This window comes from Rousettus aegyptiacus, unplaced genomic scaffold (genome assembly GCF_014176215.1).
Source record: "Rousettus aegyptiacus isolate mRouAeg1 unplaced genomic scaffold, mRouAeg1.p scaffold_m13_p_12, whole genome shotgun sequence".
NCBI classification, from domain to species: domain Eukaryota; kingdom Metazoa; phylum Chordata; class Mammalia; order Chiroptera; family Pteropodidae; genus Rousettus; species Rousettus aegyptiacus.
The window spans coordinates 6,479,315-6,623,493 of NW_023416287.1; the positions used below are offsets into that span (position 1 = coordinate 6,479,315).

Below are 144,179 nucleotides of genomic sequence, written 5' to 3' on the forward strand. Positions count from 1 at the left end.
AATGTTGCATGCAGACTTGCTATCAATAAAACAGACTATGCTTAGAATACATTGCCCCAAATAATAATATTCTTTGTTAAAGCCATTGCATTTTTTTGACGTTTCTTCTTCCCAACTACTGAATAGCATGCAATTGCTTAGTCCTTAAAATACCTTTTTCTCCTCAAATCGAGGCTTGAATTCACAACCATTTTTTCCTCTTAAAATTCCCTCCTTTGTTTAGAAAACTTCGAACGCAAACATGACTCCAAGTGAATATAAGATGGGGACACAGTCATCCCTCTTAAAAGTTTCTCTGCTTTTGAGGTCAGTGCAAATCTCCTGATGCCGTCTCGTGGCCAGATACAGTGATCATGACCAAAATTGAAATTCCTCTTTAGGCGGAATTGAGAGGGGCTGGGGAAGCCTGCCACGGTGTATTCCAGAAAATTCCCTCGGATGGGCGATCTTTGTACAACCGTTAACCATAGTCTGCCCCTGTTTCGTACACCAAATGGCACGCCACACAAGTGAAGGGGAAAAGATTTTAAAACTCTAGCACGTGAGAAGGTTTAACATATGATCAAAAACGTCAACCATAGGAGTTTCACCGAAACAGCAAGATTCTCGAAGAAGCGCAGAAACAATGAACTTCTGAAGCAGGGGGGCCTGTGGAGTTTGTTTTACACAAAATCTCATCTTCACAGTTTTAACCATATTACAATTCCATCTGCACCGTTATTTACGTAGTGTTTGTCTTTAATTAGCCTGACTTTTGGTTTAGTAAAGGAAGACAAAGAGTGCACACCGTTACTAGAAACTAACCATAAAAATTAATTTTATTCATTTTATTATATGTTATTTTCTTATTTTATTATTACATATTAATATCATTATTACATATTATTATTACATATTATTATTATTACATAGTATTACATTCTAGAAACTGCGGTTTGCCTTGAGTCCAAGGCCTGCTCCCTCTTGTTAAAAAGGGGACATTGCAGGAGGAGAGAGGTGTGCAGGAGAAAGGAGCGCCCAGTGGGGACGGGCACACCCCGTTTCTGGAAGAACAAGGATCAGGCGTCGCTTCTTCGCTGTGATTCAGTGTTATCTGAACCCAGTGTCCATGTAACACCGAAATCCTCCCACATTTTGCCAGGGGTCCACGTCCACGGTTTAGGAAACCCAGCTTCCCAGTGACTGGAGAAAATAACACTCAGGAAGGGAAATGCCTTGCCCGAGGCGAGGTAGTGGAGCTGGCAGCGGAGCTGGTGGCAGACCAGGTGGCGGACCGGGCGGGGCGACCGCAGCCCCTCAGGCGTTTCCATCGTACTGCCCTCTTGAGCATCCTGTCCCTTTGCCTGGGGCTCTCTCTAGTGGAGGAAACTGACTCTGCTCCTGCACTCAGGACAGGCCACGAGTCCGGGAGAAGTACCATCCCCAGGACCAGTTCTCAACCAACGACTAAGGGCATCAGCGTATGAGTACCCCGGCTTCCTCTCCCTCCCACGGGTCTACACTGGCCCTCGGAAGTCCCACACGGGATGAGGCTCCCGTGGTGACTCGCTTAATAATGCATCTTTCGGAGTCTGTTCTCAATCCCAGTGTCGCTGCGTCCCTCCTTGATGGGTGTTTCATGGGGTCTCCTCCCCAATAATCTACTCGCATTTGGATCTGCGTCTCGGGGTCTGCTCCTGAGGAAGACCAACATAAGACAAGTAGCAAATGAGCAGGAGAGTCAGTGCTTAGATTCCGTTTTCCTACCCCACACCTAGGATGGTTTTTATTTGTCCCTTTTTTGCCACGGCTGCCTTACACCAAGATCTGCGAACTAGCTGAGCCATCTCTGAAAAGAAGAGATGGTGGCTGTAAGCTACAAGTGTCCCCGCTCCAGGGTGACCAATCACCCTGGTTTGCCCGGGACTAAGGGGTTCCCCAGGAGGTGGAACCTGCAGCGATAAGTCCTAGGCCAACCAGGACCCACTGGTCACCCTAGCTATCTAGGCCCGTTCTCTGTGGAGGGGGCCACACAGTTCAAATGTAGAGACCCCCAACCTCCCACTGTGCTTAACAAATAAGCACAATCCATAAAACATCCCTTCAATAGTGAGGCATCTGGGTTCCCCAAACTGTGGTGTGTACTCATGTGGCATAAAGGTAATTCTACACTCTACTAGTTACACATTTATTTTACTGTGTACTGGGGAAATTTTAGCACCGCAAATCTATGATATTATAGACGTTCACGTCCAAAAAATGCAAAAAAAAAATAGACATTTAGACTTATTCTCTTAACCAAGTTTGTTTAATAATAAATAAATAATAGTACACACTTTACATATCCAGGGCAGAAAGTCTTAAAGAAGTTTGGGAAAACCCATCTATACTGATAGAAGTCATATGTTTACAACTTCTTAAGTAAATTAAATTTAATCTGTTAAGTAAATTTCTAATGATTGTCCTTAAGTAACTATTTCTCTTAACCTGTTAAAGTTAAGGATGCCTCTTTCTCAAGATCACACACAATCTCTATGAATGCAGCAAGCTCTTCCGGGGGGCGTGTTACAGAAAGCATGTTTCCACTACCTTACTACGTGAGAGCAGAGAGGTTAGGCTGCTAAGCGACAGTCAGATGCCAGTCACTGGACAATCCCCTGGTTCATTCAGGAAATGTATGTGGAGAGCACACGCTTGTGCCCTGCCTGGCCCTCCGTCCATAGTGAGTAGAGCAAACACAACCCTGCCCTGGGGGAGTTTGTAGTCGAGAAGGCAAGTCAGACATGAATTGAATAATTAACACAAATAAATATGCAGTTATTGCCACTGAGGTTAAAAGAATGTTTAGCACCCTGTGTTTGGATGTGTGGGGGCGGGGAAATGTCTCCTCATTCTCTGTTACTGATCTTAGCCTGTTCTTGGTCCCCGGGGTCAGTGGGGTGGGCAGATGAGGTGGATGTGCAGAGAGAAGCGTTAACCTCATCAATTAAGGTGTCTCCGACACTTCCGGTTTACATACAGCCTCTTCCGGGGATTAAAATAGTATCTTTCAAGTAACCTGTTCTCTCTTTTGGATAAATGTTGTGTTTCCATGGGCCTTCTCCCCAATATTCTTGCTAAAATCAGCTTTCCTCTCTGTTAAGAAGTTTGGTTCTTAAAAAAATTAATAACTCAGGAAGGGACCCTAACTTAAGTCGGTTCGGCTGCTGTAACAAAATACGATAGCCTGGGTGGATTGAGCCAAACATTAATTTCCCACAGGTCTGGAGGCTGAGAAGTTCAAGATCACTGTCGGATCCAGCGCCTGGCGAAGACGTGCATCCTAGCTTGCTAGGACACATCTTCACAATGTGTCCTCACAAGCCATGAGAACATGTCTCCTCTTTTAAGGGCACTGATCCATCACGAGTTCTCCACCCTCATGACCTAAGTATCTCCCAAAGGCATCACCTCCAAATACCACTGCTTTGGAGATTAGGGTTTCAAAATATGAATTTGCGGGGGGCACAAATATTCAGTCCGTAGTCGACCCTGAGGATCATTTTCTGTGGCCCGTCTTTTCTTACTGCTAGAGCTGCTCTCCATCCTTCTCTGCTCACCATTTCTGTCTCAGCCTGACGGTCCATGATCTGAATATATGCACCTCCCCAGGAATCTCAGAAATAGAGGCCACACCCACATGTCCCTGGTCCACTAGTTTAAAACCCACCGCTCATTTTAAAGAGAGTTTCTTTGTTTTCTACGACTGGCCTATTTTTCCTCTAGACCTTAGCTTTCCTTATAGTAGCTACAAACCACGTGTAAGTATTTCCATTTAAATTATAATTAATTAAAATCAAATAAAATTAGAAATTCAGCTTCTTAGTCACACTAAGTCAACAGCCCATGTAGTTAGTGGCTACCATACTGGACAGTGCAGATATGGACCACGATTATCATCACACAAAGTTCTGTTGGACAGCCAAAGTCAGGAGCCCACAGTGAGGAAAAGCAAAATAAACTTTTTCAGTAAAAAGTGGGGTCAGGATTCAAACTCTGAGACCTCAGCTCTGTTCACCCCATTCCATTGTTTTTATATTCTTTACAGCACAATAAATCTCCCCGCTTACAGGCATGACCCAACAACAGCTTAGTTGACCACTGCAAAAATCTTTGTGGGGCAATGTCTGTGCCAACTTGTCCTTGACCTTCAGAATAAGAGCGAGCAGATGTGAACAGCCGGTGGCCTCTGAAAGGTCAGGGGGAGCAGACAGCTGGAGTAGGACTGGCCCAGCAACCTGACTACACCTCCTGGTTAAATCCAGCAAGAGCTGCTGTCCTGAAGGCTCTAGTCTGTCTCACCAACCTTCCTACTGCTAAGGCATGATAATTGACTTGCTCACACAAAATCCACAGATCCAGAATTTTATGCTATAAGTCCACATTCCAGGATTACATGTATTGAGCTCATATTGCATGAGCAGCACTGGGCTGAGTGCTTACGGCATCATTATCTCACAACGGTCCTTTAGAGGAGACATTATCATCCTCATTCATAAACGAGAGAATAAAGCTGAGAGTTTCAGCCATTGGCCGAGATGCAAACACAAGGCTGTGTGGTATTTAAGCCACACTCTGCTGCCACTAAAGGAAATCAAAATAAGCTTCGAAGACATACTTCTGAAGGAGAGGCCAAAACTGTGGGAACAAATCATGGCTCTGTCACTGACACGTTGTGAGATTTGGGGCACGTCATTTAACCTCTCTGAACCCACCGTTCCCCATCTATAAAATGGGGATAGTGATACCTGCTCACCATTCCAGTATGGTGAATAAGGAACATATGTTCTTTCAGAGTTCTTTGATGGCGAGCAACAGAATCTGGCATTCGCCAGCAAAAGCAAAAGAGGAATTCACTAGAAGGATATTTGGGAGCCTCCAGGGTTTATGGGAAGCCTGCAAAATCAGGCAGGAACAAGGGACAGGAACAAGGCGAGACCTCAGGTAGATCATCCGTCACTGCCCCTGGATCACCCTTCTGCCTAGGAGTGGCTTCACTCACAGTTTAAAGTCCCGGGCTAGGACAGTCTGATTCGCTGACCTCGGGTCACTTCCCCAACCTTGGCTGCAATGGAGTAAGAAGTCATTTCTGGAAGGAACCTCTTTGACCTCTTTACTGGGAAGTCAGAACATTACGATTGACCGTGCTCATGGCGGGCAGGGAGGGGGGAGATATAATTTCTGAAACAGAAATCGAGCTAATGTTAGAAGAGAGGGGTGAAGGGCTGCAGGGAGCGGGGGGAGGTGTAGATAAAGGGTCCCACAAATGGAAAGTAGTTGTAACGTCACCATTTTCCTTATCCTTAGAAGGATATCCTTATCCTCAGCCGGAAGCCCTGCTGTACCCATTGCAAGTGAGAGAGGAGGCAAGGTGTCAGGAGCAGCATTCACTTTCTTAAAGGGCATTTTTACTCTCTCAGTTTCCAGCATTACAGCAAAATACACACACGCACACACACCCCCCACACACACACACATGCGCGCGCACACGCGCGCGCACACACACACACACACATACACACACTTAATTGCAAACCTAGGGTTTAAATTTCAATTTATACTAAATCCTAAGTCTTCTCCCCAAAGTATCAATCACGAATCGTGAAAATATAAATAAATAAGTGTGCGTCGAGCGCTTAGGAAATCCATGGGCTTCGTGAATCATGTATAAAATCACCGATAACAAAAACAGTCAGATGATCGTGCCTTTTTAAGGCAAAAACAGTAGATCATGTGGCTAGGAGAGATGGGAGGCATGGCCATTCCGTTAGGAAAGAATGTTCTTGTTTACATTGAGAATAAAATAAATCACAGCCTGAAGGGCCAAGAACATAAATTTTACCATCATCATTTACAAACTGTTGCTGTTGAAACCTAGGCCATTATGCAGAAAACACAGTAGTTCCTCAAGAGGAAATACTTCAGACCTTCATGTAAATAATAATGCGTTAAAGTTTTAAAAATGTAACTAAGAATGTAAGAATTATATCTATAATATTTGACTTTCTTTTAAGAATTCCATTCCAGGAAAAAATGTCTTCTCTTGGGCACAAATACAAAGATTAAGAAATATTAGCAGATTATTTGTTTATGCGGTTTAGTTTTTCTACTGTAAAACAAGTAAAAAAGTGTAGGCCTAACAAATTATGTTTTTATGCTTCATTTGAATTATCTGTGAAAATATACCCCAAAGAGGAGGAGGAAGAAGGAAGAAGAAAAAAATGAAAAAGAAAAAAAGAACCCAAAATTACTTTTACAACTCAAATTTTCATATTTGATTATGTTGTATTTAAATATTAGAACCAAAATGTAGTGAGTCACCTCTGAGAACTTTTTTTAATGTCTCATCAACAATATTTAAATAATTCATTTAAATTGAATTTCCAAATGGTTCAGCATTGCATAAGGCAAGCCTGTAAGACGGACTTACCATTTTAAATTATATGGTATGTTACAGTCAACGTAAGTATATCTAACATGTCTCTAATTTTCGCCTACACAGCTAGAAAATAATAGGTAACAAAAGCTTTTAAGAAACACACATTTGTATAAAAGTTCCATTTTCTTTTCTCATTATCTGTATCTCATGGTCCGATACAGTGGTTGTTTTGATGACACAAATTACACAGAAACTCCCTATTTTCCCCTAACCTTACCCATCATTCAAATTCCAAAGAGAAACGACCTCTAAATGAAGTTTAGAAACTCATTCCCCTTCTGCTAATTTAAAAGAAGCATTAGGCACCTAACAAGAGAAAAATATATTCCAGCCATCCCACAGTTATTTGCAAATATTCTTCTCATGGAAAAAGCTGCAGTCGGTCATCCCGTTTTTAAGTCTAGATCAATAAACATCACCCAGTGTAAAAACCGGTGTTTTATCTATAATGCTGACACTTGAGGAGCCAGCGTAAGATTTGTAGAGTCAAATCTCCACAAAGACTATTACTCTGGGTAGGATTTGGTGTGTATGAGTTAATAAATTTGGGTCAGGCTGGCCCTTAGGATTACTCTTCTGTCTGAATTTTGGTTTTGTTTTCTCTCAGTCCCTCGCTCGTGGAGCTGAACCTAGAAATAGCACCACTCTTGAGCTCGTTAGTTTGATAAACTGGCCTAAGTGTGCAGTGGCAGGGGGTAGCTCCAGCACAGAAGCATTTATGGGTCTCCTGGAAATTCTGAAAAACACCAGGAAGTGTTTAGGTACTGAATCACAGCCAAGTATTCTGAATCTTTAATTTTTTTTTTTTTTTTCCCCCTACGAGGATGTCAGCATTGAAATATAAAACATGCCTTTCCCGCTTGGTTTCTATCACTTGTAAAGCCTTCAAGAGCTTCTTTCTAGGCTGGAATTTAACTCTCTTCCCAGGCAGGAGAACAGGAGAAAATTCCAACGCCCATTAGCAGCACGGTCGCTGTTCTTCCTTAATGTTTTTGACCCAACAATATAATAAAAATGACTAAATACGAAACCTGAGCACCGTGCTTCTAAATCCATCTTATTTTTATCTTGTTTATCCATGCAGTGTTCTCATCTTGGGTGGTTTAGATAATGCATGTTGAAATAAATTTCGAAAGATAACTAGTTTGTTTTCAGATACGACACATCCATCATCCAAATAACCAGGCAATTATGACACAGCAAACCTTTGGAATAAATGATTTGTTTTAAAGGTGGTTTAGGCTACAGTGAAAAATTAAAGTTCACAGCAAAAGCAGGAAAAACAGGATGCGACGAATGTTTTTAAATAAGAATTTAAAACTGAAATTTAAGCTGGAGTTTTTTTTTTTTTTAATTTGGTTAGTTTTTATTTCTAATTAAGCTCATGTGTTATTTATTCCGAGATACCTCAGACAATCGATGAGGGGGTAGGGGGGAGATTACAATTGTATTGTCTCAAATCTTAACTTTATCTTTATTTTGTTAATAGTATTTTTAAACGAATTACCCCAACAATCGAACTTCGAGATATTTATCCACATACAAATAAGCAAAAATAGAGACACAAAGATGTTGAATGCACCAAATGATAATGTTAACAAACTGGACACAATCGTCTATCAATACGGAATGGCTGCTGAATTTTGATTCAAATCATATAATCGGCATGTAGAGTGCTTTGCAGCCATTTTGAAAAATTGAGCAGATCTGCGTACACCAGTGTGAACAGCTATGCACGGCACAGTGTGGAATGCAAAGAAGCATCCCGCATCCAGTAAGAATAATTTATAAACGAATAAGTATTCATAGATATGTTTGAACATTGTTTGCATTTTGATCTCTCACCGTATTATTTTCAAACGATTATTCGAAGGGCCCAGAAGGATAGCACCCAGCCCGTTAACGGCCACCCTGGGGAGCAGGATGTAAGCAAAAGCACCCTCTCTCTTCATCTGTGTCTCTGTCTCTCTTTTTGAACAAAAGACCCCATCTTACTCTAAACAATGCTTACTTTGTGTATACACTTGTTCAGCTAGGAATGAAAAACTGTCATTTACATGTTACATGTCATTACAGGATAGGAGGATAATATTAAAAGAAGTGTGACTATCGGGGGATTAGGGGAAAAAAAAGACAAACATCTAGTGAAAGAAATGTAAACTGATAATGACAGTCATGATGACGAAGATGGTGTTATCTAACTTGGCAAAACGGATACTGAAAATATTCTGGCCGGTGGTGGAAACGGAAATTGGCTCAGTCTTTCTAGTGAGCACATCTGCATTACATTTCATGAGCTTTACAAACATTTGTGTTCTCGAATCCAAATTTTCCGCTTCCAAGAGTCCGGCCTAAGAAAAGGGTGATGCTCCCACCACCCCCTTAAGCAGAGTAGGAAATGTCCTAAATATCTAGTCAGAGAGGATTAGATGATGATGATGATGATGATGATGACGACGATGACGACGACAACCTTTATTGATTACTTATGATACGCGAGGCATTGTTCCAAGGGCTTAACAAACATCAGCTGGTGTCCTCTTTGCAACAACTTATGTGATACGTTCATTACTTTCTATCTTTATAGGTAACAAAACGAGACGTGCATAGTTCCAATAACTTCCCACGACCCACGGTTAGTCAGGAGAAGAGCAGAGATCTGACCAGCAGTCAAGATGTCAAAGTCTGCATTCTCGACCAGCTCGCTCGTCTATAGTCACTTGATGGGTTACAAGGCAACCATTAAAGATCATGGAATATTACTGACGTGGGGAAATGTTCATGATTTCTTGTCACATAAAAATGGTATGTATAGTATGCTGGTACTTTGCTTGTGCACATTCACACACAAATGCAATTTTCTAAAACTAACATATATCCCTTTCATAATCAGAATTAGACACAAAAGAAGTTATTTTTAATCATGTTATGAATGTTTAATGACATAGTATAGTATGTACAGTAAGCAAAAAGTGGAAGGTGTCAACTGCTTATCCTATAAAATATGATCTCGAATTTCGAGGTCTCAAATCCTGTACCAATGGCCTTTCCAATTGATGTCCTCATCTGCCTCTTGTTAATGGTGTCTGTCTCTCTCTGTCTCTGTCTTGTCTCTGTCTCTCTCTCTCTCTCTCTCTCACACACACACACACACACACATACACACACACACTCTCAGGCAAAAGATGGAACAGAAATACATAAAAATATCAGTGATTCTCTGAAAAATGAGATTTAAGAGTAACTCTAATCTTTTCTACAGTGCTTGGAAAAATATTTTCCAAATAGTTGCAATATAAACATAGACTTTTAACATAAGAAAAATTTTATTATTGACACTTATGGTTATATATAATATACAAAGCAATACCACAAAGCTTTCTTTATTACATATATATGTGTTTGGATTATATTTGTAAATATTTTTCATTGGAGAAAATTCAAACACACAATTTGACACAGACAGTATGACGCCCCATATACTCATTACACAGATTCAATAATTATCAAGGTTTATCAAGACTGAGCCTCATTAATTTCAATTTATCAGGAAAGAATTTGGAAACAGGGCCAGGGTTAGGGAGAGCCAAGTGAAGCACTCACCTCAAGTGAAAAATTTAAGGTGGCACCAAAACGCTCAGTAATCAAAATGAATACTATTTCGGCGCAATATTTTTAAAAATCAAAATTAATGCCAAAAAAAACAAAAAACAAAAACAACCTATGATGAGCAAATGTCAAAAATTTAAATAAGGACAAGATCCACCCCTTTACTTGCATGACTCCCTAATCCTAATCCCAACTCTGCCTTCTAGAAAGGGAAAGTGTGGGAGGAGGAGGAGGAAGGAAAGAGAGAAAAAGGGAAAGAAAGACAGCTCAGCACTCAGTGGCAAGTCCTAGCCTGGCAGAGAGGAGTGGTTTGCCCAAAGCACTCCCAGGAGATTGGTGGCGATCCAAGGATCCGTGAAGGCCTCGAGAACAGACGGCGGGCTCTGGGCTCTGCCAACAGCCACACTGAACAGCTCTGATCGTCCTGCATTCCCCAGGCCTTTGGGAGAATCGTGCAGAACTTTGCTCCCTGTAATGCGTACTAAGAAACGTTGCGATGCTACCATATTACAGCAGAAAGGAGCTGGGCAATAAACCTCTTCTACCTGGCAGAGCCTGCATTTCTACCCGCACACCCTTTAAGTATCTGCAATGCTTTTCGCCAAATTCATTTCCAATTAAGGAGTACCGTGAAAAAACACATATGAAAAATTATTTTTGTAAAAGGTATAAGCGAAGTGTAATTACAAAAGAGAGAGACATTCAGTTCACCTCTTTCTACCCTCTGAGATGATGGCAGAGAACACTTCCCAAAACGTGAAGCTTAAACCGAGGACTGTCTGAGGATATGCACTTAAGGTAATATTTAAAGAATGAAAAGAAGCGCATGTGCTTCCCAGTTTTAGCTGCGTAGATAACATGGGAAACAAAATTAGAAGGTGGTACGATCTTTCGCACGACCTAAAACAAAGTAACCCCCCACCGCGAAAAGAAACCCACACAGTTTTCATGAACATAAAGTTCCGTTGCCGTTGACACCTGACAGCCGCTGTTTTGAAATCTAAGACATAGTCTGGAATTTCCCAAAAACTTGTTGAGTACCCAGTAACAGACCCTGACAAAAAGGAAACTCCCAAATAACACATTTCAGAAGAAAATGTAAACATCACTTCAGAGGTCAAACCTCAGCTCTGACAATATACTTAATAATTTTTGTACACTTCCCAAAATTTAATAATTATACGTATTAAAAAGGAAGCAGACAAATTACTATTTTAACGATTAATTCAATATTTATTCATTGTCATAAAATTATTATTGTCACATAGTCATACTTTAACGTGCACATGTCAACAAGGCAGGCCAACGATGGGGATTTTAAATAGTTTCACAAAGGAAGACAATTAATTTTTATGATTGTTGCATAAACATTGCATTAAGTATCAAAGTAACATGTCGGAAAAATTCAAATGGCTTCATAAAATCAAAGAGAAGAAAAGTCTTAATTACACATATCAGAGAATGATTGACTATCCTTTTAACAGAATTCCTTCGCTGAGAATTAGCAAACAGTGGTTTCTGCCAGCACGTTCCAAAATAGGTACCACTGATGGAATAAGAGATAAATATGATGCTATTTTAACAGGTTTGTGTTTGTCTTCAGGTATTGTAGAAACAAATATCACGAGCGCACCAAGCCTGAGAGGCCACGATATCATTGCTCGTGATGACATTTTGTTTCAGAAGAAGTTCATATAAATGAAAACCTAACCAAGTCATAGGACAAGCATTGGACAGATCATAGCAGATGATGTGAGTATACCACCATAGCCCTGTGAACCCCTTCCCATTTTCCTGCACAAAGACCCCCCCCCCCCACTATGCTCCTGCTCCAGATAGACAAGCACTTGGGCTGTTTTTCCACTTCAGGCTTCTGAAGTTGCACCTGGGGTCAGGGAAAGCCAATGACCGATGATGGGTGCGAGGCTATAAACCAGCTCTGTCCAGTAAAAGTATAATTCCATCTGCCCCATCATTTTAATTTTTCTAGTAGCTACACTTCTACAAAAGCAAAAATGACCAGGTGAAATAATTTTGCCAATACATTTTATTCAACCCATTATAGTCAAATATATCATTTCAACATCTAATCAATTAATGAGATCTTTCATACTGGGTATTTTCTTTTTTCTTTCTTTTTTTTTTTTTTTTTGATACTGAATCTTCACATTCTGGTGTGTATTTCACACTTAGAGCAGATTTCACCACAATTTGGATGAGCCACATTTTAAGGGCTCAGTGGCCACACGCGGTTCTATCGTAAATAGAGCACCTCACGATGCACAGAACGGCCCCCGCAGCAAAGAATGAGCCAGCCGCAAGTGCCAACGTGGTGATGACTGGCAAACTGTATTAGTCTCCAAGGGCTGCTGTAACTAAGTACCACGAACTTAGTGACTTAAAACAGCAGCATGTATCCTCTCATAGTTCTGGAGGCCGCAAGTCCAAGATCGAGGTGCCAGCAGGCCCTGTGCTCTCTGACGGCTGTAGGGGAGAATCCGTCTTGTGCCTTCGGCTTAGCTGCTGGTGTTGCTGGCAATCCTTGGTGTTCCTTGGCTTATAGTTACATCACTCCAATCTCTGCCTGTCTTCATACGGCATTCTCCTTATGTGTCTGTCTGTCTGTCTGTCTGTCTGTTTGCATCTCTTCTCTTCTGAGAAGGACACCAGGCATGTTGGATTAAGGGCCAACCCTACTCCAGCATAATCTTATCGTCACTTAGCTCTCTGTGAAAGACCCTACTGACAAATACAGTCACCGTCACAAGGGTCAGGGGTCAGGATTTCAGCATATCTTTCTGGGCGTTCACAATATTCAACCCGCAGCAGAGGCCAGGCCCTAAAGTAGATTACTCATGTGTCTCTTTAGCCATTTCCCAAGTAGGAGGCCTCCGAGAAAAGTAAATAAATAAATATGTGGGACTTAGGCCAGAAATGAGCCATTCTGAGACCTTGCCGAAATCTTCTAGGCCGATTCTGTTCACTTCTCTTTTTCCTTTTCACTCTGGACCTTGTCGGCCCAGTGGCGACTCCAAAGCCACCCCCGCCTCACCCCCCCCCCACCCCATCACTTTTTAAAACTTGAGCCAAATATGCTAGGACACGGGACTGAGGAGTAATGGCACCAAATAAGGTGCTGAATAAGGTGGGTTTTTTTTGGGGGGGGGTAGGAATATGTCGCATATCCGCCAACAAAAATATAAATAAATAAACGAAGTGAATGGTGAAATGGCGAAGTCCGGTGGAAATCAAAAAAGATGCGAGTCGTGCGCGTTCAGCCGCGAAGTCGTCTTTGCAACGTGGGAAAAGAGGTGGCAGCCGGTGACGTTGCCGCCTAACTCTACCCGCCCCCATCTCTGTCACCTCCTGGCCGTGGTCTCGTTGACACTGACTCTGCTCCCCGCGGCTCTGGGAGGCGACAGAACCTCTTCTGTTCTGTAATCAGACGCCGACGCTGACCCGACAGGGCCTGTGCTGCTCACGCTCGTCGCTAAATTTCCGTTACGTTCGCAGGGGTTTGGGGACTTGAACACATTTCCAAAGCCACATAAGCGACCCCGAAACTAGGAAAGCTTGCTTCTAGTCCGGGCTTCCTGTCGTCATTTAGTAGGGGAGTGAGCGAGTCACGCCCTTCTCCACACCAGCCTGCTCGTCTTGGGCGCGGGCCCTAAAATTCTCTTTGCATCCCCAAACAGAAGCTTCTTCTTGCGGCTTGTCCTGAATGACCCCACACTTAGTGGCTTGAAACAATGCAGATGTATTGCCTTACTTCCCTGGAGGTCGGAAGTTCACACTTAGCCTCACCGGGCTAACCTCAAGGCGTCCGATTGTTTGTGGAGATGTTAGAACTAGTTCGAAGGAGAATTCAGAGAACAGACATGTTCACAGGCCGGGAACCTTGGAACGACGTGCACATAGAAGTGTATCAGTTTACCACTGCTGCTATAATAAAGCGCCATAAACTTAGTGGCTTCTTATCTTCTAATTCTTGAGGTCGGAAGTCCTAGGGCCAAGCTGTCTGGCAGGGCTGTGGTCCTTCGCCAGGCTCTCCGGGCCTCCTCCAGCCCCTAGCGGCCGCCTGTGCTCCTTGACTCGGCCCCTTCCTCCATCTTCACAGGCAGCAGCATCTTCAAATCTCTCTCTCCCTTCTCCTGCCCCTGCGTCTTCTCTTACTCTGACCCTCCTGCCTTCCTTCTACGAAGACCCTTGTGATCACATCGGACCCAGCCAGACAATCCCGGAAACCGGCCCCACCCCACCCCCATCGTTTCAAGATCCTTCATTTAATCATATCTGTAAAGTCCCTTTGGCCATGTAAGGTGACAGGTTTATAGTTCCCAGGAATCGGGACATGGCGTTGGTCTAAGTCACCTCTTAGGAGGTGGGGGGGTGGGGCATTGCTCCGACTATCACAGGACCAGAAATGGGAAACAGGAGACCAGCTTGGCTCCAGAAAGAAACGGCCCTGCTGCCACCCTGATTTTAGAACTTCAGACCTCCAGAACTGTTAAGATAATAAGCCACTTAATGTGTTAATAAATTAGTTAAAGAAGCAGTAGGAAACTAATACACCTCTATTTGCATATTCATTTCAATATTTCTAGTCTGTAAATATCTCTTTTCTTTGGACACTCCTTTTAACTGCATCTAACAACAGCTCACGGGTTCCTTGTTAAGAAGTTGAATAAAATCTTTAAAGTATGTTCATGTTTCTGTTCGTATGAGAGTCGGGATCTTACCTTTTTTGAAAATTACCTTCTAACGCCGCAAAGCAGGTGAACAAACAGTAACCGAATGAGCAGACTAGGCAAGCCAGCAGTGAGAAAGGCCAAAAAGAAGCCAGCGTGCCCTGCAGAGCCCTGGGGATGCTCAGGAATTAGTGGCACCAGATACTTCTGCAAGATAGAGGTGAGAGTGTGGCAGAAAACAGAGAGAGTGTCTGAAAATCTAAGGAAGAGTTAGATTCCCAGACTCCCTCTCCCATGCCTCATTGGGCATTCGACTCTCTCCGAACCTGTTCAAAGGACCAAAATTTATGCTTTTGAGAGGATGAGAGAGAGGGTCCCCAGACCGGGAGCTTCAGGCATGGGACTCACCTGAAAACCAAGGGGACAGGGGAAGGGTTCCAACCTCCCTCTTCTACCTCCTTCCAAGACCACACAGGCAAGAAGGCTGACATCCTCCAGGCGGGCACGTGGGCAAGTACTCTCTGGAAAATGTGCCTGGTGTAGAAAGGATTAGGGAGTTGGGGGCTGGGCAATGACAACGCCCAGCCAGGTCACCTACACTGATGCTCAGGTTTGGCCGGCCACCACCCCCACCCCCACGCTCTCAGCCGGCCAGTCAGCTCTTTAGTGCCTCTTTCTAGAACGAGCGTGGACGCCAAGGAGCGCAAGGCCTTCGAGGAAGCCTGAATGACAGAGGCCAAAACAGCCAACCAGAGAAGAGGCAGGGCACACAGAGAAAACCAGAACTGTAGGGACAAAGGAAATCCTTCCCCCCCCCCCCACCCGTAGCATTAATGCGATCAGATCAAAGAAAATGCTGCCCTCACGAGAAAAGAATCAGACGCCATTTTTAAAAATTCAGATAACGAGGAAAAGTCCTGAGAAATTCAAAATGAGTACTGAATTTCAAAAACTAATTAGAATGCTTGAAAGATACCATTGAGGAAATCTCCCAGAAAGGAGATCAAAAGACCAAGACATAGAATTTGGAGAGAAACGATAAATAAGAAAACGTGCAGGAGTATCGACTCCGGATATCGGGAGCTCTAGACAGAGAACAGAGAAAGCAGAAGGGAAGAAAAAAATTCAGTGAAATTTCCCAAGACTCAGGTCAGAGGACATGAGTGTTAAATGGCGGGAATGATATGAGTACCCCATGCAATGAGTGGAGTTAGACCCAATCAATAAATGTCACCATTACATTTAAGTTACTAAGGGACAAGGAAAGGTAGCTAAAAGCTGGTGGGGAAAAAAACAAAGTTTTCATCTAAAAGTACGACAATGAAAATGGCATCAGGCATATCATCAGAAACACGGGAAACTCACGGACGATAAAATAACGCCGTCAAATGTCTGAGAACAATTACGGCTGATCCTTGTTATTCACAGATGCGGTATTTGGAATTTACCTGCTCACTAACATTCGTTCTTCATGTGGAAATGAATACTCAAGATGTTTTCCTGTTCGTTCAGGGACACGTGCAGAGTGCCGAAAAATGTGAGCCACGCACACGTGGCTGTGGTCAACCAAGGCGACACTCTGCCTTCCCGTTTCAGCTCTCATACTCCAAGCAAGCATCCCCTTCACAGTCTATCTAGTGATACATTTTTTGCATTTTTTTGTATTTTTTGTTAGTGATTTCAAACTGCTTACAATGGCCCCCGAACACAGAGTTGGGGGGCTGTCTAGTGCTTCCAGGGGCAGGAAGCCTGGATATGCTAATGGAGAACATGGCGTGGAAGACGAGCTTCGTTCAGACATAAGTAACAGTCCTGTTGCCAGAGAGTTCAATGCTAATCAATAGGCAATATATATTAAATAAGGTGTCTTTAAACAGAAACACACATAAGATACGGTAATAGACTGATGGATTGATAAAAATGTCACCACCAGAGGTTGGAAGAAACCCAACCCTGCATTTCACCTAGGAGCCAGGGTTCAGTATCCCCTAATTTGATAGTCATGGCGACTATAGAACACAATTCTGAATAACGAGAATTAACTATAATTTTAACTTAGAGTGGTTTTTTTTATTTTATTATACAGTGAGATTTCTTTCCTTTCAGTGTACAATTTTACGAATTTTAACACACGTATAGATTGGGGTGACCACCACCAGAGTTAAGATACAGACAGAACATTTCCTCACCCCAAAATAATCCCTCATGTCACCGCTTTGTAGTCAAACCCTCCCCTCCTCCTAAACCCCTGGCAAGCACTGATCTGTTCTCTGTCACTATCATTTTGTCTTTGAAAGAATGTCACATAAATGGATTCATACATATGTAACCTTTGGAGACAGGCTTCTCTCGAGAGAATGCCTTAAAAACCCACTGAAATTTTTACAGGTATCAGTAATTTGTTCCTTTCCACTGCTCAGCGTAATATTCTACCCAGCCTTGACTTTTAAGCCCAGATTATCAATAAAGGATGAAGACATACATGTTAAATTTTTAAATATACCCCCCTTATACTTTGTTAGAGGAATCCAGTACACCAAAAACAAACAAACAAACAAAACAAAAAAACAAACAAACAAAAAAATAAGCAGTTGCAGACAAAAGATCTATAGAACCAGAGAATCTGCCCTGAGGAAGAAACATGAGAAATTCTCAGGATGATGGTGAAGACAACATCCCAAAACAATGGCTGTTCCGCTGCCTCAGTCCACAACGAAGAACTCGCCTCACAAGTTGAAACAGTTAGAAATCACCAGGTGTTCAAATACATCGAGAAGAGATTCACACAACCGGCAGCGACTCTCAGATGAATTAGTACACAGAACAGGAAATTTTTGAACTCTAACGAAAACAAAAAGTTGCGCACAACAGGAAGAGTAATCAGAATTTACTGTGGATCGGCTGCAACTAGTATTTTACACAATGTAAACACTGAATATTTATCTAAACATAATTCCTCCGGGGCCTGGGAAATAGGGTCTGGAGATCACTCTTGTTCCTGGAATTTTTTAACCCTCTCAGCTATGTGCCTTTATAACACAGATACAAGTTAAAACTAAATTTAAAAAGTCAATGTGAGGAAATACGTTTTTTTTCTAAATCAGAGCTGAAAGAGAGAGGAAGCCATTCCTGATAATGCCATCCTTAAAGTTAGACTCAGAAAGGCCTTTCTTTGCTTAAAGCCAGTAAAAATTCGGATTGCTCTCATCAGGAAGAACAGCCGCAAAACAAACCAACCAAACGAAAACAAAACGCCTTGACAAATACCAAAGCTGTGGACCCTCAACACCGGAAAGCACCATCAGGCTTCCTTTGGGTCCTCCACGAGCAGCACCGATGATGCATGATGTGCCTCACGTGACCAGGAAGGCGTGCCACCAGACGAACGTCGATTTCAGGAGTCAGCGGCAGCATCCCCGGCTGCCACACGCCCTGGAGCTGCTTGTGGGAGTTTGTGCTCCAGATAGATGCCCAAGGAGCATGGCGCCCAAGCCCACCAACGTGGGGGTCTTTGGGGGATTTGGCTGGGACTCCAGCTGGTCCTCTCACAGGTAGCGTGGTGCTGATCTCTGTCTTTAGGTAACTTGATTGCTTCTCCACCTTCTCGGCCATACCGTTTTAGCGGACTCGGGCCACCAGCACGGGATTGCTAGAACCACGACCCTGAGAGACGCAAGTGAGAGTTGCAAGTGAGAGTTTCGTCATTCCTGCGAAACGCACGCTATGTCATCTATGAGTCAGATTGGACTTGAATGTCATTTGTAGCACCATAAAGGAATTCCGAGATTTACTGATTTCAGGAAAGGAAATGCTTGCTATTTAAATTAAATGTTGGTGCTGGAAATTTCTGAGAGGTGGTTTTAAAGGCTAGTTTTATATTTTTATTTGGCCACTTTGTGCTAACAAAGGTTTTCACTGATTGTATCTACCAAGTACGTGACAAGATCATCATTAAAAAGCCCTGAACAGAAATTGCATGTGGCCGCTTTAAGTTTAAAACCTGACACATGAAAGTTGCCTGTGAAAGCAAACGCGAGTTTCTTACGCAAAAATCTGATCTTTGTAACAAGAAGTTTTGTAAAATCGTGACATTTACTTTCTGAAACTTTCTATTTATTTATTTTTTTTACAGTTTAAAGAAATGAAGAAATATGATTAATTTCTTTCACCAGCCTCTAAATCAATGTCTCAAACTTTCTGTGATTTTACCCAATGTGCTGAACAATTATTATAATTTTAATCATGCATCCTGATGTGGATAAGTTGGAGATAATGGGCTTAAATCATAAGGACATTTATTTTTATATTTAATAAGAAGTCGAAAGGTGGGCAGGCCCAGAACAATTTTCACAGCTCTGTAATATCAGCAAGAACACAGGTTCTTTTTGTTTCGGCTGTCCTCCGACCTCAGCATCCTGGCTCCCTCCCCGCAGCTTGCCACCTTCTGTCTACGAGGTGGCTGCTGCCGCCCCAGAAACCAGGTCCACTCCTGGCAGCACCCCGAGCAAGGAAGATGAAAACGGCCGTGAGGGTAGGAAAGGACTTTCTTTTCACATGCCTCTTTCTTTTCTGGGTGGAAAGCCTTTCTCTGAAGGCTCCGGTCGATTTCCTCCACGTCTTACAGAATCGACCCTGGTCACGTGTTCCGATGCGTGTGTGTTTTTTCCAACACCAAGCCATTCTCCGACACCAGCTAGGTGTCCTACTACTCTGCTCAATTCCGACGGTGTCTACCTGGAAACAGGTAGGGCTCCATCCTACAAGACTACCCTCCCCCACAACTTCGGAAGCCAGCAGCACATCCCGGTTGTCACCTGTGTTTCTGAAAATGTCTACAGATCACAGGTCCCAGGATCCCCTCTTGGGTTCAGTTAATTTGCTGGAGCAGCTCACGGGGTTCAGAGGAACATCAACCGGGAAGCTCCCTGAAACCTGTCGTCCTTCTTGTTTTTTGTGGAGACTTCATCACATGAGCTTGGTTCATTAAATCATTGGCCATTATTGATTAAACTCAATTTCCAGCCCACTCCATCGAAGAGGGGAAGGAAACGGGAGGGAAGGGTGACATCTAAAGTTCCAACTTGGTCCGCCCAGGGTTCGGTTCCCCTGGAAACCAGCCGCTCCTTTGGTTGCCTAGGTCTTTCCAAAAGTCACTTCATTAACAGAACAAAAGATATCTTTATCACTCTGGACACTTAGAAAATTTTTATGGGTTTTAGAAGCTAAGACTGCTGAGAATGAGAAATAAGTTTCTAGGATTTTGAAGCTTTGTATTTTGGGGAATGTTGATTTCGGTGCCAAGTATGGCCACAATTACTTTCAGGGACATTTTAATGAGAATCTGGATTATCATCAGTACAATCATGATATGGACTACCTTCTGAATGGTCTATGAACTTGGATGGGTAAAGAGTGTTTAAGTTTTGGCAATTCAAAAAGAATATGACTTTATCGCTGGAAGGAGAATGCTCCGTAGTATTTTTGCAACTTTTTTGTGAGTCTTAAACTCTCAGAATAAAAGAATATAAAAAGGTGTTCAAAAAAAGTTTAAATTTTTTTTTTCAAATTTCCACCAAAAGCTTCGGATTCCCACAAGGGACGGGCCTCAGTTTCTCCTTCTGTAAAATGAGGAAGGACTAGGTCAGGGGTTTTCAAACCACAGTGTCACCAGGGGAGTTAACAGCCCAGCCAGTATCTGCTTTCATTTTCGTCTTTGGCATGTTATCAACACCATTTAAAAACACAGAGGCGAAAGCATTACATGCTAACTTTTCACATGCAGGGGGTCCCAGCAAGCTCACTCGTACCTCCAGAGTCACCCTCCGACATTGTAATAAAGTGTCGTCTTTGTCATCTACGCGTTAAACTTGAACCTCTTCCATCAGAGTCAATAATTACACAGACCGCAACTGCACTGTTCTACCTCATTAGAGGTGGGTGCTAAGAATTCGCGTTTGTTTGCTTAAATTCAGACCTGTATCATAATCAGAGAAATGCAAATTAAATTTACCACAGAGCATTTTTAACCCATCAAATTGACAAAGATCAGAAACCTGATAACACTGCCTGAGTAAGAAGGTAGAAAACAAGTATTCTTTTTTTTTTTTTCTTGGTTTGAGGACGCAACTTTTATTTTTTAATTTTTTTAATTAAAAATTATTGAGGTGATATCGATTAATGAAATCAAATAAGTTTCAAGTGTACGATTCAACAGTATGTCGAATATATATTGCACTGTGTGTTCACCAACCAAAGTTAAATTTCCTTCTGTCACCAAATATTTGACCCCTTTCGCCTCTACCTACCTCGTCCCTCCCCTCTGGTAACCACTAATCCATAGTTTGTGTCCATGATCCTCTGTTTGTTCGTTATGTTTGTTGCTTTCAGTTTTATACCCCACATATGAGTGAAATCACATGATTTTCAACTTTTTCTGTCTTATTTCGTTCGGCATGATTATCTTAATATACATCCCTGTGGTCACAAATGGCAGCATTTCATCTCTTATGGCTGAGTAATATGCCATTGTATATATGTACCACAGCTTCTTTATCCAATCATCTATGTAGGTAGGACACTTCGGTTGCTTCCATGTCCTGGCCACTGTGAATAATGTTGCCATGAACATCAGAGTGCATATATCTTTGTGGATAAATGTTTTTAGGTTTTTGGAGGTTAATAGCCAGAGAGGAATTGCTGGATCATATGGTAATTCAATTTTTAGTTTTATAAAGACCCTCCATACTGTTTTGCATAATGGTTGTACCAAATTGCAGTCCCATCGGCAGAGTATGAGGGCTCTTTCTCTCTCCCCGTGACCTCTCCAACACTTGTCCTATTGATGACCATTCTAACAGGTATAAGATGGTATCTCATTGTGGTTTTGATTTGCATTTTCCTAATAGTGAAGTTGAGCATCTTTTCATGTGTCTCTTGGTCATTTGTATATCTTCTTGGGACAAGTGTCTGTTCAGGTCCCCTGCCCATTTTTTAATTGGATTGTTTTTGGTTGAGTTGTATGAGTTCTTTATATGTTTTGGATATTAGGTCCTTATCGGAGGCGTCGTTTGCAAATATATTCTATTTGGGTGGTTCCCTCTTTGCCTTGTTGATGGTTTCTTTTGCTGTCCAGAAGCTTTTTAGTTTGACATAGTCCCATCCATTTATTTTTACTTTTACTTCCCTTGCCTTTGAAATCCTCTCTAAGTCCAAGGTCTGTGAGCTCAATATCTCTGTTTCCTTATGTGATTTCTTGTTGCAACAAGTGTTCTTACAAGTTATTGACAGGAGTTCTAAGTGGTACAACCCCTTGGAGTACGTCAAGGTTTTAAATGCACATACTCTTTGACCTAGTAATTCTATTTTAGGAAACTATTCTACAGATATATTCTCTCATGTGCAGCTATAGATACAGATGTAGACATAGATATTTGTTGTGGCATTGTAATAACAAAAAAAATGAAAACAAATTAAATGTCCATTAATAGGGATTATTTAAGTAAATTTTAGCAGATACAGTGGAAAACTGAACTCTTCCAAAAGCAATAAGGCAAATCTAGATGCACTTATAAGCAATATTTTCCAAGATTGTTATGCGCGCGCGCGCGCACACACACACACACACACACACACACACACACACACATGAAAGCAGAATATAGAATGTTGTTTGCATTATAATATAATTTGGGGGGGAAATGGACAAGAACACGGTCATGATCGTTGCTTCCTGGGAAGGAAACTGGGGGCGATAGGGGAGGTTAAGTGCCACCCACTTTTCACTACACACCCTTTTTTTAATACTGTTTTCATGTTCACGCACTAACTACATAAGAGGGTGAAAAAAAAAAACAGGGCGTGTGTATGCCTGCCCATATGAATCTGTCTGGGTGAATGTACTATTAAAATACAGGTGTGCCACCTGCAGTGAGATGCCAGGCTCGACTCGAAGCCAACTCTCATCAAGTAATTGGTTGTGTAATCACCGGTTAATGCCCCACAGGCTGAGTCTTGATCAGCGCCGATTACAGAAGGTTTTAGCACTTACTTTGACTTTTAAGTGTTTCTTCTTTGACATCTATGTTTATGTAAGGATCGCAGGCGGTTGTTAAATATTGTTAGTAAATCAATTTTGGAATAAATTTCCCCCTGGTTCCTTTCTAAGGTTTTGGAATAGGTTTCGACGATGATGTCAGGCGGGTTCGCTAGGATCACCCAGGGCGTGTCTGCACGCTGCGTGCCCGGACCACACGCCCTGCCGAGATCCTGTTTCTGTGTGGCTGGGTGGTGCCTGAGCATGGGTGTCCTCAGCAGGTTCCCTGGGAGACTCTAAGGCACCTTCCAGTTAAGAATCACCTGCAGTATCCAGAAAAGCAGGAATAAAATGATGAGCCGCATAAACCTTAATCCCAGCTATGTCGGTCAGGGCCCAACCAGAAGAGGAGAAACGACACTAAGGATTTGAGTCAATTCAATGCAGAGGATTGGTGTGCAGGTGATGAGAGCGCTGAGAAGCCAAATGGGAATGGTTAGGCTACCCAGAGATCAACAACAGCTGGAAGCCTCTGGCCCCCTTCTCCCCAGGGAGGAAGCTGGGAACAAAGGAAGTAGATGACGTTTTCAGAGACAAGGAACCAGAGCCATATGGCAGAAGCTGAGGCCACAGTGCACCCAACTGGGATGTGGAGCCATAAAAGAGAGGCCACCAATATAGGGAGGGAGGGGAAGAAATCATCTGGCTTCTGTTTCCACCCATTAGCCAAACCCGACCGGAAGCCAGAAGCCCCCAGAAGGCTGAAAACAGAGGGGCGACAGGGGCAGCTACCCTGACGTGCAGGGCTGAGCAGGGGAGGCAAGGAGCAGATCAGACAGCAACAGACGAAGGGCCTTTCCACCAGCTGCAGTTACCTTTATAGTTGAAACCCCGGGCCACAATTTTCTGTAGTACTTTTGAGAACTTTGAGTGGAGCGGCTGCTGACACAAGTGCTTTTGAGATTGCAAAACCCCCAGTTAGCCACCCTCGTAAGCCTTGGTCCAGAAAAATAAGGAAGGCTTAAAAATATTTGCCTATGGCCATGCCACTCTGAATGTGCCCGATCTCGTCTGATCTTGGAAGCTAAGCAGGGTTGAGCCTGGTTAGTGCTTGGATGGGAGACCACCTAGGAAGACCAGGTGCTGTAGTTGTTAAAAAACATGTATTTATTTGCATACAAGTTATCACACAATTTAAATGGAATCCATAAGTTTTTCTGGGTTGTCACCATATCATACTTTCACCTGTATGTTTACTAAAAAGGGGAAGATGCTTTTCTTTGACGGTCAAAGTTTGCTTTAACAGTTATCTTCCAAAGGAAACTTGATACTACTATCCATCCACCCATCCATTCATCACTTTTTATATACCAGATGCTGTTATAGATGCCAGTGTATAACAAGGGAGAAAATAAGCAAAAGTACCTGCCCTGAGAATTACACTTTGGTGCACTTTGCATGATTGCTCTAGGAAACTACATTTGTTAGAATGTTTACTGTAGAACAAACTTTGGTCACTTGAAATTATGAGCTATTTTGTTAAGAGAAGGATATCGTTGCTCACAAAACTTACGACAATCCAGTGACTATGACCTTGTTATTCTTATGATTAATATTACAAGAACAAAAACATGTGTATTCTCTTAATCATTTCAGGAAGAGTCTAGAAGTCTCCTTTCAGAAATTACTTAAGGAAGGAAATAATTCTAATAGATTGATTTCGAAACGCTGTGCAAATCTCTGTTTTTCTACAGTTTCTGTTACTTGCCCTCAAAGATTCTGAGATCATCCTCGATGGGCCTTTTGATTGAAGGAAATTTATTTAACCTTTGCGAGACTCAGTTTCTATACCTACAAAATAGCGATAATAGTGCCCACCTTTCTGGTGCTCAGAGGGTTAAATGACATAGTCCAGGTGAAGTGGGTGATCCCTTGCTAGAGATAAATCCCTTTTTCTAGCGGGAACATATTGGAAATTTTGGATAAATTCAAATACATGCAGCACAAGGAAACCAATGCTCAGAAGTGACAGGGAGGAGTGGGCTTCGGGGTACGCTGCCGAGGCCTTCACACAAAGAGGCAGCTTTTCTGACCTGGCCAAGGGCTACCACAGGAATCCAAGCCCAGATTAACCAGATTTTTCATTTTTTTTAAAAAAACTATAAATCCAAATTTTTATGAGACATCTATCATCTTTTAAGCATTGGCAACAGATTCCAACTTATTTTAGTTTCTAGATCCGAACATGAAATAGGATTGACAATAATAGGTCTATACCCCATAGGAAGTTTGCCATTTCTAAATTATATTTTATCTTTTAAATGAGAAGTGGTCAAAAATGTAAGAACAGAAGAAACCATAGGCATTCTAGTCAAACAAAGGCTGTTAACTTTTTGAGAAATGTAATTTTTACTGAGAAATTCATCTGGAAGGAAGCCATATTGAGAAAATGATCTGAAAAGGGAAAAAGAAAAAGCCCTTCCAAATAGTTTTGAAACAAGTTATTTTGGCCGTTCTGTTCAGGATGGCTGGCGTGGAGACAATGTGTTCACGCCGGCCAATTAAAAAGCTACTGCAATATATTGCTTATAGCTAAAAAAAAAAAAAAAAAAAAATTAGTAAAAACATTCAGTAGCATATCCAGTTATGATGCAAACCTATAATGAAATATTATGCTATTATGCAACCATTAAAACTAAGAGTGGGGAGCAGGGGTTTGCAAACACCAAGTGCATCAGAAACACCCAGAGAGCTTGTCAAATGTACAAAAGCCCAGGCTTCACACCCATCTCTCTGCGGCAGTCTCTACAAATGAGGCTGGGGCGTCTGCACACTTCCCAGGTGATTCTAATGCACCAGCCCGACTGTGAAAACTTCAAAATCAAAGCCAGTTATGAAACAGTATGTATAGTATTGCATTTAATTAGGATTTGATTCAGCCGCATGTGAAGCAAACACCTTCCCACACACATCTTTATACACATGCACAAGTAGAAGTAGTTGAAACAACCTAAAAGTGCATTTCTTGTGTCGATGAAGCTCAGAAGTAGGCAGTCCAGTTGACATCTCCATAAAGAAGTTAGTGACCTGGGCTACGTCCAACTCACCACCCCAACGTAGCTAGAGTATAGCCTCGTTCTCACGGTCCAAAATAGCAGCTAGAGGTCCAGCCATCACATCCTTATTCCAGGCAAGGATGGCAGGGAGTGAAAAAACAAAGGGCAAATGGCATATGTCGATTGTAATTTTCAGATTTCCCAGAAGTTACATCACGACATTACATTTACACTGACAGACTTTAGCCATAGAGCCATGTCTACCTGTAAAGGAAGTCAGGAAAAATCTTTTTCCAGGGAGCCATGGGCTCAGCTGCAAACCAGAAATTCTAACTAAGGAAATCTGAGACAGCCATGTTAGGTACACAAACACCAATCTCTACCAGAAGTGTAATATTATATGGTGACTGTGCATTGATTTGAACCATGTGAAATTAACACTTATAAGTGAAAAAAATAGACAAATATCAGCAGTTCATATGGTTCATCCTATTGTATTTCTATGCAGAAAAAAAACCCTAGAAAGACATACAGTATGTAAAGATGTAAATACTGATTACCTCTGGGTGGTCACCTCTCAGGGAGCCATGTATTATTTGTGTAATTTTAAAAAATAATGATCGTAACATGTACCAAAAACGACTTCAAGCACCATGCAGGTTATAATCACATCCTTATGAACTATATGAATACAACATACACACTCACACATGCACACATAGTTCGGGTAACTGGAGTGGCATTGACAGGGAAGAGACACGAGGCTGGAGATGTTCTGAGTCTTGATCAGGTAGAGATTACCTAGGGATGTGCACATGTAAACATGTATAAACATTAAAAAACAAATATTGCCCTAAGCTGCAGTGCCGTCCTGGATCAGGTTAGCTAGGGAGAGGTATAATGAAAGTGAGGTAGTAGAGAGGACCAGGAGGGGTAAGTGCTTTAAATAAGAGACAGAAAAAGGCTCCCCGGATGACAGAAAGAAGCCAGGGGAAGGCAACCTGGCAGAGGGAAGAGCAGATGCAGAGCCCCAGGGGCCGGGAGAGCTGGGCACCTCTGAGCAGCAGCAAGGCGGCAGGTGCAGCTGGCCCGAGCAAAGCAGGAGGGGCCGGGGCACCACACGAGGGGGGCCGGCGGGCGATAGCCACGTCTGGTCTCGCTCGTTCCTGCCTCTGGGTTCTTGCTCCTGCCAGTCCCTCAGACCAGAGATGCCCCCCGCCCATTCGAACATTACCGCTCAGAGAGGCCTTCCTTGACCGTGCCTGCGGCCACTATCACGTCCTGTTTTACGTCTTCTGAGACCCTACCACCCTCAGGAAGTGACACCGCTGGCTTGATTAGTGCTCACTGCATCACTGGCCTCTGGCGAAGCTCTCTCATCCTTCGGCTCACCCTTGTACCTCCAGGGTCTAGCACGGTGCCTGGCACATCGCAAATGCTTAGAAACAAATAGTCGCTGGAGAAATGAGCACACCCTTAAAGGAAGCGACAGGGATAGTTACTTCGTTATACAAGCCACATCTATGCAGAGCCGGCTATGTGCCAGGCACGAGGCTAGGTTACTGGGAGAGATATATCAGTGAGGCAAAGAGATTTTTTTTTTTTAAAATCCCACTTGCCCGAGGACTTATCGAATGTAAGGGGAAGGGGAAACAAGTAACACACAAGTAAATTATTATTCCTCTGCATGAATAGATAATGTTGGATGTAATAAGTTCTAAGAAGGAAAATAAAGCAGACAGGAGGGAGACAAGGCGCGGCTGGGCGTGGGAGGAGACGACAATATTGCAATGGGCAAGCTAAGAATGTGAATTGGAATCACCTGGGAAGGCGTTAGGGAGGTTGGCAGGTGGATACGGAAGGGACAGTTAAGTGCAAAGGCCTTGAGGATGGAGAGACCTTGGGGCTCATGAGATGAGATCCGGGGTAGGGGGCAGTGGGGACACATCAGGGAGGGCAGGGTCGACCAATATCTGGGACTTCACCTGGGAACTTAGAAATGCTGGTTCTCGGGCCTCGCCCCAGATCCGCTGAATCAAAAAGAAACTCTAGGGGGGCGATAGGGGAGGTGGCAGCATTCTGGGCTCTAACGATCCAGGTGACTCCGTGCGCAGTTAAGTTGGGAGACCCCTGGAGCCGGGCCCCTCAGCGTTCAGCTCCAGTTGTCACTCTTATTATCCACGTGATCACGGTCCTCTTTATTGCACTAGGTAGGCGGGGAGATCCGCCCAGCGTTCTGGCTGATTTGCCGGGCGCTGACGCTCAGCGGGGGTTTCTCCCAAGCCCACCGCACCCCGAGTGACCACCCCGCCCCCACCCACCAACTGCGGCGCGGCGCGGTCCTCTCTGCGAAATCCACCCGCGACCATCAGGTTGCCTGGCCGCCTTCGGGACCACCCAGACGTCCAGGGTGGCAGGTGCAAAGGAACCAGAGGCGGGGAGGCCGCACGCGTCGGCCAAGAACTTAGGGGCGCGGGCGGGGCGGGGGGCGCATCGCTCGCCGCGCGCGGCCGCCCTGCCCTCCGGGACGCGTGTGCGCCTCCCAGGTCCCCGGGGACTGCGCGCGGCCCGGGCCGCGCGGCCCGGGCATCGGGATTGGCCCGCAGCGTCCCCCGGGAGCCGCTGATGCAAAGCGAGGCTGTGCGGCCGGGCCGGCCAGCGCCCTCTAGGCAGCGGAAGTGGAGCTTGCTTTACATCCGTCCTCCCTGCGAGCAGAGTTGGGAGAAGGAAGGCTGGGGGGGTGTGGAAAAATAAAGGGAAAAGTCCTTGCACCATGTAGACCAGCACCCCCCGCAGCCTGGCACTCCGGCCGGCCGGGGGACCCCCAGCCTGCGGCCATGAACGCGAGCAGCGAGGGCGAGACCTTCCCGGGCTCGGTGCAAAGTAAGTGCTTTTCCGGGCGCAGTGCGCGCTCCGGGGCCCGGGCCCAAGCACGTCTGCGACGCAGTGAGCAGGCCCGGGGCCCCGAAATCGGGGTGACGGCTGGGAGCCGCTGTCTCGGGGACCGCGGCGGGCGTGCCGTGCAGTCGGCACCGGAGTGGGCTTGGGGTGGGGGCGCCCAACTCGGCGCAAGGCGCGAGGGGCGCTCTCCAGCTTCGCAAGACCCCTGGGCAGGGAACGGTGGGGGAGGGCATGCCGTTCGGACAATCGCCACCCCCTCGGGACATTGCCCGCCTCCTCTCCGGCGGAGTTTGGGAGGGATTCGGGGTAACCGTGGCAACGCTGGTGGGAAAACTTATACCTCGGTGGCCCCAAACCCTTGAAGTCCGGGGATCGGAGGGTCCCACGAGGTCTGCCCGGCCGGGCTTACTACCTCATTGCAAAGCCTTTTCTACATTAAAGGTGGAGATTTGAATAGGGAACGGAGCCGTGATCGTTGTCTTTGAGTTTTGGGATTCATTTATATTTTCCTGATGAGCACAGCAGTCCCTGGTTTCGGCTGGTGCATTGTTTCCCAAAGTGGCCAGGGACTGAGCGCAAACCAACCTCCCCGGAGCGCGAGCGCTTATTTTAAAAAATAAATAAATGACGCTCTCCCGGCCCCACCCATCGGGTCTGAGCACAGGGTGCAGATGGGCGGGAGAGGGATCTGCCGGCCTTCCTGGGCTACTCGGACGCACAGAAAGTTTGAGAACCCCTGACGCAGGGTTTGCAGTCTTACCTGGCACATAGTAAGCGCTTACCCTGTTGGCTGTTACTGTTAACAGTGTTGGAGACATTGACTCCAAAACTTGGCTGGGTTTTCCTTGCATCATGTATGAAAAGCACAGATTTCCCCCCAAACCCCAGCATCCCTTCCTTCCACCTCCTTTATGCCTCAGCTCTCAAGTGGGACTCTGATGTGTCCACGTTTAATCCCCCCCCACACACACACACACACACTCCTAGGTTTTTCTGATGCTGACACAGGTTTGGAGAATTCTTTTTGTTGGTGGTGAGCACGAACCGTGCCCAGAGTTTTTTATCTGGTCTCAGTTTAATTCTTACTCCAACCTCAAGAGGTAGGTGTATTAATTTAGTCATTCCGAATTTTCCGAGGGGGATACTTTCAAGTTCAAAGAGGGCACCTCCCCAGGAACCCCACCAGGAGACATGCAGGGGGTGGGGACCCCCGTGCTGCTGGTGCTTGTGAAAGCACCGTCTAGTTTGCTCCTCCTAAGCGTGCTGAGAAGCAGAAACCGCCCCCCATCTCATCCTGGGTTTCAGTCCTGCTCGGTCATTGAGAAGTCGTCCCCGATGCAAGTCACTGCACCCCTAGGTTCCTTGTTTTCCTCTTAGTCCCATGAGCAACCCAGCAGCTACAGGGAGGTGATGTTCCAGGGGAGAAAGGTCTGTTCCTTCCATGCACAGATTTCAAAGGACTTACGTGCACAGGGTGCTGAAGAGAGACTGGAGAAGGGCTGGTGACAGGTTACCATGCTCAGCCCCGAGCGGCTCTCGATGAGGCAACCAAATTGTATTCCCACACGGAGATTTCTCATCTTAGTTAGACTTGGGGAAAATTGAACGTGAGGTGAATATTGTATAAATGTTCAGAAAATTCGGATACGTGGATGCCAACCATATAGTTCTCGGCTTATTTAGACTTGAGGAAAGTTGGAAATGATAGAAAGTACCTGTGGTAACCAAAGATTACGAAGCATGGACAACATGAAATAATGTGTTATATCATTCAGTGATCATATTTATAAATATATTTTAGAGATGTAGCGCAATGCTTATGGGGAAAAGATTAATTTTACAATACATTGTCATCTTAAACAGTTTTTATAAAAGACAATTTTTAATTGCAAACGAGTGGAAGAAAATATTTGATAACGTTCATGGTACATATGTATTAAAGATTGTGAGCGATTTCCTCCTGCTTTTTCCAAATTTTCTGTTATAAACATGAGTTTCCTTATAAGGCAAAGAAAGTTTTAAAAAGAAAAATTAAGGTTGTCATATTAGATATTTATTAATGAGTGGTATTGCTTTATTTAATAAACATTTATATAGCACTTTATTATATAGTGCCAGGTACTGTGGTGGGTGCTTTGTAAATATTAACACAATATTAACTCTTGATATCATTATTATGGAGAAATAATGTTCCTAAATATTAACACAGTATTTATTCTTGGTGGTGTTACTATCGAGAAATAATTTTTCTGCCAGTTAGGAATGGATTTCGGCTACAAGTAACAAAAGTGAACTACATCAGCCTAATCAGAAGTCTGGAAGTGGTTATTGCAGGGGATCATTGGAGTAGAGACCAGCACCGATAGGGATCTTAGCATTTTCCTCATAGTTACAACATAGCTGCGGAAGCCCCTGCCATCGCGTCAGCATTCAAGGCGAATGTCTCTTCCCTTTTCATCATGAAAGCCGAACTTTCTCTAGAAGTTCCTTTAGCCTTGTGCTGGGGGAGGGTGGTCCCCAAGAATGTAGGAGACCAAGATTGTTCAGACTACTCGTTCTTACAGCGGTGGGGTGGGTGGGGTTTGGAAATGGAAAGGGGTTGGTTTTCATAATGACTGGAAAGTATAGCAACTTTTTAGTTGGGATAAGAGACAGACGGCAGCTGGTCCTTAGAAGTGCAGGGCAGCCCTGCACATCAAAGAATCTTCTTGCATAAAGTGCTCCTGGCGTCCCCTATGGACAAAGGTGCATCGAGAGCTGACACTCGGATCTGGCTGTGTTACTGCTGGGAGAGAAATGGGATTCTGTTTGCAAAGAAGAGGGGAGTGGAGTGGACCGTGGGCCACGTCTGCCTTCGGGCCCTTTTTCCTTACCGTGGATCTGGTTCGTATTGTCATGTCGAGCTGTTTGGAATTAATCTGCGACTCTCCCTTGGTCCCGTGGAGTTCCAGGTGGCACGACGGTGCTGGTCGAGCTGACTCCCGACATCCACATCTGCGGCATCTGCAAGCAGCAGTTCAACAACCTGGACGCCTTCGTAGCTCACAAGCAGAGCGGCTGCCATCTGACCGGCGCGTCTGGGGCGGCCCCCGGCACCGTCCAGTTTGTGTCGGAGGAAACAGTGCCCGCCGCCCAGACTCAGACCACCACCAGAACCATCACCTCGGAGACGCAGACGATCACAGGTATGACGGGGGGAGGGGGCGCCGGCTGACGTTGGCTGTGTCCCAGACACCTCCGCACATACAGCTCGCGAAAAATATAGATTCCCAGGGCCTACCCGCTAGGGTTGCTGATTCATTATTTTTAACAAGCTCCACTGGGAAACCAGCTTCCTGGCCAGGTTTGGGAACCGCTGGGTTAAAACGTTAAGTGTTAGCAGTTATAAATGTTGTCACATGTTAAACAAAACAGACAGGCAAAAAAAAAAAAAAAAAAAAAAAAACAGGTTTCTAAAACAAAAACCTATATGATACACTAAGAAAAAAATACTCGCGGGAAATATATTGCAATTTTTTTAAAGGATGATTATTCGGGGTGATGGAAGTATGTGTAGGATCTCTGAATTCGCATTATTTGTGTAAAGGTACAAAAAAAAATAAGAGTTTTGTTTCGTTTCTGTTTTTAAATCTACACACAGGCATTTGATGCCTTGCCTCCTCTGCGCCATCAGCTAGGGAAACAAAAAGTTCACCCCGGTTCTGCGTTGGGTCCACTTACTCCACCAACAAATAAATTGCCTTTTTTAATAAAAATTAATTAAAGTTTAAAAATTAAAGAAAAAAATTACAAATGGATCTTGCATTTAAATGTGCACAATGAAATCATTAGAGTCCTAGAGTAAATAATATACACATGCACACACGGGCACGTAAACACAAATACATTCACCTTTACTTATACCTACATAATCTGTTTTAAGGGACCGAACAGACAGCTTTAAAAATTATGAAGTAACCCATTTATAAGACAGTACAATATAGACACTGTCAGATCCTGTGGAGAACCGGAGAATATATCCTTAGCTAAAGACATTCATATTTTTAGATTAAAATAATATATATTTATGAATACTGTGCCTACCAAAGAATGCAAGTTGTAGACACACATGCACACACCCCCTAAAAAAAAAGAAACACATACGTGGTTGCAAATAAAGTTGCAATTCTTCCAAAGTAAAAACAATGTATTAAAAAATCTAAAGACACCTGGGAAAAAAGTCGCAAGATATAAGCCTAAGGCCTAATGCCCCTCATATGTAAAGAACTAAATTCAAGAAAAGTAGAAAAAAAGAAGGAAGTGGAAAAGTCAGCAAAGGGCAACAGATGTTAGATAAGAGGCCATAAAACAATGCCTCAGTAATTAAAGACATGCGCATCAAAGAGGGCTTAGGGCAAGGATACCGCTTTCCTTTTCTGGGGATATAAATTCATGTAAGATGGGAGATAGAGTGATTGCTTTCAAATTTAAATATTATATTTGAAATCTTTCACATTTACAAGTGTACGTAAACACATTTATCCAATAAGTCCACTTCCGGGTATTCTATAAAACTCGATAAACAAATGTATAAGGGTCCTCCTTTCCGGTATATACTGTTTTTTAAAAAAAAAAAAAAAAAAATGTGGAACATTTGTATGCATATGTCAAGGGGAAATTAAGTAAATGTCAGGATTCAGACAGTGGATTATGGCTTAGCTCTGAAAAGGGAAGCTAGACCTCTGTTGCGTACATAGAAAAATTCTCAAGGGAAGTGTGAAAAACATACGTATGCGTAACGTACAGTTTTATATTCAAGGAAAGCGTCTAGAACAGGAATGAGGCAGGTTGCTTTAAGGAAAGAAGGGTCACGCTGTGACAGGTATTAGGGAGCCGTGCGGGCTGGGACCAAGAGAAAGCTGCTCTCTGGATCCATCGCTTAGGTATGTGGAGTTGTCAGAGAAGCTGAAAACTAAAATTTTCCAAATTTGAAAACTTTTTTGGCCCAACAAAACACATCCGTGAGCCTGATTGAGCCCAGAAGCTTTTTCTAGGTTATTCTCGGACAGCGTTTGCCAAAGAGTTGGTCTGGAGCTGGGGAGTGGAGGACATCACCAGCCCTGTCCTCATCAGTCATGCATGGTGTGACGTGTGGCTTTTTCGGCAGCATGCAAAGTTCCATGTGGTTGTGTTCCTGATGTGTCTGAAATGATGTTTCCGCTGAGTTTTTCAAACATTGAACTATAACTAACTGGTCACCTCACAAACCCGAATGAAAGTACCCTGACATCTCCCCACTTTCTCCTGAGTTTATCTTAATCGTCATCTTACAGGAAGTCACCAAAAAAATGTTAAAACTAAAAAACACCTTAGAGATAGGCCTGGTTTAACCTTTCTGACAAAGTGGAGCTGCACATGGGCAGGCACAGGACATGGCCAAGGTCCCCACTCAGGTTCGGGACAGTCCTGGGACTTAAATATGTTGGCCCTTATCCCGGTCGTCTTCTCTGTGAAGACATAGTGTCCTGTGACCTCGAAAACGGCCGGATGCCCAGTAACCCCACAGCCCGAGTGTGCCTCTAACACAGTGCCCCAGAGTGAGATGCCTTCATGGCTCGCGCTTGGGAAGCCGTTCCGTCTTTCTAGATTCCGAGCCTTCACTTCCGCTGGTCCCTCCACTGAAATACCTTTCCTGCCTTTGCCTGGCTGAGGCCAGCTCAACCTCAGGGCTTGAAGGTTCACGACAATCTACACCCAGGATCTGGCTTGCGCTGGGGACGCTCCCCTCCCTTCTCAGTTGGTCTCAGTTGGGTGATAAACCGCTTTCTGTTTCCCAACCGAGTGTATTTCCTTGTAGCCTCAGGGCCTTTGCACACATTGTTCCTTCTGCCTGGAACTGACCGTGCTTATGCATACACAGAGCTGAGCTGAAAGGCTTTTCCTCAAAGCCCCTTCTGTGACCCCCCCACACACACACACACGCACACACTCCTACTCAGACTATGTCGAGTCCCCGTAATGAGTAATGAAATGATTCTTCGCAGGACAAACCGAAGGTCTGTCCCATCACTGAGGTCAGGGGCTGCACCCTCATGTTCACCCCTGGGTCCCCCGGGACCTGGAAGGCACTGGGCACAAAGACGCTCGTTCTTGCTTGACCGGATGGACAGCTGCCCAAATCTGACATCCACCCGCGGAGCTGACTCCGCACCACGTAACTGCACCCTTAGTCCCCCTGGTTCTTTGCTCAGCCTTCGCCCTGCATGCCCACTGCCCTGCGGTCACTCAGTTTTGCTGACCGCCCGGTATGCTCAGGCCAGGCCTGGCGTCCTCTCTGTGCCCAGCCCATAGTGGCAGCCACTGCATCATATCTCGAAGGACGCTGTGAGCTCCCGAGACAGACGACCAGACGTGCATCCCAGCCCTAGACTGGGCAAGTCACGTACTCTCTCGTTGATAGTCCTTACCGGTAAAAAGGAGTTTTAATAGTACCTAATGCTACTAGGTAATGAGATGGGGTGCCTAATCCCTACTATCAGTGGGTTATTGTGAGGACTCTTCAGTAATCCGTGTAAAAGGCTTGGGGGGGTGGGTAGTTATCAGGCTCAATAAACGTCCACTTTTATGAAAGTTGAGGTTAATGAACGAGATGAACGATTGGCGGGGTTTACAGGTTTGCTGCTCCGCCTGATTGTTCCTGCTTTGATGCCACAAAGCGAGCAGAACCTTGCTCCCCCCTCCCCCTTCTACACTAGTTTGCTTTTCTGGGCCCACCTCCTCCCGCGCCTGGGCTCCACTGGCAGCAGCTCCCAGGTGCGCCCATGCCCGGGATCCCCGGGGAGCTTGTTAGGGATGTGGGTGTCTGGGCTGCGGCTCTTGAATCTGGATCTCGGGGGCTGAGGCTCCTGCATGTGGTTTTTTTTAACAAGCCCCCAGGAGATTCCAGCTCTCCGCGGGGTTGGAGAGTCACTCACTGCCCAAGGCCACAGTCCGACTCCTGACCCCGGCAGGTGTCTCCAGATCCCCTCACCCAGACGTTGCCCAGACTTATCTGTCATTCTTTGTTCCTCGATTAAGCCAAACCCTCCCTCCCTCGGGTCATCTGTGTCTCCTCTCTGTCTAGTCATAGTTAGATGTAAAGTAACAGTTATTGTCTGCCCGGCAGCTTTGAAAGTGGCCTGACATCTCACATTTGATTTAAAAACTTTCCCGAAGAAGCAGTAAAATTAGATATTGATGCTGATGGGAAAAGTATGGCATCTCAGTTCCATTTTCTGAGTTCCTGGCTTAAAATCATGGGGCTTCGGAGTCGTGGCCGCGAGTCGGCGTCTGGGCTGCACGGGGCCTGACGAGCCAGCCGTGAGGCCACGAGACGTTCCACGAACTGTTGGTGTCTCGTTGATAAAGTGGGGAAAGGAATCATTCTGCGCTGTTAACCATGTGCCCACCAGGCAGCCTCGGAGAGGTAGCTGAGAGCCACATGGTCTCCATTCCCCCACCTGGAAAATGGGGGTCGTGGTGAGACCGGTCACCCCGGAGGGCTCCCACCAGGCTTCGGAGGCTCCTGCGTGGAGGGCGCTCAGAGCCGCCGGTGTTCACTCTCGTTCGCCGGGCCAGGGATGTGAAAAGCACGCGACACGGCACACGGGAGATGTGGTCACGGGGCGTGGCTCGCGGCGAGCCCCCGGCCAACATGGGCTGAAAGGATCCCTTGACCTAGAATGATCTTTCCTGCCGCTTCTGGGACGCTTCCGGTCCCAGGTTAAAAGTCACCTCCACCTAGAAGCTAGCCGTGATTCCTTCCCTCCACCCCCCACCAACGTCAAGCTTAGGTTTCTCACTGCTTCCCCACCTAGCACGTACCACAGTGCTCATTAATCAAGTTCTGGTGACGAGCGATGTTTAGTTGGCCAGAGAAGTGAATTCGGATGCGTTTGGGGCCAGGCAGTGACAAATGCACCAGTAGCTATGCTGTGTATGTGTGTGGGGGGGGGGGGGGTGCGGGCCACCTGCTAAGAAAGGAAAGCAGCCCCCACAGCGGGAACCGTCGTCATCAGCTGCGTCCCGCAGTTGTCGGGAGGTGGGCTGGTTCTCACAGGCGGGCCACGCTGTCCTCCTGCTGAAGATAAACAGTTTCACAGAGCATCAGCGTCAGGCAGGGCCACTCTGTGACCACGTGGGAAACAGAAGAAAAACAAGACACCTCCGTCATCATGTCTGAGCCACACGATAGCAGACGCCCCCTCCCCCGCTGGCCTGAGCGCCGGCTGCTCCTCGACCTGTTGCCGTTTTAGCCCCCTCCGCCCCTCCGCGATGTTTATTAAGCTATCAAATCATGGGCTCCTCCCCGCTTCCTGATAGCTTCCAATGCAGGCTTTCCTGGACTCTCCCAGAAAATACTTAATGTGAGCCCGAAACCTATAATAAGTCCTATCTAGCACCCTATTACTGAGACACTCTGCGGTTCCCACACTGTGAGGGCTCCCCCAGTGCGATGAATAGTAAACATGTCCAACTACAGACGTGTCCCTGGTGGTCTGTGGCCGGAGGACATTGACACAGGGAAGACCCGGCCCACCTAATTGATTTTAAGAGCCTTCGGAAAAGGAATCTGAAGACCGCGTTTGGCCTGTGGGCCATACTTGGTTTAATGTCTGGTTTACTAGACTGAGTCTCCCCGCAAGCAGGGACCTAATTAGGCTCGTTCTCTGGCCGCCGGCACCAGGCCCTCCATAAAACAGTCCCCAAATGCATACGGGAAGGGGCAGCGGCAAGGACAAAGTCCGCTAATGTGCGTGAGGCCTGTGGCACGGCGTCTGCCCCATCCCGAGGGCCCGGCGAGGGCCGCGTGGAGGCCGCTGCGTGCCGGACGCTGGAGCCAAGACCACGGAGACGCTCGCCCTCGGAGAATTCCCAGCCCGTGGGCAGGGCAGGAAGACATACAAGCCCAGCCACCTGTGAGGAGCACAGGGTGGCGCGAGGAGTTAAAGGCGTCGATTGGTCCCCAGGGGCAAGCCAGAGGGAGAAATCGTGAGTGAGGTCAAACATGCAAGTCCTTTGGGAGGAAGAATGTGAAAAGGGGGCACTTCCTGGCGGTCTGGGGGTGGCACGGCTCGAGGCAAGGTCCCATCCCCAGGGCCGGGCTGACGCAGGACGCGTGCGGTGGGCGCTGTGCTTCATCTCTGGCCTTTCTTCCTGAAGGACCCGGGGAGCCACCGAAGGTGGTTGAGCACGTGAGTGATTTTAGGAAGACAAGCTGTCAACGATTTGCCAGAAGCACCTGGCAGCAGCAACAACGGCAAAAATAGCTGATTCTCATGGCACGCGCGTAGGTGCCACTTTTCTAAGCGCTCCGTGCGAAGCGCTGGTTACGCCCGCCGATGAAACACTGAGGATCGTTATCCGCACTTCGCCAGCAACAAACCAAGGCACAGAGGGGTGAAATAACTCGTTCAAGATGGCAGCCAGCGAGTGGCAGACCTGGGTCCCGAGCCCAGGCTCCCCGGCTACAGGCTCTGTGCCCCCGAGCCCTCCACACGGTCCCTCCGCGAACTCCTCATCGCAGTGTTTTCCTTTGGTGAAAAGTGCAGTCGCCCAGACCCCTCCCCTGGGGAGAGGGGCGTCTGAGCAGGCTCCTGGGAATCCGAACCGGCCTCCGAGGGCTGGGGTCAGTTCAGATGCTCCTCATTGCTCCTGACACACACCCACAGTGGGCTGGACGGTAAGACACTGATCATGGCTCAGCACAGGAGCGGACAGCACAGACCTCCAGGGTGGGTTCCACGGCTCAGAGCTGGCGAGTTCCCTGCACCTTCTCGCTGTCCTTGGCCGTGGGCTTTGTCCTTTAGCCTTGTCCTTCATGCCCCTCACGGCCACAAGATGCTGCCGCTGCTTTATGCTTCAGGTGTTCACTTGACCATGTCCACAAATGGGAAAGAGACAGCTTCTCTTTATCAGGGAGGAAGTGCTTTCTCCAAAACTCCAGATCCCATGGGCCAGGATGGGACGCCATTGTGGGGCAGCTGGGCCAGCAAGGTCCAAGGAGGAGGGCTTAGCAGAGGAATCCAGCCCCTAGGGCCCCTCCACAGAGCCACACCGCTGCCACTACCATGTTCGACCGGACGAGAACGGGGTTCTCAAAGTTAGTGTGCAAGAGAATCACCTAGAAAGCTTGTTAGAAATGCAGCTATAAAGATATGCAGACTTGATCCCCATCTCTGCTTCACAGTCTCCGGTCTGTGATCAAGTTTGAGAACCACTGGCCTGGCAGAGGAGAAAGGAAGGAATCCATTGGCTCTCAGTGTGTGGCACATAGTAGGTGCTCAGCAAATCTGAATGAGTAAGTGAGCTGAGCCCTGGGAGTGGGGAGGAAGGTGGGGAGGAGCATGGAAAGGAAACTCCATTCCATTTGTGGTTTTAGGGGGTTTTTTTTGGGGGGGGGGGTTCCTGCTTGGTTAATTCCCAGCATAGTGCAGGTTAATTTCCTTTTACTGGGCACCGTACTGTCGTTTGCCTCTGACAGACCCCAACTTTGGCTATAGTTTAAGCCAAAGGGGAGATTTTTATTTAGAAGGATGTTGGCAGTAACAGAGAACCGAGGGCAGGGATGGAGCGGGATCTCTCAGAGATCGGCACCAGAAACTAGAAATACCGTAGGGCTCTGTGGATGCTCACAGGGCGGTCCGAGGCCCACAAGGCCCACGACGCGGCCCGGCAGCTTGTTAGGAATCCAGTCTCGGCCCCACCAGAGCTCCTGAATCGGAACCTGCATTTGAAAGAGATTCTGAGATTCTATGTGCAGTTACAGTTGGAGAAGCATTCTGTCCCCGTGACAGCTCCAAGTTTTCTGCTTTCTTATTTTTCTTTTTTCCTTCTTTTTTCAGAAGAAAAGTCCATACCAAAAATGCAATATCTTAGCCCCAAGTCCTCATTCCTATCAGATGTCTGCTGGAACAGGCTCCAGCAAGACTGGGTGCCTGGCCACCCCAGCACCCCTTTGTTGGCTGTTCGATTGCAGACACCTGCAGCCAAACGCTGTTGATAATTATGTGCTTCCGTGTTCTGTGTTGAAATGTCCGCTTCTCATTGAGACCTTCCTGGAGCACCTCACTTGAAATTGCATGATCCCCAGCACACCCCGTACCCTGTCCCTGCTTTATTTTTCCCCATTTCATGGAGCTGTACGTTTGTATTTGCCGTATAGTATATATTTAAATTATTTCTTTCCTGCACACTCCCAACCAGCGCGTCAGCTCCGTGAGGGCAAGGGTTTCGCCTCTTTGTCTCACAGCTATGTGACTAGTGCCCAGGACAGTGCCCGGTACACACTTAGGTGCTGCATAAATAATTGCTAAATAAGCCAGTGAGTGATGCCAGCAGTAATGACAGTGTTACGTGCTCAGTCGCTAATCCTCACACCAGCTCTGGGAGGTCATGGCCCCCATTCTCCGGGCAAGGAAGCTGAGGCTCAAGGAGATAAGACTTAAGAGCCCAACCTCTCGAGCAAACTCCTTTCCCAGTCTACGATGCATGTACTTTGGGGCTCTTCGCATTTTGTGTATGATTAGCCCATCTCCAGAATGATCCCCGAAGTTGGGGGCCCGATCCCCTTCGCTTCCTGCTGCCTCCCCAAGACACCAAAAGCACAGGCAACAAAGGCAAAAACGGACAAATGAAAATGTGGAAATTCTGCACATCAACGGAGAGACTCAACAGGATGCCAAGCAGCCCGCGGAGTGGGAGAAGGCGTTTGCAGCCACAGAGCCGGGAACAGGTGAACATCCGCCGTTCTCCTGCGTCCCCTCTGCTGTGGCTTGCCACGAAAGGGAGGCCGAGGCTCGTGGCGGAAGGGCAGGTAGGCAGTTAGGAGACGAAACCCACCCAGCCTCCAAGGAGGGCGGGAAGTCTCAGGCTCAGGAGGATGCTGGGCCCAGCATTTACCTCCCTGGAGGGCTGTGGGGACTCCAGGAGCTCTGCTGTGGGAAGGAAGGTCCTGACCATGCCCACAGACCCGCCCCCACCCCATCCCTGGCAGCCTTCTCTTGGTTCAAAAAGTTGTAGAGCAGAAAGCTTTTTAACTTCAAAGTCATGGAAGCATGACTAGCCATCCCAGTTTTGCCCTAACAGGCCTATGTCCTGGGTAAACCTCTGTCCCAGGCAAACAGGGACGATCGGTCACTCTGGGTCTTGAGCACTCTTGTTTGGTGGCAGTGCCCAGTTCAGTTCAATGGTCGTGGCTCAAGTTTATTAAGACTCAAGCATGGCCACGTCCCGCGCTTCTGATTCTCTCATTAAACTTTGCGGCAGCCTTATGAAGTGGGCACAGTGGTCATCTCTACTTACGGGCAAGGAGACTGAGGCCCGAAGAAGCTACACAGCTGGCCTGAGGTCTCTGTGATGACCTCGGCTTCACATCAGTCCAGAGGTCCGTGTTAAGATATCTGGAATGGGGATCAACCTTAGACTCGATGAGATTGCTGTCAACCAACCGGCAGTCACACACACACACACAAAAAAAAAATTGTCTCTGTGTGCCTGTGAGCAAACCGGGTCGTCGTCGATCACGTTTTGGTCACTTGGGCAGAGTCGTGTGCAGTTTTTGGAACTACGTGTATTGATATTCATCACTGTTTAGAACGTCTTCCAGGATGTCGCATGGTGATGCAGGCTAAGGATGAAAAGTAGCCGGGTACCCAGAAGTACCTGGGAACGGGCAGGGGTCAACCTGATAGTGATGAACACATGTTGGTTGTGGGAGGAAGAACTGCCGTTTATGCAAAGCAGCGATGAGAAGAAAGATGATTCCTTCCGTCGGGCAAAGCCGGGTTCGGTCTTACCGCCGAGATGCATGGAGGAGGATCGGCTACGCCAGTGGACTCAGCATCACCTGTTGGAACACAGACTGCTAAGTCCACCGCAGAGTTTCTGAGTCAGGAGGCCAGGGGGTGGGGCAAGGATGTGCCTCCGTAGCGAGTGCTTAGGTAGGTCCAAGGGTGCTGGCTGGGGCCCGTGCTTTGCGTACCAGCCAGAGCAGTAGAACAGGAGCGGTCGCCGAATCCCTCAGAGTGGATGAAAACATGTCAGGAAGAGGCAGGTGTGGTCCATTCACACGTCAGAGAGACTTGGCATGAAGGCAAAACATCAGCTGGTAAGAATATTTCAGCCACTTTAAACAAAAGCCGCTAGTATCCCTGGGCATGCTTCCCTGGAGAACGCCGGAAACCATGAGTTTACTCAAATACCAAATGCTGATAGAGCCATAATGGTCTTTGACACGTGTCGGAATGGCGCTGGCATTCAATGCCAAAGGTGCCCCAGAGGCGGAGGTCCGACTGTGCAAAGAAGTCTAAAAGAACTCATTCAGTAAATATAAAATTTCTAAGGAATATCAATATACGGAATATCTAAGAAATATGAAAACATTGCATCATGACGTGTTTAATGGGCAGCTTTTTTTTTTAAATCTGTCAGACATAAAATAACGGTTCATCTTACAACCCATAACATCTTAGATTCAAAGGAAGACGTTTGTTTTAGGAGAAATGTAACACCTCAAACCTGTGACGTGAATGTTATTACTCTAGGCGTGGCCATAATAGGTAGTGACGTGAGGTCTGTATTGATTTAAATAAGTACGTTCTGTAATACGCGCTGGCAAACATGGCAAAGGTGGTGGTATAGTGACAAATTCGGGAAACAGAATATGGCTTTCAAAGTCACCGTGAGGGCCTCTCGGCCTGACAATTTCACCCAATGAACAGGCCTCTGTTAGTCAATTTACTTTTCATTAGAAGCCAAATCTCCATGTGACAAACTACATGTAATTAAGGAAGAAAACATTTCCAAACCCCAAACCATAAACTTAGTTAACGAAGTAGTCACGAAACTTTTTATAAGCAAAAAGAAGGAAATTTGAGACTACCTATTTTACCTATTATAAAGATAAAAATGTTGGGTCTCTTTTGTCTTCTTTTTTCCTCAGACCTTCAGTGAGAGTACAAGGATACTTGTTTTTAGGAGAACTTTGTTTTAAAGAGTACTTGTGCTTTTAAAGAGTACTGGTAGGTTTGCCCAGAATTCCTTCGATCAGTGGCTTTCCAGTTGTTTGTTAGGATTTCGTGGTTAAGCACATAAAAGTATCAATGCATTTGGCTGATATAAATAATCGGGAGACTTCCTGTTTATTTAGTAAGTCCAGATTCGGATGGTTTCAGAGTTCTGGTTCAACATCTGATTTTCTCTCCCCTTATAGTTACAGAATGGCCGCCATGGATCCAGGCATCACATCCTCACTCCAAAGACAGGAAGTGGGGCACCCGGGACAGCAAACATGAGCTTTCCTCGACTGCCTCTTTTTCTTCCTACGCTTTTTTTTTTCCTTGAATCCAGGAGAAAGTCTTCTACAGAAGCCCTTGGTCGGTGTTCTGCAGTGGCTCACCGGCTAGAACAGGGTCACGCAATCATGGCTAAGCAGCTGGGGAGACTGGGAAAGCAGTCTTAGGCGTTCGTACCCTGTAAAAGAAGGCAGGCCAAAGGAATAGCTGTTGGGTCTTCCTATCGTGAAAATGAATAATCATCGTTATCTTTCAGTTTCAGCTCCAGAATTCGTTTTTGAACATGGCTATCAAACTTATCTGCCCACGGAAAGCAACGAAAACCAGACAGCCACGGTCATCTCTCTCCCTGCCAAGTCACGTGCCAAAAAGCCCACGGTCCCACCTGCTCAGAAGAGGCTTAACTGTTGCTATCCAGGTAAAGGCAGCATCGTGTCCTACTTGTGTAATGGAGGTGACATTTAACAGGCTTGTGAATCCTTGGCGGCTAGACACAGGTGTGCCCCCAAACTGCCTGGCTTAGAAGGCAGACTCCCTCAGTACTTGTTATCACATACGACCCGTCTCGCTGCCCCTGGCCACCACGCACAGTTTCTAAGACTTTCAGAGCTATGACTTTGAAATGGGACTCGTGAGAATTTCAGATTACTCTTGAGTTTTTGTATTTCTGTGCTGGAGCTTAGGAAGACATCCAGAAAGATTTTTCTTTCTTTACTTAAAGAAATAATAATAAATTTTATTTAGAAGTAATTTCATAATTATAGGAAAGTTGCAAAAATAGTACAAAAAATTTCTGTATACCCTTCATCTAGATCTCTCAAATGTTAACATATTACATTTGTTTTGTCATTCTTTCTCTATGTACATTTATTTTCCCCAAAACCATTTTAGAGTAAGTTGCAGACATGACGTCCCTTTATCCCTAAATACCACAATATGCAGTTCCGAGAAACAAGGAAATTCTTTTATATAGCCACAGTCTAATCATCGAAATCAAGACATCGACATTTATGCACACTATTACCAGATGACTGGTCTTATTAAGATATTTTACCAGTTAGCTCACTAACATCCTCTATCTCAAAAGAAAAGCATTTTCCCCCTGGTCCAGGTTTTAATGCATGATCACACTTTGCATTTAATTTTCACGTGTCTTTTAGTTTCCTTTAACTTTTGTCTTTCATGACGTCCACGTTTTTGCAGAGTGCAGGCCAGTAACTGTAAACCGGTCTGATGTCTCCTCGCGGTTAGATTTGGGTCACGTGGTTCGGGCGGGAGGCACAGAAGCAGGCTTATGACCTTGGTGCATTGTATTGGGGACACGTCACGTCTGTTTGTCCTCTTACTGTGGGGTTGACCTTCCTTACTTAGTTAAAGACGTTTCTGCCGGGTTTCTCCTTTGTAATAAATCTTTCCTGGCCTTTTTCAGGTTGCCAATTCAAGACTGCCTATGGCATGAAGGACATGGAGCGTCATTTAAAAATTCACACAGGTAAATAGCATTTCTTTGGCACACGTACCCTGAACACGTGCAGCTCTAGGGGGTCCAGGCAAGTCAGACACATGGTATGACATAGACATAGAACCTCACTGGACTAGAGATACAAATTAAACAAAAATAAGATCCCGTTTCTACACGCGATTTTGGCAGAAAGTGTTTAAAGCAATAAAATTCAGTGGTAGAGCAGATACAATTGCTCAGCTAGTGGAAACGTGAATTGCTACAGCCACTGTGAAAATGAATCTGCCAGAATTAATTACAATTTAAATATGTCCGTTCTTGATCCCGTGTGTGTGTGTGTGTGTGTGTGTGTGTGTGTGTGTGTTAGAGAGAGAGAAGGAGATGATTGGTAAAGACAAGCATAAAGGGGTACAGTAGTAACTTTTCTTTTACTTATTTTTACATTGTATCATTGGATACAGTGAGTGTATGTTATTTTTGCAATTTGAAGGGAGAATTTAATAAATAAATACTTTAAAAAGAAGAGGAAAAGATTGATGCATGAAAAAAAGTGATTATTTCTAGTGATCTTGATTTTCTTTAATATATTTTTGTATGTCGCTCAGATATTCTACATGGAGGAGGAGGAATTACTTTTAGACTATTTTTAACAAAGTATTAGATGCCCATATTTCAATGACCCAGACACGTATAAATTTAGAGAGCATACATGTGTATACACAGTAGGAACACACCGAAATTTGATATGTGTGTCACTCGTTGCCCAAACTCTACATTTAGCCTCAGCCTTTGGAAAGCGAAATAAATATCCAGGAATATTCTGATATTCCTCAGCCAAGGCCACTGATCACACTTGTATCACCATCCTATCTAATCAAGCCTCATAGTGTCATGTCACTGGGATATATTCTGACTGTCAGAATGTTGTCATTGTGTTTCGAATATTGGTAAGCATTCTCGGTGTAACACACCACGTATCTCCCTGTGTGAGTTTCGTAAGTCGAGATTCCAGCACAGGAATTTCATCATCGCAGGAGTCAAGTGCTGCAATTATTAGTGAGGAGTAGAGAAGCATTATAAACTATAAGTGAAGGCAGTGACCTATTTCTGCAGAGAATGAGAGATTATTGTTCCTGGATTTTAAAACTTGACTGCTAACATGTTTGAATAATAAAATTATAATATTTAATACATTTTTAGATGTATTCTTAAATGCCAGATGTTTATTCTATGATGATAGTGATCAGCTTCGGCTGACGACAGAACACTTCACTAGAATTTGGCCAAAATACATATATAGTAAAAGGTGAAAATTCTGACTCACATCCTACCTCCTTCTTAGTTCATGCCCGAAAGTAGCCCGTCTTAAGAACCTAGTGTGACGCGTTCTTAGATTTTAGCATGTTTCTACGGAGCCCCAAAACACACACGTTTGACTTTTTTCCACCTCTTACTAAGTTAATATTATATACATTCTCATGGCAACGTGCTAGTTTTCATTTACTATTAGACACATTTCCACATCAGGAAGTTCACATCTACCGCATTTTGATGGGCAAGGAGGAAATCAGTGCAATAATTTAGGGTACATTTATACAGTGACATGCTTTAGCCTTAGAAATCATATCATGGGTGCTAATGATGTGAGAAGATGACCAAAATTATTTTAAGCGCAAAAGCATCATCAGCGGGGAAGGCAATGTTGCGTTTGGCTAAGAAAGCAACAGTCCTCGGTTCTAATCACAGTCGTCGAGGGAATCAAGTAAAATCATTCAAGGGCACAGTGCCTTTCAGAAAGGAAGTGTTTGAATTGACTTCTGCCAAGAGGTTTTTTTTTTTTTTTTTTTTGTATCAAAAAAGTACATGTACATGCTGGTACAAAAACGATCGGAAAAACGTACATTAAAAAATGAGTAGTTATTCATGGATGGCAAGTGGATATGTGCATGATGAGTACGGATTAAGCTGCTATAGCAGAAAAACCCAGACGCCAGCTCAGGCAAGGCAGGGCTTTTTGTCCCTCGCATAACTGACCAGAGGTAAGCAGGTGATCCAGGGCAGGGAGGTGGCTCTGTCCTACGAGATCATGCAGGGATTCGAGTTCCTTCTGTGCCATTAGAATGGATCACGTTGCATTATCCACCAGCTGCAGGTGGGCTCCCCTCGCCTGCCCACACCTGCCAGTTTACTCCCATGTCTCGGTTACCACTGGCAACAAGGAGAGGAAAGAGAAAAAGTTATAAAGCAGGCCATTCCTTTTACAAAAGGGCCTCGTTTACCTTCTCTGCTGTTTCACTGACGGCGACTTCGTCACAGAATCACACCTTGCTGCAAGCGAGACTGAGAAATGTCATCTTCAGCTGGTCAGCCATTAGTTCCTGAAACTTTGGGGTTCGGGAGTTTGGGGTATGTTTGTTATGAAAAGGAAAAAAGAGAAAAAATAGATACGAGAGACAATGAACAGTTTCTTATTTTGCTTAGTTGTACGTTAAAAATTTATTTCAGTTGCCTTTTATTTTTAATTAATAAGGAATTCATATTCGGTGTAGGAAAAATTAGAAAACACCAACAATAGCGTGATAATAAAGAAAACAGAAGAAACCCTCCACCCCACGATGTTAGCTCTTGGCCTATCATCCATCCAGTTTTGGGGGGGGGGGGGTTTCCAAACACTCTTTGGTGACTGTGTATTACCCTTTCCGTAAGGCAGTGGGAAGTAAGCCGTTTTCTTTTTGCCTGTCGTTTCCTGATGCCATCTGTGTGTGTGCGTGTGTTTGAAGGAGACAAACCCCACAAGTGCGAAGTCTGTGGCAAGTGCTTCAGCCGGAAGGACAAACTCAAGACCCACATGCGGTGCCACACCGGCGTGAAGCCGTACAAGTGTAAGACGTGTGACTACGCCGCAGCCGACAGCAGCAGCCTCAACAAGCACCTGCGGATACACTCCGACGAGCGGCCCTTTAAATGCCAGATCTGCCCCTACGCCAGCCGCAACTCCAGCCAGCTCACCGTCCACCTCCGGTCCCACACAGGTAAGTCCCTCGTGGTCTCGCTCTGTGCTCCTGACTTCCCATTGCTTCTGTCCTAAGCACCTTAAGGTACTCAGCCACAGCGGTAAGTGAGTGAATCGGGGTTGTTTGGCCGTCCCGTCGTAGGCAGCACCGTCGCCTGTCATCTGCCCAGAAGTGCCTTTCTCAGTCAAATAGGGGAAAATGTCAAGTTTATAACTACATGTGTATCTTTATGTAACTTTATAACTTCTTCATTAGTATTTAATTGAAGAGGTGGGCTAAATGAAATAGAACCATAAACAATGCATTTTTAATCAATTGCTGCATGATGATGGGTCAGGCATTTCACTCATTTTTAAGTATATTCTGATTAGTTCAGCGTAGGACGGCTTGCTGGGGAAACTCAGCAGAGTGGGTAACTTAACAAATTATGTGTGCTTTCTTTTTGGCAAGTGTATCAATTAGCTATTGATAAAACGATGCTGTGTAACAACCTCCACAAAACCTCAGTGGCATATTATGAGTATTTATTGCTCACATACTTCAGGTCAGCAGGGGGCTGTCTACACCAAGGGTCCCACACTGGTCCATGGCCTGTTAGGAACCAGGCCGCGCAGCAGGAGGTGAGCCGCAGGCAGGCGAATCTGTATTTGCAGCCGCTCCCCAGCGCCAGCATCACCGCCTCAGCTCCACCTCAGATCATCAGGCATTAGATTCTCATGGGGGCACCGGTCCCTGGTGCCAAAAAGGTTGGGGACCACTGGTCTAGACAACTCTGTTGATCTTGGCTGGGCTTAACCAGATGTGTGGTGAAGGCGGGGCGTCCGCTGACCTTGGCTAGGGGTCTGCTGGCTGTGGGCTACTTGGCTGTCCACTCGCCTTGGCTAGGGCAGTCTGGCTCTGACCCACACATCTCTCATTCTTCTTCTGGGACCAATGGCCACACCAGGCTTGTCCTCACGACAGTGGCAGAGGTACACACAAACACGCCTCAGTGATTAAGCCCATTTCAAGCCTCTGCTTGCATTCCGTTGGCTAAAGCAAGTTATAATTTGGGCCTGGTGTCAAGGGATAGGGCTGAAATCACCACAAGGGTACATGGCAAGGCCAGAGATAGGAGGAGGGGTAAAGAATCGGGGTCATTTTTGCAAACAAGAACAGTCCACCCTCCCATGATTCACGTCCGTCATGCAAGTGCATTCACGCTCTCCCAAGACCCCCACGAGTTGCATCCGATCATGGTCTCCGGCTTAAATTAAAGACCAGGATGTTGTGATTCGCATCAGGTCTAGATATGGCTTCCGTTGACCTAGGGACCTTTGAAGTGAAAAGACAAGTTGTCTGTCCCCACATTCCCAATGTACAGTGGTGAAACAGAGTCAGGATAATTACAATAATCCTGCTGTTCAAAAGGGGACGAGCAGAAGGTTACTTGGCAGTCACTAACCCACAAATTTCTGAAACCCCTCTGGACAGATGCTCCCAGGTCCTCCCATTCCTCCTCCCCTCGTGGACAGGGAATGGCTCTTGGATTAGGCCTTGGCTCCGCCTCTGGTTCTCGACTGTCCACTGGACCGTCCTTCCCTTCAGAAAAAGGAGTGGAAAAGGCACCTTTGGGCAGCTTTTAGCATGGCTTCCTGTCCGCCGAAACGTGGAGGTCTCTTTAGATTTCATTTTAGTCCAGGTTGGCGACGGCTTCGCTGGCGGAGCTACCTTAAAAACTGTGTTAGTTTCCTGTGTATCGATGTGGCAAAAGCTACATCTACAGTTCTTCTGGGGACTTGCCTTTCTTTTCAACTCCATTTTAAGCACTTTCGGCACGAAATCTTCTGTGGGTCGAATCCCTCGAGACTTTCAGGAAGTCCCTGTCCAGCGGAGAGAAGCGACTTGGCACCAGCTTCATTCTTCTGGAGATTGTAACGGAAGCCTCACACTCACACCCACCATTTGTCACTCGATCTTTCCCCTGTGATCACTTCCCCGGACGCGACCTTGGTTCCCAGACTTCTGTCTTACTTCGCAAACCTTCTGCTGGGTGGAGATGAGAAACTTTAACGCAGCACATCTTTCTTTGGTTTTCTGTATTCTCCCTGAATTCCAGTTAGGAAACAACAGCCAGTTCTTTTTTTTTTTTTTTTTTTTGAGTTTGTCTCTTTCTTGTGGTACCTCATCCTGTGCAGCTGGTTCAGACATTTTCACCGTTCTGTGTAGACTCAATCTCTTTGGTCAAGGCCCAAATCCAACAGGTGTATTTGCTACCTTCTGAGTTGCGTCGGGTGACAGTTTCACCAAACGTTTTCCGTCACGTAGTGCGGATTGCTGCTTTTCCAGCCCCTGCCTGCTGCCTGGTCCCAAAGCCAGGGCTGCGTGCTTCAGTTTTCCGTGATGGCAGTTCTCCACGTCTGTATCAGGGATCTATCGTCACAGTAATGCAGTGTAACAAACAAACGAACGAACCAAACCTCAGTGGATGCAGCAACATGCCTTTTCCGTTCACACGTTGGGGATTCTTAGCTGGGTGTCATCTGCGTTGGCCTTGACTGGGCTCAGGAGTCTGAGAATCTGCTGGCTGCGGGCCAGCTGTCCCCTGGCCTTGGCTGCAGTTCTTCAGCTCTGTTCCACATATCTGTCACCCTCCTCCCGGGACCAGCGGCCTAGGTCAGGCTTGACCTTCTCATGGATGGCAGAGGCGCAAGCGAGCAGACTCCGGTGTCAAGCTATTACCTGTGTCGAGTCCGCGTAATAACACCGTCGGCTACATCCAATGACGTGATCGAGCCTATTGTCTGAGGTCACGACGGGTCATCCTGCCCCAGTCAGGAGTGCATGATGACATAGAATGCAGAAGCCATGGCTCTAAGGAAGAATGGGAGGTGGGAGTTTGGGGACGTTTTTGTAATCTACTACAGCAAGTTAAGACCCTGACGTAACTGATGCCCAACTGATTTTCCTCAGGATTCTCCATAGCCTGTTAGAGGAGCTGAAGGATTCATTTATGAAAGTGGTTCAGAATCATTTTGACTTAAAAGGATAAACTTGCCATTTATAGTAGCATCTTTAACTGGTCTGGAAAAGGTGCATTTTCTAAAAATTTAAGTGAGTGCTATTTTTGCCATATCTCTGTGGACTGTCCATCTCCCTTTTTCAATCCGTAGCACTTAAAAAATGTTACAAATTGTAAAATTAGTAGGATTTTATTTTTGCCTTTTCTTCGCTTCGATCGACTGTGCTGTCAACCGTCTTAGTAGCAACCTAAACCTCAACCCAGAAAGATCTGTCCGCTTAAATATGTCAGTCTCTGACTCATTCAACCACATCCATCAAGTCACCCCTACATCTGGACCCTGGGGTGCACGTAGCGGTCAGGAACGAACGTGGTCATTAGCATTGGGGAGCTTTTGGGCCAGTGGGACTGGTACTGACCGGTATACTTCATTTAAGAAACAAGTCTATGGTTAAAGAGGAAAAAAGATGACAAAGGGATTTTAACCCCTTTACGTCCATGTCAATAGAGTTGTTTGTTCATCTCTGCAGCTCAGCCGTAAGGTCTGGTTATCTGCTTTTCCTAGGTTTCACCTCTGCTGGCTGCTTAAAAAAAAAAAGAAAAGCAAACGATTGTCACTAATTTGGGTGGGGAGGTAATGGGAAAGCCTAATAGAACGTTCTGGAGCTGAGAGCATCCTTGAGTAGAATTTAGGAGATGCGTGAACTTGGCTGGGAAAACACTTTACATCTTCATTTTCACTGACCTGTACTGAAATTTGATGTGTCTTTAATTAGGAAAATAGGCGACCAGTCCAATGACAGTGCATGCGAGCTTGTTTCCAGCAGAAATCACAGATCTTTTCCTAACAGATGCTGCACAGAGGTCAAAATATCTTTTACAGTCTTCGCTGTTTAGAAATGATTGTAGTTACGAGACCCGCCGCTAGATCTCACTATTTAATGTATTCATAAAGTACATACATTGCCTTATCACGAATTTTTTAAATTTTTTAATAACTTTCAGTTTAATTAGTTTCTTTTGTATTCCTATTGGTTTTTATTTTAGTTTACGTTACTTGGTGTATTTAAACATTATTCTGAGAAAGGGTCCATGGAGAAAAGGCGCCGTTTATATAAAAAAGGTTAAAAAGAACATTCTATGGCAGGAGTCAGCAAACTTTTTCTGTAAAGGGCCAGAGAGTAAATGTTGTAGGCTTCGTAGGCCATATAGTCTCTGTCCCAGTTGCTCACTCGGCCTTGACAGCAGACATAAACAACAAATAAATAAATGGGTGTGGCTGTAGTCCAATAAAACTTTATTTACAAAAACAAGCTGTGGGCAGGACTTATCCCATGGTCTCCAGCCTACCACTCCTTGCTCCAGAGTTCAGTGTGCATGATCTTGGTGGTATTTAGTCATACCGAACATCGTTTAGGTCTGGGCTCCTCAAGTCATCTCAAAGCTTGTTAAGTTTGCTCCCCATCATCATTAATGGCGCGTTATGAAGCAGCTCATGGTGCCGTGTTAGGCCTTAAACCAAAAAGCTGGAACACGATCCTGCTCTTTGGAGCTGATGGCCCAAGACAGAGAACATCGGTCAGGTGTACAGATAATCACCTAGCGTCTGAGAATACCAGCTTTGGAGTCAGCCTGGGTTGAAGTCCAAGCCACATGCTCCCAAGCCACCCATGCCCCTGGGTGGCATGGATGAGCCATGTGGTCTGTCTAGGCCTCAGTCTCCTCATTTGTACAGTAGTGTTAAGAATCACATTTGATAATAGTGCCTTCCTCATGGGGGTGTGGGCTGTTCTTGGGGCGTGCTTGGCAGAGGGCCTGCCATCCCAGAAGCGCCGAAGAATGCTAGCTCGTTATTGTGCTTACGGGGTCCCCAATCGGGCGGGGTCCCCAAGATGCTTGAATTCACAGTGCCTTAGATAATTTGGACTTGTCATGCGTTGATGAAATAAATTTGGATTATCGCATCCATTCAGATGTTTGCAATTTCAGTTTCCCTGCTCATCTTTCAGCGAATATGAATTTAAAAATTAAAAAAAAAAAAATCAAGCAGCTGGATTTTGTAACTTCACCAGTAAAGAACGCAGCTGGCAATGTGGGATAAAGTTTGCACAATAAACATGTCTTCATTAATAAAAATCTGCATAAAGTATAAACTGGGCATTTCAATCCTTGTAAAGAGGCTATTCTGATGAGTGAGCATGGAGCTGGCTGATTTGAAAATGTGTCCTTCAATCTGTTACAGCACGTAACTCAATCAAAATCAGTGGATTATGCAAAATCGTACAACCGCGAGCCATTACCTAGCAGAGTTGTCGCATTAGCTCTATGAACGATAGTGTAATTGTTTTTAAAGAGTATGCTAAGTATATTCACAAGTCTTATTTTATTTGGGACAATTAAAAAGCTGTTTTCAATCTCCGTTTTTCTTCTGGGTTTCGTAAAGGTGGTGGCGCACCAAGCATGCGGTGGTTGGTCGTTTAGGTTTGGGGAGACAAGAGAAGCCCCCCGACCCCGCCCGCCCCCCACCCCCCTTTTTTTTTTCCTCCCAGGGGCTGCTGGGAGCTGCAGGTAGAAGGTCTCCACCCGCCGCCTTGGTGTAAGCGATTTTCTGATGTGTGCTTCGGGGGGATCCGCTGTGGTTGTTGCCTGCCTGTTCTTATCGAAACTCACCTTGTGTTGACAGGGGACGCCCCCTTCCAGTGCTGGCTCTGTAGCGCCAAGTTCAAAATCAGCTCGGACTTGAAAAGGCACATGCGCGTGCACTCGGGGGAGAAGCCTTTCAAGTGCGAGTTCTGCAATGTCCGCTGCACCATGAAGGGCAACCTCAAGTCGCACATCCGCATCAAGCACAGCGGGAACAACTTCAAGTGTCCGCACTGCGACTTCCTGGGTGACAGCAAAGCCACCCTGCGCAAGCACAGCCGCGTGCACCAGTCGGAGCACCCGGAGAAGTGCTCCGAGTGCAGCTACTCCTGCTCGAGCAAGGCGGCGCTGCGCATCCACGAGCGCATCCACCGCACCGACCGCCCTTTCAAGTGCAGCTACTGCAGCTTCGACACCAAGCAGCCCAGCAACCTCAGCAAGCACGTGAAGAAGTTCCACGGGGACGTGGTCAAGACCGAGGCCTCGGAGAGGAAAGACGCGGGCCGCCAGAGCAGCCGGCAGGTGGCCAAGCTGGACGCCAAGAAGACTTTCCACTGTGACAGGTGCGACGCCTCGTTCATGCGGGAGGACTCGCTCCGCAGCCACAAGAGGCAGCACAGCGAGTATGGGGACAGTAAGAGCTCGGACGTGACCGTCCTGCAGTTTCAGATCGACCCCGGCAAGCCGCCGGCCGCGCCGCTCACGGTGGGGCACCTCCAGGTGCCGCTGCAGCCCAGCCAAGTGCCCCAGTTCAGCGAGGGGCGAGTCAAAATCATCGTGGGCCATCAGGGGCCCCCGGCGAACACTATCGTCCAGGCTGCGGCCGCCGCCATGAACATCGTGCCACCCGCCTTGGTGGCCCAGAACGCAGAGGAGCTCCCCGGGAACAGTCGGCTGCAGATCTTGCGCCAGGTCAATCTGATCGCCCCGCCTCAGTCCTCGGGGTGCCCCGGCGAGGCGGGCGCGATGGCCCAGCCGGCCGTGCTGCTGACCACGCAGGACCAGGCGGACGGGGCCACTCTGCACCAGGCTCTCATCCCCACTGCCCCCGGCGGCCCCCAGGAAGGTTCCGGAAGCCAGACTTTTATCACCAGCTCGGGCATCACTTGCACTGACTTTGAAGGCCTTAACGCCCTGATCCAGGAGGGGACAGCCGAAGTGACTGTGGTGAGCGACGGAGGCCAGAACATCGCTGTGGCCACCACGGCCACACCTATATTCTCTTCCTCTTCCCAGCAAGAATTGCCCAAGCAGGCGTACCCCATCATGCAAGGGGGGCCCCACCCAGCTCTGCTCTGTCCAGCAGATTCCATACCGGATTAGTGCTCAAAAAAACAAGAAGAGGGGGTGAGATGTGACAAAAAAAGAAGTCGGAAAAAGAATTCTGTAAGAGATTCGCCCCTGACGTTTTTAAGGATTGTCGTGAACACACACACCACCACCACCACCAACCCCCATAATAAATTGTAATTTTTTACTGCTTACTTTAATTTTTTAATGCTGTGATAACTCCGAGACCACCTCTGAATCAGCGGGCTGTACCTGTTGTAGAATCTTACATGTTACCAAGGTGATTCTGATCAAGGGTTGGAATTAAACACCTCAAGGAGTAAATACATTTGTTTGTTTCCAGCTTGATTTCCCAACTCTAATAAAGGTTTTTTTCCAGACTCGTTAAATTTGTGTAGTAGATGGTACTTTCCAGCCTCTCTTAGTCCCCATTCTGAAAGATCCCCAGAGTTGGGGGCGTGAGTGTTTTGGTACATGGATATGAATCTATTGGCATGAAGGGCCATTTTCTACATACTGTTACATGGGTATTTGACACTCTCCCCCCCCCCCGCAAAAAAAAAGTTTAATGCCAATGAGAAAGAAAGGAATGGTTTCTTAATAAATTGATACATGATTGAAATATACTGAATGTTAATGATTCTTTAGTATGATCTGGGGTTGAAAGGTGTATTATGTAATTAATTAAAGAGAACTTAAGGAAGCAAAGGTTTTTAGTCCACTTATAAATATTATACAAACGTCTTAGCTCCTTAACAGTCATATTAAATACATGTGGTGCTTAAAGTGACCTATCGTTTTCATTTTTGAAACTTCATACCGACAAACCAGACATCCCTGTTGAAATGCAAATATGATACAAGTTCCTACTAACCTTTGAGACGGAGTTTTCTAAGATGCCATTGTTTTAGATGTTAATATACGTGCAATCCCAGGGACCAGACGAGGGGGATGGGAAAAATACCTAGGTTTTTCTCAAAGCTTACTGACTGTACTGAGGAAGTGGGAAATTCAAGTTGTATTGTTTTGAACGGGAAGTGCTGTTTGATCAGCAGGTGGCACCAGAGAGCAAGCTAGGATCACGGGTGTTCATACCCAAAGACCAGAACCAGGGTCTTGGTATCTCTTTTCCAGCCTCTAGCATGATCTTCAACTCAGGGTGGGCTCTTTAAAAATATTGAATGAGTGAAACATGCTCTCACAGAGTGTCAGCAAAGATTGGTAAGAAGGGGAGGTTACTCTCGTGAGAGAAGGATATTTAAAATGTTATGAGATCACATAGATAACATTTTTACCAGCTTTCATGCACTTTTACTTACCTAACCCCTAAACTTACTAAAGTTCTCATGCAGCTCAGCTCACTCTTGCATAAAAGATATATAAGTAACTAAGAACATATTTATTCAACACGGTGATGCAGGAATCCTTGCTTGTTGGAAATGAAAAGTCAGCCGCCCTCGGGAAGTAGATACAGAGTGTGTGCTGGGTTGGTCTCCTTTCTTTATTTCGTCTTTGATATTTGAACACAATTCTGATAACTCGCCGTGTCCTTTGCCAGAATTTCGTATTTTCGTATCAGCAGTGGTAATTCTGATTTCGTTAACTTATGGTTTGGCAAGAAATCGAGAAAGCGCGCAGTGTCCTGTGTCAATGTTTTAATGTCATTGCTTTAGAATTATTGCTTGCAGCTCTTTGGGAAGCTATTCGGCTGTTTAATTTTCGCTGGAAAATGTCTTTTCTACTTTTTTCCCCAGAGTGTCCCTTTTTATCAACTTTTAAAAGATTTCTTTCCTGATGACAAATGTAATGTGTATTCAAGATAGAAAATATAGGAAACACATTGTATTTTTCAGGAAAAATTCAAGTCACTAATAATCATACTACCCAGATGTAAAAATCGTGACCATTTTAATGGACTTCTAATCTTTTGTTCTATGCTTATGATGTATGTATGTTTTTACTCTGGTTACAGAGTTGGGGTCGAATTGAACATACCGTTTCCTTTTTATATACTATATTTCTTTTTATGGTTTTATATCTCCACTTAGCTGTTGCCCTTCATAAATACATAGACATAGACAAACACATACTTGCATATACACACACAGACATGCACATTGGGATTCTTTAAAACTACAGTAAAACATGCTCCTTGCAGTTAACTACTACATACAGAATTATCCAAAAATCGAGCCCCCTGGTCTTTCTCACCCCACCCAAGGTAAGTAAAGTTTTCTTTGTATTCATACCAATACACAAAGGCTCAAAAGATAACTCACAAAAGGTTTTTTTCCTGTTTTTGTCGTAATCTTATCAGACTATGTACATTTTTCTGCAACTCGCTCTTATTTTCACTTATTCACATCACTGTGGGTTCGTACAGCCCTCCCTAATTTATTATTTTTTTTTTTAGCAGAAGGTAGAGATGACCGTACCATGCCTTATTCAACCGTCTCCCCACTCGTGGATTTCGGGGATTTTTTAGTTTCGTTTTTGTTTGCCGTTACGAACTGCCGCGGTAAACATCCTGTGCAATTCCTCACATTCGTTTATACTTTCGGGGCGGCGCTGCGTTTCCATAGCTTGCGTTTTTCACGAGCGTCGTCTGCCCAGGTACGGGCCCAACCGGCACCGACCCCAGGCGTTCTCGGTCTCATCAAGATGAGCGGAACGCGTTATCTGGTCTTCGGGCAAGTCCCCTGCCGGTGTTTCGTCCTGTGTGTCTTTGACGTCTCTGCGTAGACTTGTTGACCATTTCCATTTTTCTCTCCTATAAACTTTAAGCCTGTGCTCCCTCATTCTTCTCCTCGGGCTGTTGGGAACTGGGCCTGAGTTTTCTCCCCTCCTTGGTCTTTGGACTTTTCGTACAGTGTCGTTTCTGTCTAAAATTAACCGTCTTTCTATGCAGCTGGGTTCTTCTATTGCTTCATTTGTGGCTCCTGTATTTTCTTAAAAAGTCCTCCCTTCCCCTGAGCTTTTTTCTTTAATATTTTTATTGTTTGTTTGTTTTCAGTGAGCATCTTACTGTAGCCAGATGCATATGTATATTGCGTCCTATAGGAGTTTGGCTGCCCATATATAACCAAGACCATTTGTTAAACAAACTATTATTTTCCTTGGAACTGAAATCTTAATTTTGCCTTTAGATGATGTTCTCCAGTAGACTCGGATCTATTTCTGGGATCTGGTTTGTCTTTATATCTTCCTTGGTTTGTCAATATCACATATTTGATTATATTATTAAGATAAGCCTTAATAGCTTTTAGACTTACAAAGCTTCCCTCTAGCTATGCTTTTCCAAAATTTTCTTAGACAATCTGAGATATTCCAATTTCCAAATGAACTGTCATTTTGTCCAGTACCTCCCCTCACCCCAGGAAAGGAAAACATTTTGAGGATTTCAATTAGAATTGCATCAATGTGACTAATGAGCTCATGAAAAGAATGACATTTTTAAAACGTTGTCTTTCACCCAAAAGCTTTTATTCAAATGCTGTTGCAAACATTATTCAATGAATTGACATGGTTTTTTTACATACAGTCCAGTTTTATTATATAGGACAGTATTTTCTCATTAATCTGAATTTTATTATAATTGGAAATAGGATTTTCTCGTTTTGAAATAATTACTTGTTGCAAGCATGAAGGGTAACTATTTTTGATAAATGTCTATACTGAGCTACCTTAGCAAAACTGACAAGTAATTATTAAATTAATTGTTATTAATCTGCAGTTTTATTAGAAACTCTTGGCCCCTCAGTGCGATTTAGGACGGTTATAGTGCAGTCATCTCATTTCCAGGTTTTTCTCGGTCCTTTTCCTTACAATATTTATACTACTTACTTTGTTTTCTTGTCCTATCCCACTAACCAGAACCTCTAATGTCAATACAGTTGGTTTCCCTGTTGCATCTCTACTTTAAACCTGAATGGCTATAGAATTTCACAATTTACTGCGAAATATGTGGTTTCTTCGAGTGTCAGTTTTTATCGTACTTAGGTCATTTTCTTTTGCTCCGGCCTTCACTTAGAGTTTTTATCAGGGTGGGTTGCGTTGCGTACTATTATCAAATCTCTTTTCGATATACTTTGACATGAATATTTGGGTTCTGCATTGAAATGTGTTGATATAGTGAATTAGTGTAGGATGTGGCCCGGTTTTGAATCATCCGGCTTTTCTGTAATAAACCCTCTTGGTCGTGTGGATTCTTCATCTAATGCACGGCTGGATTTCTTTTAGTTATACTTTACTTGAAATTTTTACAACAATATGCATAAGTACAGTGGATCTCCAGTTTTCTTTTTTTGTGCTCTGATTTTTGTTTATTACTTTGTTTTTGGTTATGCTACTCTGAAAATAAATTGGGGCTCTTTCCTTCCTTTTCAGTAACTAGCAGCTGTTTGAGTACCTCAGGAATTATCTGTTTATTTATTATCTGAGCTGATGCCTTTTTTTCTATATGCATCTTTAACAAACTTTCTGATTTTTTCTTTAATTACTAGTCTATTCAGGTTTTATGTTTCATCTGGATCGATTTAGGTAATTTATATTTCGCAAAAGAAAAAAATCATTTACTTTGCTCTAAATGTTCAAATCTGTAGCCCTATAATTCCATTTAACATTCTTCTAAAATTATTTTAAAATCTTTGGCTTTTTTCTTCTTTTTTTTTTTCTGCTTTCAGCTTTCTTATTTCCATTGGTTTTGATTTATATTTTTAGTTTGCTCCTTAGTTTGCCAAGAGTTTATTTTGTCATTTGTGTTAAAGTAAAAGTAAAGCTTTTGCTTTTATTTCTTTTCTCTACGCCCCTCCATTTTATTCATTTCAGCTTTTATTTTTTTATCTTTATTCTTTCCCTTTGCTTTCCTTTCAGTTTATTTTGTTACACTAATTTCCCGTATTAGGTTCATTTATTTTCAGTCTTTAATAATGAAAGCCTTTAAAGCTATGTCTTTTCCATTTGATTTCACCTATGTTAAAAGATAATTTTTTAAAAACTTAAAATTATGACTGCCATACTGATATAAAATGAACATGTTAGAGATTTTATCTAATTCATTAATTAATTAAGGAATCAGTAAGATGGGACAACGGGGTCGAAGGAGAATGAATTCAACGAATGCATGCTTACATAGGCAATCAGGAAGGCTGAAATGAATTTACAAACAGATGCAAAACTGGTCAGCATCTCCAGGGAGATAGTCTGTTTGCATTCATGTAGATGAGTTGTTTACATTATTATATGTTTCTATAACAAAGTTGTAAAATACCTCAAAAACGGTGAAAGGCACTAACCCCTATAGAATTACACAACTCAGAGCTAAGAACTGACAAGCCACTCAGAAATCTTTATGCTTATTTCAGGATCTTTCAAAATTTTTTATGACATATATATCTCTGTAGGTCTTTACAGGAAGTGTCTTTCTTTCATGAATTTCTAGATACGTTGTTATTTCCTTTTTAGGGTTGGTTTGGTGAGTCAGGAGGATCAAATCTGAGGGTTACTAAAGGTATCTTTCTTATGTTTCAAGTAGTTTCAATTTGTGAGACTGTTATTTTGGTTTGGGGTTTCTAATATGAGTGGGGTTTGATCTAAGAGTGTGCCGTGTAAATTTACTTTTTGTAATTTATTAGTTTTCTTTATGGCCGTGTACATGACAAATTTTTGTAAAAGCTTGGTGGATATCTATGAATGAAGCATGTTGACTTTTCTATTCAGTTCTTCTAATCTTCACTTAGGTTTTTGTCTGTGTGATAAACTTAGACATCTTTTGAAACAGCTTTTCTTGTATTACCAGGGTGTTCTGCTTTGTTATATTTTGCTATATGTTGTTTGATACATATGAATTTGTGGCTATTACATGTTCTTTGCCAACTTTACCTTTTATCCTTTATTAAATACTTGTTCTTTTAATGTAATAGCTTTTGGCCTTCAATTATACTTTATCTCATAATAAGTCCTATTTTGTATTTTATCACATTTGCCTGGTATATCTTTGCTCATTCTGTTGTTTAATCTCTGTCTTAATCAGCTTATCTTTGTCTTCCGTAGGAGATTTCAAACCATTTGCATTTATCATAGTAACATATACTTAGTATTATTCACGTATTTAATATTTACTACTTATTAAACTTGGTGATTTTCTCCTTTTCCCTTTGTTACCTTTCTCTTTTCTTTTAAAAGTTTTTATATGTGTCTCCATTCTGCTAATAGTTTCTAAACTTTAACAGTTATTTTTAAATGAATTTCTCAAGTCTGTGGCCATGCCACCCTGAATGTGCCTGATCTTGTCTGATCGCAGAAGCTAAGCAGGATTGGGCCTGGTTAGTACTTGGATGGGAGACTACCTAGGAAGACCAGGTGCTGTAGGCATTTTAAAAAAAATTTAATTTCTCTATCGCTGTATCAAATATAAATGTTGACTGGGCCCCAACGTTCTATTAAGAAGGTTCTTCCCTCATGAGAAGCCTTTGGAACGCATCTCTTTCTGTGACCAAGCCTCCTTGAAATCCTCAGTTTTGCTGAGACAGCTTATGATTTTATATCCAGGCTTTTGTTAAGTTTTTCCCTACAGTGCGTCCCTTACCTTATAATTCCCAAATGACCATTAGGCACTTAGATTTAACCAATTACATCATTCTTTGTCATAGTTTCTGATACTCTTCATGCTTTACGTCTTTACTCTTTGTGCTGTTAAAGTACTTTCTTGAATAATGTCCTCAGAAAGGGCACACACGTCGTATTTCCTGTATTCTGGCAGATGAATGACACCTTGGACATAGGCTTCTTTTCTCTAAAGTAATCTTTAGATTTGTTCTAGCAGAGATGAAAAGTTTGATGCCGATGTGATCCAATTCTTGGATGCCTCAGACCAGCCAGGTTGAGAAAAAAATGTCAATGTTTCCAGGGAAAAATGTTGAGAGGTCTCTCACCTCAGCCAATTAGGTTGAGAGAGCCAGTCTCTGAAGCTTCCAGAATAGAGAGAGGGGCTAGAAAGGGGGAAACATTCTTAGTCTTGAAAATGTTCTGTTCATTTCATCCTACTTCTCAGCAACAAAATTATGGTTGTGTAAATTAAAATTTACATTTTTTTATTCCCCAAGGTTATAGGGCTCCAAGCTTTAAACATTTCTTTTAGATGAAATTATTAGAAGTAATCTTTTGTTGTAGTATAAACAACATAAATATGTTATACATTTTGATAAATAATTAGTAGATATAAGCAAAAATTTTCTGGTAATGCATAACTTAATGAGATAGAAAGGCCTAGATTTTAATCACCTTATATGTCCTTAATAAATATTACTTTCTTAAAATTTGGGTGTTTTTTTTTTATAAACTGCTAGAATGAGATACAGATCATAGTTATACTCCTAATTTTCATTTTTATTCGTGTAAACTCAGAAGTCTCACTTACATAAATAAGGCTATGGAAATTGGAATTGCATTATTGTGGCAATACTCAATTATTTTAATTCCTTCTGAGCGATATGCCAGAAAAATCACATAATAAATTGGGTCAGTTTTGCTAGAACTGCAAACCACCCGGCATAGTTCTTTCCCAGGCACGTGACATTTCATTTCTCCACATTGGTTCCATGGTTTGGTATTTTTTTTCTTTTCTGTGGCTAGAGATTTTACAACTTCCTACCTTGATTCATTATGGATTATTCAAGATGAGACACCTTTTGGGTGTGTTCCTGGATGATCCTAGGAGTACACGTAAACGTTGAAGATCTCAGCATTGTTCGCCTTAATCATGCCCATACGCCTCTTAAAAAACCTTTATTTATCCCCCCAAATACAAGAACCTCAATCAAAGACCCTTGGCCTAGAGCAGGGTTCAGCGAACTTTCTCTGTAATAGGCCAGATAGAAAATATTTTTAGCTCTGTGGGCCACCCGGTCTTTATGGCAACTGTTTAGTTCTGCCACTGTTGCATGAAAATAGCCCGAGACGGCTTTCAGTGGCCATGGCTTTGTAGGAGTTGGTGTTCCAATAAAACTTTATTTATGGGCATTGAGGTCTGAATTCCGAATAATGTTCATGTGTCCTAAATGTTTGTTTTTGTGTCTTTCAACAATTTTTAAAAAGTGGGAAAACAATTGTTAGCTCACGGACCATACAAAAACAGGTATTGGGCCATAGTTTGCCATCTCTCGAGCTAGTCCCTACGCATAGTAGGTACATAATACACATTTACTAATTAAATAACAATATTTACTAACTAAATAATAAATGGTTATGTCAACTATCATTAAAATTTTTTTAATTACTTTAAAAATAATAAATGGCTATTATGAGCTTCAGTGATGAAAGCTGTTATTGACTCACAGGGTGCCAACACAGCACTAAAATCCTTACATAATCCCACATAATCCTCCCAGCAGCCCCCGAGGGCAGCACTGTCCTCACCCATACTACACAGAGAAGGATGTTTCCCAGCTTGCCTCCTATAAGAGTCACCTGGAAATTTTGTCGAAAATGCCCGCAGCCAAAGTCTGGCTCTGGAAATTCCGGGCGGGGCCCGAGAATCTGTATTTTAAATCTAGCACTCCTGGAATTTTTTTTTTTTTTTGGTCCGGGTAATATGGGAAATACAAAGGTAAAGAACCAGAGGCTCAGAGAAGGCCAGAGACCTGCCCAAGGTCACACAGCTCTACTAGCCCAACCAGGTTTAAACCTGGAACCAATACCCAAATCACTTACCCTCTTTCTAACCAGAATGTTTTTGTTAACTTGCTAACTCAGGGCTTGTTTGCAGGAACTTGCTTCCCTTCTACTCCGACCCACCCATGGATCTCCATGGAAACGCAAGTAGGACAGGGCGGGCCTTCCTGCTGCACCTGCCTCCCCATCCTCACCCCCAGATGGGAAGGACAGGCCTATTTTGTTGCACTTTGATTTACAGCTGTAACAGAAAGGGGGTGGGAGGGATTCGAAGTTATCTTTGCAGTGAGCTTCTTTCTTATCCACACCAAAATCTTTCACTTTCGTGTTCCCCATTATTTGTGGTGCTTGATTTTAGGGACCTGGCGTAAGCCTGCTAGCCTCTCGTTTCACACGGCTTCTGCTGGACCCACGAATTCTCGGGATGTTAATTAAAAATAAATTTAAAAAAAAAGAGAGAGAGAGAATTCAAGGGTTGTGTTCCGGAATGCAGGCATTGTATAAATCTGCCTTTTTCTCCTCTTATCAATAAAAACCGAATGCTTTTAACTGAAATTTCTCATTGATCCATTAGCCAGAAGTGGGTCTCCCGAAAGATTTCAGTTGAGGATCTGGAGTCTAAAAACTCTAATAGCTTTTCTCTCCTACCACCCCAGTTCCTTGGCTGCCATGAGAGCCCATTTTTTAGGTCAGAGGTTATCTGAAGCTGTCTGAAGAACTGGATTCCACCCTGCAGGGCTTTCCGAATCTCAGGTGCGAACTTCAAGTTCAATGCAGGCAGCCTGGAGAGAGAGTGAACACTCGCTTAAACCCTTCACTCTTTAAAATACTTTCCTCGTGCTTACTTTGACAGCACGTATACGAAAATACTCTTTCCCCGACCTATTTCTGCACTTTAGTGAGATGGAAAAACAGAGGCAAGAGAGAGAAGTCACATGACTTTCCCAAGGTCACTCCGCTGCTCGTCACTGGCCTAATTGCACTTGAGCGCAGGTCCATACCTCCTGGCCTCCTTCACACCTCCTTCCCCACTGCTGAGTATCTGGCTGGTGGATAACCAGCAGAGGCCAGGGTACTTTTTCCATGCTTTTTTGGTTCTGTTTTCTAATTTCATTTGGTGCCTCCAACATCATTTGGTCTCAGGAGAACAAAAGAGGGCCTCTCACAGGTCCCCAAATCAGAAGACACAAGTTCCAAGAAAAGTTACAGTTTAACAGCAAATTATTGGGAGCTAGCAGGTACACAGCGCCCTGAGCCATGGGCATTTTTTTGCCAGCATAGGCCCCTTGACACGCATGCAAAATTATATATGCTTAAAATCGTTTTTTCAACTGTATGGAAATAAATATAATCCAGGGTGGTTATATTAATTTTTTTCCTGATTTTTACTTTTTATTTTTATTTTTATTTTTTTTTAGAGTCAAGAGGAAAGTTTATTAGAAAAGGGGTAATACTCCACAGTGTGGTATCCTCTCAGAGGCAGAGTGAAAGGGACAGAGTAAAGGCACTGAAAAGACCTTTTTTTCTGATTTTACAAGAAAGCCCTCGTCTACGGCCATGCCACCCCGAGCAAGCCCAATCTCATTTGATTTCAGAAGCTAAGCAGGGTCGGGCCTGGTTAGTACTCGGATGGGAGACCACCTAGGAAGACCAGGGGCTGTAGGCATCAAAAATTTAAAAAAGTAAATGAGGGATTGTGAGCTGACAAGGTCCTTGTGCAATCTGCGAGGTCAACCAAGGGTCCCCTCACCAAATGAATGAATGAATGAACGAACGAATGAATGAATGAAAGCCCTTTTAGTGGGCCTTAAGCATCATGCTCACTGTACCTAATAGAAGAGTCAGCCTTTGGGGGCTAGGAGGTTATAACCAAGGCATGAGGAATGTGAGAGAAGTTTTTATCTTTCAGCGAGAGGAAATAGGGTGGGCAGAAAGATAATTATTTATCTTTATTTTGCCTTACTTTTTTCTTTTACAACAGCTTTATTGAGACATGAATCATAGACTGTAAAATTCATCTTAAAATACATAATTCAATACTTTTTAGTCTATTCACAGAGTTACCAGCATATTCAATCATTACCAGCATCTAATTGCAGAATGTTTTTATCAACCCAAAAAGAAACCTTATACCCATTAGCAGTGACTCCGTATTCTCCCCTCTTTCCAACCCCTGGCAACCACTAATATACTTTCTGTCTCTGTGGATTTGCCTATTCTTAGCATCTCGTATAACTGGAATCATACGGTACGGGCTATTTTGTGTCTGACTACTTCCACTTAGCATAATGTTTTCAAGGTATAGCCATGCTTTGGCTTGTATCAGTACTGCATTCCTTTTAATGGCCAAATAATATTCCCTGGTACGGCTATACTGCGGTTTGTTTATCCATTTGTCCACTGATGGAAATTCGGGCTGTTCCCACTATTTTCCCTTGTCTTGAAGATATTAATAGATTTCCGTGTTTATGATTATCTGTGGATTTTTATTGTGATACCCACTACCTGTTGAGCAGTTGCCCTGTGCCAGTCTCATGAACTCACTGACCATCCTACCTAGGAGCCGTTATTACCATCACCGCTTCGGTGAGGCCGAGCCATAGGATTAGGTAAGCAGCTGGCCCTGAGTCACACAGCTGGTTTATTTGATTTGACATGAATCACATAGTGATTAAGGTTTTGTTCGGGAGCCAGAATCCCATGTCGGAAATCTAGTAAAAGAGAAGGGCATATTCCTCCGTCTTTGTGTGAACACAAAGACACAGCAGTCGATTCAAGTCCAGCGGCCAAAAAAGGAAAATAGTAGAGCATGGCAAGAAAATAACACACTTTTCACTCTGAGGAGTAGAAACAGTGGAGGCGCCTGGCCCCAGAGCTACTCTGCTCTCTTAGTAAGCTCTAGTCTACTCAGCACTTCCCATGGGCTGGGTCCTCACTGGGCACTTAACTGCTGCCTCCCACGCGAGCTCACAAAACCCAAGCATGGACCGGGGGAGTTCTCAGGAGTCTTGCACTGACATCTCTCAGTCTTCAGGAAGCGCATCTGTTTGTACCCGTGTCACATGGATCTTTGTTTTTAACACACAAAAATATATTTATGAGCATTTGTTTAATTAATTTAATTTTTATTATGGTGACATTGGTTATTGAAATCCAATAGTTTGAAGCATACAGTTCAACAGTAAGGCATATATATATTGCATTGTGTGTTCACCACCCATAGTTAGATTTCTTTCTGTCACCATATATTTGACCCTTTTTACTCCATCTACCACCCCCCAACCCCCCACCCTCTGGTAACCATTAGTCGATTGTCCATGTCCATGAGTCTCTGTCTGTTTGTCCTGTTTGTTTGTTGCTTTTAGGTTTATATCCTATATCTAAGTGATATCATGGGGTTTTCAGCGTTTCCTGTCTAGCTTATTTCGCTTAGCATGATTATCTCGAGGTCCATCCACGTTGTCGCAAATGGCAGTATTGCATCTCTTCTTATGGCTGAGTAATATTCCGTTGTATGTATGTTCCACAGCTTCTTTAGCCAGTCATCTATCGTAGGACACTTCAGTTGCTCACGTCCTGGCCACCATGAATAATGCTGCTGTGAACATCAGCGTGCATCTATCTTTTTGGATATATGTTTTCAAGTCTTTGGGGTAAATACCCGGTAGAGGGATTGCTGGATCATATGGCAGATCAATCTCAGTTTTTTGAGGAACCTCCATGCTCTTTTCCACAGTGGCTGTACCAATTTGCAGTCCCACCAGTGGTATATGAGGGTTCTTATTTCTCTGCATCCTCTCCAACACTTGTTATTACTTGTCCTGTTGAGAATAGCTCTTCTAACAGGTGTGAGAGAGTATCTCATTGTAGTTTTGATTTGCATTTCCCTAATAGCTAGCGATATTGAGCATCCTTTCATATGTTTGTTGGCCATTTGTATGTCTTCTTTGCCCATTTTTTAATGGGATTTTTTGGGTTTTTTTTGTCGTCATTATTGAGTTATATGAGTCCTTTGTATATTCTGGATATTAGGTCCTTATCAGAGGTGTTGCTTACAAATATATTTTTCTATTTGGATGGTTCTCTCTTTAATTTGTCGATGGTTTCTTTTGCTGAGCAGAAGCTTTTTAGTTTGATGTAGTCCCATTCATTTATTTTTACTTTTACTTCTCTTGCTTTTGAGGTCAAATTCATAAAATCCTCTTTAAGTCTAAGGTCCATGAGTTGAGTTCCTATTTCTTCTATGCACTTTATTGTTTCAGGTCTTATACTCAGGTCCTTAATCGATTTTGAGTTAATTTTGGTGTGTGGTGATAGTCAGTCTAGTTTAATTCTTTTGCAGGTGGCTCTCTAGTTTTCCCAGCACCATTTATTGAAGGGGCTTTCCTTTCTCCACTGTATGTTTTTAGCTCTTTTGCTGAAAATTATTTGCCCGTATAAACATGGATTTACTTTAGGACTCACGATTCTGTTCCACTGGTCCATGTGTCTGTTTTTCTGACAATACCACGTCATTTTGATTATTGTCGTTTTGTAGTATAATTTGAAGTCAGGCAGAGTGATGCCTCCAGCCTCGTTCTTTTTTCTCAGGATGGCTTTGGCGATTCGGAGCCTTTTGTGCTTCCTTACAAATCTGATGATTTTTTTGTTCTATTTCTTTTAAAAATGCCAATGGGATTTTGATGGGGATTGCATTAAATCTGTATAATGCTTTAGGTAATGAGGTCATTTTAACTATGTTGATTCTCCCAATCCAAGAACACGGATTATCTTTGTATCTTCTTCAATTTCTTGGAGTAGGATCTTATAGTTTCATTATATATTTATTTACATTTTTAAAACATGGTTTCGTAAGCTGGTCGAGACTTTTTACAAATTAAAAGTGAAATAGTACTTTTGAATATTGTTCCTTAAACCAACCTCTTAAATTTCTTCACAGTGTTAGCTATAAAATTGTTAAAGAATTGCTTTAGGAAGTAGATTAGTTTTCAACGTTGATTTTGTGGTTCTTGAGCAATGAGGGTAGGGATTTATCTTGGGCCATGTTTTTCCAGTGTTCTCTTTCCTTGAAAATTGTGTCACTGAATTTGGAAGAGAGAACTGCGTGATATTTAATTATTAGAAAATGTCAGACTTCTGGGCGGATGCTCTGTACCATCAGCTGTTACCATAGCATCAGTTCACAGGTGGATTCATTCCAGGTGGGTGAATAGAACTTACAACAGGGCCCAAGGAGCTAGAGCACACTGGATTGTATAGTCTGGCGTTAGAGCATCTTATTGTCGAGAGTGCCATCATTTCCCGCCTACGTGGATCTCGAGGGCTGAGCTTGAGTCTGACTGCTCTAACCCTTGAACAAAAATGCTCAGTACACATTCATTGAACTCATTCAGTCAGTCAGTCAGTCAATAAGTGTTTCTTGAGTACCTACTATATGCTTGGCGCGGTTCTGGAAAGGTAAGAGGTATCAGTGAGCAAACAGAGAGTGATTCTTGTTCTCGTGACGTCTACCTTCCAGAGTCGGGGAACAGAATGCATAATAAACAGAACACATAAGTACATTACCTAGTGTCTTAGAAGGTGCTAAGTGCTTGAGCAGGGAAAGTGGGGACATTTGGCATGGGGAGGGGAACGGCGGTTTTAAATAGGGTGGTCAGGGAAAGTGTCCCCAAGAAGTTAAGATCGGAACCCAGACCAGAATGAGTGTGGGAGGAGCTGTGTGGATGTCGAAGAGAGCTCCAGGCAGAGGGAGCAGCCAGTGCCAAACCCCTGAAACAGAAACACGCCCGGGCAGGCGTCCGAGGTTAGTGTGACCGGCAAAGAGTGAAGTGGAAAGTGGGTTGATGGCAGAATTCGTCCATACGTTTTTGGCAATGTCTTACACATTTTATAATAATTAAAACAATAATAACAATCGCATTCGCGCAGCAAATACTAATTGCCCAAGGGGCATGTGATGGTGGTGACATGGGCAGATAGGATCCTTGCTCTCTGTCTAGTAAGGCAGACAGGCAAATAAACGCTTGTCACAGCACACAGATGCTCTAATGGGTGACGTAGAAGCGCGACAGGGAAGCCCAGATACAGCAGGCTCAGGGACGGCTGCGCACAGGAAGTCAGCGTGAGAAGTACGAGCTACACAGCTGAACGTGAGGAACAGAGGAATGGGGGTGATCATGCTAAGGTGGACTGGAACGTACAAAGGGCTGGAGGAAGCAAGGCCATTTATAATTGGAGCATTTTTCTGGAAGGGAAAGGAAAATAATTTTAAAAGGTTGGTGCTCCTTGGGGAGTGTTAGCTCCTGAGAAGGTTATTTTTGGAGTAAAAAATACTACATTTATACCATATACAGAGGTAATCATAGTTCATCCAAACCGGGGCATCTTTGAGAGTGAAGTGGCACTATGGATAATTACCCTGGGAGAACAGGTGCGAATCAGCTTCCACCATGCCGTAATGATTGATAAAAGACCAACGATAAGTTTCTAATGCTTCATCCTAGTGGTACAAAGCAGCAACATAGCGCAACAAGGCAAAAATTAGATTATCACATCTCATGAGTCTGTTTTCCAGAAAAATAACAAGTCCCAAGCCACAGAGCTGATCAAAATGTGGGTTTTCCATCTAACACTTTGGACGAAAATTTATTATAACTATCAGTATATCTATCAGCCTTTATCGATCTGTTGATTCTTAGCCATGTGACCGTATTCCTGTTTTCAATGTTAGTAGATGTGGTAGATGAGATTATTTTTTTTCAGCTTAGCACTTCCTCCTTGGTACAGAATTATATGTGCCCACTGGCGTGGGTTTCGGGCCAAGCCATGTGATTTGCTTTGGCTAACGGGATACTAGTGGATCTGATGGGAAGAGGGGCTTTAAATGTGCCTGTACAGTGTGGCTCATCCTCTTGCTGTCATGTGACCTTTCACAAAAAGAACATGCCCTGTGTAGCTGTTGGCCCAACAAAAAATAACCAGACACTTGGATCTGACTTCAACCCAGCCTGCAGCCCACAGCCAAACCCAGCAGAGCCAGGATGAACTCACAGATCCATAAAACAGAAAACCAGTGTTTCTTGTGGAAAGCCACTGAGATTTTGAGGTTGTTACACAGCAAAAACTGACTATTACAGGAGACTATTAGTGAAATTCTCAACGTATGACTGCCTACTGAGTTGCCGTATTTATCATTCATTATTTGTTCGAATGAATGAAATGATGTCTCTCCTACAATTCTACTTTAAAATCACTCTCAATACAAGTATGATGAAAAGCATTTGTCCTTGTAAAATTTGGATGCAAGTATTGTAAGTCTCTTCTTCCTATCTTGTCTTGCCTCATTTTCCTTTCTTTTCCTTCCTTCTTTTTTGTTCCCCCTTAATTTCTGGCCACTTCCCTTTCATGGGGAAGAGGGAGAAGGAAAACCCACCCAATAGGACTCCCCATCCAATCTACCTAAGACCCATTAGTATTTATACGGGCATCTCTATGGACAAGGAGCATTTTCTCCATTGGCTCTGAGACTCAGCCCCTCCCAGGAAGAAGGACATGAAAAGAATAAAGTGCTGGAGATGCTTCAGCTTTTATGAGATTTTTTTACCTTCCTAGAGCAGATTTTGTTCATTTTGCGCTAACTCCAAGTCACCATGTGTCTTCAGAAAGATAAGCAGAGTAAAGATTAATTTGAAAGATTGGTATGTTGAAGGCTCGACAAGCTTTAGGTATCTTTCAGCCTAATCCAGTATAGACAGCAGAGTCACACCCCAGTGCCTTTGAGCAGATGAGTAACTACCGTCATTCAAAGATCCTCGAGGATCTGCTCTACCCCTACTTTCAGCCCATATGCTTCAAGTGGGGCTGACACATCCCCTATCCCATGGTTGGCCAATCACTGCACCCCATGACCTCGGTTAAAGTTATTAGTCTAAAGCAAGGGTCAGCAAATTTTCTTCTAAAGCGACAGAAATAGTGGCTGGTTTCAACAGATATCACTGAGAATAAATATTTCAGACTGGAGGATTATCTGGTCTTTGTTGCAGCTACTCAGCTCTGCAGTTTTAGCACAAAAGCAGCGGTGGACAATACACGTAAATGAATGATGCTGTGTTACTATAAAATCTTATTTGCAGAAACAGGCAGTGAGCCAGATGTGGCCATGGGCCGTAGTTTGCCAACTCCTGGGCTAAAGGATGGGATCTGACCCAAGACAAGCCCATCAGGCCTAACCGGGGCTTACTTCTAAGGTTGTTGTTTAAGCGATCAGGAAAAGGCCACTTTCTTTATCTTTTTCCTTGGAGCTGTGAGAATCTAAGTCTGACACGGCCCAATCTTCTGACTAGAGATGTATTGTTTACCTATTGTTATGTAACAAATGACCCCAAAGTTTGGTGGCTTAAAACAAAACATATGTCTTATTTCAGAGTTTCTGTGGGTCAGGAATTCAAGCATAGCTTAGCCGGGTCTTCTGTCTCAAGGTCTGTCACGAGGCTGTAATCATGTCATTGGCCCTGCTGGGGTCTCATCTGAAGGCTCAAGGGAGGACATTCCAAACTCCCTCATACGGTTCTGGGCCATTGCGATGATGGCCTCATTTTCTCACTGGCTGTTAGCCAGAGGCTGTCATCACTATCTTGCCATGGGCCTATCCACAGGACAGCTCGCAACATGGCAGCTGGCTTCCTTAAGAGTCAAGAAGCGAGAGAGGTCAAGACAGAGTGAGCAAAAAGGAAGCCAGAGTCTTTTTGTAATCTAATCTCAGAAGCGACTTCCATCACTTTTGCCAAATTCTGTTCATTAGAAGTGAGCCTCTGGGTCCAGCCCAGCCTCCAGGGGACAGAACTAGGCAAGAGCAAGAATGTGGGGAGGTGGGGCTATGTAGGAGCCACGTCAGAAGCTGCTTACCCCGTGAGGGAGCTGCCTGGGCGGGAACCAGCACCCAGCAGAGCTGTGCTGAGAGGGGCAGAGAAAAACCCAGCCAGCGCGACTCTGTGGAAGCCCCTGGATCAAGCCAGACTTGGAGTGAACATGTACTCCCACCATTCAGGCCTTTGGCACCAATTCTTTTCATTTTTTTCTTAAGGCAGTATTAGTCGGGTGTTTTCTTACTTCCAAGCATCCAATCCCAACTGAAAGATGCTCCATGACAGAAATTGAGTCAAAGGCAGCTTTGAATATCAATAGTAATTGATAGAAAAAAGTCAGTCATTGTTCACTGACTGCTCCTTCTGAGACAAGTAATGCCCTAAGCGTGTGACAACTTCCACCCTCATGGAAGTCCAAACAGTAGGTAATGCAATGAGAAAACCAAGGCCCAGAAATGTTAAACATTTGTTCCAAGCCATAGGGCTATGACTTGACTAGCTCCGTCTTCTGTCAGGGTTTATATATTTTTGAATATTCATTAGGCTACATTACTTTTTAATGAGTGTCACTTTGGTGAAAAGACCATGCATTTTACTTCTTTGTAGAACCTTTATCAGTCCAGCACCTCAAGTGAAATACATTCACCATATTGATTGGTTAATTGATTGGTTAATCGATCGTTCAGTTTAGCAACCCATAAGCTCCTCGGGCCTGCAAAATTATTGCAGGGGACTGTTCCTTACAACTTTGAGGGGAAAGCCCGGTGGGTGTTTATTACGCCCAGGTGATGGAATGAGGCCCAAAAGTCATGAATGCTCCATCAGTCCACATGGCCCACCGCCAGACGGGCAATGCCAAGAGTCACCATCACACTCAGCTCCTCGATTCTATTTGCAACCTCGGACTTGCGTCCCTAACAGAACAGAGAGAGGGGAGATGGGAGGACTCACACCTTTGCAACATGGCAAGCAAATTTGACATGAAGCAGAAATGAGCATAGCGGGAGCAGAGCGCCCTGGCAAAGACTGTTAACTGCACCCTGATGAGCAGGGTGGCCTCTTCCGTATGTTCCTAAAGTGCAAATAGCAAAACAATATAAGATGGTAAACACTGAGATGTCTCTTTCCCACCCTGTGTCCTCTCCCTGGTCCTTATGGGTAACTGTTTTCATTGATATCTTTTGGCTTTTTGGAGTGTCTCCAGTAGCAGGCACCGAGACATGGATTAGAGAGCAAGGAGATTATTTTGGAAGGTGATCCCATGCAACACCCATGGCATGGACGGGAAGTGAGGCAGAGGAGAGCGGGAACAGATACACAGTGCGGTCACAGCGCCGACGCCACTGTGGGCAGCTGGCACTTACTCCTGCTGGAAAGCCCTGGGAGACAGGAAGGAACTGGTGCCTCAGAGCTATCCACCCCCGAGGCAAGGGAGCAGAGGTGTTTATCCACCTATTCCAGCATTCCCTGATGGGGGCTCCTCCCCAGGTGGTGGGAGGAGATTAACAGCCCAGGTCATTCTGGCTGCTGCTGGCAACCAGAGAAAACCCTCAGGGAAAGAATTGCAGGTGCTGGCAGGTCAGTCCAGCATGCACCAAGGTGACAAGGACGGGGGGCTTCGATTGAAGCACCCACAACATTTGCTGTACTGTATAGCCTTCCAGTGTTTCTTTATGCAAATCCATAAGCAACTATGAATATACTCTTCCATTACCCCCTTCCCTTTTGCAAAAAAAAAAAAAAAAAAAAAAAAAAGCAAACTATATACAGTTATATCCCTCCCTTTTTTTACTTAAATATTCAGATCTTACCACCTTAATACATAAAGAGCTTTCTCACTCTTCCTTTTTTTTTTTTCTTTTTTTCATTTTAGCTGCAGAGTATTCCCATGTATGGCTCTGCTACAGTTTACTCAGCAAGTAACCTATTGACAAACACTTGGGTCATTTCCAGGCTTTTGCAATTTTCAAAAGTCCTACAGTGAATAATCTTTCTTGTAGATGGGTCGTTTTGCGTGTGTGCCTGTGTGTCTGTAGGTTAAATTCCCAGAAGTCCTCCAAGTTTTAGTTGGGCTCACAGCCACTCTATTAGAAGCCATATCCCCAGACTCCCTTGCAGCTACACGTGATCATGTGATGAAACTCTAGCCAATGGGACACCACTAGGAAGCGATGCATGCTCTTAGTCACCTCTGCACAAGGCAGTTACTCGCCATCCTCTTCTTCTTCGCTCCTTCCCATGGGCTGGATCAGGAAAACACTCCAGGGGAATAGTAAAGCAGTAAGCTAGGAGATAGATCCCTGGATGATCTCTCAGAGCATCATCCAGTAGAAATAACCCTTTGGGTTCTTTACCAGAGCGAAGGTTTTAAATAAAAGAAAAGGGTTATTTCTACTGGATGATGCTCTGAGAGATCATCCAGTAGAAATAACCCTTTTCTTTTATTTAAAACCTTCGCTCTGGTAAAGAACCCAAAGCAATGGTCTAGAGATGGGATCACATGAGGGCCTATGTAGTATAGCCAAACTAAGTGTTCCAGTCATCCCCCTCTGTCTTTCGCACTGACGTACCCCCACCATACCTGGCACAATGTAGGTATTCAATAACATCAAACATTTACAATGATTGTTATTATGTTTTAAGTAGTTTTAAAAGTTACTGTCGGGTGAGGGTAGTAGGTAGATGGCTGCCAATAATAATAATAACCAGTAGTCCTGATTATTTACTCTTTGTCGATCCCTTTACATGTGTTCCCTTTTAATATTCAGAAAAACCATTTGAGGTAGGTGGAATTCTTATCTCCATTTTACGTATGAGAAAAATGCGGCTCAAGAAGTTTAAGAACGTGTTCAAAATCTGTGAAAAGCTGGACTCTGGTGAGATAATACACGTAAAATGTCTTCTAAAATAGTACTCAGCCGCTGGCGAGCAGCCGTGAATGTCCACTAGTCACTACCGCCACCACCGCCACCATTGCTGTTTCTCAGGTGAAGAAAAGTAAGTTGACCTTTTCAAACTAGGCTGGAATCGGCCTCTGCTTGTATCCGAGGTTGACCAGAGGGGGGGGGGGCGGGGGAGGAGGAATAGGAAATGGTTTAATCCTGTCTTGCTTGCTTCTACCCCCACCCACTTTCTTCATCTTATCTTCAGCACTCCACCCAACTCCAGCCGGGCTGAGGTTCCTCAGAAGTGCCATCTCTTTTTACCTCCTGGTCTTTGCACAAGCTATCCCCTCCGCCTGGAACCCTCTTTGCCTCACTTCTTTGGCTGCCCAAGACCTACTCATTCTATACATCTGGGGCTATGAATCTGCCTCTTGCAGGAAGCTTTGCCTGAACACCATGTGAACCTTTATCATATTATCGGGTAACCAGCTGCCTGTTCATTTATTTTTCCTCCTTATGACTCTGTGACTTCCTTAAAGGTTTGCTGCTGTATTCCTAGAGGTTAGCATAACACCTCACACCCAGATAAGGAGCCCAACTAATGTTTGTCAGATAAATGAATGGCTCTGGAACAAACCCTAATAGAAGAAGTCACAGTTGGGTAGCTTGCATGGCATAAGACAGGGAAACACTAACAGAACCTGAAAATGACAATTGGTTTGGGTGCTTTCAATGTTGCCAGAAAAAGGTCGGAAACTCATTTTTCTTGGGAATAGTTAACTGACCACCACAGGCTGCCACACTCTGCCCCAGCACTAGAAGCTTCAAATTCCTATTCTTGGACACCATTCCTTTACCGTTCAGGAGCTTCCACACCTGTAGGAGCCAGCAGGTGAATTGGAGGCTGTTTTGTTTTCTCTATAAATAAAGGTCCTAATCCATTTTGTTGCCCACAGAGTAGCCCTCCAGTATTTCATTTCATCATTTCAGATTCTAATCCATGAAGGGGAGGGGTTGGAGGTGGGAGTAGAAAGGAAAAAGGAGGAAGTGAAGATTCGTATGTCGATTGTTTGCATGTTCTGCTAAGATTGTGCCTTAGTGATTTTTAACTAGTTCCTTCTTTTCATTTTAATTCGAAAAGTTATATATGCTGGTGGGAATGTAAACTGATATAGCCACACTGGAAATAGTTTGGCATCTCCTAGGAAAGCCATACACGACAATCCAGCTATTTCTCCCCCACTGGACTTCTCAAACCTACCGAGCATGAGAATCACCAAGGGACCTTGTTAAAATGCAGATTCTGCCTCTAGCGTGTCTCAAAAGTTAACATAGATACAGGCACCTGGGGGCCTTGTTAGGAAGCAGCTTCCGATCTCCGTGCTCTCAAATTCTAACGTGTAGAAAAACCACCGGGAAATCTTGTTAAATGCAGATTCTGGGCGCAGAGAGACGTACACACATGAATCAGGAAACCTGTGCAAGAATGTTTACAATTACGTTGCTCATAATTACCAAATCGGAAACCGCCCATTGGCAGTGAAATGTGGTACAGGCAGAATGTGGTGTGTTCACACAATGGGGGTTACGCGAGAGTGAAAATGAGCAAACTCCAGCTGCCTGCACCAACTTGTTGAATCTCACAAACTTAAAGAGGCAAGTGAAGGAAAATTACCCATGCGTTTCAAAAAAAAAAGTGGCCAAACTAAGCAACAGATGACTTAGGCGACAGAACTGTTTTTAAATGATCATTACGCACAATCGGCGATAGTGGAAGCAGGTAGCCGAAGGAAGGAGCGGCTAATGGATGGGAACACGAGAAGGGTTTCTTTGGTACAAAGAATGTTCTAGATCTAAAGTTGGTGGTTACATGGGCGTTTGTTTTATTCCTTAAACGGCACATTTATGTTTGATACACTCTTGCGTGTGTGCCAAATTTTATGATTTCAAGTTTCGAAACTTAAAAGATTGCAAAAATGTGTACAGCAAGATTTCAGCCTCTCAGACGACCACATCACAAACACTGCTGCCCTGTCCTCAGGGGTAACGTCTATGACCAGTTCCCTGTCTCCTCCACATTCACAAGTGCATGCGTGCGTGTGCACATGCATGTGCGCACGCACGCATGCACATTCGCATGTTAAATTCTATAGAGAGGATGCCATTAGATATGTATGTATTTTCATATATATTTATATATACCCACAACAGCACGATTGGTATACTTTTCTGTCCTCTGACTATTTTGCTTAATATATCTCGAAGAACATTCTTGATCAGTGCACACAGAAATACATTATCCCTTGTATGGTCATACGGAATTTATTCCATTGTGTGACAGAACCGTAATTTCGTTAATTACTTTAATTATTACTTTTTAATAAATTACTTCTTCTGAAGTGGTATGTGACTACATCCCGTTTTTTTTTTTTTTTTCAAAAAGGAAATATTACTAAGGATAATGTTCTCTTACACACACCACATGAGGAGAATTTAGACTCTTCCTCCCGCAAGCCACTCCCCCGCCCCATCTTTGCTTAACACATAGCCAGTGTGTTTCCTTCCAATACTTTCTTATTCTGGGTTTTCATGTTTCACCATTGGAAATATATATGGCTTTGAGTATGTGTTTATATCTATGTGGAACTTGCTTTTTCCCCTTCAATCCAGTATCTGGGGCTCTACCCATGCTTGTAGCCATAAATCTAGCTGATTAGTTTTCTTTACTGCCTGCCATTCCACAGTATGGCTAAACCTCAGTGTAACTATCCCCCTGTTTTAGGGCAGTTAGGTTTTTTCTCAGTCTTTTTTTTTTTTTTTTTTTGCTATGACAATGGCGTTGCAGGAAATATCCTTGGACACGCTCCTTTGTGCACATGTGAAGATGTTTCTCTGAAGAATAGATGGAAAGGCTCATTGGCACGGCACGTTTAAAAACTTATTGCCAAATTGCCCTCCAAAGTGGCTATAAACATTCACACGCCCACCAGCAATGCATTAGAAGACCGCTCTCCCTACACTCTTGCTAAAAGTAAATATTATCAGCCTTCTAATTTTTATCAATCTGGTAGGTGGAAAAAAAGAGAGAGAGGAATTTATGGTTATTTAATATTCATTTCCTTATAATTAGTGAGGCTGAACACCTCTTACACGTTTATGGCTCAGGATCTCCATTTAACAAAATCTCCAGGTCATTTTGCTGCACATTGAAGTTTGAGAAGTACTGAGATCAGAATCTGCTTCCTAACAAGGTCCCCAGGTGATTTGTATCCATGTCTAATTTTGAGACACACTGGAGGCAGAATCTGCATTTTAACAAGGTCCCCTGGTGACTCTCATGCTCAGTGAGTTTGCAAAGTGCCGTGGGGGGGAGGGAGAGCTGGAGCATAGCGTCTGAGCCCTTACTAATATGTGTGTGTTTAATCTTCCCGATTCAGACAGGATATAAAACAGTATCGCATTTTATTTTAACTTATGTTTATTTAATCATAAGTGAGCTTGGACATTTTTTTCAATTTTTTATGAGCCAGATTTTTCTTTTCTGGGAACCAGCTCACTGAACCTTCTTACTTTGCTTGAAACACACTAAAATTGATTTCCTGTGATCCTTTGCTGTAATTTCCTCTCCCAGGAATGTCATCTCCCTGGTCCTTCCCATGGCTGCCTATTATATTCACATTTTAGGTCAAAGGTCCCTCTTAGCCAAACTCAGGTACCCTCTACCGTTAGCACCCTGTCACTCATGATCACACCGCCCCTTTTCATCTTGCTTGTAGCACCCATCATTATCTGAAATGACCTTGTGCCTCCATCCATTCATTCATCCAGGAGTTCCCTGCCGGATCTTGTTTGTCTTGCATACCACACAAAATTCCGACACCTGGAACAGAGCAGGCACCTGCGTGGGCTCAAAAAAAAAAAATTGTTATCAGATGAATACATTAATTCCTTGGCAGATGAAGAAATAAGATTGGCTTTGGTCTAGCTTGATAGCACGTTTGGGAATCATTTGTACCCAGATAAACATTTGCTCCTTCAGTCCTATTTCTATAGTGGAGAATGATTGTCACGACAGAAGTCAAACGAGGTGGCATTAGCAAGGAGCTTGCACCCGCAGGAGGCCTGGGACCATCAGAGAGGCCATTATAATTTATTTTTATCCATTTCTCTTTAAAAATAATAATAATAATAATAAAGCAATTACTTGAGCAACGTTAAGTGAGTAGTATTAAATTACTCATTTAATATCTATGGAAACCCAGGAACTCGGCAACTCAGAAAGGTTGAGTAACGTTTTCATCCCATTTATTTTTGTATGAAACACAATATTTGTGCCTAGTTCATCGGAACCACCGATTCTAGACGAGCGTCAGCTACCGTTATAGACAATGGTAACTCTTACTCTATCTTTATCAATAAGAATTATCTGAACACAGAGAGGGCTACCTCTGTACTGTACACCGTTCTGTGTCCTCTGCACGTGAATTTTTCACCCTCACGACCACCCTGGCTATTAGCATTGCCATTTTATTGTTGAGAAAATGGGCACAGAACAGCTTTCTCAAGGTCACACAGTAACGGACGCAGGATTCTAACTCAGGCCGGCTCCACCTGTGCCCTGAGTCAGTGCATCACGCCGCCTCTGGAATCTTCATAATGCTTTGTAAAGAGAGGTAGAGCGACCAGGAGAATCTTTGTGTGGTTCAGAGGTACATGGTTCATCTCTTGGCTCAGTACTTAAGAGTTATCAAAATTACAGGATAGTCTTCATTTTTCTTTTACAAAGTGACAGGGTTGAAAAGTTATGGACTTTTTCCGTGATGAAAGGGGACTACCCAACAACCATTGGGGGAAAAATTTCAGGATAAAGGTGTTATGTAAAGCATGAGAAAATAACCAGTTTGCGAGAGAAACAGCCGATGGAGGAAGTATTTTTAAATGCATGTTTGGCCATGATTCCCTTGTTAAGTGATTTTGCCGCTGAAAACAGTGAAAAGTTGTCACTTATAAAAACCTCTATCTGCATGTTTAAACTTAGCAACAGAGCTTTTAATCTGTTTAAACATCTTCCAAATAAATGGCTCCAGTGGGTTTGAAATCCATTTGTTGAAGACATAATGATGCACCCTCTTCAGCTGAATTTGCAAAAGCCCCAGGTTGATTATTGGGGAAGATGAAAATTTACGAGCTGGGTTTCAAAAAAAAAAAATGAATAGTCAGTTTTTATAATTGGTGAATGGGACGGAAAAGGGGGATTAACTTATTAGCCAATGCCAGTTGGCTTTCATTTAAATCTATATCCTGTGAGGTATACTTTTTTCAGTTTTTCAAGTATGATCCTGGAAATTAAGCCATTACAACCAAACTGATGAGAAACTTAATTTAGGATCATAACTCTGAATGGCTATATCGTAAAATATTAAAACAATGCCTTAAAAAAAAAAAGTTTATCAGTTGCTGTCATTGGATTTGTGGAAAACATTATTTTTACTTCATTTTTTATTGAGATTATACCCGCGAGGGAAATGCAACTCAAGACCATAGTGACATAGCATTGTTTAGCAATTTGATTGGCAAAAATGAAGACATCCCATAATAGCAGGTGTGGGAAAGGACGTGGCTACACAGTATCTCTTACAGTGCTGGACGAATGTCAACCACTGCTACGACTTCGGCATTATCTGGCCATTTAACCAATGTGTACACTTGCTTAAGACACTTTTTAGAACGATCGTGTGTCACAGCCTCACATGGCCAAGATCAGGAAACAACCCAAGTGCCCATCACTGGGAGAGAGCAAATGAATGAATGAATCCTGGCACGTTCACACCATGGAATATTGCATGTCAGTCAAAATGGACAAAAGACCTTAACAGCATATTGGGTGATCTTAGCAATACAATACATGGCGGGGGAGGGGGGGTTGGAATTCCTGGAAGATTTTATGCCCTTCTTATGAGGTTCTTTAAAAATGTGAATTGTATATATTTTTAAGAATGCATGTAGTTTCAAAAAAAACAAAAAACAAAAAAACTTGCTAACAAGAAAACGCAAAGGAATGAAGTATGTGGAGTTTAGGCTGGTGGCTATTCATTTGGGGGACAGAGAGGACATATGAGAGATACTGGTTATGGTTAAGGTCCTAGTGTGGGGTAGGGGGTTCCCAGGCAGTTATTATGTCATAATAACCCAAGGAACCAAGAAACAACCAAATACAGGCCAGCAATGGATCAAAGGGATAAGGAAAGACAACGGGCCTCATAGCAAGCAAGGCTTGGTCAATCCAAACCTGTGCATCTGAGCTGAAGAATGCAGAGAGGCTCGGAGGAGAAATGCACAAACACACTGCACACCTGGAGCCACCATATAAAGGGGCGTCAGGTGTCTCCCATCGTAGCCACTGGGTACTCTTCTCCTTTCAGCCTCCCCACAGGTGACCAGGTGTCCCCAGGTGATCCAGTATCCTTCTGAGACATCCCCGGAGGAGAAACAATCAACCCAAGCACATATGGCCATTTTCACGTGGCTTTACGTGTATGTGGAGCTACACACACGTCCCAAAGAAAACTTTAAAAGGTCCTTTAAGATTTTTTTTTTTAAGCCTCAAAAATTTAACCCGAGCAACTTCACCTGGCATGACACAACCATCCCTAGAATCAGCTCACAGCTGGAAATCGATGGGAAGGTTGAGGAAACCAGCTCAGTTTTTTGAGAAATAAATAAGTGCTCTTCTCTCAGGCGGTCCCCTTGGGTTTGCTAACGGTAACCTCACAACAGGCGTGTCACAGGACGCTGCGAAACCCCAGCGGGCCCTCTCGCAAGCCCCAGCGGAAAAACTCGCCGCCGCGCTGTTAGAAATACAGGCTCCCAGGCCCGCCCCAGGTTCAGAGCTGAACTTGGGTCTTTTTTTTAATAAGGCCCCACGTGATTGTCAGGTTCGGGCAAGCTTAGGGCACAGTCCCGCTTTAAGTAACCCCGATATGAAAGAAGTAAACACCTGAGGGGTGTAGGTGTCTTCCTTGCTCCCTTGTTGGATGCTAAGAGGGGGTTCTCTTCCCCCTCTCCCCCACCACGCCTCAGGTCTCATCAAGGTCCCAGCTAGTCTGAGCACGAAGCCAATTAGCTCAACCCCCTAGGACGACGCCTCGGTCACCGGCTGGGCAGGGCCCGCGCTCCTTGGCCCCGGGGCTTCTGTGTGGCCTCAGACGCGGGGCGGCGTGCGGGCGCTGGGGAGAAATACAGATTCCCGGGCTCCCCCGCCCGAAGCCAATACTTTCGGAATCGGTATTTTTAATCAGCTCCTCCTGGAGCAGCGGTTCACCCTGCAGTTGGCGACCCTCTGGCCTCATTTAAATTTTAAATTAATTCGAAGACGCAGCCAAGGTTGAGCGCGAGTGGAGGTCGCGCTTCTCCACCTTGGCTACCTCTCAGAATAACCTGGGGGAGCTCTAAAAAAAACAGCAACGAAAACCCCAGTGCCGTTTGCAGTCCAGACCAATTAAGTCAGAATCTAAACGCGCGGCTGTTGCGGCCGCCGCCGGGAGGGCATCACCCGGGAGCTCGTTAGAAATGCAGAGGCTCAGGCCCCACCCCAGCCCCACGGAGTCAGAATCTGCATTTTAACGAGATCCCCAGCGATCCGTGCGCACGTTACAGTTGGAGCGGAGCTGCGCTTCTGACATTTTAATGGGCACGCGAATCACCTGGAGACCTCGTTAAAATGCAGACACGGTTTCTCAAACTTTAATGTGCACGCGAATCACCCGGGGAGCTTGTTAAAATGCAGATTCTGATGCCGCGGGTCTGGGGCGGAGCCCGAGAGTCTGCATTTCTAACGAGCTCCGGGCGGGTGCGGGCTGCGCGGCGGCGGACCGCGCTTCCCCGGGACCCCGAGGCCTTGGCGCGGGGCCAATCAGCTGTCAGCGCCCGTGATGGATCGGCCCGCGCGGCGGCGCTGCCGGGACATGCGCGCTCCGGCCGGGGGGCGGCGGTAATTCCGAACTCCGGGCCAGGGCTGCGTGGAGGCGGCCACTCGTGGGGGCTCGCCGCGACCCTCGCGCCATGTCGCGACGCAAGCAGGCCAATCCCCAGCACCTCCACAACGAGGAGCCGCAGCCTGCGCGCCAGGAGTTGGCCAGGGCGGCCCCGGAGGTGGCGGGAAGACGGGGTGAGTGGCGCTGCGGACGCCCCGCTTGGGGTCGGGGAGGGGGGCGGCTCGACGCTGTTTCTGGGGTGTTCTGGGCCTCGCGCGCGTACGAGGTGCAGGCACCGGGCGTGGAAGGGCAGGTGACGCTTCCAACTCGAGTCCTGGCGCCCGAGCCTCTGCGCCCCCGAAACCTCCCTCCCACCTGCCTTTGCAAATCACACCCCCACCTTGCGATTTCAACCTCCCCCGCGTGGATTTCTCTGGCCACTTCCCTTCTCCCCACGAAGCGCTACTAAAAGGTGGTTCATCTCCCAAACATGCTGCGAGGATGCTCGGAGACCCCTGCCGAGGCCGACTTCGGGGTGTGGCGCGCCGGGTCCCCGACCTCCTTGGCGCCGGGCTGAGGCCGCGCACCTGGAAGGTGGGCGTGGAGACCCGCGCCCCGGGCGCCCTTCTGGGGGCGGGGGAGGAAGATGTCTGAAAAATGTCCGCGCTTCGGGGACCTGGGGCTGGGTGCTGAAGGAGGGACCCAGCGGCGAGCAAGGAGGACCACATGCTGGCGTCCTGCAGCTTACGGCCCAGTGGGGCGGGGACAGACGGCACCGTAGATAACGCAGTCTCAGGGGTGAACGCCGGGGGGAAGCGTTATAAAGGCAGGGAAGGGGGGAGACACGGGGCCTGGGGCACAGGGGACGGACCCCAAGCGCAGCGGCTGGGACGTCCGCGGGCTGGAGTCTGGCGCGGGTCCGAGCAGGTCGAGAGGTGACGCGGGCGCCCGGGGCTCGAGGAAAGGACTTTGCCTCCGACTCCGTAAGAAGTGGAGTCGTTGTGGGGAGGGGCGTCGATCAGGGCAGCGCCACCGCGGGACTCAGCGGGTTCACCCCGGCTGCCACGCGGCTGGAGGGGGTCCCCGCGAAGCTGAGAGACCCTGGGCTACCCCAAGGCCTTAGGGCACTGTTTCTTACCCCTTGGTCGATGGAGCCAACTCTTCCGAAACGCCTGCGGGTAGAGAGCTTTGCTAACTCGATGAATTCCTTGGGCTACTCTCAGGCACCCCCCCCCACACACACACACATACACCACCACCCCCCAAGGAATCTCGGGGGGCGGGGAGTCTGCATTTATAAAGCTTTCCCTTCTGATTATTTTGCACGCGGATTAAGGCAACGTGGGTTCCGTCCTGATCTCCCTCCCGTGGTCAGCCCCACACTTTAAGTGGGAAGCGGGCAGAGTTGTAGCTGCACGTGCCGCCCTGCGCCCCTCGCCCGCGTTTCCTGCGGAGGAAAGGGACAAGGGTCTGCTCTCTGAGGAGGCTCAGACCCCCGCCGCCGCAGGCGCTCCGGTGGGCTTTGATGGCCACACCCGCCCGAGGAGGTGCTGAAGGGGAAGAACCTTCTCGGGGCCACTTCTAAAACAATAGTTTGTGTTTGAAACCAGACCTTGGCTGGGTGGAATTACCGTAACCAAAATCCCGCCACTCCCTTGTCCCCTAGGCAGAGAATGGGGACAGGCAGTTGAAAAAGGGGGTCTTTCTGGGGTACAGTCAGAACTCCTGCTGATCCTTTGCAAGAGGAATTGGGGGGGGTTATTGGGGATGTTGGATGTCTTTGGGGAGGGGGGAATGTCTTCAGTAAAGAAGACAGCTCCTGAATTGCCCCAGGCTGTTGTTCAAAGGTGCCCCTACGGGCTACTTTTTATTCCCGCAAATGGGCAGGTCCTGGAGCTGCTGCCGGGTTTGGAGGAGCTGGGGAGGGTGTCCTGTTTTGTGGAGTACTCGGTCACCCCGTACCCCACGCTGTGGGAGCGGGGAACAGTCAGAATTACGCCCCTCAACACCAGCCCCAGACTAACGGAGGAAAAAGCAGCCTTCCGACCCATGGTTTTCTTCACCTGCATTTTAGGTTTGTGATGCAGAGCAAGAGACCCTCCTTATTTTTAATTTTTAATTTTTTTTTTTAAGGTTGGCCCACTCTTGTTAATTTGCAGGCGGCTTTGCAATTCAAGTAGCTTTTGGAGGAAATATAAAGGAGCAGGTCATTTGATAGACTTTTATCATCAGCAGTAGAAAACACTGGTGGTCGGGGTGGGGGGAACCTTACAAAAGGAATATCACTAGTTTCTCATAGGGCTGAATGACCACTGTATGGCCAACCCCCCACCCCATCTCTACCCACCCCCTTTCAGGCTAGAAGAGTCTCTGTCCCGGCTCTGCCTCTCCCAGAAGAGTGAGCTTCCTTGGGTGTTTAAAGGTGAAAGAAATCTCCTTGGGAAGGCCCTGGCACCTCTCCACCACATTCTACCTGGTGACACTTTGCTGCGTTGGGCACCGTTTTCTGATGGCCTTACCCCATCGCTCTCCCTTCTCCCTCTTTGCAAGTATTACACAATGCATTTCTCTCTCCAAGAATCTGGTGGCTCACGTGGGCACACATCCATGGATAAAACCGATAGTGTTTCTGTAGTGAGGACTATAGAAACCAGATTCTTTTAGGGATGCTAAAGAATTTAATCTTCATATAAACCTATGAGATAGGGGCTGTAATCCCCATTTTACAGATGCGGAAGCTGAGAAGCAGGGAAGTCGAGTGACTCAGCCAGGATCACGCAGGTAGTGAATGACAGAGCTAGAATTTGGAACGCAACCAACTGGCTTTCTAGTCAGTTCCCTAAACCATTGTGCTTTACAACCTCTCAGATTTTCGCTTTTCAAATTTACTTGGCTTCTGTGGGATTAAAACACTCAAGACTTTGTTGGTCTCTTTTCTAATGCGAACTGCTAAGTAGTACAAGGTTTTGTTCCTGTTTTCCTCTTGACGGGCTTCAGATCTGGCAAGTGTGGGCTCTGATCAGCTGGAAGCTTCTAGCTGTGCAACCTTGAGCAACTCGGGAGGTAGCTTCGTTTCTGATGGAGCACATCTCAAAGTGCAGCCCCCAGACCAGAAGCATCAGCTGGGAACTTGCTAGAAAAATAACCGACTCCACCCCAGACCTCCTGAATCAGGAACTCTAGAGGCGGAGCCCAAGCCACCTGTGTTTTAACAAGTCCTCTAGGTGATTCTGATGCACACGTGTTAGAGGATCGTGGGGCGCATCTTGTTAAAACGTGGGTTGATTCTGTAGGCGGGGCGGGGCCTGAGGTCCTGCATTTCTAACAAGCCCCGGCCATGCTCATGTTAGTGCTCTGCCCTTGGAGAAGCAGCTGGTTTAGAGGAGTGTGGCAGCCATTAGGAGTACTGTAAAATGTGGGTTCCTGCGATCTACCCTAACCACCCCACCTGGTAAAGTACACTTAACCCGTGATCCAGGTGATTCCGATCCAGGCGTGGGGGCCGTCCTGTGCAATGTAGGATGTTTAGCAACATCCTTGGCTTCTACACCCACTAGGGGCTGCTCATCACACACAAGTGCGCACACAATCACAGGATTCAAAAATGTCCCCAGGCATTGCCAAATGTTTTCTGGGGGCACAATGACCCCCCCCAGTTGAGAGCCTGAGGACTGGGTCGCTTGTTCAGACAGACCCTATTAAGGGGCTTCGAGCTCCACAGCTATTGGGATGTGATAGCTGCAGCCCTTTCTAACCGAAGCCCTGTGACAGCATTTGCTCAGCTCAGACTGCGCCCCGCACTGAGAATTTACACTGCTCATCTCAACTCTGCAATCCCGGGGCAGGTTAGCGATCTCTCTTTGCCATGAGTAAACTGAGGCTCAGTAAGGTTAAGCAAGTTGCTGATAGTCACACAGCTAGCATTACAGCTATGCAAACCCTAAGCCTATAACCGAAGCCCTCAGCAGTGTGCTGTACAGCTTCTCGTGGGGATAGAAGATTTACCTTGAGACCCAAGAAAAATGGAACCCAGCTTCTATACCTGGGGCAGACAGAAAGTCCTAGACCTTGACTTATAATTCATAAACCAGTCAATATCTTTTTAAGGCTTCAGACATTGACAGGACCTCTTTTTTCCTTGAACTTAAATCTATTTGGAGAGAAATCACTTTACAGTCTTTAGCAGTACATAGTCTTTGTTATAGAAAATTTTGAAACTACCTGTTAGATCAAACCCCATGAAATTATCTGATCATTTAGGCCCATGGAAATGGTGATGTTGCAAGCTTCAACCTTACTGAATGTAGAACGGTGCGGTGAGCTCCCCACACCTGTTCTGAGTTTGAGCGGTTAGTTACCTGTGGCCAATCTCGTCTCTTCGGTTCTAACTATATCCCCGCCCCGGATTGTTTTAAAGCAAATCAGACACATGTACAACTTATAAATATTCACCCCTAAGTTATGAGAATGTTTTAAAAACTAATTTCACCTTCATACCCTTAAAAAAATATATCCCTTGTCGAGGTTCCAGTTAAGCGTTCATCATCTTACCGTCTTAAATGGTTTTACAATGTGCTTCAATCAGGATCCAAATGGGGTTCTGATGTTACAGACCAGCATCTCGAGTCTTTTAGTCTCGAGTTCTCCCATCTTCCTTCAGTTGCGTTGCTGAAACCCTGCATCTTGCCCTGGAGAGCAGTGGTGCCTGAAGCAGTGCGATCTGTGACTTGTTACCAAATTGACACCAAACAAGTTCAGGAGTGGAGAGAAGCGTTTAAAAAACAGCTCGACTTTGCCGTGGCCTCCATCCAGCTCCGTTACACCTGATAGCAACGTCTGGGCTTTTCTTTTCGTTTTGTTCCCCTGTTCTCATAATTTGTGCTTATTGCATTTTATGAAGTATTGGCCTGTGATGGTTTACAGTCCGGATCTTGCCACTTGTGTCCCCGTCATGTTACCATGTTCTTTTGTCCCCTGTATTTCCTGGAAATTGGTATTGAGAGGAGGAGAGTTTTTCTAAGACCTGAGTGTTTGTGGCTTTTAGTTTTTAATGTTTTGGGGGTGGGGGGGGAGGAGGGGGAGGTAAAGGGAAGTGAAATGCACAAACCTGCCATATTATAAAACTTGCCATGGCGGTTATATTTGAGAAATTAAGAAACACTTCTCTCTCTCTTTTTTTTTTTTTTTTTCAATTTCAGCTTCAGAACTAGATAATGATGTCCCAAACCCAGCTTGTCCCTCCACTGACAGCAGCGACGCCCAGAAAGGCCCCGGCATAGCTCTCTCCTCTGAGTCAAAGGAACAAACGGCGACCCTCGGAGAGAGGACGTTCAACTGCTGCTATCCAGGTAAAGACTGTTCCGGAACACGCCGAGCCCGCCGCCGTGCCAGGCGCTGTTGCGTGCGCCCTGCGTGAGCCCCTCACCGCATCCTTTGGCACTCCCTTGGCGCACACTCACGCGTCCGCTGCGGGTTCTGAGCATCCCGTGGCAGCAGAGCTCAGCGCGACTCACCAGAAGGTCAGACGCGCAGTCGCCTCCTTCCTGAGGTTGTATTTTAAGAAAAGCTGTTTCTTCGCCCCGTTCTCTTCTAGGTTGCCACTTCAAAACTGTTCACGGCATGAAAGATTTGGACCGTCACCTAAGAATCCACACGGGTAGGTGTGTTTGTTCGTTGGCTCAGCACTTTAGTGTTAAAAACAAACCAAAAAAATTCCCCAAGGAAATGGATGTGAATTAGACGCTCAGGCATATGAGTGGTGAGCGAGACAGAAACAGTCTCTGCCGCATGAGATTTAGTCCAGTGGGGCAGGCCGTGACCTAACAAGTCACAAACAGGCAAAAATGGTAACTGACGGAGGTGAGGTCAAAGAGCTGGGAGAACCTTCAGTCGCGGGATTTGCTCTAGGCTGGTCGCGAAAGGCTTTTAAAGAGGCGCTTGACGTGGAAGATGGAAGATGGCTAAGTAACCAGCCAAGGGGGAGAAGGAAGCCTTCCGGGCACAGGGACCAGCAGGTGCAAAGGCTTGGAAGGAGCAGAATTGGGTGCGAGATGATGCGGGAACTTGAACACAGGTCCTCCAGTCCTAGTGAAACCTTCACGTTTCACAGGTCTAGCCAACACCTTGGTTATAACCCGATGAGAAACCTTCAGCCAGAACTAGCTAGCTAGTCTACTCGTAGAATTCCTATCCTCAGAAATTTATCGATATAATAATTTTGGCTTTTGAATGGGTCTGAGATGCGGTTGGGGAGCTCGGCAGAGGGATGGCCGCTCAAGACCTGTGGCCATAGTAACAATGAGGTCATAGGGCAATGAGGTTGCTTCTTAAAGGTGATTCGAAGGAGCTGAGAACACAGAAATAAGACGTCCTGGGATCAAGCAATGTCGTGCTCTAGAACCAGGCAGGGCCTCGCACTACAGCCCATGGGCTGTACCCAGCCTTCCGCCATGCCCGTTGGTCCACCCGTTGCCTGAGCCAGCGGTGGCCCCACACCGATGTTGCCGAGTAGTCGCTAGAGAGACTGCCGCACGAAGCCCGAGATATGTACCATCTGGCTCTTTACACAGTGTTGCCAGTCTCCTGTCTCTAGTGTAGACCGCCTGCTAGGCCGTATGAGCTAGGGTGCCGGTCTCTTTGCTCTGACAGAAACCGAAGTAAGCGCCTTAAACGTAGTCAGGTTTCTTTCTCAAGTACAGTTTGAGAAGCAAGTTCACGGCTGGTGGAACGGCTCTGTCATCCTTAACATACGCATTCATCTCTGGGTCCAGATGTCGTAACCAGTGGAAAACAGAAGTGAGGGGAGGGGTCCGCAGCCCCCCTCCCTCGGGCCCCAGAAGTGGCAGACCTTGTGACTGGCGTAGGAGCGGAACCTGGTCATGGCCATATCGAGCACCAAGTGGGGGACTGAGAAATGGTTTCCAGAAGGGCAGCCCCTGCCCAGGTAGGACTCTGCAGCAACATCGTTAGGACAGCGTTGTGGACAATGAGTCGTCTCGGCTGCAGGGGCCGGCGTGCTGTGGCAGGAAGAGAATGAAAGCTCCGTTTTGCCCGGGAAGGGTGGATCGTGAAAGGCCTCTAAGCGAGAGGAATGTCTGATCCTCTGCGAGAGAGAACAGGGCTGCCAGGATAATGTCAGCGAGAGCATGCAAATCGCAGGGTCTGCTTAAACAAAGGCGGGACCCCCACCAGTGTGTTGGGTTTAGGCAGGTTCCGCGGAGCCGTCGTCAGCTGCGGCCACGCTGCTGCCGTCTGTGGGGTGGGAGCCAGACAGAGGTGCTGCAGAATCCTACAACACACAGGGCAGGACCTGCAGCGAGGGTCGATCAGGCCCCAAGAGTCAGTGGTGCCAAGGTGGACCTGCAGAGAGAGGCAGGGGCTACATCAGTGATATCTCACCAGAATAGCACAGCATGGTGGGGGTACAGAAAGCGTGAGACGAGGCCCTGTCCTTTGCGGGGTTCACCGAGTCGGGGAGGTAGATGGGGGACATCCTCTAGTGGGTGTATACTTAGGCTACTTCTCTGGGTCCAGTTTTCTGAATCTCTTAACCAGTGAAAAGTAGGAGTGGAACCTGGGGGGCTGATCGCACCCCTCCATCAGGGCATGACCTTGTCGTGAGTGGAATAGTGCGATCCAGCTAACAGTGGCTTGAAACCCAAGTGTTTTTGTCCTGTGACATGGTCCAAGTTAAGTCTGGTGGCCGGCCCCGTGGCTTCAGGGACTCAGGCTCTTGTTTGGTCGCGTCGACGTCCCAAGGAGGTGCCTCTTCACTGGCAAGGTCTGAGCTGGCCTGCTGCCACCCGAAGGCCACACGCCGGCACTTATACACAACACTTGGGTTCATGCCCACTTGACCAGAAGTTAGTCACGTGGCCACTCTTAGCTGTGGGAGCGAAATCTTGAATCTGCGTGGCCATGGGCCCAGCTACAAAGAGACGATCCCATTACCAAGAAAAGAACTAATACACAGGCCAAATGGCGTCTCTGAGCCAGCCATAAGTGGGGGGCAGGGATGGCCATATGTGTATAGGTGGTCCTTTAAGGCTCGAACCCCAGATCTTGGCCAAATTGGTAGAGCAGTCGTTCTCAAACCACCGTTTCGAGATCCTTTTACACTTAAAAATTAAGACCCGCCCCCGCAAAGAGTTTTTGCATTTTATCTGTAGTTATGGCATTAGCAATCTGAAACTTAAAAACAGTCTTTTAAAAGTAACAGTAAGCCCATTACATATTAACATAACATTTGTAAGAAAACGTCTGCCAAATCCCAAATCTGGAAAAAAAAAAAAAAAAAAACCCGTGCTTTGTCAGTGCTTTTAAATCAAAATGGTGCTGCGTGGAAAAAAGTACCTGGTTTGCAGTGCAACCACCCCCCCCCACACGCACGCAAGCACACACGCACACGCACGCGCACACACGCACGTGCTGGTTCTCAAGACGACCAGTGTATTTTGCTTTGCAGCAGAAGCATGTTACGTGTACTTCCCATTTTGTTACCCAGAATGTTTAAAAAAAAAAATTAGATTTAAAGCGACAGGACATCCTTGCGAGCAGTGAAGGCTAAGCGACACGGGCCCCGGCCTCACAGGGCAGGCGTGGCGGTGAGGACGGAGCCGGCAGTCTGCTAAGCTGCCAACAGCCATGCCCATCGCCGTTCCGGTATCCGTGTGCACCCGTCGGCAACGCCAAAGACGAATGGTGCTTTAGTCCTCGTCCGAATATATGTTTGACCAGAGGGTCTCACGGGCCCCCAGGCCCTCACAGACGGCACCTTGTGAACCACGGAGGGAGAGTGGGACAGGGAAATACGGGCGTGGCTAAGAACAGGTGTCTGTGTGCCTCGGCTTGCTAAGGGAGAGTACATTAGACAGCTAGGCTGTGATCACATTGGAGAGTAAATTAGACAGCTAGGCTGTGATCACATTGGAGAGTAAATTAGAAAGCTAGGCTGTGATCACATTGGAGAGTAAATTAGAAAGCTAGGCTGTGATCACATTGGAGAGTAAATTAGAAAGCTAGACTGTGATCACATTGGAGAAGTCTTGGAAAGTCAGGCCTCGAACTTGGATTCGATCTCTTTTTATTACCTATATTCTAAAATTATGTTAGGATTTGTTTTTTTATATATATATATATATGTATGTCTATACTCCATAAATGCAAGTTTGTCCTTGGATGGAAAAACTAAATTTTCAGTCACACCATAGGAACAGTGGAAGTAAAGCAGAGGAGGGCAGGATAGAAATGCTTTATTCTTATTTTTTTCCCTATATAAAATCTTAAGCAAAAAAAAAAAGAGAAAAATCAATGTAAACAGCATCGATTTTCTGAACTTTACTGAGTGTGTATGTGTATATATGTATACATATATACACACATTTTCAAATTTTTTAATCATTCTAGTAACAGGTGAATAAATTGTATCGTTTGAAAGGTTCCAATGACAGGACGAGGCTTGTTTGTTGTTTCTTTTGCCACCTCGACTTCCATACCACTCTTTGACCTGCTTTTTTGGATAGTAAAATTCATCTGGAAGAGAGAAGGCACACAAAAGTAGCTTCAAAATCTTGCACAAGACATTCGCTTTATCAGAAATCACAATGTAAAGCTGTGATTCAAACAGTATGAATATTAGAGCTGGAATAAATAAATATGTAACAGAGTATAGAAACAGACTTGTGTAGATAACAGATTAAACACTTAATAAACACTATTTCAGGCCAATGGAGGAATGGGTGAACTCTGATATATGGGGCCAGGACAGTCGGCAGTCTATGAGAACAAAGGTTATATCCCTTCACCATTCACAAATTCCAAATAACAGTAACTTTCTATAATTAGAAAATGTACAAGGATAAATTTATGGTATGAGTAGACAGGCAGACAATTAGCAGAGACCACAAAGAGGTCAGATTAACTATGACTACAGTTAAAATTTATGACAAGGTACCGCTAAGAAGACAAATGTCTCACAAGACGAAATTTGCCACATAGGGTAGAATTAATCTTCAGGACACACAGGGATTCCTACAAATCAAAGATAACCCAATGGAGAAGGATATAAATAGGCAACCCCCTAAGAAATACAGATACCCACATTCACACGAAAGGCCGATAAGCCATAAAGTACAAATGAAACAAATTCTGCACTTCCTTCATTAGGCTAGCTGAAGTGCTCTATTAAAATAGTGACTCTCAGAATACCATATATTGCCTAGCCTTTAATTTCACCATGACCACACCCTTCTTCCCTACCTCCCAATCCAGAGAGGATGTGGTCATCTTTAGGGACAGGACTAGGATTGGGGGTGTGGGGGCAGAGGCCCGTGGAAACTTGATAAAGTGCTAATTGTAGCAAAGCCATTTAAAAATCAATTTCGAGTGTTCTCCCCAAGCCCCTTGCTGTTCTCTCCTTCATCCTGATAGTCCAAGTTGATTCTTCTGGATTGTCTAGGTAGGCTATCATAGGCAAATAATATTTTCCATTCCTCTCTTTCTACTTCATCTTGAGAGCCTTGGCCCAGGGGCTGCAGGTCAGAGCCAGAGATTACAACAGAGTAAACCATCCGTACCTTATCCCTTCCTCTAATGCGCGGTCCCCACCCACTTTTTTTTGGCACCAGGGACAGGTGCTCCTATGAGAATCTAATGCCTCATGATCTGAGGTGGAGCTGAGGCAGTGATGCTAGCGCTGGGGAGCGCCTGCTGATACAGATGAAGCTTCACCTGCTCACCCACCACCGCTCACCTCTTGTCGTGAGGCCCTTGTTTCTAACAGGCCACAGGCTGGCACTGGTCCATGCTCCAAAGGAGTGCTTTGATCTTACCATTTGTGGGTTGAGTCCCTAGACTTCTCTTAGAGAACATTGATCGTGTTTAAGAAGTTTCTTATTCCTAGCCTCCTGAGGTTAGTGCTTTGTTTTGTTTTGTTTTTGCAGGGGGAGGGCATTAAATGGAGAATGATGGTTGAATTTCACATGTTTTGCTCCTTTTCAAGATAGTCCTGTGGCGTTTATCTAGCCTTATAAAGTGATTGACTTACAATGTTTGTATTTTGTAATCCTACTTTGTATTTCTTCATTTGCCATTGATGTCTGAGTTAAAAGGGACCCGCAGCATTTTTGATCTTTATACTATTAAACAGTTAATCGAATGTGGAAACGCTTCTAAATAATTTGATAGAGTATACTCACATAATTTGATAGAATATGCCCACAATACTTTCTCTGCTTATGACTTCCCCCCGCCCCTCCCCAGAGAATGGAGAAAGGGTGTAGATTAGGCTGGGATGACAATATCAATCTCAGTGGCAACTGAAGACTGCTCTGCTCACCCCAGTGTCCCCAAAGTCAGTCACAGCTCTGTGCCTGTGGGCTTCTCTCCAGGACCCAGCTGGTAGAGTGGCCTCCGTCTGGAACACACCAGATAAAGGCGTTCTTGACCTTTTATTTGCTGTGGACTCCTGGCAATCCCGAGCCTTTCCCAGAATAATGTTTTTAAATGTAGCAAAGTCGCATTTAAAAACTGTCTTTCAGGACATTCGCTGTCAAAGCACTAAGCGTGTGGTATGTTAATACACTAAACCCTTGCTCCCTGAAGGGTGGTAAAAACCAGAAACGTCAGCATCCCTCCTGGGAGCTTGTTAGAAATGCAGAATCTCAAGCCCCACCCAGAGCCACTAAATGAGAAACTGCATTTTACTTCGTTTCTGTAAATTTGACTTGAGAGTTGGGGAGATGGTTGTCAAAGGGTACATACACACTTCCAGTTATAAGACGAGTAAGTTCTGAGGATAAAACATACAGCGTGGTGACCGTAGTGAACAGTGTGGTATTATATATTTGAAACTTGCTAAGAGAATAGATCTTAAGTGTTCTCACCTCCCGACCCCCCCCCAAAAAAGTGGTAATTATCTGAAGCGATAGAGGCATTACCACAATCAGATGCGTTAATTATTCCTCAGCACATTACATCATCATTGTGTACCCTCCACGATGTTATAGGTCATTTGTATCTCAAAGCTGGGGGGGAAAAGTCTGTATTTTAACGATACCTTCCCCGCTATGATCAGTATGCACTATAGCACTGAGAAGGTCTGCATGTAAGGTTGGGATCTCACGGCTGGTCTAACTACCTTCACGGAAGCCGTGATGAACATCGGTGTCATGCTGAGAACCGCAGCAAAGTGCAGTGTACTGCAAACATGGCTCGCGCCTGTTCCCGAAGGCCTCGGGTCCCGTCAGGAGAGTGGTCTCGGAACTACATTCGTACCTGGAGGACGTGCCAGATTCCAACCAGGGGCTGTATGTAGAAATAAGAAGGTCATGGTTCCCCTTGCAAGGTCTTGGATCCTCTCCATTTTATCTCCAAGCCTCAAGTTAAGAACCCCCAATCGGGAGTGTTACAAGTTGTCTTGGGCAAGAGAAAGGAATGGTGGCAGACTGTCCACTGGCTCGGAAAAGCGGCTGCCTAACGCTGACTCATCGCTTTTGGGCCTATTTCAACGGGCAGGGCAAGTCACATGCCCAAGCCTGCAGTCCCCGAGACAGGAAAGCAGAATTCTCCTGGGAGGGAAGAAGGGCAGCAAATACTTCCGCAGTAAACAACTTTCCTCTGACGTAGCGATTTTTTTTTTTTAAGTTATTATCGATCCGTTTTACTTGGTAATTTTTATGTCTGCCCGCTCCGCCATCCATTTTATGGAATCTTCTAAATATATTGGGGGCAAAGTTGACCTCGTCTGTCCAAAGTCGCCCTTCTCTCTCCATTGTCTGGAATAGTCCTCAGCCAGGTACAGTGTTATGCCCCTACCCCCGCAGGGGACATTTGGCAATAGCTGAAAACATTTAACTCTCCCAATGGGGAGGGAGGCGCTGCTAAATACCCTATAATACACAAGACCGCCCGCAGCGAAGAATTACCTGTCCCAAATGGCAGTAGGGCCAGGACCGAAAATTCCGGTCTAGTGGAATCTTCCCTTTTTAGCTACTGATTTTCGTTTTTCTTGATCAAGTGCCCTAAAATTCATTCAGCTAGTTTCTTGAATTGCGTATGGTTCGCTTTCATTTTGGGCGTTAAAAATGAACTCGTCTATAAACCTTCTTCTGAAAAGCGATAGGCCATAGGTTTTGATACATGAAGCTCTCTCTGCCCATCTGTCTGGGAGGTTTGTAATCTGATTTGGATTCTTGAACCAAAAAAAAAAAAATGTTGTTTTAAAATATCCCCTACGGCTCTCAAGGTGACTTTTTAGAAAAACCTTTTGGGAGACCATGTTAGGTTCACAAAAGCTTAATTCACATCTACTACTTGGTGAGTTTTATCTCTAATACGAAGCTTTTAGTGGCATTCATCGTGATTTCTACTTTGCCTGATATTAAAAGGGATATTCCTGCTTTCCTTGAGCATTTTCCTGGAATATCCTTCTACTACTTTCTACTTCTCTGTCATTTTACTTAATGCTGAGATGACTTTTTTTCCCCCTTTTTACTTAATGCTAAGATGACTTTTTTTTCCCCCCTTTTTACTTAATGCTAAGGTGACTTTTTTCCTCCTTTTTAATTTCTAGCAGGGACAGCGAATCCATTCGTTCGTTGCACTTAACGTTCAGTTCGATTTTTGCCTCATTCCGTGCGCTCTTGCCTCGCCCGATGGTTCGTTCTCTCGTGCGGTTCGGAAGCGATACTTTGCCTTTCCTTATTTTCTCATTTCCCACATCCCCTTGCTTTCTTCCCCGACGAATACACCATCCAGGAGTGCTGCCCTGAGCCGTCTCTCATCTGTCAGCTGGTTTTGTTTTCCCTTTCCCCTGGATGCTAATCCAAGTATAGGATTCTATTTAAATAATTTCTATAGAACTGTCCCCATTCTGCCACCTGCCTGTGTTGCCTAGGGCGGTGTGTGCTGATCTGAGCATTTTCCCTTCTCAAAGCTTTAGGAGCTCATCATCCTGGGGCTTCCGAAATTATGCCGCCCTGCTGTAGCCAGGGCGTCTTAAGACCCAAGGCTGTCTTTAGTGTTAAGAGATAATTATGTGCTCGGTTCTGCCCTGGACAATCTAGAACTAGTTTTCGTGTCTGAACTCTCCTTGTACTTACTTTCCCTGTCGTCCTTTTGGACAGTCTTCTGGGAGATCCTTTAGCTCCGTCTCCTACTTCTAGTCGTTTTTTGACATCCTTTCTGCTGCTCAACTTACTTACAGGAAGTTTGTTTATTTTGACAATCATAAGAGAATGGAAATTGTTATGGGAATGAAAACTGCCTTTGTAACTTCAGGTTCTTCCGTCAGGCGCGTCTTCCTGGTTCTGGCCTTCCCCAGGCATTTGGTTAATGCGCAGATGAGTTTTTATTTGGACACGATCATCTGAAGTGGTTGTAGGGAAGGAAAGGAACGTTCTAGTTGGCGGAGACGTTCTGAGCTTGGGCTTCTTTGTTTTCCAGCGTCTCTCTAGCTCCTTGGGGCCTTTGCGTCAGTTCTCCGGGATAAGTACCCTCCTCGCTCCCTAATAGCAGGGGGTGAGGGTGGATACCGTTGCTGCTTGCTGCTTGGTACAAGGAGGGGAAGTGGTCCACCTGACCACCTTCTGTGTGGTTTGTCAGTTAGCCAGGACGCTGTTCCAAGACACCTACACCTGCCACCTCTGATCCTGAATATTTCTGTAACCTCTCCCGCTTTCCCAGATGGAGTTTGGCCTATGAGTTTCTCCCTCAGTCTGACTTTATTTAATGTGGCCTGCAGGAGTCTTTAAAATTTCTGTGCCGTCAATAAACGGCACACCTTCTCATCTGTCAGTGTGCTTATCTAGACGTCGGTATGTTTCTGTCTCTGGGCATTTGGACGGAAGGAAGAGACAGACCCGTACACCCAGGCCAGCATGTCAGTCAAGTCCCTCTGCAGCCGTCTTGACAGGGAAAAGCCTTAAAACCTCGACTCTTTCGTGTGTTTGAAGGCGACAAGCCGCACAAGTGCGAGTTCTGTGACAAGTGCTTCAGCCGGAAGGACAACCTGACCATGCACGTGCGGTGCCACACCAGTGTGAAGCCCCACAAGTGTCACCTGTGCGACTACGCCGCCGTGGACAGCAGCAGCCTCAAGAAGCACCTGCGGATACACTCCGACGAGCGGCCGTACAAATGCCAGCTCTGCCCCTACGCCAGCCGCAACTCCAGCCAGCTCACCGTCCACCTCCGGTCCCACACAGGTGAGCCCCTGGCCTTACTTGGCCTCTTGTGTCTTAACCTTCATTTACCTGAAACACGAGAAACTTAAATAACTTGGTGGCTAGGTAAAAAAAAAAAAAAAAAAAATTGGAATTTCTGTGGCGATTGCAAAGCTTGTGGTCGTGCGTTCGCCAGGACAATGGCTTTTAGTGGACCGCGAATGTCCGGTAGCTGGGTTTTCTCACTCGACTGCATAGAACACAGCTGGGGATGAGACCTCGCTACGGCAGCCAGGAAGTAAAGCTGTATCTCGAATAAAAGTCGATGCATGAACCAGCCGTTTCAGTCATTTAAATTAACTTCCGATTGTGTAGCTTAATTCAAAAACATGTAGCAAAATTAGTTGAATGTAACTGCAAGGCACAAACTTCTAGTTCTGGAAATTAGACTCCGCAAGGAGCTTTTCTTTCCCTTCTTTGTGAGACACCCCCCACTCACCCACCCATTGAAATAATAATCGATCGATCGATAGAATCAACTAATCCATCATGGCACAGAAACATGGGGACTGGGAGCCTCATAACGAGGTTCATAAAATGAGAATTTTCAATGAATTCACGGAAGATGGCTAGCAGACGGGAATGTGCCAACATCCAAAACTGAGTAAAGAAACCTGTCCTACAGACAGGTGGGAGGCGGCCATAAGTTGAGAGCCACTCCTCCTCACCACTGTCTGGCTGGCCTCAGGGTTCTGGGCTTGGAACTGGCATGTAGATGGCCAAGGCCACAGGGCTCAGAGAAGCTGAAGCCTATTGGCAAAATGGCCCAAATCACCTAGAAACAATAAAATCCATGGCACCTATATCTAATCCTCAAACCAGTTTATTCTTCCTAAACATAAAACATAAACATGTCAGCTGTGGACTCTGAGTCATTTGTGGAAAATGACAGCATAAAATGCTCCAAGTCTAACAAATAAGTAATCCTGAAGTTGACAGAGTACTTGAATAATAGACAGGATTTTTTAAAATTCTAGTTTGTATCTACCCAAGAGCAAGAATGTTGTGTCCAAGAAGGGTTCTGTGAAAAGGTAGTGAGAATCAGAAGTACGAATTAAAACTAGGATCACTGGCCATAAAGTTAAAGAAAAATCCCAAAGATTAGAAAAAGAAATTGAGTTGGAGAACTGAGAATGAATAAGAAGCTGGAAGTCTGGTTGCTGACAAGGGTCTAGGAAGAAAATAGAAGTGAGAAAATCAAATGAGAAAAAAATTCATGATTCTAAGGATACTTGGCTCCCAAGATGCCAATCAAGGCCAAGGGAGTGGCTGGAGCCATCCATACCTAGAAAGACTTCTCAGTAATAGTGGCTTCTAGGAGACAGTGGAACGAACGATGCCTTCAAAGTTGGGGGATGAATTTGAACATAGACTTCTATACCCAGCCAGACTATCTCAAGTATGACAGCAGAATAGACAAAGCTATGCAAGGACTCAGACTTTACGCCCAGTCACCATCCTAGTGGAAGGTCCCAGAAGATAAACTGTAGCAAAGCAAGAGAGAGAAAAAATTGACATGAGATATTTGATACGTGACTGACTATCTGAATATAGCTAACAGGGGTTGCAGTAAAGGGAAATATCGGGATGATAACTTGTATAGAAGGTCAAGAGAAAAAAAAATCAGTTAATCAGAAATTCAGAAAATCCATTAGAAATTCCACGTAAAAGTTCATATAACAAACTGGATGACTTTGAGACCATGGTGAGGTTCCTTTTTCTCAAAAAACACACAGTCTAGTCAAGAAGCATGATAAAAAGTGGCCCAAAGTAAGTATGTACGAAAAGAGGATCAATTTGACCTTAATGCTCGCAACAATATCAACTAGCCCAGGTGTGACAGAGGCCCTGGAAAGGGTGGACATCATTCTGGTGTAGCAGTTGGCTCTGATGAATGTCACATACCCAGTCGTAATATAAATTCCTTATATAGCACGTCCTGAAATAACATCGTTTCATTCAACGTCGCTTCATTGTAACATCGACGAGATGCCGTGACTGTATCAGTTGGCCTGTGATAAAATCGGTTCTCTACGTCGTTTTGCTCAACGTTGCAGAACCTATCGACGACGTTACGCGAGGACTTAGTATAGCTTACTCTGAGGTTGAGAACAACTAGTCGAAGCATGAGAGTCCACAGATCAGAGTGGGAATGTTGTTGAACGTAAATGTAAAAATAAAGCTATTAGTTTAGACGGTAGTGCTGGAAAAGTAAAAATCACAACCATCAGAACACAGGGCGCTGGTGGGAAAGGAGGCAGGTACAGGGTCAGGGAAATTCTGTGCTTATAGTTTAAAGGAACGACCTCCAAGAGAACAAAGAAACCTTTAGCAGCGCCCCCAGGGGTGCAGAGGCAGCTACGCTTTTCCCTTACTTGTCCCCTGCCACCATATTCACATGTTACTTTTTTTCATACGTAAAATTCAGTCTGTAGATGTGAAACTGAAACTTTAACTAGTAAATGCAAGCCAAGGAACTGATATAATGCACCTTAAGCATTAGAGTCAGCTTGCTTATCAGTCTTGGCTTGATTCGGAACAGCTGTGTATAATACTGTATGCACCTCTTCTTCCGTTGTTCAGTTTTGGGGTGCCAGGATACATGAGAGCTTAGATTGAAAACCGAAGTGTTCTCACAAAGCGTGTGGACTTGGATGCCATGATGCCTGGGTTCCAGTCCCTGCTATTTAGATCGATAACTTGACCTCGCTGAGCCTCAGTTACCCCATCTGGAAAATGGGCGTGATTGATAGATAATACCCACTCGGGACTGTCGTGAGGATTAAGTGAGTTGATAGTCACGGTAAATGGTATGACGAGGAGGCTACAGGGAGCTGGGGCTCAGAAGACCCAGCTGTCCCTTTGCGGCCAAGTGTCCTGACCTGTGTTTTTGGGGGGGGAGGTCTGTGCTGCCTGCCTGCTCTAATGGAAACACACCTTCCGTTGCTAGGGGACACCCCCTTCCAGTGCTGGCTCTGTAGCGCCAAGTTCAAAATCAGCTCGGACTTGAAAAGGCACATGATCGTGCACTCGGGGGAGAAGCCGTTCAAGTGCGAGTTCTGCGACGTCCGCTGCACCATGAAGGCGAACCTCAAGTCGCACGTCCGCATCAAGCACACCTTCAAGTGCCTGCACTGCGCCTTCCAGGGCCGGGACCGGGCCGACCTGCTGGAGCACAGCCGGCTGCACCAGGCCGACCACCCCGAGAAGTGCCCGGAGTGCAGCTACTCCTGCTCCAGCGCGGCCGCCCTGCGTGTGCACAGCCGCGTCCACTGCAAGGACCGCCCCTTCAAGTGTGACTTCTGCAGCTTTGACACTAAGCGGCCCAGCAGCCTGGCCAAGCACATTGACAAGGTACACAGGGACGAGGCCAAAACAGAGAACCGGGCCCCGCCGGGCAGGGAAGGGCCCCGAGAGGGCGGCTCCCAGCACGTGGCCAAAATCGTGACCCAGAGGGCCTTCCGCTGCGAGACCTGCGGGGCCGCCTTCGTCAGGGACGACTCCCTGAGGTGCCATAAGAAACAGCACAGCGACCAGAGCGAGAGCAAGGACTCGGACCTGGTCACCTTCCCGCCCGAAAGCGGCTCCTCGGGGCAGCTGGAGCCCCCGCTGGAGCCCAGCCTGTGCCTCTAATTCAGGCAGGGAGGGCGGTCAGCTGCCCAGAACTCCCGGCCAGTGCTGCGGCCCAGCCCCCTGAGGGCAGCCATCAAGCCAGACTTCAGTCACCAGCTCCGGCTCGGCTGCTCCCCACGCCATCGGCATCCAGAGGCGGTGGCCGCCCCAGGGCAGACGCCGTGTGGTGCCGTGCCATGCAGTGCGGACACCTCTCCGCGGCGCTGTCTTTCCTCCGGGGCTCAGCTGAGCAAGTTGACTCAGTCCTTCCAAGGTGGGGGTCTGCTGAGCATCGCCATATCCTGGAGAGGGGTACCTTCCCGATGGATTCCAACTCTAAGACTGATCCGTCTCTGATGGAATCATTAAACCTTTAGACCACATGGGAAACTGAGAGTAACCCGATCTGTATAGTGGGAAAGGTTACGATGAGGACAGGCGCGTGGAAGCTGGCTAGTGCTTAGCCCGGGTGGTGGTTATGAGCATCCGCCTTTACGTTTTTGTGTGGTCCCTTTTTACCTGTTGTCTTATAATAAAAACCAAACTTGTCCTCAGAACGAGGTAAGAGAAACACGCCATTTTTCTTCCGTGGACAGGTCGTGGTGTGGGGTTCTCCCTGCCCCCCACCCCCATTCAGTAATCATAAATAACACCCAGGATTTCTCAGGGCCAGCCCTGCCGCGATGCGAAATGCAGTTTGACCTGTAGGTGGCAGCAAAGATCAAGCTAACGCCCGCTCAGCCTGTCATGGTGTCCTGCAAGATGCCAGATTTGTGTACTTGTGTTCCCTAAAGACAAGACTAAGAGCCCGCTGGGCTCTGGGCTTGGTCCTGGGGCGCGTGATTCAGGGGTCAGCCTGAGACTGGCGTCTGTCATCACAGTAAGCACGTGGTGTTCGCCGAGCCAACAGACAAGTGAAAATCAAACCTTTCGTAAATGGACATTTTACTTAGGGGACCATGGGACATCGGGGGATGTAGAATTGGGCTAGCGTTGCTTTGTTCTATTTTGGTATCTTTTCTTCAAATATAGCCTCTCTAATATAAATTCTTGGGTGCCCTCATCAAGCTAAATATCTGTGCTTTTAGAACAGATGAAACCGATCCACCGTTTTTGGTAAACTAGGAAAAAGGGCATGAAAACAAGGTTTTAGAGCTTGTACGCAGGGGAGTGTTTCACTTAATGGACCAGCAAGGAGGGACGTAGCGTGTTCTAAGAATCACGTTGGGACAGATCCGATTCGGGTGTGACCTCGAGCAGGCGATAACGCGCTGCCGAATCTCTTCGTCGTGAAGGGGGAAAAAATGAAAACGAGGGACCCGCGACGGCATCAGCCTCTGCTTCGCTCCGGGACGACCGCTTTCGACCGCTTTCGACGGTGCAGGAGGGTGTCTGGTCGCCGGTGCCGGCGCAGGGTCCAGCTCCCACCGCCACCGTCCTGCTCTTTGTCACGAGTCTTATCTGCGTTCCTCTTCTCGTAACGGAAGGGTCGTTGACCTTTCAAGTGGGAACCCGGAGATCAAAATCACACGAAACGTTCCTCGTACTTCTGGTGTTATACCCCCTAAGATAAACAGGAAAGGCACCAGCCTTTTTAGAAGGCGCTTTTTTTTCTTTTTTTTAAACAGCTGTATGGACTTCAGAGGTCTCGGACCTACCCAGGTACCACCGAGTGTACTTGGATTCCCAGCGGAGCAGAGGTCAGGAAAACGTTTGGGGACCAGAGAGTATGTGAGGCATTGTGGAGCCCTAAGGTCTTTTTTTGTGTGCCCAAACTCTATGATTTTAGCACAGAAGCAGAAAGTGAATGAACGTGTCTGTGTTCCCAATAAAACTTTATAAAATAGTTCAAGACGTAGAAGGGCAAAACTGGCTAACTCTGCTAGGATGAAACTTAAAATATAGATTATCACCAAATAAAACTGGGAAACGGCCATAATGGCTAAGGGGCCGCTGACATGGTACAGACCAGAAAGGCAAAGTTTCTGTATCCCATGTCCGTTTGCAAGGTCAATGTGGATCTGAAAGGGGAAATGGATGAATGATTATGTTTGAACTTAGCCTTCACGTGGACCAGGGACGGGCGAACTTTCCGGTAAAGGGCCAGATAGTAAGCATTTGGGACTCTGCTGGCCCTCGTCCGTGTCAAAACCCCTCAGCCGTTCACCTCTACTGCTGTAGCACGATCTCTCAGCTCTGCCCTTGTAGCTAAAGCAGCCATAGATAATAAGTAAGCAAATGGGTATAGCTGTGTAGCAATCAAGCTTTATTTAAATAAAGCAGGCCGTGATTTGGAGGGCCATAGTTTACTGACCCCTGAGCTGGACTATTTGAGCGCAAGCATCAGGGTAATTGGTCATGGGGTAAGTGCAGGCGGAGAATGACTAAGAATACTAAGTTTCCTTGAGTCTCATAGACACCTTTGTCAGTCTAATGAGGTCTATGAGTCACCTCTCAAAGCGATGTTTAAAAGAGTAGAATGGAACGCACAGGTTTGCGAAGGAAAAGTTATGCTGAAGTGGTTCTCAAAATGTTTCTTTAATTGCCTGCGTTTTATTAGCACATTAAATAACACGCTCTAGCAGCAGACCTGGGTAACGGCTCCCGTTGTAAAGTAGCAATGAGCATAAATCGTATTTTAAGAATCCTGTGACAACCAAGTTACATGAAGGTATCTGATTCGTTGGCCAAGGCGCAGGCGCTGCTGAGGGTGCTGTGGCTTGATGCCTACATCCAGAACTGACAAGTGGTGGATCTCAGAAGCTAGTGAAATAAGAGCCACCTTCTTTCCCATCCAAGTCCCCGGAGCCTCAAAAGTCCATCCATGGTCCCTTCACCGTGTTAACGCCACTGATGCTAAGGGAATGTCTGGGGTCTGGTGTTCCTGATAAAATCTGAGCTTGCAGTTGATTCCATCATAAGCAGATCTAGGAGCACCAGCATTTGAAGACTTAACCCTCCACCCCACCCCACCCCCCAAAATACCTTGAATTAGGAATGATTCACCAAACAGAGCTCTTTGTAGTACCTGTGTACGGTCCTTTTCTGATAAACCGCTCATAAGATGGCTCAATCCTCACATTAGTTGGAGGGACTTTGGCCTATAGAGGACACATTGTATGTTTGTCAAGCAATTCTGAAGTTCTGAGGGCACCACGCTCTCACGCTGTGATAGATTTCTTGAAAGGTCGCAAAAGCCCGTTTCAAATGCCACCTCCTGCCCTGCGTCCACCAGACCTACTTTTTCTTCTTTCCCAAAGCGGACAGGAACTCTCAGTTCTGCTTTGGGGTTCGTTTTGGTGTGGTTTGCCCATTTCACTCCCCTCCAGTGGTGAACAGCATTGAGGACACACCCCCCGTGATGCTCGAGTCTGTGTTCAGTTCTGTGGACACCCAGTCCCTTCCAGATTTGTGGGAGACACCAACGTGTGATAGATCAGGAATTTTGAAACTGCCTCCGGTGTCTACACGGTGTTGTGGTTTGAAGTAACGAACCCCTCCTGGTAGCAGCTGTGGGTAGTTGGCGGATTGGACAAGACATGCACCACGTTCTTGTCCTTAAGAGCTGTCACTATTTTAAAGTACCTTCGCTTTCTTATTACAAAAGCAATATGTCATTGCCGGAGGAAAAGCAACACAAAAATTAAAAATTAAAAGCCGTTGCAACACCGTGAGCTTGGGGGCACCCCCAAGGGCAGGTAAGGGACTTTTCGCTGTTTTAAATGCTACGGTGACCAGCTGTGTGGGGAACTATGGTGGGCATCCGCCTTTCCGGAAGACGAACTTGGAAGGGAGCAGGGTTCTTAAGAGCCCAAAGACTAGAGTCAGGAGGCCTCGTTTCATTCTGGCTCCGTCATTTTATTTGCTACATGGCTTGGGTCCTATTTCTTAAGACTTCTGTGCCCCATTTTTCTAATCTACAAAATGGAGATAATCGCAGTGCGTACCTTGCAGAATTATCATGAAGAGTAAATCATCTGTGTAAAAAGCTAAAACAGCACCCAGTAAGCCCCAGACCAAGAGCTAGCTAATTCAAATATGTATTTTTAAGTGAGCAGTTAATAATTGCAAACATTTCTCAATCGCCCGTGCCAACAAGGGTGTGCAGGAGTTTCCTGAATCCCCAAGTCATTTACTCATGACTCTGGAATCGATTATATAATTTTTGTATTGGATTTACTTTGTTAATAGTAATTTCTAATGCTCAAATTAAAATTAGGACAAGTAGCTACATACATCTTCGGACCAACTTTTATCCTCTTTGGTCAAGTAAGAGAGTGCGTGTACTTTGAAAATGAATGGACATAATAGAAATAAGTGAACACAATGGAATAGATATCATCTGTTCATTATAAACAAAATTTGATTCCGCAGCCGGGGACTGAGGGAAGAGAACTCTTGCGTTCTGCTAGAGGGAAGACTCACTGGAGAGCAATTTAGCGATACGACCAAAATACAAAGTGCAAATACCCTTTGACCCAGCGATTCTATTTATAGAAATTTCTCCCATGGAATTAGTTTGATTATGGATGTAAATGAGGACGTTCAGAGCAGCATTGTCTGAGAGCAGTTAGGATGAAACCAAAATTTCCGTGAGCACAGGGCTGGTCAGATGATACAGCCATACAGAGGGGTGACCGCAAATCTTTTGAAAAACACGAAAGGCTCAGTCGACCCACGTGTGTTGACGTGGGGAGTAGCTGAAGGTCAGTTATTAAATGAACAAAAAGCAAGTTGCAGGGCACTCTGCAGTACAGTCCCCGTCGGCTTTGAAAAAGAAGGAGGTCTGTGCGCGGGTATTGTCTCGAAGGACATGAAATAACTCGAGCGGTCGCATCTGGTAAGTGGAGCGAGTGTTGGGAGGGGAGGAACGCTTTGAGTTAATACCTCCCCGTTCGGCTTTTCACAACAAGCACGTATTAAATAGATGATAAAAATCGCTTTTAAATTTACCTGCCAGGTTCTCATTCACTCTGCCAGTTTATTCACTTTGATAACAGTATTTCAAATATATATAATACGTTGATTTTAATGTATAAAATCCTGGGAATTTAAAAATTCTGTGAACATCTCCTCATATTTCACGTCTACTCTCCGTTTTGCCTGTCTCCACCTTTGGACATTTTTAACCTCATTTTTTGCAAATCTCTGGAAAATACTTGGGCAGCAAACTGGATAGAAAGTTCTTTATAAGGCAATTTGGAAATTGCCCAGAACCTTATTTCCACATGCGAGCCTGGACGAATCGATTGCTTTGGTGTGATTCTTTGTCATTCTCTGAGATTCTGACTTTGGGATGAAAAATCGGAATTTAGTCGATTAGCGCAGTAGTCGTTTCAGAAGCTGACCTTATTTCTGCCAAAAATAAAGTCATAGGAGCGGATCTATCCCCACATCCTATCCATAACTTACCTCTCACTCCTATGGTTTCCTTTAATAAAATATTCCCAAAGAACACTACCACGTCTCTTAAGGGCAGGTAATATTGTATTAAGGGACAATACAATATATGATGGATATTAACTAAATGTTAAAAAGCTATTGCATAATAATCTCTCATTTTGATTATGTGTTAAATTCATGCTTGTAGAAAATTTGGAAAATACCAAATAACACAGAAAAACAAAGTTACTTATCATCTAGCCCCAAATCCATAGGCAACAGTTGCTAACATTTGGTTCTATTAGTCTTTTGCTCTACTTAGTATATTTTCATATCATCTAAGGTATGTTAATGTGTGTACAATTTTTTATTATTTCACCCTTTTTGAAACCTAGTGCGGCATTCCCGCATGTTGTCATATACTACTTGTAAACATAAGTTAGTTACCATTACTTTCTTGGTGGACATTTGGTTTTTTTTCTAATTATTTATAATTTAAAATAATACTACATTTGTCATCTTAATGCATACAGCTCTTTCCGTACATAGGATTATTTTCTTCAGATAGATTCCCAGAAATTGAATTACTGGGTCAAATGTTATGCACATTTTTAAGGCTCTTGCTAAACATTGCCAAATTGCTTTGCACAAAAGTTGGACCAGTTTACACTCATCAGCAATGCTGAAAGGCCAAGTTTACTTTCTGTGTCTCTAAAATTAAGTGCCATACTAATTTAGATCAGTTACTTTTCTTTACTAGTAACTTTTAATAGCATTAGTAGAGGAGCTTGTAAAAATCTATACGAGGTCATATTTTTGCATATTTTAAGTGATGTATAGTAAAGAATGGCAAAAAAAAGAAATCAAGGATTATGAGTGTCCTGATGACTATCAATATGCAAATATAAAATTTACCGACCCCTTAAGCAGCATGGTGAGCACTGTGTAGACATAAAATCATTTGAAATTTCACCACTTTATTTAGCACGTAAGTATTGTAGTAACCAGCAAAATTTATTTAAAATCCTGGCAGTTTTGCCCCAAGAATGTTGGGAATTTATCCCATATGCCTTGTTGTGCTTAATCAATATTAAATGCCACTTGTGTGTAAAATCACAGGACTCAGCAAATGCTCCAACTTTAATTGGACGGTGATGTTCGTGACGACCAAAAAGCTGTGAGCGTGGTTGAGTTTTGGTGATGACTCTGCTTGAAAATTGTCCAGCAGGAAACGATTTCCAATTGATTATCTTTCATTGCTAATAGCCTTAAAGACCGCTTCTACTCCTATAATTAAATGTAATTCTTGATAGTCGAACAAAGCAGCGATCAAGGAAATGGTATGGGGGGGTGGGTGCCACAAAAAAATTAATGTACAACTTCGCCAGATTTTCAGTAACTGAGGGCAACCTAAAAAGTGGAAGTGTGCAGCAGTTGGCAAGGCTCCTTATGTCAGAAAATGAATGGGAGCCTGGGGCAGGGGTAGGAGGGAGGAGGAAGGAAAACTTCACATATTTAAAAGGAGAGAAGGAGAAATGCCTACGTAGAATCTATTAAGGGCTACTCACTGTGCCGTCTTTGTTTTTTTATCCTCATTGACTATTTAGGAAAAGGTTCAGGGTTGCTGCAAAGGAGCTTAGTTTAAGAATAAGTGAAAATGTATAACATGAATAACCTCCCAATGATGAAAGGCATAAGAGGGCGGGAAGCTTATATACAGTTTGTTGCTTTTATGTTTAAAATAGAGAATCCTGGCACCCAACGTTACTGTTTTTATATTTGTAAAGTGGGATTCTACATACTCTAGCTGGAAAACTGGCACTAAGAATGAAACCTTTAGTATCCTCTTACCTCAAAAAGCCTGTAATGACGCCATAACTAACACGAAGATTATTGCATTGCCCATAAAGCCGTTAAGCAGAAAAAGAATAGTTGGTGCCTTCAGTTCAGAAACATTTATTGAACACATACTACATGCCCGGCATTGTGCAAGACACGAGAGAGAAACATCAGTCTATATTATTTTATCCCTTTTAAGTAATTGTATTTCTTTTATTATTGTAAAAGTAATGCATGGTTAGTTACAAAAGCTTTAAATCTCACATGTAATTTTAAAAACAGGAAAATGGGCAACAACTCAATGTGGCTGGGAAAATTGACTAGTGACTTGGAAAAACGTAAATTTAAGTTCTCTAGTTATAAAAAATAAATCCCATCGAGTAACAAAATGTAAAAAAAAAAAAAAACCTTCAGTTGTGGAAGACAATATGGAAAAATACATTTATGACTTTATTCAAGAGATGCAGAAATCATCAAAGAAAGAGATTTGACGGCTCCAGATTTCGAACACCAGTACTAATAATAACAGGGCACCAACAGCAAAGCTAAAAAACAAGCAGGCTCCTGGGTGAAAGATTAGCCTCCTATATCGAGAAATGGTTCACATCCAGAATGCACAATAAGTTTAGCAGGGAAAAGACAGCCCAATAGGGGAAAACGTGGGCAAAGGCCATGGACAGAGGACAACAGAGGACAGATGTGTGGTCAGCATCACATGCAAGGGACAAGACTGAGCCTGACCCGGGAAAATGGACCTGTCGAGACAGGTGAGAGAGTTTCCAGCTGTAAAACAGGCCAACTCTTCACCGTTGGCGATATCAAACGTTGGCAACGGTGGCTAAAGTATAAAATACGGAATACGAAGGTCCAGTCGCCATAACGTGCAAATTCGCTCTGCTGCTGTCGTAGGCACGCTCAACATGGTAGTGAGCACTCCGGGGTGGCCCCGCCCTCTGCAAATAGTGGGGAGAACAGAAGACAAAAAAGAGGCTGTGCCGCTGGGGTTAGACGCGTCGCCTCGCATCTCAGGCCCGCTCTGCCGCTCCTCAGCGGAGAGGCCCGCGGCAGGTCTCCCCAAATGCCTTCACTGTCCTCCTCTTGCTGTAAGAGCTCGAGCAAGTTCATTTATTTCCCGGAAGTTCAGCATCCTCATCTAAATGGTGGGCTCAGGATCGTAGGGAGGATTAAGGAAGGTCAGTGACCTTCCGCACCTTGTCCACATCCTGACAGATGGTCGGCGCTCGATTAATGATAGCTCTTAATAAGATCGTTGTGTTTGATCCCTCGTGAATAGTGACAGTACCTATGATGATGGGCACCAAATCAATACTAGCCAGTTCTAGCGCTTTCGCCTCAAATATTCACAAAAGATTCTAATTTCGGATGACAAAATCAAGATGTAGATTAATAAGGCTGGTGTCTCTGCTCTCTACCATGGTTAGCCCTTCTGAAAATTTAGGAATGAGATGATGCCCAATGATATTCGACATATAAAATAGATTTCACTGTACACAGGTAAACGGTTGTATGGACAGACAGACAGCTGCCCAGAGTGTTCAGGGATGATCGTACAGTTCATCATCTTTAGAGCATTTTTACACGTGTCTGTACCTTAGCTTGCTTGATAACAGTGCACAATGGAGGGTAATGTTTTCTCCCCTTGCTTCCTCCTCAACACACCTGTTGACCAATAATCCTGTTGATCAGATCGGAAGAGAGTGTAACCTTGCTACGACACTGATACCGTCACCTCCTCTACAGACCGTATTCGTGTCTTCCACGTGCCCTGCTCAGGTCTCTCTCCTGGTCTAGGATCGATCCAGAATCCCGCGTGCAATTACATGTCCTCGCCTCCTCCCCTCTGTGACAGATCCTCAGTCAGAGGTCGCTTCGTCTTCCACGGCAGCCGTGACGCCTTTCAGAGTCATTTTTGTGGCACGTTCCTCCATTTGGCTCCCTCGATGGTTCCTCGAGGAGGTCGAGAAGGTGCATTTTCTCAGGAACGCCAACAAAAGCTTTATTCAGTGCATCACATCACAGCAGGAAGTACCTGGGGTCAGTACGTCTCACTACTGGGGCTTCTAACTGTGGTCACGCGGTGAAGACTGTGTCCCTGGGGGTTTTCCATGGTATACTTACTCTTTTTCCCTTTGTCCTTAATAAGTATCTCATAGGAAGGATCCTTGAGACTGCGCACATCCCATTTCTCACCCTTCCGCGCACCGATTTTAGCATCCGTCGATGGTTCCTGGCTGCAACGGTTATCCTGAGGTGTTTGCCAAATGGCGATTTTTCACCTTCTGTCATTTCATTCACAATTGCTAATTGGAATTTCTATAAGGAAGCACTTTCCTTTCTCCTCCATTTATGGTTCAGTTATTGACATGTCATTTCTTAATTCTCATTACTTAATTTGGTTGCGCAAGTTGCTCCGGATTCGGCCATGGGGCTGTACTACAGGCTGACTCCTGTGCCCTTAAAAACTTATGCCCCCATAATTTTGTTAAGCACTTCCTTCCGTTCTGGCACCACAAGACGTTCCGGGCGCATTTTGTGCATTTCCTGCCTCATCCCTGGAGCTGGCCATTTTTCAAAGGAGTCCCAGTTCCTTTCCTTGGGGAATAGCATCTGAAGTCGCAGTCTGGGCACTCGGTGGACCCAGAGCTACTGGGTGTCTCCAGACCACATCCCACATCTTTCCCCCTCTCTCCATGGCCACCGCCATCCCACTGATGCCAACCAGGGTCCTGTTTCATCTGGCTAACTGCCTCTTTACGGGTCCCCCTACTTCCGGTCTTACCTTCCTCCAATCCGTCCTTCAAGCAGCAACAAAAAAAAATAATCTTAAATCATCCACTGGACCATATTGTTGCCTTGCATGAAACCTGTAATGCGTGTCAAGGTTAGACGAGGATGTAACAGAAATCCCTCGTGTGTTCGAGGGTGGGGGACTTGATGCTTGGTCAAGGCCAGCCTCCGACAGGCCTGCCCTGCCCCATCTTAGGGCAGCATCGGCAAACTTTTCTCATGGAGGACCGGAAACTATTTTAGGTTTTGCAGGCCACTCAACTCCGCCGTTGGGGCACAGAAGCAGACGTAGACAATGTACAGATAAATGAGCATGGCTACACTCCAGCCAGCTGTATTTTCAAACACAGGCGATGGGCTGGATTTGGCCTGCAAGGCAGAGAGGGCCCACCCCCGCCCTCCAGCGCCCTGCTGCCTGCTGCTGCCTCCAGCTAGCCTCTCTTCTCCTGCCTGCCAGTTTTCTTACTAGTGCCCCCTACTCAGCAGTCTCTAACCTGGAACCCACAGGGAAGGGGATTCTGGGAAATGGCAACAGGCAGGTGAGCCCAGTGGCTTCCGTTAACGGCGGACTAAAATCCACTCCTTACCAAGGCTGCCGTTTCCTCCCCACGAGGTTCCCGTCTCAGATCTGCAAGCCTGCCAACTTTTTTTCTACCTCAGGACCTTTGCACGTGCTGCCCCATTCGCTTAAAATGCACTTTCCACCTCTTTCCCAAGGCTCACTCTTTATCTCTTAGATCTCAGAACAAGGGTACTGTCTTGGAGAGGCCTTCCCTGACCCATCCAATTTAAAATCACCTCCCCTCTTATGAGAATCTTTCTTGGAGTCTCAAAGGTAAGGGACTGTGTTGTTTCCTGTCACACCTCCAGAGTTTAACACAATGCCTGGCACACAGATGTGCTCGTAACACTTACTAAACAACTGGCAAACATGTCACTTGCCTGTTCACTATACTGGTTGATTCTCGACCTGTTTCCTGTATCCATATAATCTCTTTTAGGGCAGGAGTTAGGATTCTATCATTTATTGCTCTAACCCAGCCCCTGAAACAGAGCCTGGAGCACAGTAGGTATTCAGTCAATATTTGTTAAGCAAGCGAGTGAGTGAACCTCACACATTTAAAAGAACCTGATTATGGGTAGTAGTTACCAGATAACCATGGGGCTCAGGTAAAATTACACAGCCAAATTTTCCGTTTATGAAGTATTTTTTGCTATCCATCCAATGGCGAGACTTCTCCTAGTTCTGTGTGGCATCCCACCAAGCAGGGGGACCCTGCATTTGGCAGGTCCCCTCTGAGTGTAGAGCCGTCACACCCAGTCAGTTCTTTGCCTCGCCTTAAGATGTCACTAAGTGGCTTGTCCGTGGCTTCTGCTGGCTGTTGGTAAAAGAGCCGGGAGGCCAGGACAGGAAGAGAGGAAATGACCTGGTGTTAGGAACAAATCTCCCACTTCCTCTGGAGCCTGGCAGACAAGGTGACAAGGCGCTGATGTGTCCCCCGGCTTTACAGGACGCTCATTAGCACACCTGATATTCTGGAGCCCTGGGACCTACTGTTCTACAGCCAGCGCCTTCATAAATCAGCCAAGCCAGATAAATCATGTCACACGATTGACGCCGTGGGCCTGGCACTGTTCCTAATCCACTAGGATGGACTCGACATGTCCAGGGATATTTCTGCTCTCATGAAGTAGCGAGGGAGATGAGACATGACCCGAAAGAGATAACGGAACGTAATGGAACATCCTACAGGCAATGCGACATTTTGGTTTGGACCCCAGAGCATAAAGAAAGGACATCGCTGGGAAAAACGGTGGTGAGATACGCATAAAATTTCTAGCTTAGTTAACGGTGTCGTACCACGTGCTTGTCTCCGTTTGTTAATCAGGAGAAGCCGGGTGACGCACGCATAGAATTCTCAGTGCTGCCTCTCTTTGCCGCATTTCCAAAACTCTGAAAGTTTTTATAAAGTGCACAGGACTGTGTAGGCATAGACGAGAGTTGGACGTATATTGTAGGCATCCCAAAGCGACGAATGAATTCCTGAAATCAAACGAGACCTGAGAACGAATCTCTGTCCCCACCACTTGTACCAGCTGTGTGACTTTGGCCAAGCGGCATAACCTCTCAGCACCTCGGGGTGATCTTCAACAGCGTCCACTTCATCGGGTTGTCGTGAGGTCTCCATGAGATGAGGTGTCATGTAACGCGGCTCCTGGCGTGGTACCTGCACATCATAAATGCTCAGTAAAGGCTGCCTTTCCCTTTTCTGTCATTTCAGGAAAAGGAGCAATCAGCCGCACATAAATATTTGGGAAATAAATATGTGAGATTTGTATCAGGTCATTGAGATCAGCCAATTTGGATTAGGAAAGCAGAGGACAAAGGTCCCACCTGAAAGTGAGGCAAAAAAATCACTTTTGATGAGTTCTTAAGTTCACGAAAGTCATTTCTTAAGTTATTGAAAGGAGGCAATTTTCTATTAGAACTGGTCTTAAAAACACATGTTGCTTATTTCCGAGATAAACTCAGAGATGGGCAAAACAGTATTTGTGACGTTTATTTATTGCAGCCCCAATCGTAAAGGAAAAAGATTAGAAACCGCTTCAGTGCCCCCAAGTAGGGCAGAGTCTAACCCAATAACTGATAGCTCATTCATTGCTTAGAATTCTCTCGAGGCGTTTTAGAAATATAAATCAAGTGTATGTATGTGTACATATACATATTATTAATAGGGCGTGGTCGTATGTGACGATACATACACAAATATGTGTGGTAGAGGACGTGCACACGGTGTGCCAGCATTTGTATGTCAGAAAGAGTAAAAGTGTTCATAGGTCCATCCACAGTCGCTGGAAAGATGCGTAAGAATCAGGTAGTAAGGGTTGCAGCTTGAGTGGCATCAAAGAAAGGGACCATCCGAGCCACATCCATCTTCGAAGGTTGTCGCCAATAAATTTTACTTTTTTTTTTTTTTTTTTTTTACATTTTTTTCGTTCAGGAATTTCTAACCGGAATTTACGACATGCCAATTTCTTCATTATGTTTTTAAACTTTTGGTTCTGGAAAAGTCTGAACACATGCACAGGATTGAGAATGATAATGACCTCTCCGTATCTGTGACCCAGCTTCAATAATTATCAACCTTCCGCCGTTCCGATTTTGCAGTATATTTACCTTATTTTCATTAATGACATGAAAAGAATAATTGTCATAGCGACTCGGTTCTGATCAAGGAAAGTTAATCAGTCTTTTTCACTTACATTTAAAAGTCCTTGCTAAGAAGTTTGACAGGGCGATCAATAAAAGACATCTAAGCCTCCCCCAAATTATTACATGAATATGAAATTCCATGAGGAATTAGCATTAAAGTACCAACCTAAGGAGACAATCTGCTTCAATAATGATATAAATTTTCAGCTGTTAAAGATCAGATTATTTGTGTATTTAAATGGATGACGGTGAAGAGCGAGAATACACAATATCCAGATTACATTGAATACATGTAAACGAATGATGTAACAATTACCATACCCCAGGATCCTTTTGAGCTATCTACAGAGATGAAAACATTTTAGATGTCAATTTCAAAACATGCAGGGGAGCACATTTTTAAAAAATTGCGTTAGAGGGTATGAGACGACAACAGCTTGAAGATTGCCACTCTAGAAAACCTGCTCCCCGTTTCTGAGCCTCATGGGGCTCCCGTGGTGTCTGGATGGGAAGTCGTGTCTTCGTCCTGAAGCCTAGAAAGAGGAAGGGGAGCCTGAGACTGAGGTCTGATCTATGTGTGTCTTTCTCACTGTGCATCACGACCAAGTTGCATTATTCTAGGAGGGCAGGGTTCGCTTAACACCTGAAAATGAACCGATTTAGTTCACCCATCTAAACCCAGGGTCACAGATGTTTTTAAGTCTCCTCGGCCATTATATATGCAGGAAAAATGAACAGCACCAGCCTCCACCCCTTCTATGACTCACCAAGCAACCTGTTGAAAGCAACTCATTTTCTCTTGTAGACATAATTTCCTCCATGCATGGGTAGTAGAGAGTAAGATGCGTGTAAGTCCTAACCACCTGCCTTGGAAGGGTGGCGTTCCCTCTCCGTCCCCCTCACCCCAGGCTGCGTGCTCAGTCTTAACACCGTGTCCTCCAGGCGTGGCTTGTCGCCTCTCTGCAGTTGGGATCCCAAGCCCAAAACTACGGACTCAGACTTTCCGGGAATCTGCATGTTAAACATCTACCCTCCGCCTTCTCCCTTCTCGATACCTTCAGGCTCATAAGATGCCGTTCTCATTCGCTTTCACTCTTAGCGCTGTTCTGGAATCCAGGTTGCTATGTTCACACAGGGCGCTGTCGTTCAGCCCGCCTCAGCCTTTCTCCTACCTGACTGACCGTTCCTTCTCTGCCCCCTCTGAGGGTCGCACTTCGCTGCCGTCCTCTGCCCAGTGCATATGCTCCCCAATACTTGTACCCCGCCTTCCAAGGAGCTCTTTTCAGATTTCAGCTCCCCACCTTTCTGTCGATGGTTCCCACATTCCCACCACTAACCCCAGCCATTCTCCTACTAATAACAGCTAGGATTTACTGAATACTTTCCGAGGACCATCCCAGACCTTGGCTTCGATTGGCTCACCTACCGCTGACAGCAGCCCTGTGAGGTAGGCCTTCCTTATCACCCTCTTAGAAAGGCGGGGGCAGAAGCTCAGAAGGAGAAGCAACTTTTGCAGCTCCTAAGAACTAACACTGGCTTTTGAACTCGGGAGCAGTCGGACCTCTTAAGCACCCCCACTTGCCCTGTCACCAGAACGCCTGAAACAGAACTCGCCCCCTTCCCCCGTGCCTGACCCCCATGTCCTCTGCTTGCCCTCTGGGGCCACAGGATGTGCCGCCCCGTCCTGAATCTCCGCACCTCCTGGTCTCCACCTTCACCGTTCTGTCTCCCGGTGCTGAAAATAAGTTGAGGTACAGTGAAAATCTCCACAAACGCATCTAAACAACCTCTTCATGTACCTCGTCTTCCTACCCACTTTGGACGCTGTCATCGCTTCAGTATTCATTCAACGGGAGGAGTTAGTGAACGCTCACTACGAACGCTTCGCACGTGAGCCCGGACATAACAAAACACGGTAGCAGGCCAGGAGACTGACCAGTGTGGCTTTGGGAACCAGTCTAGCCTAAGGATGTGGCCCTCTCCTCCAAATGGGCCGCTTAGTTTTTTTAATTTGGATTGTTTATCAAAATCAGTTTTTTCCACATAGCAGCCCAAATTTGGCGTTCTCTTGAGAAATGAGATAGGCCAGCACCGTGGCGTCCGCTTTCCCACGGGTCATAGTTCGAGGGCAGGGTGGTGACAGTTGTCTTGCACAGGGCTCGGGTCCCCAGACCGCCGCGGTCTCTCCGATTCCGCCCCCTAGGGCCAGCAGCCCTTTATCATCCCACTTCAGTTGTTCATTCATTCATTCGTTCGTTCGTTCGTTTATTTGTTTAATCTCTCCTGTAGTTAACCATTGGACTTGGCCAGAGATATCCCTCCCCTGAACGCCTCACTTTTGTGGCTCCGAATAGAAGATACACACACACACACACACACACACACAAAACCAAAGTATTTATTAAAAATCATGAGCAAATCCGCCCCTCGGTGTCTGGTACTCAGCCGTGGCATCGTGCAGCGCATGGCACTAAGCGTCTGCTCTTGCGACCGACGCTGGTGACGCCCAGGGAGACACCTCTCCACGTCTCTGGTCCTGTGTCTGTGAAACCAAAGGCCACCCTCAGACACTGCCCCACAGGGCAGGGAGGCTTTGGGAGGGGGAGGCACCCCGGAAAGGGGAGGGGCAGTGGGCTCATCGTCATGGAAGGCTTCTCTCCCGTAGGGTGCCCGCAGCACACACCTGCATAGCCAGTCTCCCCGGCAATACAGCAGCCCCTCCCCCCCCCCGCCCCCCCCTCCCGTCCCTCAGCGTCCTGATGTGTTATTCCGAAGATGTTTACAAAGAGCCTAGTGTTCATGCCAATTGCACACGGAAGTTAAGGAACGTTTTGTAATATTAAACAATTCATACGGCTCTTTAGTTTGCTTATGTGTTGGTCTCGATGTGACATGCGTAGATTCTTTACAGTGCAGCCAAATGATCACTGAACGCCGAAATTGAAAGTAGTTTTGTTTTTATAATAGCCAGTCATTGGGATGTACCTAACACTTTTAAATATATACATTTTAGTTTTGTTTAGATAATTTTGCTATAAAGGTTGATATCAATTATCATTTGTATTTCACCTTTCCATCTTAAATAATTTTGCATGTTTTAGAAGACAAATATTTTAAAACATTTATGAAGTATTGTTTTTTAACATTTATTCCAATGAATCTGTGTTCAGATTTTTATACTTAGGTGATTATTATTGATATCAGGAGTCAACAAATGACAGGATTTTATTTCTAGAAGCCTAAGGGCTATATTTAGCTCATGAGCTAAGAGTTTTTTATATTTCTAAAAGTTTGTAAGACAAACACACACGTATACATGGGAGAGATCATACATAGACCACAAAGCCTAAAACATTTACTATCTGGCTCTTTACAAAAATATATTGCAACTTTTGGTCACTAGAATGTAAAGTATGTGAAAACTTGACTGTAACTACATATTTAGTGATTTTACTGAAGTAGAAGCAACAAAAAGAAATGGGATCAATATATAATTTACGAATTCTATTTGTTGTTCATACTAACAATACCACAGGCCCCTCACCGCAATACCCAGACATGTGCCCTTATAAGTGAATTCTCTTGCCTTCGTTAGTTTTCTGACTTTGAGTCACATATAAATAATATACGACTCGATATATGCTTTGCTTTGGTCATTAGGGATGTTCATGTGTCAGAGGAAGAGAATTTAAATATTCTACTCAGGATGCTTTCGCTTGATTTATGACTTTGACACGTTTCGGCGTGAGGCGTGTGGGCCACGGCCCACAGACGTTGTCGGGAGAGCCGCCCGTCTGTTTGACTTGGCCCCGCTGAGCCCGTTTGAGTTCCAGTCTCGCCAAGGCCTATGAACTTGCAAAGCAACGTGACGGATCCCTTGTCTGTCACCCTCTGTTGGCACTGGGCAGAGTGGCCACACTTTCACTTCTGCGTGGAGTTTTGCGCGAATCAAGAAAACGTCTGAGTTGAACATCCATAACTAGAGGGGTTTCTGTGCTTCATATGAATAGCCTGGTTACGGGATAATTTTGAAATACACAAAGCATCAAAGGCGTTTTAGTAGGCAACATTTTTTTTTTTCCCGAGGCCACATTTTTATCCCCTCCCTCCCCCAAAAGCAAGTTGTTCTGGTCACATCCTATCTTTCTTTTTTACTAACCACCGTCATGAGTCACAGGTGCAGTGTGTCCGTTTGGTCCTCTCAGACCTTTTAACTGATGATATTTAGATGCCAGGAAAGATGCGCGCCTTCCCGTTTCCTTGGTGGAGGAAATGACAGAGGCAAAGAGTGAGAAGCCATCGATGGTCCCCCAAACAAGAAAGTCTCAAAACTTTCTCCGATGGAGGCAAAATAAGAAATGAGAAGGAGAGAGAAGGGCAGAGTTAGAAGGAAGGGGAAGAGGAGAGGGGGCAGGGGAGGAGCTGAGGAGGGAGGGAGGGGAGGGGAGGGGAGGGGAGGGGAGGGATTCCCGGGGCTCTGACCCCGGCCGAGTTCCCTGCAGCCTCCTCCACCTTCTCGTCTTCCTCCCGCTCAGCTTTCGCCTGTTCCGTTCTTCTTGGTCGAGCCTTGGCTTCCTCCTGAAGCACAGCCGACCGGCCCGGGGTGCAGGCTCGCACTGTCACCCGCAGTCCGCGAGAGCAAAGGGACCGCCTTCCCCAGGGGACTCCCCTGCAGGGTCAGCCCCGAGGAGCACTTCCTTCACGCCACGGAGCCCTTAGCCTGCAGGGCTGAGAAGCTGCCAGGCGTACGCAGAGAAAGATCTGGAGTCGTAGGGAGGGTGCTGGCTTGTCTGCAAGAAGGCAGATAGATGGCCTTTGCATCGGGAATGTCGCTTTTTCCACATCATCCGTGTTCCTCACACCTTTGGTCCTGCTCTGTCAGCTCCTCAAAGTTGGCCGACATTTTTCCTAGGTTCAGTCTTACCTGTAGCTTTCGGCTTCGCACATTTTGAGAACCTTTACCATAATCAGAGAACTAATTTACGCTTAGTATACGTTTGAGTGTTCCTTTAAGGAAGGGTTCAACCTAGAAAAGCCAGAATGGGGGAACAAATGTTTGATCTGACCAATTAAAATTTCCATTTTTGTTGGGTAATAAACTTAATTCTGAAAATCACTTTTAAAAATATATTCAAAAGGTAGGTATGCTAACACATTTGCTATGTGCTTAAGGTACCTAAAATTCCCCACAGTATTTTTTTGTTTAAACTAATATTTAATCACATTGGTCATTGACTTTCATTTCGTCACTTTGGTTTGGGGCAAAGAGCTCTCAAAATCTTTTCTGTTTTCTTGTTTCTGAAAATACTAATTTCAAAAAGAGAGTCAGGGGCCTTTTCCCCCAGACAACACTTTATTTTTAAGCTCAGATCCGCTATCCTGACATGCTAGAATAATGTAGTCTTTTTGAGGCTATCAACAAATTTCCGTTAATTCCATCATTGACATATTTTGATGCCCACGAACCCAGAAGAAGGAAGGGTCCCCTGTCAGCAAACATAATTCAGTACAGAAAGAACTAGGGCATCTTGGGGACACAACTGTTCTTCAGAATCACCTAAAAAGAGATCGGCCATTGACAATTTAAATCTCCAATGCTTTATCTCTTTGTTTGAGTCTTGGAATGCCATTGATACCTTCTTTGTATTTATAATTGTTTTAATTAGCCACCCAGCAGGGGCCTCTCTCCCAGCTGCCTTATGGGCAGCACAGCTGGACCCTACAACCCAGTTAAAATAAAGCAGACTTTATGACTCGCTTAATTTCTTTTATCTGTATCAAATTTTTTTCCCCCTCTTAACTCTCCTTTATTGTCAGCCTCTTTCCCCGCCCTCCCCCTTGTTTTTGTGAAGGATGGGGGAATAAAGCTTAGACTCGGCAAATGGTTTTGTTTTTGAAGAATTAAAAGAATTATGGGGTTGGGGTGGGGGCTCTACTGTGGATGTTTATCAGCATTTCACATCTCAGGGAGAAAAAAAAAATAGCACAGACGTCCGTGTCCACCGCCCTTCGCAACACCCCACACCCCACCCCCGTGATCACATCTTGAGACATTTCGCCGAAGCTGAGGTCGGTTGCTAAACTTTGGTGGGCAGAGGGAGGAAAACGTTTGCCAAAAGGCTTCTGTTGCCCAGTGGTGTTGTTCTTATTAACCTAACATCCTTCTTTTGTGGACGGGAATCTGGAGGGTCAATTATGATGCAGATCTAACACCATCTCCATTTGGGGGAGTGGCGTGGCCGGGGATGTTTGGACTTTTGGAAATTCTTGCATTGTTAAGGTTGGTTTTCCCCCTACTTTGAACTGGATGCCAATGCTGGTGTGATCACAAACAAACGGCCTGACCGAGGGCGTTGACGAGAACAGGAGCAAACAGAAACGCGGCTCTCATGTGGGGCTTCAGAGGACTAGCGAGGGCCCCTCTTTATTTGTGAATCTATAAAACGACCTGCCTAGAAATCAGAGCAGGGCTGGCCCCTGTGGAAACAGCCGTCCTTTCTCAAAGATCCTCCTGCCCAATGCTACAAAGAATCTAGTTTACATTTTTTCTAATAGTACTCAAAATAACTTATTGCATTAAAAAAAAAAAAACAAAAACGAACGTTTCAGTTATCAGATGTGGAAAAGGCTTTGAACTGGCTTCTGTATCTCAGTACGTTTGAAGGTCTTAAAGGCTGTGGAGCACTCCTTTTATTTCTAGAAATTCTCAGCAGTAAGCATCGCGTCTGTCCTGAGCCAAGGAAACTGACAAAGTGTGTGTGTGTGCGTGCGTGTGTTTGGGGAGGGGCATATTTTTAGTTTTTGTACAAATATGCAGTATTTGGGCTGTCCTGAAAACCAAATACTGTAATAATTAAAATATACGCTTGTTCCTGGATTCTTTTCTGCTTCGTAGCCGACATTCACTTGCTTTGTAAAACAGCCAAAGATCATGGAGATGATGAATAAGTACCCAAAACGATTTGTTGGGTGCCATTGCAAGGCTTTGGAATTCAATGGCAAGATTGAGAAGCGGCAAGAGTCCCTGGGTGAGCTAGAGGCCTAGGGGTTGGGAGATTCTTGCAAGAGCCTAGGGTCCGCGAGGGGCCTAAGTTACTAAATGATAAAATCCAGCCTCTCTGGCCCAAAGGTATCATGTGCAGCGCCTGTGTACACGAAGTTTTGCACAGTGTTGTGAATTCACTAAAGGCTTCTTCATTGTACACCCGAAACTGGTTAAATTTTACGTTGTGTGAACTTCAATAGAAAAATAAATAAATTAGTCTTCAAAAAATAAGATAACCTAGTAAGCAAACTTTAGAAAACACTTGAAAATTTGCAAACCTCTTCATGTTTTAACATGGACTCTCTTTGGCCTAATCCTCATAGAGTAGGACCCCTGTGGGGTCCATATTTTAAATATTTTGTCTCATTTTGTAGTGAGAAGTTGGGGCCCAACCCACCTACTGTCCCTCTCTAGTGACGATTTAGCACTAGGGACTTAGAAATCCTGGACTCACCTGCCTTTCTCTGGCAGCCCTTGCTTCATCAAATACATAAGCGGGTGACAAATGACAGCCTAGTTTTCTACGCGTAGATTTACAGGTTTCGTGGGTGCTTTTCGTTGGTGTTGGAGTAGAAAATGCTGGGAGCCAAGCAGGTCTGTAACGGCTGCTAAGTGCTCTGAGCCTCCTGTGTTCGTCTCTGCCCAGGGGAGTACCCGCCAGCCTCCTGGGGCTGCAGCCTGACTCCTGGAATCCCACCTATGTGACATGCTTTATAGCGTATCTGTCACATAGCCGGACCTCAGTAGTGGAGCATTTTAGTTTCCGTGATTGTGATCGCTGTCATTTTTATTCACATAAACGTGGCCACATTCACCCCTGATCAAAGACAGAAAATTCTTTTAAATGTGGCATATGGTTCCACATTTCAGCAATTTTAAGGACAATTCTGTGTAAAGATTAAAGATAAGCAGGAATATTTTTAGGATCGCTGATTTGGGGGATTCATATTGCCATCACAGATGTTACCGAGAGTGCCTGTGTACCTGGATAAGTATATGCACGTACTTATGCACAAGAAATCCCCATTGTTGTCAAATGTAACATGGTAGCCTATGTGGAGAAGGGAAAAAGTTCGTCCCTGGAGTGGGGCGTAGTCTTTCCTTCCTGTGAAGCGTGTTCTGTGACACTTGCTTTTTTTCGTTTGCCTTCGTCATCCTGTATCACCAGGCCTGGAAGCATGCCAGCCACCAAATAGACCCTCCATAAATTTTTGTGGAATTATTATATACAGCAGCGGTCCCCGACCTTGATTTGCACCAGGGACCGGTGCTTCTATGAGAATCTAACGCCTGGTGATCCGAGGTGGAGCTGAGGTGGTGATGCTGGCGCTGGGGAGCTGATGCAGATACAGATGCAGCTTCGCTGGCTCACCCGCCACTCACCTCCTGCTGTGCGGCGCAGCGTCTAACAGGCCACGGACCGATACCGGTCGAGGCCCGGGGTTGAAGGTCCCTGCTATATAGTATATATGTGATCAGAAAAGCAGCGAAGGGAATTGTATGAAGTACATTTTACTAAATCCTCGCCCTTAATGGCATCAGGAAAATACCCTGTGACAACATGCTGCTCAAATTTTCCAACAAAAGACCTATTTCCAACTTTATTTTTTTCTCCCCCCACCCCCCACCCTTAAGCTCAAACTGAAACAAGAGACATATATTCTTCAGAATTTAATAGAGGCCACTGAGCTCCTGAAGGGACACTCTGCATGGCTCTTGTGTTGGTTAAATTATATTAGCAGAGAGCCACGTCGTGAGTTCATATTGCCTTGTCAGGGTCAGATGATTTTCAACAGGACTTCACGAGGTCCCTCTTAGTGACATCATTCTCATCTGTGGTGACTTAAGCCTCCTGCTTCTTTGAAAATGGAATTTGAGAATATCAAGGGTTTATACTCCCTAAACTGATTAGCAGTGACCAGTAACTCGAGGAGGCCGGCGTGCCCTGCCGGACACTCGGCTTACCTGGGCATCTCGCCAAGCCAATCTCACCCTTGCTCGACACTTTACCCACCCCAGTGCAGAAGGAAAGGAGGCATGCCCTTTTTAAAAATAGAAAACTAATTAAGTATAGTTCTCTGGATTTTTTAAAATTTTTTTAAATGCTGTGACCTGGCAAACAAATGTAGCATCCAGTGTCAGATCAAAGAATTTTAAAGGAAAAGAGTATGATTTGCAGAAGGAAGCTAAATTATATAAAGTAACCGGTTAGGTCAGGACTTTAAAAGTAGAGAAAACAATAAGTGAGTTTTCTTGCGTCATTGTCGTATGTAACGTACACATTTATAACCTAATTGTGAAATGCGTTTTATTCTGATATGAAACGATCTCAGAGACGCAGTAAAGCAAGGTGTGGTGTGGCGTGTATAATGTAACACAAAGCATGCACAGAGGTTGTAGGTCGGTACATAGCTGTTTGCATTCGCGTAGAATCTCTCTGGAAGAATACGCAAAAAAACTGGTGACAGCAAGGGACGGTAACCGTGCTCTTCCAAGTCATCTTGGAGCTTGAAGCAAAAGGAAGAATCACTAATAATGACCCTGTTTTTATTTAAAATTTTGATACTTTTTTCATCATGGATTTTGTTCTTTATTTTATCATTTTCATTAACTTCGAGTTTTTGAAATATTGCATTAAAATAGTCTCTATGGCGATGACTGAGTTATTTTTTTGGTAACCCCTTGAAATTTTGCGCCCAAGATGAGTGAGGGGTCTGTGTCCTCCCCCAGCCTTGGTTCTGGCTGCCCTTCCGTACCGTTTGATTTTATTGTCACCGCGGCGACGTTGCAATGTGTCTCTTCCACACCACGGCTTATTCGAAACTAGGAGGGAAAAGTGTATTTAGCCACAAGTGGTCTTTGGAACCCTTTGCAGTCATGGTTCTTAATCTTTTGGGGGTCTTAGTTCCCACGGATTCGATGAAAGCTGCAGCCCTTCTGCGCATACAAGTTATAATTTCAAGGAGGTCTATAAAGAGTCCATTTTTTAAAAGACACTTCACCAATGAGAGAGATTACCACGAGGCCAGACGTGCCCTTTCGACGTGTGTGCTGGGTCTCCCTACACCATCCCTACCAAAGGAAAGAATTAAATATTGTGTTTCTCTTTTCTATGACTTTTTAGCTATTTCTTAAGTGATGGGGTATATGTCGTCTATTGTGGGGACAAACGGCATCTTTCCTTGCTCCCCAACAGATCTTCGCTGTGTTGGTGGTTATTAGCAAAGGCCTCCTGGTATCTGAATAATTACCCACACGAGAAATGATATGTCACGGGCCAGGCCCCATCCTAAAAAGGAAGTATCGCTCTGAATTTATGTTCAATTGCATTGCAAGAGGAGAGCCCCTCCAATACATCATTTGATGAAGCTCTAGCCCAGAGTGTCTCAGCCTCAGCCCTGCTGGCTTTTCGAGCTGGATAATTCGTCATTACAGGGTTGTTCAGTGCATTGTAGGGTAGTTAGCGGCATCCCTGACCAATTAGATGTCACTAGTACCCACAGTTGTGAAAGCCAAAACTGTCTCCAGACAAATGTCCCCAGGGGGACAAAATCGTCCCTGACTAAGAACCACTGGGCTAGACCATGCAAGTCAGCCAAAGATTTGGTGGCCGTTTTTCCACTTTTCTTTCAAATTTTTGGTGAGAGGTTTGCATTTCCCATAGTAACGATTTTTAATGTACTGGTAAATAACATGCAATGGATCACTTCAAATTCATAGAGAGGTTAATCTTGAAGTTCTGTTTTTCTTATAAAAAACACTATCGTTTTTCATGAATTCACCACCCCAGAAAAATCCATAAAGACCTTCCCTTCCCTCAGTTGGACTCTCCTCCCTCATAAGATACCGGTTTCCGCTTCTCCAGCCCAAACTCCAGGAAGTTAAAGCACAACCGTTTACCTGTTACAAATGACTAGCTCGAGTAATCCCGGGTTTTATGACTCCCAGCTTTACTTCCGAAGAATGTTTTTACCCAGCCCTAGAAAGTATTACTTTCTGCTCGAGTGTAATTAAAATCCCAGCCATCTATTCAAGAATGCCATCGCCAGCCAGATATTAATTGTCTCTGAGAGCTGGAAAGTATTCTTCCTTTACAGGGCTTAATGGAGCATGCAGTTCCAAGGAACATTCATAATCATTGTCCCTTCTGGAAATATGACACTGTAGAGATGGATCATTCACTTTCACTGTTTTAGGATTTAATGGAGGGTGAAGTTTTTAATCTACTTGTTGGGAGCTTAATATTTCTAAGAAAGGAAAGACGCCTTACAGTCTCACGAGCCAGACAGAAGTTCTTTTTTCCTTTCTTTCTTTTTTTTTTTTCCCCAGTTGACTTTAAAGACTTTTTTATGTTTTCTTATAGGGACCGATTTGTCATCATATTAATTTTAAGTAACATTCATTTTTTTCCCCACCCTTAATGGCCAAAAATGGCCGACTACCTATGCAGCACAAAAGTCTTTGATGAGAAAAGAAAAGCCCCACAAATCACTGAGAAGGCCAGCGTGCCGGGAGACCACAGGGACGTCGTGACGAGTCTGTTTCACGCCGTTATGACAGTGAACACTCCGCGTGGAGCTCGGGGTCGGTCCTGGAACGTCAGGGCAGACACCAGATCCGTAGAAGGCGTTTTGCTCCCCGAGTGAGTGCCGTCAGGGAGGCCTCGTTCCCTAACCTGACTCCAGGTCCGAGCCAAATTCTAAGCCAATCTTTCTGAATTTCGTTGGGTCAGGAGACCTTTCCTCATCCTGTGATTTTTGCGTGTGGGGTTTTTGTTTGTCCGTTGTTCGCGCGTGTGATTTATGTATTTAAAAGAAGTCATTCGTTCACGGAATTCAGTCTCTAAAAGGTACCAGGGCTGTGCGATGAAAAAAATGAGTACTTCTTATTCCACAACTACCGGTTCTCACCACGGAGGCCACCGTCGTTATGAGTTACCTTTCTGGAAATGTTTATTCATTTACAAGCCTACCGTCTTTATTATTTGTTGCTTCAGAGGACGCGTATTAGACACGCTGACTGTATCTGCTTTCCGACTTGCATGTGCGCCTCGGAGGCGGACCCGTCCCATCAGTCTAGAGAGAGCTCCCTCCCACGTTTTTAAACAGTGCTGCGTGGTCTTCCAACACGTGGCTGTACTTCGTGCTTTTCACATTGTTGCCACTTACACGGTTCTACTTTTTCTGTAGCAACAATGCTGCAGTGACTATTTGTTAATGCAAACGTATGACGTAGCGACCACCTGAAAGCCAGCCGGCTGCAGCTCCTGAGTCAGGTCCAATGGCCTGGGCCCAGCCCTCCTCTCCAGACCCATCTCCTGATACCCGGCCCTGGCCTACTCCTCACCAGACACCCAAGTTCCCGTTAATCCTGGGGATCTTTGAAGGGGGTTGGAACAGCTCGAGTCCTAGACGGACATCTATCTGCTGGCTGCAGGACAAGGGCAGGACTGTGTCTCACTCTGTGGAGTTCGCTGCCCGTGAGCAATGGCACTGGCCATCACAAAGGTGAGCAGCGGCTCATCATTCGGCCTAGAAGTTATTTACTGTAGGATAACAGTCCTCAATGGGGGGCATTTTCTCCCCAGGGGACATCTGGCAATGTGTGGGGACAGTTTTAATGGTCACACGTAGGGGGTGCTGCTGGCACCTAGTGGTTAGACCGCAGGGATGCTGCTAAACATCCTACAGTGCCCAGGGCAACCCCCACCCCAAAGAAGGATCCAGCCCCAAATGTCAACTGTGCCAGAATAGAGAGACCCAGCCCTAGGAAGTGGCGGCCCTGTTTGGATGGGGACCTCCTCCCTTCCTGTATGGACTTCCTTGACCACAGCCTTTCAGACCCAGCGCCCCTCCCTCGTGGGGGACTGACAGCTTCAGGCCCTCCCTCTGCAGACCCCCGGTCCACTGCTTGGGGATCATGCCCCGGGGTCCCACGGAGAGTGGGTGTGGCACATGGGTCGCAGGAGGAGTCTGTCCCACGGGATCAGCGCAGCCCGCCTCCTCACTGCGGACTGTGCTTGCCGTCACCCACTCAGCATGCACCTCACCTTGGCAGGACTCTGCCCCCTTTGCTTCGTCCCGGCCCCTGCTCTGAGCCCCTCCCCCCTGGGTCTATAGGAAAAGACCCTGAGGAAGCAAAGAAGTGACATTTACACTAATCCGAAGACTTCAGGCAGGAAGCAGGGGTGTACTGGAGACCCGCGAGGTGTTTGTGGCTGCCACGCTAACTCGTCACTGCCCCTGGCATTTAGTGGGCGGGGCAAGGGCCAGTGATGTCCTCGCTATGCGCGACAGTCCCACAGCACAAAGAGAGACCCTGCACAGCTTCCTACGGTGCCACAGGACACCCGTGTAGGACCTATAGCTTCCCTGTAAGAACATCGCTCATTTTGTTCACTGCATTTGTCAGTCATTTGCTTGGCCTGCTGTCCCAATGTTAATTAAGGTCAATCTGCATTTTCTCTTCTCGATACCAGCAAGTCTGGCTATTAATGCCAGCTATAATTATTATGATGCCCTGTTCTTTCCTTTTCCTGTTTCAATTAGCTCCTAAATCCAAACTTATTGGTTGAAATAATGGTCAGGCTTCTCTCTGATGTCTTCCAGCATAGGACTCCCAAGCATTTGCCTATGGAAATAAATATTAATATTCATATCCAGAAAGCAAAACGTCACTTCTGGGTGCCCTTTACTGCCCGCCTGATCCCCCTCAAATCTAGGTCAGAGCCGTCGATACACCCTCTCGCTGTGCTGAGAACGTCTTTCCTGGCACTCATCACCAGGGCAGCTAAATCACTTTATCTGCACATTTGTTTAACATCCGATTGCCCCCTACCCTGCAAACTTCCTGACAACAAGGACCCTGTTTTTCTTATTCTTTGCCATACTACATTCTCTGGCATATGTTCTAGGACAGGAGTCCCCAAACCCCAGGGCCACAGACCGGTACCAGCCCATGGCCTGTTAGGAACCAGGCCACACAGCAGGAGGTGAGCGGCAGGCAAGCGCACAAAGCTTCCTCTGTATCTGCAGGCGCTCCCCAGCGCCGGCATCACCGCCTCAGCTCCACCTCAGATCATCAGGCGTTAGATTCTCAAAGGAGCACCGGTCCCTGGTGCCAAAAAGGTTGGGGACCACCATTCTAGGACACAGGAGATGATCCATGTGTATTAGCTAGATTAAGAAGAGACAAAGGAGAGAGAGAGTAAAAAATTATATCCAGAGCCTTGTTTTTTCAAAAAACTATTAAATAACACATCTCGGCTTCATCTGGGGTTTGGAGGGACTCCCTTTGGGTTCACTATAAAGCGTTACTTCTCATATTTTGCTAGTCTGTATGTTCGTTATCACCTTGAGGGGAAATTTTGAAAAATCGGCGCCTTTTTTAGAAGAACCCACAGAATCGACAAAAATGAGTTGTCACTTTCTGTATGAGCAAAAGCGAAAGTCATTCTTTCGATAGATTGCATAACAGCTCCTACAGCAGACCTGGCTGGCCCCCACCCCCGCCCTCAAGGGGCTCATCTGCCGCAGGGAGAATCAGGCGCAGAGACAGGTAGTTTCAGAGGCGTCAGAGAAAGCAGGGCCCGAGAGCCTGGAGCCGGGCAGCTCCGTGGGGCTGGAGTGTTATCCAAACATGTCAGTTTCTGGTGACAAATGGCACCCCCAGCGGGGCGAGGGCCTCCTCCGAAGCGGGCATGACATGTGATGACTGGGGGCTCGACGCAGCGTGTTGGAGCCTCGGCCGTAAATCGGCGATGTTCACGTGTGTCATCATTGGGTCAGGTCAGCTTCCAGACCTGTCAGCTCACTCAGTCTTGGCCCCGGGTCAGCCTTCGCCGAAAGAACTGTTTTCCTGAATCGCCCTCGTACTTACTTCATTTCCTTACTGTCTGTGGGCAGATCTCTCAGGTTTGGGCTACCCTAGATGGTCTTACAAAGCCTTTTTGTTTCAGTTTAAAAAGCGGTAAGTGAACATCGTGGAAACTTATGCAATGTGCATATAAGAAACAAAAAAATCACCTAATACCCAGAGAGAACCACTGTTAAGATGTCAGTGTTATTTCTTTGCACAGACATTTTTTTTAAAAAATGGGATTCTACACATACTATTTTTACTTTATTTTTATTTGGAAATTTAGACTCGCAGGACATTACAAAAAGCACAGGGCGGTCTCTTCGTCCAGCTGCCATGACCGTAGCACAATATCCATACATCCTGTCGCGTGACCTTTTACACAACTCTTATTCTAGAGTGAACGTCCTTCTGTGTATTAAATATATCTGGTCTCCCCCGTGCAGTCTGGTTTTCACACCGCAGAGGTGTTTGATCTTCAACCTTCCTTTCCTCGAAAACCCCCAAGGGACTCTCCTGTCACTCAAAGTCAAAACCAAAGCCTTCCCACGGAACCGGGAGGCCCTGGCGATGGGACCGCTCCCCACCCCCAACCCTTCCGCAAGCCCTCGCCACTCCTAACACTCCCCGCCTCGCCGGCTCCGCTCCAGCCATGCTGGCTTCCTCGCTGTCATTCTTCCAACATCTCCGATGTTCTCCTGTCTCGGGGGCTCGGCTCACGCTGTTCCCTCTGCCGTGCGTTCTTCCTGCAAGCTTACGTCCATGCGGCTCAAATGCCATGTTCTCCATGAGAGTTCTGACCCCTCTACCACCGCTGGACCCCAGATCTCCCTCTTGCTGCTCTGTGTTTTCCCTTAGCATACGTAGCCTTGTGACTTGTTCTGTAATGCGCTCGATTGTTATATCTATTATTTACTGTCTGAACTCCTGCCCCTCGGTTAGGATGTGTTTCCTAAGGAAGTACTTCAAGCACCTAGAACACACTGGTACGTATTAGAGGCTCAACAAAACACTTAACAATGAATAAATGTGCAGTGATTAAGAGCTTGGATTCTGTGTTCGAATCCCAGCTCTGCCGTGTATTAGTTGTGCAGCCTGGAGCTTTTCTGTGCCTCAGCTTCCTCCTCTGTAAAATGGGGTGATAATAATTATCTCATAGGACTGTTGTGGCGATTACCTTAGCGCGAGTACAGAGCTGGTACAGTGTCGGGCACAAAGTAAGTGGTAAGCAAGTATTAACTACAGTTGTCACGATGTTGTTAATTATGTGCCATGACTGATTTTAACGATAGCTGGATATTTTGTTACTTTCCATTTTGTTACCTTTCCTGAGCTTTTAGAAAAGGAAAGTGAGCTTCCTAATAGCGAGAACTTTGCACATACCGTTAATCATTCCTTTAAGAAAAAAACATGATGGTTTTTTATTTACTTCTTGAGCGTAAACTTTTCTCCCTAATCAGGCCATTTCTCTTATTGTATAAAAATCCCTTCTGCTTTGTTTTTCTATCACTAGAGTGTCTTATATCTCATAGGTCATACAAATAGCCCTCAAGCAATAGCTGTTGAAGAAAAATGAATATATAAACGAATGAAAAATGTACTTTTATTTTCCTAACATAAGCCGATGCACTGATAAACTGTGCCATTAGTGTTTCATAAACGGCACATAGTAGGTACCTATGGCAAAGGCTGTTCTTGTCCCCAGGTAGCCATTCTCCTGTTCTTTTCTCAAAACAAAAACTCTGATTGATAGCAGGACACGTTGCTGTCCAGAATAAAGCCACATTTTCCAAATTCCCTAGCAGCGAGATGTCAGGTGACTGTGCTCTGGCCAAGAAGACATAAATGAAAGTCTCAGCTGTAACTTCCTGGTAATGGCCTGAGGGAAGGCACGTGGTTGGTCCCTCTCTTTCTTCTTTGCTATTAGGTAAATATCGACGTGATATCTGAAGCTCACGCTTCCATGTTGGACTGCAGTGGGAACCACAATTCGATAAGAGTAGGACAGCTAGATGGAATGAGCCTCAGTGCCTGGTAACCACGGAATCGCCATATTGGCACTCTACTTACTGCCTACATGTGCTAGAGAGGAATGAACTCATGTCTTTGTTTAAACTGCTGTTAATTTCCGTTTTCTGCCCTGCAGAGCCAGACCTACTCCTACCTGGTTCAAGGCTCAATAATTATTTCTTGACTGAATGAGTGAACACTTTGTACCTAACGTCCTAGGTTTGCATTTGGTCGACTATTTTATCACGCAGTAACTTGGTTAGTTTAGTTAAAGTCATCAACTAAATTTCCAACCCTGTACCTTCCAAACTCTGCTGCCCATCTCCGGCATCTCTGTAACGTGCCATACTGTGTAGGAAGCATTTGTGTACAGAGTCATTCCGCTTGATTTAAACAAAGACGTTTATTTAATCGTCTCAGAAAGCAAAAATCTTGCACCTCCAATCTGACATAACAGTTCAGTGATGTCATCCGGGATATGGGCTCTTTAAATCCTCTATTTCCCCGTTTTCAGCATTTAGCAGACACCGCAACCATTATCATGTTCTCCCCCAGCAAAGAGAGAGAGAGTTGGAGCAAAAGTGTTTGTTTGTTTTCTTTCATGGTTCCCTCTTTTTTGTCAAGGAGGAAAATCTTTTCCAGAAATCTCCCAATGAGCATCCATCTCATTGGCCAGAACTGGGTCACGTGACCTCCTCAAGCATCATGACTGGCAAAAGGCAACAGAATTCCTCTGATTGATCCAGACCAGCTGGTCTTTAGAGTATTGTCCATGGAATCCTGGGATGGCTGAACCGGGGGACTGTGAGGGGCTGTGAGGACACACAGGTAGACGGAACAATTTTCATCGTGATGCTGAAAAGTTATTGGTTTCTTTTTATTGTGTGGACGTTTGCACTAATAGTGCAAAAGCACACGGCAGGTGAAATCACTGATGCCCAGTCCAGTGAACGCAGGTCACCAGATCCCTGGTGGTCATCGTGCTCTTCACTGCCATGCACTTACAGTTAAAAAATAAAATCCTGATAAAACAGCAAAATTTATGAATCTAATAAGCCTCCAGCCTTGAGCACACATTTATAATCTTCTGCGACGAAACAGGAAGGACCTGCAAAGAAAGTGCTTCTGGCTGCTGACTGTGGGGCAGGAGCTGATGGGGGAAAGGTACCGGTGTGCTTTTCTTGAGTTGTGAGCTGAACGAGCCGCCTTTTTCACGGAACACCATTTTCGTATCAAAATACGACTGACGCCCTATGGTTTTTTCAAATGCCGGTATCTGGCAGACTTTTGGTGGAAAACGAATGAAGTAAAGATATAATTTCAAAGAAAGCAACACACAGTATTTGCAGCCCGTGATAACATTTGAGCCTTCAAGCGAAAATTCGAATTTTGAAATATTATATCCACCCCATGACCTTGACAGCTTCACAACACTCAGATGCTTTTCTAGCAAAATCGGCGGTGATAGCGACAAACGTGATTCGTAAACAATATTTCATAACGAAATGGGCCAACATCGGGAAGATCCGTATAACTCAGCCAATCAGTATTTTTCATACGGCCGATGCTTGTAGTCAGGAAATCAGAGAGAGGGAGGGAAGGAGAGAGAGCAATAACTTTAGATTTAACAGGGAATCCACAAAGCTCATTGATATGATTTTAGAGTCTGTATAAAAACACTACCACTTGTCAAGTTTGGGAAGCATCAAGTAGAATCTCCACAACTATTTGAAAAGGCTGTTAAAATATTCCTGTCTTTCTTAAACGTAGCTATAAGAGCCAATTTTTTTTCCCTCATACTTCAACAAAAACAACACAAGAGGCTGAATGTAGAAGCAGAAAAGAGAATCCCGCTGTCTTCCGTGAAAGCCAGACGTTGAAGAGGTTTGCAAAAACTGTAGAGGACAGACTGCTACTCTCCTCACTTGTTTTTATGTTTTAATTTTGGAAAATACTATTCATAATGTAATTCATAAAATTATGTATATTAATATGTGATGGGATTATTGTTATTCTAAATGAATAAACATCTAAAAATGTTTCTCATTTTTCATTTCTAAGTTGGCACCCTGAGATCAGTACATTTAAGAACTGCTAATTTAGATCAATTCAGAAGGTAGACACCATTTAGTCTGGACAAAATCAGGATCTTGTTAGGGGGAGTGAGAGGGAATGGCTGTTCAGGAGGCAAGAACGCCTGCCTGTGTGTATAGTTAAGTACTGTGTCTATTTCTTGTTGTGATTTGAGTATATCATTTATATTAAACTCACACCTTCTTTGTTACAGAGTTTCACATGTAAGAGTTTACACCCAACGGTTCTGGCACTAATTAGTTCTATAATTTTCCACAGTGCCTTTAACTCTGCAGGATCCTCAATATCCTAATCTGTAAAATGGGATAATGGACCACTCCCCATTTTGCAGATTCCGTCTCTGGTGGGTTAAGATGATGCGTATGAGCACCAAGCCTGACACATCGTTACCACTGGCTGGAGTTGATTTTCTCTCCCTTTCTCTCTCCTTCCCTCCCTCTCTCTCCTTTGCTTTTATTAATCTTCTGAGTCGTAGTCGTTCTGATAACTTTTAGCACCTTGAGAAGCTGAGGCTTGCCAATGTGACTTTTTAATATGACATGTGGCGGAATAGCCATAACTCTCGGCAGAACTTAAAATTGCACGTGGTGAAATGGTTCTTCCCTTCTCCTCCTGTTCTTGACCTCCTCCCTACCCCTCTCTTGCACATGCGCACGCACACACACACACACACATACACATGCACAGCTAGTTCAATATATGAGTGTGTGCCTGTATTTATTTACATATTCACTCCTGACTTGATATCCTCTCATGAAGGAAATAGAGCCAGTAAGTGATTTCCCACTATGTTTTATGGGTCTTTTTTGCGTCGTCCTCACCAGGATTAAAATTGTTATATTCGAAGAGGCCAGAGGGACTGCTTGACGGGCATGGGGTTTCCTCTTCAGTTACTAAATTCGTTCTGGAACCAAATCGTATTGCAGGTCGCACAACGTTGTAAATGTAGTATATGCTACTGAATGTTACGCTTTAAAATAGTTAAAATGGTAGATTTCGTCTTGTGCATATTATACCATGCTGAGAAATATAAAGACGCCCACGGGACTTTTCAGTCCCTCCTGCAGGGAGACTTGAGGAGTGGGGGAGTTCTCAGCACATGGACCCCCCCCCCCCCACAGCACATCCTTCGCCTGCTGGAGACTTGGCGCAGACACTCACCGACTCGCCTCCTCCAGGACTCACCTGTGCACCTGCCTGTCCCACCTCTTCGCTCCCTCCCGAACGGGAAGCTGGAAGAATTACAAATAAACCAAAACAAACAAAAAGCCTCATGCAGAAAGAGCTGCGAAGCTGTCACAGGTGCCTGTGCCTTTCCCCAGAGTGAAACCAGCCGTCCCCTGAATGCATACTGACTGACCACCACCTTCCGAAGCCACACCTTGAGGCGCGTGCGCAAGTCGTGCCTTCATTCTCCGTGATTTCCCGCGAAGGAACTGTCTTTACCGTCTTGGCACTTTTTAGAACTCCGAGATGGATCCTAGAGCTGTTCCGAGACCTGCCGTTCACTGAGCGCACGCGCGTTATCACACACCCCATAAAAATCAAGTGACTTCCTCTGCTTCTGCCCAGGCCTCCGGAGAAAGCGACACTTCAGCACCTCAGAGCCTCTCCTGTCTCTGAGCCCCTTCGAGAAATAAAGCTGTAAATGTGTTTAGATCAGATGATATTCAGACCGAAAAGAGCGCAGAGTTCCGAGTCTTGCGGTCCCCTTTCCTGTTGTATTACTAAACAGCAAGAAAATTAGTGGACCGGCTCATCTTGTGATTCAAGTTAATACAATGTGGGGTTTTTTCCTCCACAAAGGGGAGGAAAATGACCCTTCACACCACTGCCGAAGGAACGAGCCCGTACTCCCTACTGCACAGAGCAGTGCAAACGCCATGCAACAAAACCCTTAGGTCGCGATGACCCGCACAGGCCTTGGGGGGACAAGGGAGGGCGGGGGGGGGGGATCGAGATCTATCTGAAGGGTGGTAATGAACGGAGCATCCGCCTCTCCTCCCCGACTCAGGCCTGAAAATATCAACAACATTCCTGTCCGCCAGTAATCAAATACTTACGCAAAGGGCGATGGAATGTGCAATAATTTGTCAGGCGTCTTTTTAGTGGGGTCCCCGAGAGCCAGCCCTGCCAGGGCCCCTTGACCCCGAGAGAGTGTGCCCTTTAACCTTTTTTGGGCCTCTTTTATGTGGGGCTTCACTCTGACCAGATGGCTAAACTATCAAAGGGTTTTATGAGTAAAAACTGCTTTCTCAACTCGCAAGTTGTATATTTCTTCTCATGTTAATGTGAACTATCAACCCAGAGGCTTTAAATTGAAAGCACAGAACTTGTCCTGCTCAGGGGGGCCCTCCAGTCCCCTCCCCCCACTCCCCACCCCCCCCCCCAGCATCGTGTGTGAGCACCAGGGCTGCCGGTGTTTGCAAAGAAACCAGCTGACACCCAGATGAGGACAATTTCAGCTAAATATTTAAAATAGCCATCAAGAAAGGAATGATTGATTGATTTTTTTTTTTTTTTTTTTTTTTGGTTCCGGCCATGATCTTTTATCAAGCGGCAGGCAAACACGCCGCCCGCGTAAATTCAGACTGCATCTTTCTTTCCCTCCATCGCATCCGGCATTTCCACCTTCCAGAAAGGCCGGGTGACAAATTAAGAATCATGAGGTCAAATGACGCCTGGAATCCCAGATAGAAATGGACGTTGTCTCTTGTAGTAGATCTCAAGGTAAAAATCGTCTGAGACCTCTGTTTGGGGGTGTGCGTAAATCTGTAGTTTGTTCCATAAATCTTTGGAGATGTTCATAAGAAACGATTGGGATGAGTTGACTGCACAGATCTTCAGAAGGGAAAACCGGGAGGCAGACAGTGTTCTGTCACCAAGCCGACAGCGGGGACAGGAGCAAAGGGTCCTCTGGGGAGACACTTGTGTATGTTCTAGTGCCGAGAAACACAACAAAGAAATAACCCCCAGATCTCAGGTGGTGACGGGCCCCGTGCCGAGGAGGAGACAAGGGAATGTGATGGAGGGCTATGTAGTGACGGGGGACGCCCCAGTTCGTGTGGACAGTTGGAAAGGCCTGGCTTGAGACGGCGACGCTGAGGCAAAGATCAGAACGAGAAGCGGCCAGCCTCAGAAGGCGCGGGCGTCACTGTCCACCGAAATATGACGCGAGCCACGTGGGCAGTGCGCAGCTTTCTAGCAAGAGGTAAATAAAGGGATGGAGATCATTTAAAGATACGTTATATTTCACTTTAGCGCTATATTTTGTTTGTTTTATTATAATTTTTAGTTTTAGTTTTTCAAACTTATTTTTATTTTTATTATTTATTTTGTGAATTTCCTTAATAATATATTTTGTTATATTTAACTCCATATGTTGTGTTGAATTAGCTGGTAGCCAGTTCTTCAAAGGCAAAAAAAAAAAAAAAACTAGTTTTAATAATATATTTTATTTTTATTTAACTCTGTGTATCCAAAACATTATCATTTCAAGTTGATTTTTGAAAAAAAAAAAATGAGATTTTTTACTTTTTTTCTTCATACCGAGTCTTTGCACCCTGGTGTGTATTTTATATACTAAATGGCACCTCTCAATTTGGACACTCAATTTTCATGAGAAAGATTGGATCCGCATTTAGATTCCCTTGTGTTCACAGTCGAAAAGGTAGATTCATATACCCAGAGTGTTTTAATAACCGAGCGGAGTATCAGTTTTGAAGTTCTAATGTAAATGACAATGAAGGAAAGTTAGCAATCCAGTTCCTCGGATGCCTTGGCCACGGTTCACGTGTGCGACGGTTCACGTGTGTGATGGCCATTGCAGGTTGTGGCCATCAGGTCAGCCAGCTCAGGTCCGAGGAAGAACCTCAGAGCTACAGAGGGCAGCTCGGGCCAGGACCAGTTACTACAGGTCTGGAGGCTGGGAAGGGTGTATCCTAGGAACAGGGAGTGACCACGGCAGGGAGGAGGGGCAGGGATGGGCTCCCGCCCGGTCACTCTGAGTCTCCCGGGGAAAGGAGCTGAGATGTGTCCTAGGTGCGACTTGTCCATGCCCAAATGGAAAGCCAGGGGCGCAGGGCAGAAATAGTTCTCTGTGATACTTTGAGAGTAATGTGTGGACTTCTGATAACACTGCATATGTTATCTGATAACACCCTGACACCTGGGAACACACACCCGCCAACGTCGCAAGGTCGTGCAGAGGCGCGTAGCACTGCCGGAATAGCAAAATGCTGCGAACGGCCTCGGCTTGCACCAGAGGAAGGAAAAATAGAACTCAGTGATACCTTCCTGAGAGGGAATGGGATCCTGCAGGCCAAAAGAATCATATGTATCCGCATGTCTCAAAAACAACATAAGTGGAACCAGAAACTATATAAATGAAAATAACGTAACATTTAAAGATACAAACACATAGGTACATACCTATAGAATATTTAAATTATTGTAACAAGCTGGAAGGAAACATCAGTTTCATGATAGCAATAGCTTCTGGGGAGGCCTTGAGGAAAGCAGTAGTATATTTTATTTAGAAAATATATTAGAGTTTGTAACACGATGATTATATTTAGGGATTTGGGGGCAGTGGAAATGTAAACGTGTGTTATGCTCTATTGTGTACTTTTCAAAAGTGGATTTGGATATTTTCTAAAATTGTTTATAAACCTATCATAAGAGGAAGGGTACCCCTGCCACCCCCAGTCCCCCCACACTGCCAGCTCCTGCATGTCCTGTAACCTTGCAGTGTGGACAGCGACTTCGATTTAGGGAGCACAGAGCTATCACATACTATGTTTATAACCTTTTCTGGGGGGAAAAAAGAGTTCCTTGCCTGGTTCAGCAATGACTGAGGCTGACAAGCAAGAGGATTTTTAACTCCTTCATTGCCAGCAGCAAGCCACCTTTTTATTTTTTTTTTCTTGTGGCTTCAGGAATTTGAAACCTTACATGTACCATTCACCAAACACTGGAGCACTGAGGGCCAGGCATGTTCCTTGTTGAGTAAAAAATAAAAAATAAAAGTAAAAAGTAAAAAGTTGGCAGCACAGTTCTTTGTTACTAAGAAAATAAGTGCCTCTTTTCTGATTTCTGAAAATGTACCTGCTGCTCTGCACCCCCGCGCCCCAGTTATGTGCAGAAACTCTACTCCCCAGTCTGATGGCATTTGGACAGGGCCTTTAGGAGGCGATTAGGTCATGAGGGTGGAGCCCCAGGATAGAATTAGCGCCCCAGTAAGAAGAGACACCAGGCAGCTTGCTTCCTCTCTCTTTGCTCTCCTCTGTGAGGGCCCAAGGTGTGGCCATCTGCAAACCAGGAAGAGAGCTCTCACCAGACCCTCAATCTTTTGGCACCTGATTTTGGACACCCAGCCTCTAAAACTGGGGGAAATAAATGTCTGTCACTCAAGCCACCCAGTCTACAGTATTTTGTCATAGCAGCCCGAGCTGACTAACTGCTAACATAGCCTTTCTATAAATCCATCACTAGCTGTGTGGCCTATGGCACTCAATTTTCCCAAGCCTTAGTTTCCTCATCTGTCTAATGGGATAATAATAATCGTATCTTCCTCACAAAACCACTGTGAGCTATGGATGCGATCATATGTGTGAAGTCCTTAGCACAAGTTGCTTTAAATACATGTAAGTTATTCCTGGATCTTTGTCCCTTTTTGTCATTCACGATTTTATGACTCAATGACTCTATTGGATGGTGGCTCGGAACACAGGTTTGTCAAACAGGAAGTTTGGAAACCTCCTGATCTGCTTCCTAAGTGAACTTGAGGGACTTACCAGCCATACGGTGGCTGAGAGAACTACATGAAATAATCTTTGTAAAGCTCCAAGTGGAGGTTCTTCTGCTCACACAAACGGCACACAAGCCGACTTAGTCTTGCGAATTCATCGAACAGTTTCTTGTAGAAAAAATGTAATCCTGAGTCACGTCGATGTAAACCATCACGCATTCCTTGTAAAAACTCCTCACATGTTTAAAAGTAAGGCTTGGCTTTTCTGAAGTTGCTCGGTAGCCGTTAACCCATTAGGCTTGTTCCTCCAGCCAGGTTTATCAATGGCAAATGTTGCCGGCTTCACTGAGTTATGACTATAAACATAAGGAATATGAGAACAAGGCGAAAGAAGGGTGGCTTCTCTGCTCTAATTTATCCAAGGTTCCGGCCTGGCCTGGCCTTTGATTTGGGGGCTGACTCTGGATCTGTGTCCCCCTCATCGAGTTACGAGCAGCCTCAGGGGTCGGACGGAATTCCAAGGTCCTGAAATCAGTTGCAGAATGCAGAATGCACATGTGCGAAGGGACACTGAAGGGGCTTTTATAAAAATCATCCTCGGAGACCCCGCCACCAGCGCTCTGCCCGGAGGACCCGGGGAGGACAGGGCCAGCTTCGGGGAACGCAGCTGCACCTGCGCTCAGAAGGCCCCACACTTGGTTTAATGCTCTGCTTGTTGCCATCCTGAAACGCTCGACGAGATCTGAACAACGTCTTGGTGTTGCGCCGAAGCTGAGGTTCTCGCTTCCTCCTGTGCCAATCGTGACTGTAATAATGGATGACAAGTGTAGTGTCCATCCAGGGAATAATACCGGTCGCAAGTGACATGCATGAGCCAGGGATTTTATGCAAACTGTCTCAGCTAATTCTTCTATGGACCCATTTTAGAGATGATAAAAACGAGGCTTGACAATAGTAATGAATTTACGTTAATAAGCACCCGTCCTGATCGGCCCTTTATATGCATAATCTCTTACTTTTCCTACAAGCCTAGTACTAACTGTTGGCTTAGCCACAAGATAACAGAAGAGATAACAAAGATCCGGAGAGAAAAAACTGACCACGCCAAAAGCTGAGCCCTTGAAAAGAACTAATAATCTTAAGAAAAATTCCTAATCAGACTGATCAAAGCAAATTTTAAAAAATCACATAAATAAAAATATTAGGGATAAAAAGAGGGCCTCACCGCAGATACAGAAGTGAAAAAGAATGAAATTTCATACCGTAAAAATAATAAATACCTGCCAATAAATAATACCTGGCAAAATTAACTATGCCCTAGAGAAACACCATCTACCAAAACCGAACGGAGACTCCAGATAGACCTAATGCTGTTGGGCGGTTGACTCCGTAGCTAACACATGTGTGCACACGCGTGCACACACGTGCATACCAGGCTAAGCAGGCTTCCAGTCTGGCTCCACCACACGTTCAACAAACAGGAAAGTAGAGGCCATTCACTGCCGCCTGATAGTGACAGCTAACACTTATTGAGCACTTACTGTGTACCTAGCACTATACTAAGAGCTCCCGGTGTCTAATTTCATAAGGGTAGATACTATTATCCTCATTTGACAGAGGAGGAAACTGAGGCCCGGAGATTTTAAGCCGTTTTCCTGAGTCAGGCAGAGGGCAAGTGGTAGACCTGGGATTTGAACGAGGTTTTTCTGTTAACTCCACAACTAGAATCCGTCGCCTCTGGGTACAACTGCTGCTCGGACTGGATGGGGGGCATTTGTGTCTAAGGGACTAAAAGAGTAGGGTTTGGGGGGTCTCGGGTTTGACTCAGTGTCTGTTTCAGCCCCCCAGGTAGTCACCGAGTACCTAATTCGGGTGTCTGCCCCCACCGAGCTCACATTCCAGTGAGCTCAGACTAGGCATTCGTGTTTTGTTATCTTCTTAAGAGACAGCAGCCATTGTTGTCCAAGGGGCATTGTCCGTTGGAATGTGAAGCTTGGGAGTAGGACCCAGTGGATGTCCCAGTCCTGTGATTAAGAACGAGAAGACAGCTGTGTGGGAATTATGCCACGTATATAGTGGTCACGTGGAATCCCATGATGACAAAGGCAACTCCTTATTTTTAAAAACGAAGTGTATATTGCGAGTCTCCTAGGGTCGGCTGTATGTTTTCTTGACTAATTCCCATGCGAACCCAAACAGCCCAACTCCAGGGTCCCCACTGCAGACCGCCACACTGAGATGTTTTCCGTGTTTCTCCCCTGAGGAAGACATTCTCTCTCCACCTTTCTCGATGCCCAGACAGCTCAGCTCAAGCCTATTCATTTTACTTCTTCCTCAACTTCCCCATCCCTTCCCACCACCATCAGTCAGCGATCCGCCTCCTCCCACAACAACGCTAATAGCTTGAAACAAGAGTCACCAACTCCAGTGACCTCAGAGCCCAGACACGGGCCAGAAATTCGTGCATCCAGCCAGGTGGGAACCCCTGGAAGGCCAGTCCATATCCACGTCTTCGTGTGTCCCTCCGGCCCAGGTACCCACGTATCTCTCTTGCTCTTAGACCTGTTCTCCAGCCAGTCGTCCCCACGCAGAAATCCAAAGGCACCAAATCTTTCCATTTTTCAAGAAAAGCCAGAGGCTCAAATTTTACGGGAATTTTCCCAAACTTTGGAACTCCTCGTAGATCAGACACGGTCTATCCGGGTTGGAGGTGGCCTGCGGACCGATTTGCAGGCCTCCTCTGTGCCTCGGTCCCATCGTCATCGCCACGGGGATGAGAAAATCGACTACGAGATCTAAGCAAGTCCATCTCCGTAAGGCACTTTCCAGCCCTGTTTGCCTTAGTGTGGATTTTTAAGGCATAATAAGTTAATTCGATTCAGAAACCTGTCTAAGCTGGTCTTCGATGGTTTCCCTTCTTCTGCGAACCCCTCAGTGTTGACTAACTGAATCTTTCGACTTTTGACTGTTTTCAGTCACGTCGACACAGCCTCGGTGCCTGCGTCTGAGCTCAGAGGAGCCACCAGGGTCCTTGGTTCACATTAGAAGCTGCACAGAGGCAAAACTTTGCTATCCCCAGGGACGTTAGGTGCATAGAGGATCACATAGGGGGGGCGCAGGAAGAGAGAACTCTGCCAGATACAGTCCTCTTGCTGGTATTACCACTCGAGGTGCCACATTATGCATCTAAATATCTACTTTTTCTCTTATTGCAATTTTCCATCTAACGATGTGAAGCCGGAGGGCTGACCTTTACCGAGTCGGGTGATCTGTCCACCATTTTCTCTTTCTGACATCAAAAATAAAGTCCAGCTCGGAAAGGCCTGGAAGCTTTTGCCTCTGAAAGGTCGTCTCCGTTGTAGTTACCGCAGAATGACAAAGAACACCCTGCACTTCACCTTGATACAGGGCTGTGGGTCTCGACGCGTGGAGCCCATGGTTTGCCAGGGCACACTAGCCGCTGAGGCCTCAGGGGCAGAGACAAGCCTGAAACTGGCGAAGGAACCACGGCTCAGTAGTTTGCTGGTTCCGCCTTTCCAGGAACAGGGGTGGGCTGGCAGGGGGGTGGGGGGGTGGGGCAGGGGAGGGGGGTCTTCATTCACCCGCTAAGGCACCTCCCAGCGCTGGAATTTGGGGACTTCTAGCTCAGCGTCAGGGCGGTCATCACACCGAAGTGTGATTCAGCAGGACCAAGGAGGAAAAATCAAGCAAATGGCCAAAGCCACCGCCCCCACCCCCCGCTTTTTGCCTTAAAACCATGTAACGTAACATTCCCAAGTTTGTGTTTTCTTTAAATTTCTGAAATTAGCCACACAAGTGGTTCAGTTTGTTTCCTGTGCCTTCATCAGAGCCCATTTATCTAATTCAATAAGATTTGGAATTTTTTAAATATACAAATAGCAATTTACTACTTATTCAAACCAAACGGCCAAAGCATGTTTTTTTCCTGACCCAAAGGGAATTCTTTAGAAACATTTCCAGCATATTGCGTGCGCGCGCGCGCGCGTGTGTGTGTGTGTGTGTGTGTAGTACGGGTATGTGGAGTCTTTGTTGAAATTTTTTAAAGGCGCAGAGGGTAAGTTAGCAATCTACATTTAAACTGACTTCTTGAACTATGCACATTTTTAGACCTCACGTTTAGACCCTAATGTTCTTTCGTTGTGTGTGTTTTCAACTAAGCGATAAAAAAGATCAGTCACAGGCGTGTCAATAAGACGAGGTACCTTAATATTTATCATCATCGGCCAACACACCCTGAGAAAACAAACAGCCAAGAATGCCGCTTTTCACGAGTTATCAGCCATCCCAAACATCTGGTCCGCCTCCCCCACCCCGCCCCCCATGAATCATTCCAGGTCAATGCAGCCTTGTGATGGTTTCACATATTCTTTCTAAACAACAACAAAACACCCATTAAGGAACGTAATGGATGAAACTCAGTGTATAAACAATGAAGGGTTTAACGTCTGTGTCATTAGCCGCTCATCCCGC

At 45.3% G+C, this 144,179-nt stretch overlaps 1 protein-coding gene, 1 long non-coding RNA gene and 3 pseudogenes across 5 annotated transcripts; 4 read left to right on the forward strand and 1 right to left on the reverse strand.

The window, feature by feature from the left end:
* The first annotated feature begins 23,819 nt into the window (after positions 1-23,819).
* LOC118610222 lies at positions 23,820-23,938 on the forward strand (annotated as a pseudogene).
* Positions 23,939-28,411: 4,473 nt separating this feature from the next.
* ZFP64 (ZFP64 zinc finger protein) lies at positions 28,412-102,261 on the forward strand. 4 transcript variants are annotated; one of them, XM_016122078.2, is made up of 9 exons: positions 28,412-28,725; positions 31,689-31,928; positions 43,312-43,473; positions 44,485-44,547; positions 47,298-47,549; positions 88,056-88,205; positions 88,451-88,513; positions 97,809-98,060; positions 101,029-102,261. In XM_016122078.2, the coding sequence occupies exons 1-9, from the start codon at positions 28,680-28,682 to the stop codon at positions 101,709-101,711; spliced, it is 1,911 nt and encodes a 636-aa protein (XP_015977564.2). In that variant the 5' UTR covers positions 28,412-28,679; the 3' UTR covers positions 101,712-102,261. The 4 variants fall into 4 exon arrangements, with proteins under 4 accessions (XP_015977564.2, XP_015977563.2, XP_015977562.2 ...); XM_016122077.2 differs by lacking the exons at positions 88,056-88,205; positions 88,451-88,513; positions 97,809-98,060; positions 101,029-102,261 and adding an exon at positions 53,216-55,096 and having other exon boundaries at positions 28,446-28,725; positions 31,695-31,928; XM_016122076.2 differs by lacking the exons at positions 88,056-88,205; positions 88,451-88,513; positions 97,809-98,060; positions 101,029-102,261 and adding an exon at positions 53,216-55,096 and having other exon boundaries at positions 28,454-28,725.
* On the forward strand, positions 60,719-60,837 carry LOC118610236 (annotated as a pseudogene).
* LOC118610413 lies at positions 64,683-64,801 on the forward strand (annotated as a pseudogene).
* On the reverse strand, positions 92,025-95,285 carry LOC118609970. The gene is made up of 3 exons (XR_004953543.1): positions 95,131-95,285; positions 94,193-94,270; positions 92,025-92,388 (listed from the first exon to the last, which is right to left on the reverse strand). It is a non-coding gene; the product is annotated as an uncharacterized LOC118609970 (long non-coding RNA).
* Positions 102,262-144,179: the final 41,918 nt, after the last annotated feature.

Coding starts and splice junctions, on each gene's coding strand:
- ZFP64 (XM_016122076.2), top strand. CDS start 28,680: ATGAACGCGAGCAGCGAGGGCGAGACCTTCCCGGGCTCGGTGCAAA. Junction 31,929..43,311: donor GGAGACGCAGACGATCACAG/GTATGACGGGGG, acceptor GTTATCTTTCAG/TTTCAGCTCCAGAATTCGTT. Junction 44,548..47,297: donor TCATTTAAAAATTCACACAG/GTAAATAGCATT, acceptor GTGTGTTTGAAG/GAGACAAACCCCACAAGTGC.